The following is a 135,312-nucleotide window of genomic DNA, read 5'->3' as shown; positions in this document are numbered from 1 at the left end:
TGCCACAGGACGAAGGCATCATGGCTGCTGCCAGGATAGTGGGCATTCACTGACATGAAGTACATGCTCGCATACCAATTGTAAAATGATGGAGTGGTCCCTTGGGTTTCTTGTACCTCTCCCTGTTTACATGTGGGGCCTCCAGAGCCATGTGAATATAGTCGATGGCCCCCTGCACCATTAGGATTCCGCTATCCTGACAAAGCAATGTGCCTTTTATCTTAATTCTTTCATGGAATGTGGGTTTTGCTGGCAAGGCCAACACTTGTCACCCATCCCTAATTGCCCTTGACAACTAGGCCATTTCTCAGGGCAGTTAAGAGTTAACCACATGGCTGTGGGTCTTGAGTCACATGTAGGCCAGACCAGATAAGGACAGCAGATTTCCTTTCCTAAAGGACATTGGTAAACCAAATGAGTTTGTACAACGATCGATGATAGTTTCATGGCACCATTACTGAGACTAACTTTCAATTTCAGAGTTTTCACATGATCACAGAATAATACAGTGCAGAAGAGGCCCTTCGGCCCATCGTGTCTGCACCGATGCATTAAAGACACCTGACCTGTCTACCTAATCCCATTTGCCCATAGCCTTGAATGTTATGACGTGCCAAGTGCTCATCCAGGTACTTTTTAAAGGATGTGAGGCAAACCGCCTCTATCACCCTCCCAGGCAGTGCATAATTTTAATTAATTAATTGAATTTAAATTCCACCAGCTGCTGTGGTGGGAGTTGAAGCCCTGTCCCCAGGGCATTAACCTTGGCCTCTGGACTACTAGCTCACTGGCATTACCACTACACCACCATCTCCCCATCCTGCTTCTCACTGGTACGACAGAAGACTATAAAGTCTCCTCTCCTGGCATACAGGGCCTCCGTCACCTCCCTGCTGAGGTGGTGGACAGAGAACTGGGAAATGTTGGCTGTCGCCCAACTCCCACCTGGAAGGATCCGTTTCTGTAGGCAACGGTGACCTTGATGGCCACTGGCAGCGCCATGCTTGCCCTGCTGTGTGGCTTTTAAGTCTTGTTGAAGGAGGTGGCACAATTCAGTGACCACATCCTTGAAGAATCGTAGACACCTGAAGCATTGCTCCTGGCTGGGGTGGAGGTAGGTGAAAATACTTGGCGGATAGGGCATACTGTGGCGAGCCCTCCTCCTTCTCCCTCTGTGCACAGCTTCCCCTCTCTGCAGCCATGTCCCTGTTGTGTTACAGGCCAAGAGGAACTGCAACCATAGCCTCCATAACCATAGCAGGCTTTCAGAACACAGGGCTGAAAACCCCTCCGACATCCCTGTTAGGATGCAGCAACATTCTCTTCAAAATTCAACAAGTCACCAAAACTCCTTTAAGAAAACAGCACAGAACTTCCACAAACTTTGCAAGAGCAAAAGTAAGTGGAAAGCATCTCACCTGCAACTTGGATGTCTGACCCGTGTGGTTGGGGAGGGGTGGGGGGGGGGGGGGGGGTGGGGTGCGGGGGTGAAGGTGGGGTCCCTTGTGTGGCTGAGTGCGTGTCCAAATTGCCAGAATGTGTACCCAATCAGCCGGAGAGACTGTTTGACGTTGCAATCTGCCCACTGTGAACGTTTCCGGCGCATGCACAGCATGCCCTTGCTGGCACCCTGACCAGCACGGTGTACTGTGCAGGCCATGCCAGAAATGGCTGGAAGCGCTGTGCCTGCCATTTCTGGCAACTCTGTTGAGCCAGTGGTATGGAGCTCAATTTTTCAGCCATAAGCTTTTAAAACACAGGCTTTTCAACTCAGCAGCAGGTAGAGTAAGAGCATCAAAAGTTGTTTTCAACAAAGCTATGGCTCACGAAAAACAATGATAGGAAGTAAAGGTGTTGTGTGAAAAGGCATGGGGCCTCTCATTTCTGGTTCAAAGTCACAAAACATTACACAGTGTTCCACTCAGTAGGAGAGGAACCATAAGAGAGTGGTATACAGAGATGCCAAGTTTTTACTTCGAGCATCCCTGTGGCATGAACATGTTTGGAGAAGCCATCTTTACAGGTCTTTATTAATATCCATGCACATGAGATTTGGACACAGCTAATTTGCATTACAATGTATGGTTGGTTAGAGTATTATTATTTCTATTATTTTTGTCAATAATAGGTGAAATGAATGATTATGTAGCTTTCTTAATCTGTTTACTCGATATAGGACTTATATAGCAGTAAGAAATAGATATCAGTAACAAACAACATCACTCATAGCTGGTTCTATTGCCAAAAGGCTCAGTTGAAAATATTTCTCCATTTCTTTTTCTGCTGCATAAATCTGATTATAAATTTGAATCAATTGTTTAAAATAAGTTAGTCCAGTTGATATCAAATATCTACAGTTCAGTAAAATATCATCACATCTATATTCTCAACTCAAAGGAAAATTGTGTTATGTCACGAAAAGCAAATGAAAGACATGCATCACCAATTCATAGCTTATCCAAACACAAAAAAAAAAATCAGAATTATTCAAAGTCACTTGTGAGTGATACAAACAATGCATAAGGTGATGTGGGCAAAGTTGTTTAAGCTTATGGACATCTTTAATGTTTCAATTAACAATCAGAAATCATATTTTTATTGCATATCTATTTTGTATACTATTTGAGTAAGAAGTGGTAAGAATGTGTGTCAACCTTTCATTTATAATCATCTGAGGAAAAACGGGAAATGCAGTTCACTTGGATTTTAAAATGTTTACATTTTTTATAATCCTTTCACTTGGGTGCCATTTCCTTTGTATCTGAATGAAATGGAAATTGACAGGTTGCCCTATACTAAATTGAACTTCTGATAGCTGCAATCCTCTTTTTTAACTTTTTATTTTAATTTTTCAATACCTTACACCCATCAAAATTAGGTAGGATTTGAGTAAATGTGTACTCTACATTTATTTTTAAATCAGTAGAATCATAGAAAGTTAAAGCAAAGAAGGAAACCATTTGATCCATCATGGCTGTGCTGGCTCTTTGAAAGAGCTGTCATGCTTAGTCCCATCCCTCAGCATTTGCCCTTGACCCAGTATATAGTTGATTAAAATATTATTTCTGTTGTAATCCTTTATGGAGCTACTTTTTGACATATACATCTCAGAGCATTACAACCTTTTGACCCTGTCCTTTCTCCCCCTCCAGGAATGAAGAGGAGAACAAACCATCACCTCGGCCTGCTGCAGTGTTCCAGTGAAGCTCAACACAAGCTCGAGGAACATTTTCTGATTAGGCACTTTACAGCCTTCTGCGTTCAACATTGAGTTCAACAATTTCAGACCGTGACCCCCATTTTGATTTTTTTTTAACCATGTTCTAGTCTTAAACTTGTTTTTCATGTTTTTGCTTTCGGACAGAGCAGTTCATCCGACGCAGAATGATGGGCTGAATGGCCTCCTTCTGTGCTGTAACTTTTCTATGGTTCTATTATTCTGTCATTGACACGCTCTCTGGACAAATGCTTTGTCTTTTACTACGACTATTGCCACTCCCTTTGCCTTTTGTTCCATGACATCTTTGTCAATTAATCTCTTCTGCCCTCTACCCTATCACAGATCTTCCCTCTTGTTCTTTCTCCCCTGCCCCCTTTCAATGGCATAAAACCCATCACATTTCACTCTTCGTTCAGTTCTGAAGAAGTCATATCCGACTCGAAATGTCAACTGTTTTTCTCTTTTCCCAGATGCCGCCTGCTCTGAGTATTTCTAGCACTTTTTGTTTTTATTTCAGATTTCCATCATCTACAGTTTTTTTGCTTTTATAATACATCATCATTGCTTCCTCTTTCACAACTAATTCTGATGACAACCTGTTGCCAGTTCATACAAACATACAAAAATGACACACAGGAAAAGGCCAGCTGCTCCATCAGCCCTATCCCATTTAGTTATACTTCAACTAGGCATCATGACCTCAATTCTCCCAACCAATCAGAAGTCCTGTAATCTACTGGAAGGGGCAAAAAAAAAAAGTTTGTTTTTATATAACTCTAGGCCAATGCAGGAAAAAAAATTCAGGGAAATTACTCTCCAACCCCTGAAGGCAATCAAAAATGTGTTCCAGGAGATAACAATCATCACAAAGAGATCATCCAAAACCTTTCCAACACAGCAATATCAGCCTCCTCCAGGATCTTCTCCAGCTTTCTTTTAAACATTTACAACAAATCAGCAGTCACTGCACATGCCAGCAACATATTCCATAGGTCTAAAGCTCCCTACAGAAAGAAAAACCTCCTGAAACCTAACCTAGTTCTATGCCTATGCAACTTACATGTCCCCTCGCTCTCCCTAACTTATCTAATTCAAATAATCTATTCACATGAACATAGTGTAGTCCCTTCCTCATTTTAAATACTTCAACCAAATCACCTTGAAGTCCACATTTTTCCCCACTAAAAAGATCTGTATTTCTTGAGACTACCATAACTAAGGGTTTCTAGCTATGAGTCCAATGAACCTGCTCTGAACCGTTTCCAGGGTTCCTATAACTCCCAATATGTGACAGGACCAGAACCGGTCTGTAGCTGTGCTATAAAACTTCAACTTAATTTTGGCTTAATTTCTTTTTGTGAAAAAAGGAGTTAATTTGTTTGGAAAAGGTTATTTGTTGTTACATCAACACCACCTACTCTGCTCAACCCCCCTCTGTAAAAATGTATTAACTTTTAACACTTCATAAACCCAAATATTAACTTGTACAGACCAGGGGACTGCTGGGTAAGTGAAAACTATATATTTGGGCGGTTTAAAATCAATTTCTTTTAGTTTTGGTTGCAGCAGCTTGGACAGAAGCAGAGGTACGGAGCGAACTTACAGCTGGGAGGTCAATTTCAGTGTAAGTTAAAAGTTAATTCCCTTTTGTTTTCGGAGGACCAGGGGACTGATGGGTAAGTGAAAACTATATATTTGGGTGGTTTAAAATCAATTTCTTTTAGTTTTGGTTGCAGCAGCTTGGACAGAAGCAGAGGTACGGAGCGAACTTACAGCTGGGAGGTCAATTTCAGTGTAAGTTAAAAGTTAATTCCCTTTTGTTTTTGGAGGACCCGGGGACTGCTGGGTAAGTGAAAACTATATATTTGGGCGGTGGCTGTACCCGAGACACTACACGTGTAGTGTCTCCCACCCACCCTCCTCCTCTAAACAAAAAAAAGGACTCTGGTGTGTTGATAAGGTAAGCTTTTTATTTAAAAAGTTCTGTCCGTCGGATTGCTAAGCTAACAAGTTTTGACTTTTTTTGGGGGGGTTTTCAGTAGATTTGTTGGGAATTTAGAACAGTGGGAATGGAGGTTAAGGCAGTTGTATGTTTCTCCTGCAGAATGTGGGAGGCAAGAGTCGCCAAGAGTGTCCCTGCTGACTGCATCTGCGGGAAGTGCACCCAACTCCAGCTCCTCGAGAACCGCGTTAGGGAACTGGAGCTGGAGCTGGATGAACTTCGGATCATTCGGGAGGCGGAGGGGGTTATTGAGAGGAGTTATGGGGAGGTAGTCACACCTCAGGTAAAAGAGGTAGGTAGATGGGTTACCGTCAGGGGAAGGACAGGGAACCAGCAGGCAGTGCAGGGATCCCCTGTGGCCGTTTCCCTCAACAACAGGTATACCGTTTTGGATACTGTTGCGGGGGACGACTTACCAGGGGTAAGCAATGGGGTACAGGTCTCTGGCACAGAGTCTGTCCCTGTTGCTCAGAAGGGAAGGGGGAAGAGGAGCAGAGCATTAGTCATTGGGGACTCCATAGTTAGGGGAACAGATAGGAGGTTCTGTGGGAACGAGAGAGACTCACGGTTGGTGTGTTGCCTCCCAGGTGCCAGGGTTCGTGATGTCTCGGATCGTGTTTTTGGGATCCTTAAGGGGGAGGGGGAGCAGCCCCAAGTCGTGGTCCACATAGGCACCAACGACATAGGTAGAAAGAGAGATGGGGATTTAAGGCAGAAATTCAGGGAGCTAGGGTGGAAGCTTAGAGCGAGAACAAACAGAGTTGTTATCTCTGGGTTGTTGCCCGTGCCAAGTGATAGCGAAGCAAGGAATAGGGAGAGAGAGGAGTTGAACACGTGGCTGCAGGGATGGTGTAGGAGGGAGGGTTTTGGTTTCCTGGATAATTGGGGCTCTTTCTGGGGTCGGTGGGACCTCTACAAACAGGATGGTCTTCACCTGAACCAGAGGGGTACCAATATCCTGGGGGGGAGATTTGCTAGTGCTCTTCGGGGGGGTTTAAACTAATTCAGCAGGGGAATGGGAACCTAAATTGTAGTTCCAGTGTACAGGATGTTGAGAGTAGTGAGGTCAGGGATAAGGTTACAAGGACGCAAGAGGGCACTGGCAAGCAAGAACTTGGTTTAAAGTGTGTCTACTTCAACGCCAGGAGCATCCGGAATAAGGTGGGTGAGCTTGCAGCATGGGTTGGTACCTGGGATCTCGATGTAGTGGCCATTTCGGAGACATGGGTAGAGCAGGAGCAGGAATGGATGTTGCAGGTTCTGGGATTTAGATGTTTCAGTAAGAACAGAGAAGATGGTAAAAGAGGAGGGGGTGTGGCATTGTTAATCAAGGAGAGTGTTACAGCGGCAGAAAGGACGTTTGAGGACTCGTCTACTGAGGTAGTATGGGCCGAGGTTAGAAACAGGAGAGGAGAGGTCACCCTGTTGGGAGTCTTCTATAGACCTCTGAATAGTTCCAGAGATGTAGAGGAAAGGATAGCGAAGATGATTCTCGACAGGGGCGAGAGTAACAGGGTAATTGTTATGGGGGACTTTAACTTTCCAAATATTGACTGGAAATACTATAGTTCGAGTACTTTAGATGGGTCAGTTTTTGTCCAGTGCGTGCAGGAGGGTTTTCTGACACAGTATGTAGACAGGCCAACCAGGGGCGATGCCACATTGGATTTGGTACTGGGTAATGAACCCGGCTAGGTGTTAGATTTAGATGTAGGTGAGCACTTTGGTGATAGTGATCACAATTCGGTTAGGTTTACCTTAGTGATGGGCAGGGACAGGTATATACCGCAGGGCAAGAATTACAGCTGGGGGAAAGGAAATTATGATGCGATTAGGCAAGATTTAGGATGCGTAGGATGGGGAAGGAAACTGCAGGGGATGGGCACAATCGAAATGTGGAGCTTATTCAAGGAGCAGCTACTGCGTGTCCTTGATAAGTATGTACCTGTCAGGCAGGGAGGAAGTTGTCGAGCGAGGGAGCCGTGGTTTACTAAAGAAGTTGAAGCGCTTGTCAAAAGGAAGAAGACGACTTATGTTAGGATGAGACATGAAGGCTCAGTTAGGGCGCTTGAGAGTTACAAGCTAGCCAGGAAGGATCTAAAGGGAGAGCTAAGAAGAGCAAGGAGAGGACACGAGAAGTCATTGGCGGATAGGATCAGGGAAAACCCTAAGGCTTTCTATAGGTATATCAGGAATAAAAGAATGACTAGAGTTAGATTAGGGCCAATCAAGGATAGTAGTGGGAAGTTGTGTGTGGAATCAGAGGAGATAGGGGAAGCATTAAATGAATATTTTCCGTCAGTATTTACAGTAGAGAAAGAAAATGTTGTTGAGGAGAATACTGAGATTCAGACTACTAAGCTAAATGGGATTGAGGTTCACAAGGAGGAGGTGTTAGCAATTTTGGAAAGTGTGAAAATAGATAAGTCCCCTGGGCCAGATGGGATTTATCCTAGGATTCTCTGGGAAGCCAGGGAGGAGATTGCAGAGCCTTTGTCCTTGATCTTTATGTCGTCATTGTCGACAGGAATAGTGCCGGGAGACTGGAGGATAGCAAATGTTGTCCCCTTGTTCAAGAAGGGGAGTAGAGACAGCCCTGGTAATTATAGACCTGTGAGCCTTACTTCGGTTGTGGGTAAAATGTTGGAAAAGGTTATAAGAGACAGGATTTATAATCATCTTGAAAAGAATAAGTTCATTAGCGATAGTCAGCACGGTTTTGTGAAGGGTAGGTCGTGCCTCACAAACCTTAGAGTTTTTCGAGAAGGTGACCAAACAGGTGGATGAGGGTAAAGCAGTGGATGTGGTGTATATGGATTTCAGTAAGGCGTTTGATAAGGTTCCCCACGGTAGGCTATTGCAGAAAATACGGAAGTATGGGGTTGAAGGGGATTTAGAGCTTTGGATCAGAAATTGGCTAGCTGAAAGAAGACAGAGGGTGGTGGTTGATGGCAAATGTTCATCCTGGAGTTTAGTTACTAGTGGTGTACCGCAAGGATCTGTTTTGGGGCCACTGCTGTTTGTCATTTTTATAAATGACCTGGAAGAGGGTGTAGAAGGGTGGGTTAGTAAATTTGCGGATGACACGAAGGTCGGTGGAGTTGTGGATAGTACCGAAGGATGTTGTCGGGTACAGAGGGACATAGATAGGCTGCAGAGCTGGGCTGAGAGATGGCAAATGGAGTTTAATGCAGAAAAGTGCGAGGTGATTCACTTTGGAAGGAGTAACAGGAATGCAGAGTACTGGGCTAATGGGAAGATTCTTGGTAGTGCAGATGAGCAGAGAGATCTTGGTGTCCAGGTACATAAATCCCTGAAAGTTGCTACCCAGGTTAATCGGGCTGTTAAGAAGGCATATGGTGTGTTAGCTTTTATTAGTAGGGGGATCGAGTTTCGGAGCCATGAGGTCATGCTGCAGCTGTACAAAACTCTGGTGAGGCCGCACCTGGAGTATTGCGTGCAGTTCTGGTCACCGCATTATAGGAAGGATGTGGAAGCTTTGGAAAGGGTGCAGAGGAGATTTACTAGGATGTTGCCTGGTATGGAGGGAAGGTCTTATGAGGAAAGGCTGAGGAACTTGAGGTTGTTTTCGTTGGAGAGAAGGAGGAGGAGAGGTGACTTAATAGAGACATATAAGATAATCAGAGGGTTAGATAGGGTGGATAGTGAGAGTCTTTTTCCTCGGATGGTGATGGCAAACACGAGGGGACATAGCTTTAAGTTGAGGGGTGATAGATATAGGACAGATGTTAGAGGTAGTTTCTTTACTCAGAGAGTAGTAGGGGCGTGGAACGCCCTGCCTGCAACAGTAGTAGACTCTCCAACTTTAAGGGCATTTAAGTCGTCATTGGATAGACATATGGATGAAAATGGACTAGTGTAGGTCAGATGGTTTCACAGGTCAGCGCAACATCGAGGGCCGAAGGGCCTGTACTGCGCTGTAATGTTCTAATTCTAACTTAGACAGTCAGGGACAATCAGCCCTGCATCTTATGGAAATATCACTAGACCTCTCCACTTATGGGTTTGTGACATACCCTGACCAGACATTGTTGCAGTGCTCTGTTAGTATGGGACTGAAGAACGCAGATCCATACCTAACATTTCCCACACATACGAACATACGAATTAGGAGCAGGAGTAGGCCACTCGGCCCCTTGAGCCTGCCCCGCCATTCAATAAGTTCATGGCTGAACTGATTCCTCCGCATTCCCACCTACCTCCGATGACCTTCCACCCCCTTGCTTATCAAGAATCTATCTATCTCTGCTTTAAACATATTCAAAGACTCTGCTTCCGCCGCCTTTTGAGGAAGAGAATTCCAAAGACTCACGACCCTCAGAGAAAAAAATTCTTCTCATCTCTGTCTTAAATGGGCGACCCCTTATTTTTAAACAGTGACCCCAGGTCTAGATTCTCCCACAAGGGGAAACATCCTTTCCACATCTACCCTGTCAAGACCTGTCAGGATTTTATATGTTTCAATCAGTCCGCCTCCTACTCTTCTAAATTCCAGTGGATACAAGCCTAGCCTGTCCAATCTTTCCTCATAAGATAGCCCGCCCATTCCAGGTATCAGTGCAGTAAACCTTCTTTGAACTGCTTCCAAAGCATTTACATCCTTCCTTAAATAAGGAGACCAATACTGTACACAGTACTCCAGATGTGATCTCACCAACTTTTTATAGCTGAAGCATAACCTCCCCACTTTTGTATTCAATTCCCCTCATGATAAACAATAATATTCTATTAGCTTTTCTAATTACGTGCTGTACCTGCATACTAACATTTTGTGATTCATGCACTAAGTCACCCAGATCCCTCTGCATCTCAGAGCTCCGCAATCTCGCACCATTTAGATAATATGCTTCTTTGTTATTCTTCCTGCCAAAATGGACAACTTCACATTTTCCCACATTATACTCCATCTGCCAGATTTTTGCTCACTCAATTAACCTATCTATATCCCTTTGTTGCCGCCATATGTCCTCTTCACAACCTACTTTCCTACCTATCTTTGTTTCATCAGCAAATTTAGCAACCATACCTTCCATTCCTTCATCTAAGTCATTTATATAAATTGTAAAAAGTTGAGGCCCCAGCACAGATCCCTGTGGCACACCACTTGTTACATCTTGCCAACCAGAAAATTTCCCATTTATGCCTACTCTCTGTTTCCTGTTAGCTAGCCAATCTTCTATCCGTGCCAATATGTTACCCTGACACGATGAGCTTTTATTTCCTGCAATAACCTTTGATGTGGCATCTTATCAAATGCCTTCTGGAAATCTAAGTATAATACATCCACTGGTTCCCCTTCATCCACCCTCAAAGAACTCCAATAAATTGGTTCAAGATGATTTCCCCTGAACAAAATCATGTTGACTCTGCTTCAATTTTTCTAAATGCCCTGCTCTGTCTTTAATAATAGCTTCTAACATTTTCCCTAAGACAGATGTTAAGCTAACCGGCTTGTAGTTTCCTGCTTTCTGTCCCCCTCCCTTTTTGAATAAAGGAGTTACATTTGCTATTTTCCAGTCTAGCTGAATCTTCCCTGAATCTAGGGAATTTTGGAAAATTAAAACTAACACAGAGAGACACCAATCTCATCCATAGGGTTAGTCAAGCATTAAGTTTCACACAGGGATGGAAAACAATCTAAGAGAAAGTAAATTTGGGTTTCTCACTTACCCAACATAGTCACAATCTTGGGTATGGCATTGGCAGAGAGAGGCCTTGCAGCAGTTTTCCTGCTACCTGTTCAAATGGAGAAGGATGTTTGGGTGGGGAGGATAACTGTGTCAGCTGTGGCTTGGTGGGTAGCATTCTTGCCTCTGTCAGAAGGTTGTGGGTTCAAGTCCCATTACAGAGACTTAACACAAGTTCTAGGCTGATGCTCTGGTGCAGTACTGAGGGAGTGCTGCATTGTTGGAGTTGCCATCTTCAGCTTAATATCAGTGGCAGGAAAAAATAATGGAATTCTCAAAGAAAATAGAAAAACATCTAGAAACCAAAAATATAAAAATGAATTGTCAGCATGAATTTCAAAAGGAAAAGTCATGCTTGAGCAACCTCACTGAATTCTTTGAAAAGTTAACAGAGAGTAAATGAGGGTAATGTAGTAGATGTAATTTATCTAGATTTCCAAAAGGACCTCAATAAGGTGCTACATAATAGACTAATTAATAAGGTAAGAACATGTGGAGTCAGGGAGATGTAGCAGACATTCAACCACATTACCATGACTGAATCCCCTACTATCAACAACCTGGGGGGTTACTGTTGACCAGAAACCAAACTGAAGCAGCCATATAAATATTGTGGCTACAAGAGCAGGTCAGAGGCTGTGAATTTTGCAGTGAGTAACCCACCTCCTGACTCCCCAAAGCCTGTCCACCATCTACAAGACACAAATTAGAAGTGTCATGGAATTCTCTACTTGCCTGGATAAGTGTGGCTCCAACAACACTAAGGAAGCTCAATACCATCCAGGACAAAGCAGCCCACTTGATCGGTACCCCATCCACCAGCTTAAGCATTCACTCCCTCCACCACTGACACACAGTGGCAGCAGTGTGTATCATCTACAAGATGCACTGCAGCAACTCACCACGTCTCCTTCGACAGAACCTTCCAATAGTATATACATAGTAATAGAGGCAAATAGTATATATGCATTTAAAGACTAGATAAGCATATGAGGGAGAAGTGAATAAAGGGTTATGCTGATAGATGAGGAGGATGGGAGCTGTCTTGAGCAGAGCATAAATGCCGGCATGGACCCGTTGGCCCAAATGGCCTAGTTCTATGCTGCATAGAAGAGCAGCAGATGCAAGTTCCTCTCCAAGCCACACACCATCCTGACTTGGAAATATATCGCAGCTGCTTCACTGTCACTGGGTCAAAATGCTGGAACTCCCTTCTTACCAGCACTGTGGATGAACCTACACCACAAGGACTGCAGTGATTTAAGAAGGTGGCTCACCACCACCTTCTCAAGGACAATTAGGGATGGGCAATAAATGCTGGCCTAGCCAGTGGCACCCACATCCCATGAATGAATTTAAAAAATTCTATGTAGAAAGGGGTGAAGTTAATAAATTGAACGTCAATTCTCCTCATAAATGTACAAAATGCAATAGCATTCCATAGTATAGAGAAAAACAATGTCATTTTAAAAATTGAAGTAAATAATTAATTACCAAGAAATACATACATACTCTTATATTTTGAACAATGGATGACTGCAGGATATTGGATACCTTGCCAGCAATGGCATCCAATGTAGTTTTATTTTATACACCTTTCACGGCTGACAGAAAAGGGGATGGGGATGGGTTAAATTACGATTAAAACTCAGAAGGTTTCTTAAGAAAACAACTTTCCAATGACTTGTAGGCTGAATGTTATTTACAGCTGGCTGCACCGGATCCAAACTTCACTTGAGTTCTGCAATAATCTCGCTGGGATACTAAACAGAATGAACTGCAATACTTAGTGTCAAAGAAAATAACAGTCATGGATACTCCTGTGTAGGAAGATTTCTCATCCTCTTAACTGCCGATACATCATGTGTGCGCAGACTGAAGCTGGTTCATTTTTGCGTTCTCTCTCCCCCCCGATGACTGCAAGGGAGGCTCAGCATGGAACAGGATCTTGCATAAGGAAAGTTAGAATAACAGACCTAAAGTACTCTCAAGACCATTCCATGCATCCTTTGTGCCCGAATGTGACCCCGGATGGGTGGGTATGCATTGAAAGCCAATACACTCCAGTACTTTCTGTAATTCAATACAAAATTGCATGGCAGAGTTTAACAGCAATGAAATGTACAGAAACACCATCAAATGTTCCAGAGGTAACTTTAAAAAAAACAATTCAGGGCTGCAATTGTTTCATCAGAACTTCCCAATGTTCTATCCTTTATGCAATGATGATAAGGACGAGATCACAGTCCCCTCCCAGTCTAATTCCATGGGTTTACAATATTCAAATGTTCCTTACTATTAATATAAACAAAACAACAACAAATAAACAGAAACTGAAAATGCTGGAAATACTCAACAGGTCAGGCAGCATCTGCGGGGAGAGAGAGAGACGGAATTAATGTTTTAGTTTGATGACCTTTCATCAGAATTGGGAAGTTAGATATGTTGTAGATTTTAAGCAAGTGAATAGGCTTACCCTATTCCCTCAGACTCCCCCTGTCCTCACTTTCCACCCCACCAGCCTCCATATTCAATGGATCATCCTCTGTCATTTCCACCAACTCCAGCATGATGCCACCATCAAACACAACTTTCCTTGCCATTTCAGTATTCCAAATGGGACTGTTCCCTCCACAACACCTTAGTCCACTCAATCTTTCCCAAAACCCCTTCACTTCCCACGGCCCCGTTCCATGCAAGCACAGGCGATGCAACACCTGCCCATTTACCTTCTCTCGCCTCACCATCCAAAGCCCCAAACTCTCCTTCCGTGTGAAACGGCGATTTACATGTATTTCTTTCAATTTAGTATATTGTATTCACTGCTCACAATGTGGCCTGCTCTACACTGGGGAGACCAAACGCACATTGGTTGACCACTCTGTGGAACATGTCTGTTCAGTCCACAATCTTGACCCCAAGCTTCGCCTGTTATTTTAATTCACCATCTTGCTCTCATGCTGACCTCTCTGTCAACAATCTCCTGCAGTGTTCTAATGAAGCCCAATGCAAGCTTGCAACAGCACCTCATCTTTCAATTAGGCAATTTGCAGCCTTCTGAACACATTTGAGTTCAACGGTTTCAGATCATAACCTCTGCCCCCATTCTGTTTCCCTTTTCTTTGCAGGTTTTGGTTTTACTGTCTTGTTTTTCTCTTTCTTTGCTGTCAGTTGGCAGCTTTTCATCATTCTGCCATTCACAACTCCTTTAGGCACATCCTTTGTTTCTTTACTTGTTCCATTACTGTTCCCTTTGGCCTTGCACCACCAACTCTTGTCATTTAATCTCTCCTGTCTTCTACCCTACCACAGAACTTCCTTATTCTATTTCCAATCGTCCCCCGATACACTCGCTTAAAACCTATTACATTTCTAACTTTTCTGATATAAGGTCATCGACCTAAAATGTTAACTCAGTTTCTCTCTCTACAGATGCTGCCGGACCTGCTGAGTATTTCCAGCACTTTTTATTTCAGATTTCCAGCATCCACAGTATTTTGCTCTTGTACAAAAAAATAAGGAATGCTGGAAATATGAAATAAAACCAAAAAGACAGAACTGCATGTCCTTCAGCATCCAAGAAAGGTGGGAAATTTTATCAGAATCTGGGAAGCATTGGTGATGAAAGGTCCCAGCAGTAACTGCAATCTTATTTGCCAACTCGCTCTGTGTTTTTGTTTTTGATTGCCTATCTTTTGACAGGAAAGGGGTTGCACACTGTACCGTTCTACCAGTAATTCATGTAAAGGTGACTATTGTCTGGTTTGGTGTACTGGAAACTTTTTTTTGCACAAGGTAAATCAACATGTTAAAACAGACCAAGTACCAATGAAACCTTGGTAAGCTGACACCTTTAGGAATTGCTCACTCTGGGATGAATCTTTGACGTCCTGCAGGGGTGGGCTTGAACACGGGATTGGGAGGAAACCAGGTGCATGGAGGTGGAAAGAAGGAAAAATTGAACCCAGTCCACTCTTATCTAAAAATTATGGTTATACTGAGGCCAAACGACTGTCCTTGTGACTAGGGATTAATATTTATGAGGAGAAATTCTCGAAAAACTCAGGCAACGATTTGTACCAATTTTGAAAGTCTGTACATCTTAAGCAACTTTTTCAAAAACAGAGGTATCCAGTAACAGTGTAATGCAGAAGCATCTCAAGTGCAGTTATGAAAATAAAATGTTTTTGGAGCATTGGTAAATAGTCTCTGCTGTTTCCCAAGTTCAATTGGTTGAATGCAAGCTTTGTAAGAACCATTTGTGGGCAGAATCTACAAGCCCAATGCAAGATTTTAATAAATGGATTGTATAGCTGTCTCCTATGTTGCTTGAATTAATATCTGAAAATGTTTGTCTTTTAATAGCACATGTGCTTAAGCATGTTTTGATTTGAGCTGCGTACAATAGATGTACAAAGAATATGAGATCAAACTATGTGGTCAAGATTTCAAGTTTATTACTTGTAACTAAGTTGAGATACTTTATACACATGCAGAGAGTACTGCCTGGAACAAGTTCAAGAAGTCCTGAAGAACCATTACAGTCATTTACAATATCACAAGATTTTGTATTTCATGGAACAGTAATGCAAAAATTGAAGTCATAACTTTCTTCACTAAGAGTACAGAATATTCCATAAACCAGTTACTTTAAAGGCATTCCTGCAACATACAAACATGTCACCTCAATATTATCCTGTTAAGGTTCCCCAGGTTTGGTGACTGAGCCGACTAAAAGGGAAACGTAAGGCCTCAGCTCAGCAATATACACGTGACCAAATCAAGATGGACAAGCCATTAATTTCTTACTGGATACAGGCAAGTTTTGCACAGGATCAGTAAAGACTGATGACAAGAAAATTGGAACTGATCAATTCACTGGACTTAGTGATCTGAACAAAGTCCAGGCCTCCAGCCCAATTGATAAATGCTCATCAAAATAGGGTTGATTTTTGAAGGTGTTCCAGATCACCTCCCATGAGTTGGCGCAGTTAAATGCCCATCATGATTCAGATCACCCTTGTCTTCCTGGCTTGGAAAGAGTGGAGAAAAAGATAAATGTTGCAGGGAAAGGAACTAATAACACAAACATAAACTTGTTTTCCAAATTAACTTCATGTCCCTCACCATTACCATCAAGAAAAGAATGCAACCGTAGCAGCACACATGATCTCAATATGGGAGAGAAAGAGGGATTCTTACTCTATCATTCAGGCTGCCATACCTTTGTATGTCCTACAATGCATGATTTTTTAAAAGAGTACTTCCGATTCTAACAATTTCTAAAATAAAAATGATTCGATTAGCAATCAGTGTACAGCTAGGGATTTCAAGATGCACTTTGAACCCAGTATTACAGTACTAGATTTTATTTGACATATTTCAAAATAATTTTTAACTTAGACAAATACCTTTTCAGGATATCGTGCATTTTTTAAAAAAAAGAAAGGATTTTGAAAGGGTTCACAAGAATTGTTATTTATTTGCACGATTGCAGATTTGAAGGAGTATTTTCAAGGTTTTTATAGGAACGGGCTTCCAGATAGACAATTCTTGCAGCACCACTGCAGGAGATGCTGCATCTGTTGTGCAGCAAACTGCATGTGGAGTCATGTTACTTTTTATAAGGGATAAAAACAATTTTTTTAAAAAATATTGGTAACTAGCAACAATGCTGGCACAACACAGGCCACATTAACTAGGTGTGTCACTCCAGATCGACACAGACGGATGAGAAAATCCACCTCACATACTTGGGTGATAATACTCAAGAATGATGGCTTAATTCACAAAACAATTTTCAGGAGCACTTTTGTCTATTAGTAAATTGGTGTTTGCAGGGTTGGATGAAAAAAAAATCTAATTTGCTATTGCAATTTAAGGTATTTAAACCATGAGAAAAAGAGGATTATAGTTTTAACGAGATAACCTACTCTTAAGCAAGATATTGCTCCTCCTAGCAAGATTTTCATATACTCAAGTGCTGGTTGCTAGCTTGGTCTGTCATGGCTCAACAACATTAAGCTCTCTTTCAGGCAACCTCAAATCTAATTAAAAAAATTTTTGCTGCCCTTTTCTCACCTAGCAGATCAGACCTATCCCTACACCACTAAATCACTAAGGACATTAGATCAATTCCAGTACTTGGAATTGTACTAGTTGATGGGAATTTCTCACTCCAGCAACATACCACATTAATGATATCTCATTTTACATATAATCAACACCAAGGTCTTTTTTGGCAACTCAAAAAGGATTTATAACCCTACAAGCAGGCATAGACGACTCAAACCATTATCTCAGAAGGAAAAGCGAATGGTCAATGTTCCTGTATTTAAACTCAACAAAGGCACCTTCAGCCCACGAAAAAGCAGCAACTCTAAGAGATTGCCCACATCATTAAGAAATGGAATGCACTTGAAATCATTCAAGGATATCTAGCTGGGTAAGGAGGAATTTAATAAAAAAGCACAAAAGTCTTAGTAAATTAATCTTGGATAAATAATTGAGTGGGAGAGGTTTTTTTAAATAATAGTTCTTTACACTTTTGGAAAGTGGGGGGTTACTACAACTAGTGAGGGATTCCCAGTGTTCTCTACAGTCCTCAAGTTATCCAAATAAAATAAAACCAAACTTCAGAAAATTCTCATTGTAAACATTGATTTGAAAAACTTCATTTTAATAAGCCAACATATCCTTTCAAAAAAGATAGATCAAGAGGTCACGGAGCACCTTCCAGGGATTAATCTTTAAGTGCACCATAAGAAAACACCAAGTGTAAATGGTTTGCTGCTCAAGAGAGATCTGGTGCCATAACACAGAGATACAAGTTGTACAGATTATCAAAACACTAGTGCAAATAAATATTAAAGTGAACATAATGGCAGGGGCTTAGATTGGCTACAGCTGATCAGCAAAATGCCTAAATATCCACCAACCAAAAGGTTATAGTCTACATTGATCAATACATATCCATAAAATCTCCCATCCAAAAATTAAAAAGGTTTAAGGATCTTTAGTTTTTAGTTTTGTTTAGTTTAGTTTAGTGATACAGCACTGAAACAGGCCCTTCGGCCCACCGAGTCTGTGCCGACCATCAACCACCCATTTATACTAATCCTACACTACCTCCATATTCCTACCACATCCCCACCTGTCCCTACCACCTACCTATACTAGGGACAATTTATAATGGCCAATTAACCTATCAACCTGCAAGTCTTTGGCATGTGGGAGGAAACCGGAGCACCCGGAGGAAACCCACGCAGACACAGGGAGAACTTGCAAACTCCACACAGGCAGTACCCAGAATTGAACCTGGGTCGCTGGAGCTGTGAGGCTGCGGTGCTAACCACTGCGCCGCCCAAATAATTCTAATTATATGGAGAACACTTTTGTTAGCCATGGCAATTGTTGTCTATGTATAAAATCAACATAATGAAACAGTCCAAATTTGCAATGCATATACTTAAATAGCAGACAAATCCCAATTCTCACCATCTGATCTAAATTATTACACAGATCAGTTTAACCTTTTAAAAAAAAAATTCACCAACCATAATCTTTCTTTTTAAACTGGCCTACTACTTTGCGCCATACAATGTACTGTTTAAGCTTATGGTCAGTCAGGGTGGGTAGGAGCAGAGCGGAAAGATTTTTTTAAAACTAAATGCTTGAACTCTGAAATAAAAACAGAAAATGGCAGAAATGCACAAGTTGGTCAGCAGCTGAAGCGATAAGAGACTGTTAACATTTTAGGTATACTCAGTCAGAATTGAAAGATTTACACTAAAAACATTAACCTGTTTTATTTCTTTACAGGTGCTGCTGCAATTTCTTCAGTTTTTAGTATACAGCAAATGGAAACCTAGTCTGATCTTAAAAGTGACTCCAGAAAAGTAGCAGTAAAGGAAGGAGAGGAGACCTATGTGATGTTTATATGTTAAATGCCACAGATAAGGCAAACACAGAACATTTCTTCAAATTAAGCCAATTAGGTAGAACCAGTGGACATGAATTTAAATTAGTGAAAAGCAAATTTAAAACAATTATTAGGTAGCAATTCTTTATTCAGTGATAAATGTTTGGATAAGTTGCTGGTCCAGATAAGGCAACAAAATGAGGGATTCAAAATGCAGCTGGATGCCATAAGAGGAGAGTTAGGGCACTGGAGGGATGAACTTCAATGGGCCGTGCGGCCTTTTCTCATCCTTCACTTTTCTTATGCTCTTACATGCAAGAGTTCAATGTTGATTCTACAATCAACAGCTTGATTGCTACATTAAGGCGGCCATTTGTCACTTAACTGTTGAATCATCTTCCTCCTATGAAGGATCGTGGCATGAAATTTAAAAAGCTCCCAAGATCTCTAATTCAAGTGATATAACACACAGCTTCCCTCCTCACTTAATCCTCAATGGCAGATTTATTTTTTAAGGCAACTTAAAAAATAAATGTTGCAAAGTTTGAATAGTTAGATTAAAAAACAGAACCCAGAGAAGATCAGTTCCATTTTACAAGAGGAAATTAGATCATCCTAACAGGAATTAAACTACATTTAAAATAAATAGATTATTTTTTTTTTAAAAAGAAAATTACAAAAATATCCAAGTTTCATAAGCAGGTTAAATGTTGTATTAAAAAAATAGAAACAATCTTAAGTCTTTAGAAAATGAGTCTAATTAAATTAGGTCTGCTAACAGCAACATACTATCTTACTATTGTATTTTTACTTATGTTGACAGACATTTTCAAACCAATTCATTCATTGGTTGGACAAGTTGTTAGAATCTAACAGAACTTTACTGAAACCGAGTCATTTACTATTTACCGTTCCATCAGAGCCTGCACTACCATTACAGTTAATCTGGTAAAATCACAGTGGCGGTTACTTTCAGGACTCTTAGGATAACTTGCCTGTGCGGCTTCAATCAGCAGGTTACCACACAAAATAACCAATCAGGTGTTTTTATGCAGATTTAATTTGACTCCTTCCCTCGCTCTCCCATCTATAGGTTAGCTTTACTAGGATTGCAATGTTTGACTGACATACTGTGAAAGAGAGAACACCATAATAAGGCCCACACTTAAAACAATGAAATTAATAAGCCATTGGAAGTAAGTGTGTGTCAGATGCTTGAGGTTAATCAGATAAAACATGGTGAAACATTGCTAAAATTTTAGCAACTCTATTTGAGAACTAGCTCTTTAAAAAAAAAATTCACACATTTCATCAGACCATCTTGAGAAGTAGCCTTAAAGGAAGTTGCAAAATCAAAATTCCTCTGTGTAATCAGGTAACAATAGATTGGAGTATGATAACAATGCTAACATTTTTAAAAAGATTCAAAACTACAATCTTTGAACTGGTTAAAAATGTTACTGCACGCGTTCACTACTACTTCTCCTTTACTCTCATGCTTATTAATATAGGATTTTTAGCCTGGAAATAATAGTCATTCATGATAACATATTTTTAAAGTTCTCCAATGTAGATGCAATGAGGACAAAGGTATTCCAAGAATAAATAGTCCCACCTCAAAGGCTGAATCTGGGCCTGGTTTTCTCACTTCCTTTCACCAATATCTGGATGCTTGTGGGGGGGAGGATATGACTGCTCTGTCCACCTTTCAAAAATAAGTTTCAGAAGAGAAAGAGAGAGTTTTCTAACAAGTAAACACAATCTAAGGTCAAAAAGTGAGAGAGATCATCTAGATGAAAAACAAATTCACAAGTCCATCTTTGGCGTTGTCACAGTTAATATCCGCAAAGTGATCCATACATTTAAAAAAAACAAATGCCGGCTGGGTCAGACAATGCTGTTTGTGCCTCTCAGCCCAACTCCACGTGCAAACTGTTCTAGAAGTCCACCAATGGCTGACGGGCTGGATGATACAGATTTGAGGCCCACAGTTGCACTGTATGCAGCCAAGAATATAGCTCGGACTTCCTCCAGCTTGGCCCTGCGTTCTGGGATGAGCGGATAGCTGCAAGAAGAGAAGCTAGTTAATTCTATTGTAAATTTGAGAATTCATTGAGACAATGATAGTACTCAATCAGATTTTTAAACACCAAATGCTTATTATTCCCTTTCATCTGCATTAAAATTAAGCCTGGGAATATTTTACTCTTTGACTATTTCAAAACAAAAATAGCTCTCTAATGCATGCCAACTGTCATTGTGTTAAGCTGACAGCATGTCCTCACAAGAAAATAAATGAGCATCTTTGCTGAGATTGGAGGCTGTCAGAACCAGAGATGCCTAATGGCAGGTTTGGCAGCTGTTAGAACACATTAGATTGGTTGGAGGGCAAGAATGGAACCCACCAATTAGATGTTACTTTCTCTCACTATCTGTTATGTACAAACTTTAAATGGAAAAAAATTCAAATGAGTTGTTGCTTTTCCCCAAATAAGTTATATATTAAAAGGTGAAAGATAATTTTCCTGAAAGGAAATTTCTGGGGTATGCCAGATGATTGTCTTATCTGAAGGTGTATCTTCTCCAAGACTGGTTGCAACCTATTTTTAATAAAAGATACAAAAAAGGGGTTGGTCTTTGGTGTGACTGCATTAATTGGCTTTATTTGAGTATTCCCATTCCTGCAATTGCAGAATCACTAGAGTTGGAGTGAGGTTAGAGTGATGTGAGTGTTACTTGACTTAAACAAAGATTTCCACTGAATTACCAGAGGCTTCAAAACGCACTAAATCTGGAGGCAATAACATTTTTGGGTGTGGATGCCAAATGGAAAGTAAATCTAATGCCTTCGGCACTCACACCCCCTTTTAATACTCAGATTCCTCTTCAGTAACTTCCAAATTCACCACTGCTGTAAAATCCACTTATTTACTGCAATATGTTCAAAGTTACAAGGAGATATCTACAGCTTACATTATGACAAACATGTCTTTCAGTCAGACTATTTGTCTTCGCATGTCATAATGCCTATATTCAGGGCACCTTTTTGAGCTCTCAGCTTCGTTAATGCTATATCAGCTCTGTCATAGCCTTTACTCAACTTTTCCTAGTCTTCTGGTATGCCATGTATGCTAGTACAACTCAGATCATCAAACAGTACTATGGCCCTCATGCAAGTGCAAATTTAGTACTAATTTCTAGTCTCATGGCTCCCAGAAGTTAGGTGAAAAATGCTGAAAGTAATTTCACACAGGATGCTTATAGCCTGTAAACAGAGTTAACATTCATTCATTCATCAGTCTGGCCTAAATAGAAATTAGGGGCTGGATTTTACTGAGCCCCCATCGGGATTTGTGGTGGCGGGGGAAATGCCTCTGGGAGAGGGCTGCCACGCACCCCAGCACTAGGAGGGCATGGCTCAATATTACCCGCGGTTGCGAGGCCTTGTGGTGGCAACCCCCCCCCCCCACCACTTGGCAACGGGACCCCAATTTGAATATTTAAATAAATTAAAATGATTGAATCAATGAAGCTCACGTCGCAGCCTCATGCCACGCTGTGATCTTCGGCCCGGTGGCTGGCAGTCCCGCGCCTTCGGATACCTGTCCGGGGAAACGAGGCGTAACACTGCTGGTGATGGGGGTGGGGAGGTAAGACTATCGGTGCGGGAGTTGGGGGGGGAACGGGGTCAAATTAGCATCATGGGTGTAGTGGATAGCGGGAAGGGTAGCAGTTGAAAGTTTGCGCAGTTTGCAGGGGAGGGGGGCTCAGATGGTAGAGGTAAGTGTTTTGGGCAGGGCAAGTAATTAATTTGTTATTGGCGGGGTGGGAGAGGGGAAAAAGAGATGTATTTATTTTAATTCAATTTACCTATAAATATTTAAATTAGCTGGTAGCCCTGACAGCCCTTGAAAAATGATGCCAGAGACTGCACACAGGCAGCTAACGCCATTGCAGGGGACGGACAGTCCGCCCCCTCCGCGTGATTGGGGGGTGGGGTGGGGGTGTGGTCCACACTGGCTATTTAAATAAGCTGCCACATTGAGGATTGCAGCAGCTCTGTGATGTGCGCAAATCCATGCCTAAAAGTGTAGCCTATCCTCTGCGCGACCAAACTTTCTGCATTTTGTATTTAAAATGTTGACCCTTTCATTGTTCTCTCCTCTAACCTGTTAAGCCTTCCATCACTTTTCAAATCCCTCATCTCCGCAGGTAGTCTCCATCTCCTGGATGTCCAGTTGACCTCAGAAATGTACCCAATGGGGAAATCGCCATTAGGAACTCTCCTCTTACCAACTGTGGTGCATTGTTGGGGTTCACCAATCCATTGCACCACAGGCTGCCAATCTAGATTTTGAGTTTACATATTTCATCTTTGAACTGGAAATAGTTAAATGTGAATGAATGGTGCAAGATTCAGTTTTACTGGAATTCTGTTCAATGAAATATGGGGCTGGATTTTACCCCCACTGCAGGGATCCCGACACCCAACAGAAAAGCTGAAGGCAATCCCGCCTCAACCATCTTTGGAGGCCCTGATGGAATTCAATGGTAATCAGGTAGTTAACTGCCCACCATCACAGCTTTTGCCCCTTTAAGGGCAGAGGTCCAGCCTCCAAGAGCTGTCGGCCAATCAAAGGGCTGGTGGCTCTTCAGTCCCACCAGCGTTACGAGGAGCAGTGGCCACTACTGAGACTGCAGCAGGCTTAGACCAGCCAGCACTGAATCAAAGTAAGTTTGTGAGGCTCGCCGGGGCCAGTCAGGCAAGCCCAGGAAAGGTGGAGGTGGGGGGGGGAAGTGGGGTGGGCGGGGGTTCAGTCATGAGTGAGGGGAGCGGGGTCTTTCAGTGGGGGTGGGCCCCTTCCCCCCAAATTGCCCGCGGGAGGCCGCCAGCTTTTACTGGGCGGACTTCCCCATGTGGTGGAGGGTCCCCCGTCATTGGTAAAATAACAGCAGCGGTGGGAAGTGCCCCTTAATTGGCCATTTAAGGGCTTCAACTGGTCTCTGGTTGGGAAGGCCATCTTCAACCTTCCCCACCTCTGGTAACATTTCATGGCATTGGGAAGTCAATGGACACTCCACACCCTCCCTTCCCTCGCCATTTTAGACACCAACACTCCACCCACCCACTTGACCTTCCAGCATGACCCTAGAGGGCTGGTAAAATCCAGCTCATAGTCCGTCTTTGGAATTTGTTCCCTGTTGGATTAAATGAATTTAATACTGCATTTTACATATATCCCCTTACAATGCAAATGATTTATAAACACCAAAAATATTTATTCATACTTAATTATTTAATATAACTTTATCTTAGATGTTCAGGTAGCCTGAAGTACACTGAACACAAAGTGAAAATGCCATCCTGTCCAGTCACAAAACTTTTAATTAAAAAGAAAATAAAAGCAAAAAGTTTTCCACATTGCCATCAAAATCATTCATGCCAGTCACATTATTAACCCCATCTCTCTCACACATACTAGGTTCTGTGAAATTGAAAATCTTATTTGGACAGGAGTATTGAGGGAATATTGTGCCGCTGGGTGATCATTTTCCATAAAGGACCCTTTCTTTCATCAACAAGATTCTTAGGGCATTCATTGGCAGTGTCAGCAGTGGTTCACTGTCTGAAAGATGATGGATATAGGAATTATTTCGGTTCTTACTGCAACTCGCCTTTATTTTCTGATTTCAATTCTGACAGCTATTTAAGCCTAACTGATTTCTTTTATTGACTGCAAGAGGTTGCAACCATTTGTTTTCACACCGCAACACGGATCAGCACAAAAATCCTCCTTGCAGCCTGCTCATTTCCACCTTCATACTTTGGCTTTGTTATTGTTCTTTTTTCCTCCTACCACCACAATTGTGCTTATTGCACAAATGAGAGCCTCGTGCATTTGAAATTAGGTATAAACGCCTGAAATGCAAAAGGAGGTTCCACCAAAAAACACGTGTAGACAAACAATTGAACATTCACTTCACTGATATCACATTTGGTCACATCACTTTCAGCTCCCTATAGATTGTAAATTTATTTTCTTCTACTTCTGGAGTCCTTCCCAAAATAACGACTTCTTCCCAGTTCTCAGCAATCTTCTTGCAAACCAGTTTCTTTGAAGAATGCAAGGGATAGGCTAGCTGGGCTAGTTACAAATATTCTTCCTTTTGGAGGAGATCCCTGCTCCCAATGAGCTCCAGCTGGGAATGAAAGCTCATCACATAAAGAATTGCACAGGTAGTGCACAGGGTCAGAGGAAGACAACAGAGATGGACAACAGCTAGATAGACAGAGGAAGACACCTGTAACAGGATTAATTAAGTTTGATGCAAAAGTTGCATAATCTCAGCAACACTCACAGTCTCCCATTGGCTCCATCATCTTGAACATTGAAGGGAAGGGGTGAGTCATTGGTAACTACAGCCTGGTCATGAATACTGCCACAGCCAGACACGATCTGCCAGCTGCCATAATCCGTGGATGAAGAAGAAGAATGGGAATACTCTGTGGAGCTGCACAGGAAGACAGTGAAAGACAAAATAAGCACAACTGGTCTTTTGGACTTAGGTAGTGTTTTAAACAAAAAGCTTTACATGGTTAACCCACATACTCCATAGTTATGAAAAAGCTTCTCAATTCATTTCTTCGGTACTGTGAGGCCAGTATCTTTTCCATGCCAATGGAACATTAGCCATGAAGTACAGCAATACCTGACTGCTTCTATAGGTTAAAGGCTTCTATTAGAAGCAATAATAAAATTATGTTGCAATGAACAGGCATAACATTGAGTATACGCCACGCGCTTTAGGCACAATGAAAATTAACTGTATTTCAGATGTCACTGTACATCCAATTTCAGTAGATGCTAACGTAATTAAAATTTGCAATGTCAAGGCTGTAACTTCTCCTAATGTTGACTGCAATTAGATTCTGCAAGGCCAATATGGAATCAAGATCAATGCTTGTAGAAATCTTGAAATCCTCTTCAAAAGGTCTTAAAAGGGTGGAGACAAGGGCAGACAGTGTTTTGTATTCCATCCTCCTAATTCTATTTTTTTTTCCAAGTCTCTGAACCCAACAGAAGGTATTTAAATTTGTTACAGTTTCCTTAGTTGTGCAAAGACATGCACTTATGCTGGATACCAGATGCCAGTAGATGTTTTCTGCTTCAGCACCTCCAGTCAGCATACAGGGCTAGAAAAAATGCAGATCTACGTTGCTCCTTATGGTGCAGCATGGGCTGGTCCTTTTGAAAGATGGCTCCCCGGTGAGAGTGGAGACCTAAAATTATGGGAAGAGCCAGAGCAGGGACATAAACATTTGGAGGTCACATTATCTCCTTGTTAGGGAGGGGGAATAGAGAAAAGAGTATTTTTATAGAAAGTACGTCCCATTGCACATATAATTATCTCCACATTAACTTAGAATTTGTTTAACTGAAAATTGGAGTAGGGTTAGAGGAAATTGTAAACCTCAAGACAAAATATAGGGTCATATCAATGATGAGTTCAGAAAGGAAGCACAGCAAGTCACTGTAGAATTGAGGAGGCCAAAAGAAACAACATTTACTATGGAAGAAGAAATGTGTTAGCAATACCTCCAAAGTTACTAGGTGGTTTTCCTTTTCAGATTTTCAAAACAGGTCAGTAACCCACCCCTGCTGTAATTCTTCAGCACTGTTACAATATAGACGCCAGGCTGAGGGCTTTACTCATGCAAGCCCTCTGTCCAGAGAAGAAGGAATGTTAACTTTAAGACAATAACCATACAGAATATGCACAATACATTTATTAGCTAAACTGCCAAATAAAGGTTAGCAATCTGAGACAGTATGCTACCACAATCATGCTGGAGCTTCAATGTGCTGGACCACTGGGTGGTGGAACTCAGGAACAGTAATTCAGCTGTCTACATAGTGCCTTTCTAAATTTGCTGACATAACAAAGATTAAACTTCAGAAAATAATCCTTGGTATAAAACTCTTCAGAGCATTATGAGGATACAATAAAGCAAGCCCTTTCTAAATCTGAGACGTCATTGTCTGTAGGCATTGAGGAAAGGCTATATGCTTCCTCATGAGGTTATGGCGATGAAAACAAAATTAACAATGACTGAGACTATGTTACATGTTTGGAACACTAGGAGTGTGGATAAAGAGTGAATAACTTGCATGCTCATTCAAGCCCCAAGTGCATCTTATAACCTCAGTCAATTTACTTGTTAATGCACAGGTTTAAAGTTAACTTTTACATACATTTACTATTCCAATTTAGATGTTCTATCACTGCTGCAATTGTTGGTTATAAGGTTATCTGTGCTGTTCCTCATCAAGCAACAAGGGGAGTCTTTTTTTCCATCAAGATGCTATAATAGTTTGTTAGCTATTGAAAAGCACTAGTATATTTGAACCCAGAACCCAAATTCTGTGGCACGCCTTCAAGTAGATATTACCCTATATATCCTCAGTAGCGGATGGAAGCACACTAACCTTCTTTCAGGAACAGCCAAGGGGCTACTACTCCCTGTTCTCAGAAAGTTATTTTCCGATTGATAGAACGATGGCCTAGCATCAGATATACCAGGTTGCAAGAACCGGTCTTCTGGTTGGTTAGGCAAGTGAGGTTTATTCCACACAATAGTCTGTGGTGATGATGTTCGGCCTCTTCTCCTGGAATTCAATGAAAGCAAATAAAATTGTAGATGAATGGAAATGTTTTTCTTTTTTTTTTACAAATCCAGAAGTCCACATGCTGATGGCATTAGAACGATGGTAAATTGTCTGATGAATGCATTTTTGTGACAATGCTCCAAGCAGTTTGTTTGAGCAGCCTTGGCCTTAAAATGAATAAAGTTCAACTTGGAATAAATATTAAACAAACCCAATTACTTTCACATCTCAGAATTTTCTTAAAGATCCAGAATCGGGTGGAGAAAACGTACCTCCCGGTTATGAAAACGCTACTTGTCAAATGGGAAATATTAATTCTATCAATTGGAACTTTGCCTTAGACTTTTGCTGGAAATTCTTACTAATAACGTCTTGTAAAAAGAGTAACCTGGCAAACAAGATGGCCACAAAAATTCGCATGTGAAACACTGAAGGATTAGACAAGAGACAACCCAGCCAGAATAGTGGGGCGCTCTCTGATTAAATTACCTAAAATGGCTTTGTCAACATGGTCAACAGCCTTCGATGCCCATTGACTTTGAAAGAGCCAACCCCCTCCAAGTGTGACTGAGACAACAGACAGTCTATGAGAAGCCATCAAGGAGGCAGCTCTCACTCTCTCCAATACAGATTCAGAGAAGCAAAAACAAGAAATGCTGGATTCACTCAGCAGGTCTGGCAGCATCTGTGGAAAGAGAAGCAGAGTTAACGTTTCGGGTCAGTGACCCTTCTTCGGAACTGACAAATATTAGAAAAGTCACAGATTATAAACAAGTGAGGTGGGGGTTGGGCAAGAGATAACAAAGGAGAAGGTGCAGATTGGACCAGGCCACATAGCTGACCAAAAGGTCACGGAGCAAAGGCAAACAATATGTTAATGCTGTGTTGAAAGACAAAGCATTAGTACAGATTAGGTGTGAATATACTGAATATTGAACAGCAGCAAGTGCAAACCTGAAGAAAAACAACCTGAAAAAAAGTGGGTAAGCAAACTGAACAAACTAAGATGAAATGAAATAAATGCAAAAAAAGATTGTAAAAAATGTAAAAAGGAATGTAAAAAAAAAGGAAGAAAAAATAACTAAAAATGACAGTAAAGTGGGGGACTGTCATGCTCTGAAATTATTGAACTCAATGTTCAGTCCGGCAGGCTGTAGTGTGCCTAATCGGTAGATGAGATGCTGTTCCTCGAGCTTGCGTTGATGTTCACTGGAACACTGCAGCAATCCCAGGACAGAGATGTGAGCATGAGAGCAGGGGGGAGTGTTGAAATGGCAAGCAACCGGAAGCTCAGGGTCCTGCTTGCGGACTGAGCGGAGATGTTCCGCAAAGCGGTCACCCAGTCTGCGCTTGGTCTCCCCAATGTAGAGGAGACCACACTGTGAGCAGCGAATACAGTATACTACATTGAAAGAAGTACAAGTAAATCGCTGCTTCACCTGAAAGGAGTGTTTGGGGCCTGGGATAGTGAGGAGAGAGGAGGTAAATGGGCAGGTATTACACCTCCTGCGATTGCAAGGGAAGGTGCCCTGGGACGGGGATGAGGTGGTGGGGGTAATGGAGGAGTGGACCAGGGTCCAGGGTCCACTCCTCCATTACCCCCACCACCTCGTCCCCGTCCCAGGGCACCTTCCCTTGCAATCGCAGGAGGTGTAATACCTGCCCATTTACCTCCTCTCTCCTCACTATCCCAGGCCCCAAACACTCCTTTCAGGTGAAGCAGTGATTTACTTGTACTTCTTTCAATGTAGTATACTATATTCGCTGCTCACAGTGTGGTCTCCTCTACATTGGGGAGACCAAGCGCAGACTGGGTGACCGCTTTGCGGAACATCTCCGCTCAGTCCGCAAGCAGGACCCTGAGCTTCCGGTTGCTTGCCATTTCAACACTCCCCCCTGCTCTCATGCTCACATCTCTGTCCTGGGATTGCTGCAGTGTTCCAGTGAACATCAACGCAAGCTCGAGGAACAGCATCTCATCTACCAATTAGGCACACTACAGCCTGCCGGACTGAACATTGAGTTCAATAATTTCAGAGCATGACAGCCCCCCACTTTACTTTCATTTTTAGTCATTTTTAGTTATTTTTTGTTCCTTTTTTTTTGCATTCCTTTTTACATTTTTTACAATCTTTTTTTGCATTTATTTCATTTCATCTTAGTTTGTTCAGTTTGTTTACCCACTGTTTTTTTCAGGTTGTTTTTCTTCAGGTTTGCACTTGCTGCTGTTCAATATTCAGTATATTCACACCTAATCTGTACTAATGCTTTGTCTTTCAACACAGCATTAACATATTGTTTGCCTTTGCTCCGTGACCTTTTGGTCAGCTATGTGGCCTGGTCCAATCTGCACCTTCTCCTTTGTTATCTCTTGCCTAACCCCCACCTCACTTGTTTATAATCTGTGACTTTTCTAATATTTGTCAGTTCCGAAGAAGGGTCACTGACCCGAAACGTTAACTCTGCTTCTCTTTCCACAGATGCTGCCAGACCTGCTGGAGTGAATCCAGCATTTCTTGTTTTTGTTTCAGATTTCCAGCATCCGCAGTATTTTGCTTTCAGATTCAGAGAAGGTCTGGCTGCAACTGCTAAAGCCTCAAACCTACAGACCAGCACAGCCAACAACTCGGGGACAAGGATCAAACCCCCTCTTTTGCCTTCCAAAGCCTGAGAAGCAGATCTACAACTTTGCATGTGGCCTAATGAGGACTTCAGGACGACAATTTCAACTAAGAACTCTGGGACGGCTGAACTGTATTTAAATTCCATTTATTACAGACGCTACTCCAACCACCCAACTCTGTTTATCCCTCTGTAATCTATTTGCGTGTGTGTATGGCTCTTCTGTGAATGTGGGCATGGATGCGTAGCATAGTTTAGTAATTTTAACTGGTTTAATGTGTTAAGGATAATAAACTTAGATCTTTCTTGTTTAAACTCAAGAAAACCTGTCTGATTGGTTCATTTGCAATGATATTAGAGGAACAGGAGCAAGCACTCACTGAGGTGGTAAATTCAATCACTGTTTTTTAAAAAAATGGATAAACCCTGTTGCGGTCAAAGCAGAGAAGGGGTTAAAGGGGAGCCTGAGGCCCCTTCCTCACCTGGTCGTAACAGAAATTTGGGTGCTCTAGTCCGGCATTGTAACCCACAGACAAATGAGAAATTGGAAGTGGGAAGCCAAATTGATTTCTATCAAAAAAAAACTTCAATACAGATTTTCTTGTAGTTTTAGTTGCCAGAATACCAACATGTCCGCATCAGATGCCAATTCCTTCCCAAGCGAGGGTAAAGTAACTTGGGATTAGTTAAAGGCACAATCTATGGAAGAGTTGAGAAATGTAGCTGGGCAGTGTGGGACTACTTTCCATGCAAAAACGAAGAAATCCGAAATCTTGAGGTCAACCATTTTTCACTTGAACCTGAAGACTCAGAGAAAGGGTTGGATTTGGACAGAGACAGGGTAATATTAGCAAAAATACAACTGTAGCAGAAGGAACTTAAATTGGAAGATAGGGAAAGAGAGAGAGAGAGACAGGAGTGAGAAAGAGAGAGAATTTTCCAGAAGGAGGAGGAGGAAAGGGAGTTAAATTGGTTTGAATTAGCTTGGGGGTGATAAGGTAACCCCAGTGAAAGCATGGCCAGTATGAAAGCTACACTTAACTCAGGACCATGTGCTGAGCTCTTAAAGTTCTCCCAATTGATCCCAAAGTTCAATGAGAGGGATGCGGAAGCAACTTGCTAGACAGTTAAAATGGCCGGCCGGGAGCTAGGCACTACTGCTACAAAAGCAAGCTAACAGGAAAAGGATATGAGGTTTATTCACTGTTGCCAGATGAGAGTTCATTAAATTATGAATTGACTAAAAATGCTCGGGGCGTATGAGCTAATACCAGAAGCATACCGCCAGAAATTCCGAATCCTCCGGAAACAGCCTGATCAAACATACCTCAAGTTTGAGAGAAGTAAGCTTTTGACCAAGGGTTAAGGGCCCTTAAAGTACAGCCCACATATGAAAACCTCAGAGAGGTGATTCTCCTTGAGGAATTCAAAAACTCTTTCCCCCTTTCTATAAAAACCCACGGAGGAACAGAAAGTTCAAAGCGCCAGGCAAGCCACAGTTCTGGCCAATGAGTTTGCTCTTACACACAAGTCCGTATCCCAAGGAAGACTCTTCCCTAATCACCCCCACAACCCCGAAAAGGATAAGAGGTGGGAGGCTGATAGGGGCCCAAACAGTCCTGGGAGAGAAGGGAAAGCTGGACACACAGGGGACAGCCAACCCCGAAATGTTGGGAAAATTAGACCCCACACCCTCCTACGTAAATGCGGGCCAAGAAAGCACCTTACCAAGGCTGCTAGCAGCATTTACAGAAACCTGCAAGAACAAAGAAAGCTCCTAAAAAGGCAGAGAAACCGTGAGGGAGACGCCTCACCTAGTCAAAGTGCCTCAGGGGAGTGCAATGGAATCTGGACAGATACCTGTGTGTGGGAATGTCCCAGAGGACATAGGGGAGATTAGCAAAGAGACCCTCCCATTGTAAAGAGAAAAGAGAAACAAAAATGCCCTACAGTGAGCAGCACTTGTACGACTCACCGGAACACTCAAAAGTGAGGTCAGGGTGGATCTATCCACAGCAGAGTCCAATGATCAGGGCTCAAGCTCTAAGCTAATCAAATCCCAAAACTTCACTTCAGACTCTAGCACGAACAAAGGCCCTCAGACACCTCACAAGGGCTTAAAACCAATTCCTTGCCCAATACCACCATAGGGAAAGAAATTATCCAAGTACTGGAACCTGAAGAGTTACAATCGCATGTTGCAGTAAAAGCAGCTGAGGGGTTAAAGCTTGTGCATAAAGGAGAACTTACCCTAGATAATCATGGAAATTTGCAGACGCCAAGTTTCCCCAACAACCACATGTTTATTAAGATGTCCGACCCCAGGTTATTACAAATTGATACGAAAGAAACGTTGAACCCATTGGACAACATGTAACTGTCCCAGACCAACCTCAATGGAAAAGGGCAGTTAAAAATCAGCATGGCTGTTGCAGAGAAAAAAAGACAATCTGCAACAATTTAAATGTGTTTTCCTTTGTTTCTTTGCAACTCCGATAATGAAATGCTCCCATTGTCGCATTTCACCTGCGTGGTACGGTGTTATAACATTGCTTGCCAAATGGGAAATATTAATTCTATCAATTGGAACTTTGCCGTAGACTTTTGCTGGAAATTCTTACTAATAACTTCTTGTAAAAAGAGTAAACTGGCAGCCAAGATGGCCTAAAATTTGCATGTGAAACACTGAAGGATTAGACTGATTCAACCCAGCCAGAACAATGGGGTGCTCTCTGACTATATTACCCAAAATGGCTTTGTCAACACGGTCGTCAAGAGTCTTCGATGCCCATTGACTTTGAAAGAGCCAATCCTCTCCAAGTGTGACTGAGAAAGCAGACAGTAACTGAGAAGCCATCAAGGAGGCAGCTCACTCTCTCTCCAATACAGATCCAGAGAAGGCCTGGCTGTAACTGCTAAAGCCTCAAACCTACAGGCTAGCATAGCCAACAACTCGCGGACAAGGATCAAACCCTCTCTTCTGCTTTCCAAAGCCTAAGAAGCAAACCTACAACCGTGCACGTGGCCTTGCGAGGATTTCAGGACGACAATTTCAACAATGAGCTCTGGGACTGCTGAACAGTATTTAAATTTCATTTATTGCAGACTCTACTCCAACCATCCAACTCTGTTTTTCCCTCTGTAATCTATTTGCATGTGCATGTGGCTCTTATGTGAATGTGGGCATGGATGCACAGCATATTTTAAATTTTAACCGGTTTAGAGTGTTAAGGATAATAAACTTATTTCTCTCTTGTGAACTCAAGTAAACCTGTCTGATTGGTTCATTTGCAATTATATTAGAGGAATAGGAGCCAGCGCTCACTGAGGTGGTAAGTTCAATCACTGTGTTTTTAAAAAAAAGGATAAACCCTGTTGTGGGCAAAGCAGAGAAGGGGCGAAAGGGGAGCCCCAAGGTCCCTTCCTCACCTGGTCGCACAACCCCAACACCACCAGTTACTGTGGGGTCTTATTCTTGAGTTCCTTACAGCATGTTTATACCTAGCAACAATGAGCAGGCTTCAACAGAATTCACTGCACACAAGTACTTTGGGATGTTTGGGCTATGTGATAAGGTGCTATATAAAATCCTTTTCTTTTTCCATAAACAGCTGGCTGCAAACAGATGCAGATGATTTGACCTCATTTGTCACTGTTGAACAAGTTATGGAAGATGAGTATCCAGCACCTCATGAACAGTCTTGCTAATGGCACAACCGCAGTGGATTAAACCATCAACCCAAAACCCTACAGGACCTGCTCCAGTGACACTTCAAGGAGCTAAAAGCTTTTCATTGCGCAGTTTAAAACTTTCCAGTAAGGCTAAATGGGTCAAGACCTTATACAGGTGACACCCATCATGCCTGACTCAACTACTAATGTTGTTTTTTATTTATGGTGTATTCCATACTGTTCCATCCTCTTGGATAAGGGTGACTGCAAAATAATAGGCAGCCCAGAACATCACACGCTCCCCACTGCAGGAAGATACTTGGCAGTAAATGTCCTTACGCAGGAGCTGGTGAAAGTTTTCTGAAAGCCACACTGCAGATGGAGAAACCACTAATTTGTGTCCGCAAGTGGGTGCAAGGTATTAATTTTAATTTACAAAAATACATTTTAATATAGAAAATAAATGATTTTGGAAAGAAGCAAACTTGCTAGCACTGAGGCATCAAAGACTAAATATGAAATAAAAGCAAGAATGTATGACTGGAAAGGTATACTAAAATAATATAATAAAGTGGTGGGGGGGGATGTAAAGGAGCGAGCACGCAAAGAAACATGAGACTTGAGGAAATAGGAAGGAGTAAAATCAGGGTAGCTAAAAGACTAAATTAAAATCGTAATTGATTTATCCACACCAACACTGCTGCTGTCTAAAAGAATGACTTAATGATAGCACACAGCACTGTGACTAAATCTATGTAATTTTAAACAAAAGGAAACAGGGTCAGCATGAAAGCTATTTGTAGCTGCAAGACATACTCCTAGTAGAGGTTACATAACAGATCTGGGACTTGCAGAGTGACATGTCTAGTGGGTAAGTAGATATTATGCTACAGTTAAACAGAGTAGATTTGATATGTGCATTTTTGCTTTTTGTTCTGCTGTGAACTTAAAAGAAATGAACATTAAAAGATAGTCCATCACCAGTCCTTTTTTTCCAAAAAGGTCAATTACAGTAAATGCTTGAAATGACCTTTTGTCATTCACCTGAAAGGTTAACTCTATTCCTGTTTCTACAGATGCTGCCTGACCTGTTGAGTATTTCCAGCATTTTTTGTTTTTATTTCAGATTTCCAGCATCTGCAGTATTTTCCTTTCATATTAGAGGTTTACTACAATGTTTCCTTGCTATTTTGAAATTGTCCTCGTCTACATGGTGAATCCTAATAGTCATAGAGAGATACAGCACTGAAACAGGCCCTTCGGCCCACCGAGTCTGCGCCAACCATCAACCACCCATTTATACTAATCCTACATTAATCCCATATTTCCTACCACATCCCCACCTTCCCTCAATTCTCCTACCACTTACCTACACTAGGGGCAATATACAATGGCCAATTTATATCAACCGGGTTGCTGGAGCTGTGAGGCTGATATAACTGTAGGAAAATGGCAATGTAAGAATAGCGAGCGCAAGAGAATTAAGTCCTTATGAACCATGGTTTAGTCCTCTCATCTATTTTCATGCAATAACAGTACAATTAAAGTTGTTCGAAACTTTGGCCCTCCATTTGCCACAATACCACTCATTTTCTCAAGTCCTTCACCTCAAATTTTAACGCCTGCAACCTGAATAAAACATTTACTATCTCCCATCCCAGTTGTTTCCCAGGGTACAGCCCCCACCCACAGACTGTCAAATTGAGCATATTGGCATACAACTGGTTTAACCATCTATTGCTTTTCACTGCCATATTGTCCACTACTCTAGGATTATTCTTTTTTCCCCACTACCTGTTGCTTCTTTTAAAACCTTTCCTCTCCCCACTCTGCCCTCAATTCTAGTAAGTGTGAGGAGTGCATATATGTCATTGTCACCAAGACTGCTGCCCTTTTCTATGCCTAAGACTACAACTCCAAATTCTCATCTGCTTTTCCCATTTCTACATCACTCTAATTTTTTATTTGTTCTTGGGATGTGGACATCACGGGCAAGGCCAGCATTTATTGCCCATCCCCAACTGCCTTTGAGAAGGTGGTGGTAAGCTGCCTTCCTGAACCGCTGCAGCCCATGTTACCTAGGTACACCCATAGTGTTGTTTGGGACGGAGGTCCTGGATTTTTACCCAGTGAAAGTGAAGGAATAGCGATATATTTCCAAGTCAGGATGGCGTGCGACTTGGAGGGGAATTTGCAGGTGGTGGCTTTCCCATGTGTCTGCTGCCCTGGTCCTTCTAAGAGGCAGAGATTGCGGGTTTAGAAGGTGCTGTCGCAGGAGCCTTGGCCAGTTGCTGCAGTGCATCTGGTAGATGGTACACACTGCTACCAATGTGCGCCAGTGGTGGAGGGAGTGAATGTTTAAGGTGGCGGATGGGGTGATAATCTAGCGAACTGGATGGTTTTGTCCTGGATGGTGTCGAGCTTGAGTGTTGTTAGAGCCGCACTTATCCAGGCAAGTGGAGAATATTCCATCACACTCCTCACTTGTGCTTTGTAGACGGTGGACAGGCTTTGGGGAGTCAGGAGGCAAGTTACTAATCACAGAATTCCCAGCCTCTGACCTGCTCTCGTGGCCACAGTACTTATATGGCTGGTTCAGTTAAGTTTCTTGTCAATGGTAATCCCCCAGCATGTTGATGGTGGGGGAATCAGCGATGGTAATACCACTGAATGTCAAGGGGAGATGGTTAGAAACTCTCTTGTTGGAGATGGTCATTGCCTTGTGTGGCAGGAATGTCACCCATGAGACTTAGCTCTTACTTCCTCAACTTCATTCCTACTAAGCTCCTGATCCCCCAACTTCCATTCCTGGTCCTCATGCTAGCTGACAATGTAAACGGATCCCTCTCCTCAGGCACCTTCCCCTGGCTTTCAATAGTGCCATTATTGATCTCTTCCTGAAAAAGAAACACTCTGTCAATCGGCAACCTTTCTTTCCTCTCCAATATTCTGGATTTACTTTATTCATGCCCTTAACCTTGTGTACATTGCTGTAATATTACCTCTCATATCTCCCTTGTAGCCAGCTCAGACTTCTCCAGTCGTTCCTTAGGACTCAGTCTTCCAACACAAGAGACCAGCCTCATGGTTCTTCTCTGCACTGCCTTCAGAATTTGAATGTTTCCCTTATGTTTTAGTGACCAGAAATTCATGCAGTACTTAAGGTACTGTGCACTTTGTTCACTACTTTGACTTAAATTCAACTAGGTGGTTCAACATTTTATTCTTATGGCTTTGCTGACTGCTGCTTTTTGTTGAATGAACTCATTTGGGAAGATAGGAACAAGAGTAAGCCATTCAGATCCTTGAACCTGTTCCATCATGAAAATCATTGAAGATTTAGGGGTAGTGCCAGAGGACTGCAAATGTTACACCCTGTTCAAAAAACAGGAGAGGGTTAAACTCGCCGACTACTGACTAGTCAGCCGAACGTCAGTGGCAGAGAAAATTTTAGAGCCAATAATCAGGATCAAAATTAATTGGCATTTAGAAAAGTATGGGCGAATAAATGAAAGTCTGCACAGATTTATCAATGGCAAATCGTGTTTGACTAACTTAATGAAGTTCTTTGAAGTAACAGAAAGGGTTGATGAGGATAATGGACTATGAAAAGGCATTCGATAAACTTCATGTAATAGCATTATCATCAAAATTAAAGCCCAAGGGATTAAAAGGGACAGTGGCAGTGTGGATACAAAGTTTACTAAGGGAGAGAAAACAGAGTAGTGGTGAGCGATTGTTTTTAAGATTGGAAGTATACAGTGGTGTTCCCCAGGGGTCTGCAATAGGATCACTGCTCTTTTTGATACAGATTAATAACCTGAACTTCAGTATACAGGGCATTTCTAAGTTTGCTGATTATACAAAACTTGGAAAAGTAGTAAACTCTGAGGAAGATAGTATCACACTTCAGGAGGACGTAGCCAGACTGGTAAAATGGGCAGAGAAGTGGTAGATGAAATTTAATGTAGAGAAGTGTGAAGTTTGGTAGAAAGAATGAGGAAAAGCATTATGAACTAAATGGTACAATTTTAAAATGGGTGGGAGAGGAACAGAAAGATCTGAGGGTTTATCTACGTAAATCTTCAAAGGTGTCCAGACAGATTGAGAAGGCTGTTGAAAAAGCATATGGGATCCTTGGCATATTAACAGAGGAATAGAGTACAAAAGTAAGAAAATTATGTTAAATACTGGTTAGGCCTCAACTATTCAGTTCTGAGCAACACACTTTAGGAAGTGCATCAATTCCTTGAAGAGGGTCCTTGAAGAGACTTATTGGAATGGTAGCAGAAATGAGGGACTTCGGTTATGTGGAGAGACTGGAGAAGCTGCTGCTGTTCTCTACAACAAAGAAGGTGAAGAGGAGATTTGATCTTAGTCTTAGGTGAAAAAGTACTTCCAGATTTCACTATTCAATGGCCTAGTTCTAATTTTAAGATTACACCCCCTTGTTCAGGATTCCCCCAACCAAAGGAAGCAACTTCTCAGTATCTACCTAATCAAATCTCTTTGCCATTTTAACTCCTCAACCTTCTAAACTCAAGGGAATAAAAGTCAAGTTTATGCAACCTAGAATCACAGCGTGGAATGGTTACAGCACAGGAGACCATTCGGTCCACCATGTTCATGCCAGCTGTCTGCAAGAGCAAGTTAGCTAGTCCCACTAGGTGGGTGTAAAATTCCGGCCAGTATCCTTAGTTGGGTATGGCCAAGACTCGGCACAACTTGAGCATGACTTCCTCTCTTGAATTACAACTCCCCTAGAGGTGAAGGCCAACATTTCATTAGCCTTTTTGATTACGTTTTGCACCTATGCATTAACTTTTAGTGATCTGTGTACACCTAATTCTCTTTGCCCCTCCACGTCTCCTAATCTCTTACCTTCAAGAGAATATTCTGATTTGTCAAATTGAATGGCAGAGCAGGGTCAAAGGACTGAATGGCCTATTCCTGTTCCTATGACCTCCTTTCTCACATCTAATATAAAATCCAATCATATTATGATCAGTATTTGCAAGATGCTCGCTTATAGTTAGATTGTAACTAATTCTGTTTCATTACTCATCACATATCCAGTATGGCCTGTTCCCTTGTCAGTTCTAAAACACATTGGGGTTATTTTGGTGAAAGGGTGAAAACAGGTGCTAAGTGAGTGCTGTGATAATAAGGCATGCCTGTTTGAAATTCTGGTTTTAGCCTGTGGTTTGGGAGATAATTGATAATCACTATCATTGTAAACTTGCCTGGAGGCACTAAACAGACAACTGCAGGTTTAGCACTTAAATGCTGATTAGAAGCAATTTTTGTGAAGCAGTATATGTTGCCTCTATGCACCCACTAATACTGACGGTGTGGAGTGCACTGGCTGACACATAACAGAACGTACCAGGATGGCTCAGATAATGAGGGAGGGCTCACATGTTCTTGGATGCGGCACCATAGGTCCTGGTGGAGGAGGTTCAGAGGAAGAATGTTCTGTACCTGCGGGCGGGGTGGGGGGAACGAAGGAGACCACCACGCTTTCCTGTCCCTCTCCCCTGCTATTGTTGATCTGCCTGGCCTCATGTCCTCCTCCCATTCCTTCTGCAGATCAAGGGGAACTCCTAATAAGATACCCACATGACAGGCAATTCCTTTCGCCTGGTGACTACTATAAGGTAGAGTAGCACAACACTCACACTCTTTAGGTGAAGTCCTCAGGAGAATTTCCAGAATAAATGTTGATAAAAGTATTGGTGAAATCTTGACAAAGTGTCCCAGAAAGTCTCCTGATGCATCTCAAACATCCTCTTGAAACCTCCAGCAGCAACCGAACAAAGAAAACTGAGCACAGCTTTAGGTAGCAATCGAAATCTTCTGCAACAACGTGTTTACTCCTGATCAGCTGGTCACTATTATGAAAGGTAGTTAATTGAAGTGCTAGCCACCAAAATGCTGTGCAACCTCTTTAATGACAATAGCAGGCAATTTAATTGCCAACGCCCAACGATCCTCTGGGCAGCTGTCCCTGGCCCACGCTTCAACTTCTTTACCAAGATGGTATCTTGCACTAAAAGCAGGCTAAACTGACATTATAGCTCAAGATCCTATCTTGGCTACCTTGGAGGTTTTTTAGCATCTAAAGCATCCAAAGGCAGGGGTGGGGCGGGGGGGAAGAATCACAGAAAACTGTCTCAAGTACATTCTACAAATTCATTACCTTTACAACTTGAGGTGGTCTGCTATACCCAGTTTACAAGAAAATTAAAATCTCCTAATATAACCAAATTATTTTTGTTACATAAGTCCCTGATCTCTAAATTTATACTTCCCCCACCCCACCCCAACTACATCACTATTAGGAAGTCTATAGACAACTCCTTCCAGAGTCTTGCAACTTTTGCTGTTCCATAATTCTAACTAAAGTGTTTTCATTGCCCGATCACCTTTACTAAAATTAATTGGGCCGGGGGGGATTTCAACCTCCCAAATGGGTGGGTTTAGGTCAGGTGAGATGTGAAAATTAAAAAAATCACAAACCCCAACCGCCAACTTCCAGTTTTAACGGAGGCAGAACAGGCAGGGACAGAATGTGGGTAGCCAGTCTCCTCTCAAGAGGCAAGTTGATCATTTAAATATTAAGAGGCCACATGCCTCAGATTTAACCTCTCTTCCAGGCTTAACCCTAGATGGCTGGGTTTCCCAGGTTCACAGGAAACCCAGCAGCTAAAGGGAGGCGAAGACTGCATCGTGAAAGAGGCAAGAGCCTTTGCAGCATTGTCTGTGGGCCAGGAGGAACAGGAGTGCTTCCTCCCAACTTAACAAACTTACCTACCTACCATCTAACACCCTGAATGATCAGACCCTTCCCCACAATTGTAGAATCCCTTCCCCCCCACTTGCAATCAGACACCTCACTGTGCGCTCGCCAACCTTCCCCCCACCCCTCCCTGTGCGATCAGACCCTCCCCATAGGATGGCCGTTAGCGTACCTCCTCCGCCTGTTCACAAAACCCACACCAGTCAAGCTCAAGGCCATTCTTTCTACTCGAGTAACTGTGTCTTTTATCTATATCGTTATTGTCCTTTCTTTCCAAATTTCCTTGTCCTTTCTAAAGATCCGTAGCTTGGAATACTTAGCTCACAATCACGCTCAAGTTATAGCCAGGCCTCTATAACGGCTGCTACGTCATATCCTTTGAGCTGAATTTGTGCTCATTACTCACTTGTTTTATTTCTTATGCTACCTGCATTTGTGTCTGGAATCTTTATCTGGGTAACTGTTCCAACTCTGCCCATATTTCCTGATTCTTTTTATTTACAGTGTGGATTTTCCCCTTCCATCACCACCTCCCACCCCTGCCATCTAGTTTAAATTTTTCCCCACTGCCCTATTTACTGTTTATGCAAAGATGCAGGTGCCTCTTTAGTTTAGGTGAAGGCCATCCCTTATATACATATAGCCTTTTCTGGGTCCAAAAGTGGTCCCAGTGTCCCAGGAATTTGAAACCCTCCTTTCCACACCAACCTTCCAGCCACGTAGTGACAATCCTAATCTTTCTCTTCCTGCCTTATCGACTGCATGGCACTGGGAATGATTCAGAGATTACTACACTGGAGATTCAGTTTAGTTGTTAAGTCTCCTAGGACCCCCAACTTTCTTTCGGCTTCATCTTTAGGTACTTCAACACCATAAAGGAAGTAAGTGGTGCTCATACATTTGTGAAACACGAAAAAAGCTAAAAGCAGTGATTAAGATAGTGGAAATCCTGCAAATACTCAATTACTAATGGTAATCGAACTGAAACATTAACTTTGTTTTCCTTTTACAGATGTTGCCTGACCTGCTGGGTATTTCCAGCATCTTCTAAATACAGGTTGCTGTTGTTTATTACCCTTTATTAGAACCCAATATTAGAATGCTCCTGGATTGCCAAATGCTATACTTTGATAAAACATTTATAATGATCTTGTTATGAGGATTTCCATTTGTGTGTTAATACCTGGATTCTATATTTTTTAAAACTGAAAAGGATTTCAGTGGACGTTGACACATCTGAAGATAACTGAACTTTATGGATGCTTTTGGAAGGAAGGCAGGATCAATGAGGTTCCTGGTTTTGACCAGTAAACAAATACTGGAACTCAGGTAATTTCAACGAAACCAGTAGGGGGTTTGACCTCAGAGCTACCCTTTTTGGGATGAGAGAATTTATGACTTGGCATGTGACTGGTATCTGGAAGATTTTAGTTTCATTTTTTGAACCGTTTAAAAGCCAGTGTGTTTGGACTAAAACAAGCAATTGGAATTAAAGGCCTGCTACCCGACCCAAACCCGACGACATGTGTCGGGTTCGGGTCGGGTCGCTCTTCCGGGTCCGGCTTTCGTACTCGGGTCGGACACACACAGTAAGTAAGTATTGCATTTTGCTCTGCTGTTAAGTGTCAAATGTTGAAAAACCTACCTGAGCTGGGAGTCCAGGACGTCAAGGAGGGAAACTCTGAATCTGCGCAGTGAGCATCTCTATGACGCCATCATGCTCATGCTGCAGCTTCCTGCAGATTCGGAGTCGCAAGGTAGGTAAAGTGAACATTCTGGTGGTCGGGTCGGGTTGGGCTTGGACTGGGTCTGGCGCGGGAAAAAATGGAGGGACTTGGGCTGGGTCAGGCTCGGGTCCAATGTGGTTCTGTCGGGTTCAGGTCGGGGTTTTTTTCCCTGAGCTGAGCAGGCCTTTAATTGGAATTTGATTTTGACATGCCTGAGATCAGAAGAACCAGAAAAGTATTACCTCTCTGTAAAGAATTCTTGCTCTTGAAAAGCAACAGCTTGTATGAAGTGGTACTGCACTTTCAAAGAAACCCTGAATTTGAAGAAATCTTGCATCTTTAAAAAAGGACTTTTGCATCGAATGAGAGAACTGACACCTGTTGCTACACCTCCAATGGAAGACCTATGTGAACCCTTCTACTGTTGAAGTTCTTTGAACGCCTGCCCATCACAGACTGTTCATCAACCTCACCTGGAAAGACTTCGAGTGGCATCCAATCATTCGACTATGGGACACATTGCTAAACCAAAGAACTTCCTTCTGGAGATCATGGCAGTCGAAGTTTTTATATACCTATGAAACAGCTGGAAACCAAAATTCCTTTTTTTCCCCGGTTAACCGGTTTTTGGATGTATGTATGTGTGCATGAGGGCTAGTGTTGGCCAGGGGCTGTAAGAAATACACAATCAGTTACAAACTGCTGGGATTGTTTGTTGACCTGTAGTAACCTGGAGCTCAGACACTGGCGTGTGCTGGTAAAAACCAGTTTGAACTAATTACTTTATGAGACAAGACAAAGGATCGACCACAGGAAAAGAGCCTTATTTGGACACGGTGTGATACTGGGGTCTTTGGGCCTGGGCCAATTAAGAGAAGATGTGAATGAGGTGAGTAGGCTTAAGCCAACCGGAAAGACACAGCTCAGAATTGGAGATAAGAGAGAGGATAAGAAGAGAGCTTTCTGGGCATAGAGCCAGCGAAGACTCCGGAGATCAACCATCGTGGAAGTGGAAGACCCTGCGTGAGCAACGCGGCGACGACGCAGAAGAGAGAGAGAACGGAACGCCTGGCCAGCGTTAACTCTCCCTTTCTCGGGTATTATCCTTAAGTTTTCTGTGACTCGGTCAGGGAAAGGTCAGAGGAACCTAGTGGATGTGCTGATGAATTCTAGCTAGTTTTGTTATTAACTGTATAACTCAGTTGGAGTTGCATGCTTTTGTCTAACTAAGTGTATTATCCTTATTCTTACATTGTACAACAACGTGAATAAAGTAAATTGATAGTTAAAGAAAGGACTGAGTTTCTTCCTCTTTGTACTAAGCCATTAACTGCAGCTGTGGATTAAGCTGGAGGGTGGCTCTCTTGTAATCCGATATCCCAAACACCCAGCCTGAGCCTGAATTAACAGGACTTCAGTCCCACGTGACGGCCAGTATCAAGCGGGTATAGGGAATAAAGGGGACAAGGGGGAGTTGACTCCGCGCCACGGTTTACACTAGAAAAAAATAAGGAGCTTTAATATCTGAATTCGTGTGTATATATATCTATTTACTTCATTATTGGTTAAGACTTGGTTTTATAACAAAGGGTTAATTTTGTTGTTTATTAAAGAAACCTGGTTGGTGTGCTTTATTCTGGGGACAAATAGAGTATCTAATTGACTGTTTCGGTAAGTGGGAAAATTTATTGATATGCTGTGACCTGTGGAGAAGTGGGACTGAATTAACAGTGCACTCCTCCCACCTTGATCGTAACAATCTTTAAACCTTGCAATATTAAACAGAACATAACCCAAAAAACAGCAATGCTATTTCCATTGTAACACAATGATATTTTGAGTAGTTCATTCATCCATCCTGCCTGCCTGCCCATCTAATTTCACTGCCGAGATATCTTGTATGTATCCCTTATAAAATCCCTTCTGATGCCAGGAACTGATCTACCTCTCCTTCCTCATTGTTATCAGAAGCAATATTGCTCGCTTTCATATCTAGCTTTTAATACAGGAGAAACTGGGCTTTCTAAATTGCAGGGATGTGAGGATGTTAATTCACTGAATCAAACAACCCATAGCATGACCCTTATTCAGTATTTAAATGGACATTGAATCTAACAAAGTTTGCACAGAATTCAAAGTCTGTGTTACTACATCCTTTAATAACTATACAGTTTACACTAGAGGTATGTTTGCTCTCACAAGAGGCCAGCAATAGCTCCCGAGTAATCCTTACCTTGGTTACAAGTTGAAGAAGAAATGTGGCTTCAAAAATACTGCCCATGTGAAAATACAATTTGTGTTTCAAGATAGGTAGGAAGAAAATGTAAATGGTAGCATTGGAAGACAAGCTGCCTATAAAAGGGTAGGAGTTGTCAGCAAAAAAAAAGAGAAAGGAAGAATGTTTTCCTTGACTGAAAAATTCATGAGTTTTTGAGTTGAGGCTGCATGCAATTTATTGATCAGAGCTCCAAGTTTCAAACCAGGATCCAAGGTGGATTTAGGGATAGTCCTGAACATTTGGTACAGCTCGAGTTGGTTAATCTGTATAATTATCAAAGTTTTGCAGAACAAAATCAACAGGCTAATGAGAAGTTTATTCAGTGTAACAATATCGCATGAAACAACTAATCAATTGATAATTTGTTCTTAATGTGCATTGCCTTTCTCACTGACAAGACAACTTCTTTGATCTAATGTATCACAAATAAATGCTGTTTGCACTTAAATTATCGAATTTAGAACTTCTGTAAGTATTTAATTTGAAAAAAGTCACAATTGATATAAAAATATCAGGGTTAATTTCCCCTGAAAATAAATGTGGAAACAATCAAAAGGCTTTAATTTGATCATAAAAGTGATTGTGTGTACCTGGCTCAGGTCCAACCTGAGTTGTAACCATGCACCAGTATTCATTAGAGTGACTGTGTATAGGCAAATCAACTTGACAGGTGAATGGTATTAACTGACTTCATATCAAAGAGGCAAAAGCATTAAAACATGATGTATCGTGTTTATTTCTATCAATTCTTCATCACAAGCAAAAATGGATACAGTTGCTGACATTAAATTACATCTGCCACTTTTCTACCCATTCCCAGCATCTTATCAATTCCCCCACTCAGCTTCTTTTCATCCTTATAATTATTTACTTTAACCCCTATTTTAATATTTTCTGCAAATTTGGGCACCACTCCTCTAGCACAACATCTTGGTCACAGCACAATTAATTTTTGTGTCAAAGTTGTCTGGATGTGTCCACTTTCTCCAGCCCTATATCCAAATTATTGACGCGCACAGTGAACATTGTGTGGTACTGCGCTATGTAGATGAGGATAGTTTCAGATTCAGATCATGTTCTCTGTTGAATTAGAAGACATCAACTAGGGATGGTGGTGAGGGGAGAGCTGCTACAGCTGGGCTTTGGAGGGATATTAGCTAATCTCTTCACTCTTAATCCCCCCCCCCCCCCCATAACTGAATATTCTGCCAATACTGTCTGCTCTCTAATTCAGATAGGTTAAATTTCCTATTGAGTGAAGTACTGCCAACTTTTTATGCCCATTGAACTAATATTAAATCACCTCTTCAGGAGGGCAGGATTAAGATAAGAAATTTGAAGAGAAGGAAAAAAAAAAATCAATAAAAGAGTCATTCATAAGAGCAGCATGGTAATCTGCATTTCCAACGTGCTGCATGGCGTGTGTTTATCCTCATGACTTCTGGCAGAGTGAGTCATAAAATCCAAGCTAGAGACCTGCATCCTTAAGGCAAAACATCAACACCAGATGCTTCTTACCAGAGAGGGAAGGAAAACTTCATACCTCTACTTGAAATAATCCTACTCTCACATATCTCTAACTGCTTCCAGGAAGAACATGTGCTTAGAGAGACCAAAAAGAGGACGGGAAGGAAGAAAAAATGCAAAGAATATGTATTAAAAAAGCATTACTTACCAGGCCACCTGTGTTGCTGGGCCTGCTGTCATTTCCAATGCCTCATAGTTGAATGTCCCTGTAGTAGTGGGAGACTCTTCCATGATGACAGAGAAATCGCTGCTCAGACTGGTGGTACTTCCTCGGTCTGTATGTGCTAACACAAATACATGTTAAGTATCAGGTTTTTTGTCATGTATGCATTATGCTGCAGGAGCTTCACCCCACAGTATGCATCATATTTGTGTGAGACCAACCTCTGATTAAGCTCACAAGAAAGTTGTGTTACAACCAGGTGAGAAAGAGGTCTAGGGTTCCCTTTCAGCCTTCACCTGGTCTTAATGTAACAGGGTTTCATTTTAAACACACTGTTTTTAGCTCCCCCTTGGTGAATCCTTGTTCACTGCTTTCCAATTAAAAGGCAAAGAAACCAGCACAAACAGGCTTTCTTAGGATTAAAGAAGAAAAGTTTAAATTTATTAAACTTAAACTCTAATTTGGTTAACGCCTACGGATATACGACGCACCCATGCCAGCATGCATACGCGATACACACATGCAAATAGAGACAGAAAAGAGAAGAAAAAATAAAGTGGAAAAGTTTGAGGCAATATCTGAAGAGTTTTTGTTATGGTTCTTCGAGTGCACTGTAGAGTCCTTGATTGTAGGTAGATCTTGCTTTTCGTTGGGACCCAGTATTCTTCTTAAACCTTGTTCGCTGTAGGAGATTTTTCTCTCTTGGGGTTCATGTGTCTTCAGTGGATTCAGAGGCTTGTGAGAAAGAGATAGGAGCAGACAGGAGAGATCTTCTCAGTCCAGGAGCAAACAGACACTCTCTCTGTGGCCAGTTCAAAAGAAAACCGTGGAACAGCCAGGTAGTCATGTGACTAGTTGGTCTAACCAGTCCTGGCCCTTGTGGATTGTATCCTCCTTCACAAGCCCTGGAATGTGCTTCCTCATCTTCGATGTCTATTAGTATGTAAATGTTTTTTTCCCAGCCGCGGCTGATATGTTTAACAAGTCATTTCCTCGCTCCAACAACAGTTAAAAATCAATGTTCATGACAAAATTGATGCGCCTCATTCTTGGCAAGTGGGGGCCTAGCATGACAGTTGCCTCAAACCTATACTCTGAAACCTGTTTCAGAGACAGTCCTCAGCCATATATGCTATCCATTCAAAAGAATTTTTAAGTGTGAATGAGGGAAACAAAGCTTTGAAGCCTGTAACCTAAATGTTTTTTTTTTTGGATTACTCTTCAGGCATACGAAGCTCTGAATAAAGATCTCGCCAGGTTCATTTCAGGGTTATCTATTAGTGGAAATCATTAGCCAGTTTCCTCATTCTCTACAGCTGAAGCCTCAGGTCCAGCCAGGTGTCTCAGACTAAAAATAAACATGGTGTTCACCTGCCAGGGTTGTTCTGTATTTTGTAGTGACCATATTTGAATATTCTAACATAGAATGGAAATCTAGTTGACTTGATCTCGATACAATCTCGAGGACTTGAGTACCTCCCTGTGTTTTAAGGCCATCTTTTCAACAGAGCTGTACATTAAAAGGAAGTATTTCTACTTTGCACTAGAGTTACATGAGCCATAGTGGGAACATCGAAAACGCAATATATAATATATATATATGTATAAACAATGCCTCTATTTACATAGCACCTCTAACGGTGGATATACTGCACTTCTGTTACCATTATATTAGCAACATAAATACTAATAGAACACATCCAATCCCCAATAGTAAGAGAAAAGATGTTTAACATCTTTTAAGTGGCACTTAAAGCCAAGCTCTTGGTGTAAAGGAAAACATTCTAACACATTGAAGCTCCCAATAAAGACAGGAGACTATCCTATTTTTCCGAATCATATTTAAACTTTGGTTCCAAAGGTGAAGAAAATTAGCAAGGCCATAATCCCTGCTGGTATTGGGTTCTCTTAGAGAAAAGATTTGCAGGGCTATGGGGAAAAGGCAGGGGAGTGGGACTAGCTGAATTGCTCTGGTAGAGAGCCAGCCTGGACACGATGGGCCAAACGGCCTCCTTCTGTGCTGTAACCATTCTATCATTACTTTTCAAGTAAACTGGAGAGAATTCCTGAAAGGAGTTCCCAAAATACTGGTTAAAAAGAACCCTGAATTCCATTTAATAAAAAAAACAGAAGTTGCCTTGCTCAGTCATTGTCACAAGTAGCCCTCAAAATCAGTGTTCTAAACACAAACTGCTCATTCACACTTTTCTATGAAACAATGGATCATTTTATACACGATTGGAGACAACATAGGTGGACAAAGGGCTTTATTATCTAATGGATCACAAGTACACATGAAACAGATGGATCTCCAATATGGATTCTTGCAGTTACTTCCTGGACTGTGTTTCTACTATTTGAGTTTTATTTCAACAAGTACATGCGTAAAATGGCCCGTTAAGAAAATGTGATTGGGGATCACAAAGCCCAGTCCCTAACTGAATATGTTTCCCTCCCATCCACAAAATTGATTTCAAGCTTTAATCACTCCATTTAGTGGTGGTGATGGTGGGGGAACACGTAGTTTCTTAACTGTTAGTATTTTACATTGGTAGATGTGGGGGTGGATTAAAGACTCAACTTTTTTTTTACATTCACTTTCTTCAATAAAAGCTTGCAGTGCCAATGTTTATCTTTTCAGACCCTATTCATATCAGGAGCGTATCACAAAGTCCTTTCATGGCAGCGAATGGATTCTGAGAGTAGAAAATGAGTTATGGATGACTCACTACAGGAGAAGTTATTGAATAATTGAACCTTCAACATATGCAGTATGAAAACCAATATATTTGTTAATAGCTATACTAGATACAGATTTTTTTATTTTTTTTTCAACAGTATATATAAGCCATGTGAGGCTGGGTTATATAATGCATCACAGGTAGGCAGATCATTACCATTTTCAAAAAGTCTGATTGCTGCAGTGATTGAAGAGAACAGCAATTCTGAGTCAGTTCTATAGATGGTAAGTACTTGTCCTTAAAACTGATCTAGCTTTTTTCACATTACTGCATGAATTTTTTTTAATAAGGTTCCTCTGTAGAATTCTAGAAACCCACTATTCAGAAATCAATGAAGTGGACTCACTGGTTGATGTAAATATTGAAATCCCCTTGCAGCAATCCATGCATGTCATCAGTGACTCTGTGATGATTCCTTTTACAAAAGGATTGCGAATTAACTCTTCCTTTTCCGGCTCTGGTCCCATTAGTCATATCACAGCAAATCCAGCAGTAAAAAACTTAAGGGTCAATTCTTTTTTCAGGATCAAGAAATTTTCAGGATCAAGAATATACCAAATATTCTAGATAATAGTCAGTCAGTACTTTGCTACTGTAATACTATTCTGCCACTAGATCCTGCCAATGCGCTACACAAATACTTGGGGAGTCTCTAGTAATACAAATTGGGCACTGCAACACTGTAATGCAACACACAGGACAGATTAAGAATACTTCAGATGTTCTGAATTAAGTCTATTCAGCATTTTGATGTTGTAACACTCCATTTCTGCCACTAGATTCCATTAGCGAACTAAGCAAATGCTTTGTAAATGTAGAAACTGGGAACTACGATACTGCATTGCAATACGCATAGGGCTCTGGCCTTGTATTTTCTTTTGACCTTATAGAAGTCCACTATGACTTGCAACATAAAGCAAAGTCCTCTATCACATTTACTACTATATCACAGCTGTAACCTGCAAGTCTATACAAGTCAAAACTTTATTTGTAACTGTACAGTTATCAAATCATTTCCGGCAGTGCACGGTGCCAAGATTGCATTACAATTAGACTCATGCACAGTACTACTGTCGGCTGTAGTAAGCTATTTCTCCTTGGGAGTTAAGAGGATATGGGGAGTAATTGTGCTCACCTAGTAGACAGAGATCTTCCATAGGAAACTCATTTTCTTTATAATGCGAGGTCTTCCTTCTGCAAGGGAAAAGTAATAAAATTACACACAGCAAGGAGGACTGGAGGTTTTATTTCTTTGCAAACGTGGCCTACAAGAATATGTTTTCATGCATCTGTTCAAAATTTATTTAATAAAGTACCACACAAAGATACCAGCAACTGGAATTAAGGGATATGTGAAAAGTTGAAAGGGATATGTTGGAAGGCAGCAAACAAAGGATAATACTAAGTCCCTTCTTTGTGGTATATTTTAATGACTTGGGCTTGAATGTAGGGATATGATCAAGAAGTTTGCAGACGATTCAAAAACTGACCAGTGGTTGATAATAAAGAAAAAAGCTGTAGTCTGCAGGAAGATGCCAATGGACCAGTCAGGTGGACGAAACAGTGGCAAATGGGGTGCGAGATAATGCATTTTGGGAAGGCTAACAAGGCTTGGGAATACACAATAAATGGCAGGATACTGAGAAATGTAGAGGAACAGAGGGACCTTGAAGTGCATGTCCACAGATCCCCAAAGATGGCAGGACAGGTAGATAAGGTGGTCAAGAAGGCATATGGGATACTTGCCTTTTTTGCCAAGACATAGAATACAAGAGCTGGGAAGTTATGGTAGAATTGTATAAAACTCTAGTTACACCACAGCTGGAGTGCAGTTGTGCAGTTCTGCGTGCAGTTCTAGTCACCGCAATATAGGAAAGATGTGATTGTACTACAGAGGGTACAGAGGAGATTTACGAGGATGCTGCCTGGATTGGAGAATGTTAGTCACGAGGAAAGATTGGATAGGTTAGAGTTGATTTCTTTGGAACAGAGAAGGCTGACGGAATGCCTAATTGAAGTATAAAATTATGAGGGGCCTAGGCAGCGTAGATAGGAAGGCCCTATTCCCCTTGATTGAGGGGTCCATTACCAGGGGGCATAGATTGAGGGTAAGAGATAAGAGGTTTAGAGGGGATTTGAGGGTAAATGTTTTCACCCAGAGGGTGGTGGGGATCTGGAACTCTCTGCCTGAAAGGGTGGTAGAGGCAGACACCTTCATAACATTTAAAAAGTACTTGGATATGCACTTGAAGAGCTGTAACCAACATGGCTACAGACCAAGAGCTGGAAAGTGGGATTAGGTTGGCTGGCTCCTTGTCAGCTGTCATGGACGTAATGGGCTGAAAGGCCTACTTCTGTGCTGTAGCTTTCTATGATATATTGTAAATGTAAGGAGGTAATGTTGAATATACAAGATGTTAGTTGGGCTCCAATTGGAGCATTGTGCACAGTTTTGGTCAGCCTAAAAGCAACAGATAAGGTGTAATGCAGGTTTACTACGATATTATTAGGGATGTGGGGTTATAGTTATGAAGGCAAACTTGAGACATGAACATTTTTCTTCATTAGAATGAAATGGTTAAAGGGTGAGATCAAGATTAAGGGCGGTTGTGATGAGGTAAATAATGAGTTTCCACTGATCGGGTAGACATTAACAAGTGGGCACAAGTTGATCAGAAAAATAATTAAAGGGAAGGTGAGAAAATAATTCTTCATTCAGGAGGGTGGTTGAATGTGAAATATGGGATTCTCTGTCACAGATCATTGTTAAAGCACATACCGCAAGTTCTTTTAAAAGGGCCAAGAAGGATACTTGAAAAAGAGGCAAAATGAAGGGTTATGGGGAATGAGCTGAATTAGATTGAATGGCTTATGTGGAGAAAAACATGACACCAGCTTATTGTGCATTAAGATTCTAGGACTCTGTGAGCAGGACTACTGTAAGTGCTCGAATTCTGGAACAGTGCATTTCTACCAGAGGACCATTCATATTTAGAAATGGCAGGTTTTCATAAAAAAAGGAATCCAAAAGTACTCCAGTTATATGGGTACATTAATAAAAACAGGATTACCACTGATCCTCCTGCCCTCTTTCTCTCTCCATCCCTGCCGGCCTGCCCCCAACCCCCCAACTCAATGAGTTTCTGGTCTCAGATAAGCTTTCCGAAAAGGCAAAAAGTGATGCAAGGAAACTGGCAAGGGAGGGAAGGAAGGTGGCTCCTTCTTTGGCACTGCTTCCCAACAATGAGCACAAGGCAATATTTAGCAGAAAATTGAGAAACCTGAAGAATTGAAAGGCTGTAAACTAAATGAGGAGCTGAAACAAATTGCCAAATTGTTAAGATTTTTTTTAAATTGTGAAAGTCAACTTCAGGTGCTGTATGACAGCTACCTGAATCCTGGGTATAACCTACAAAACAGTAGAAATTAAGAGAAGGGGTGAGGAGATCAGAGAGAAAGAATAAAGGCAGCAAAACAAAAGTGTGCAAGATGCAATAGTATTAAAAAAATCATCTGGAGACAACATTTTTTCTATTTATGTTATGGAAATATTTAAAAAGACCAGCTTCAGTAAAGTTAGAAGATAGCTCCCTACTTTAGGCTATTTTATTTCTATGAAACCCATGGTTTAAGAGTATCACAAAGAATTTTGGGGACTAGAGGCTCAAGATTTACCATCTGAGACACTAGCAGAAAGCACTCCTCTGTTGGATGGGTCAATAGAAGAAATAAATTACTAGCTAAGTTGTACAGCAGATGTTGTATTATTAAATATTTATCTCTTGTTGCCATTGCATTACAACCACTGAGTGGCGATATATCCAGACTCTCTCCCCTCCCGACCTGCTTTATTCTGGTCTAATTTGTGCATAAATTTCTACTGAGATCTCTTCTCTGTAAATTTAATGTATGATAGCAGCAACTGGAAGCTAAAACCCCGCACCTCTCTCCCAAATTTTTTCCAAGTCTTCTACCTTCTGTTCAACCTCTTCCGAGATTGCATATAGTTGCTCCTAATATTGCTATACATTTGGCTGTCTGATGATGCATTTTTTCGGTGAGGCAAGATGGTTTTCAGGCTTTCCTTTCCGTCCCCGAGGTGGAATGTTCTGTTCACACAAGGTAAGCAACAGTCTTGCTGAGAATCAACAATTTACACCTTTTAACATAACAAGCATCCCAAGGCACTTTGGCCAGCAAGAAAACAGATGCCAGGTAGTAATAAAAGAGCTGGAAGAGAAAACTAAAGATACAACCAAAGGTTATGCAACAACTTTTAAAGGCAGGAAGGGAAGTAGCAAGGCAAAGCGATTTAGGGAAAGAGTTCCAGAGAATAGGGCAAAGGAGGAATGGTGGAGGGCAGCACAGTACCACAGGCTGGAGTTGGAGACAAAGGATTGGAGGAGATTAGAGTTAGGTGAGGTCAAGACCATAAAGGAATTTGTGAACAAAGATTTTGAACTCAGTATTTTGGGGCTGCAGGTTAGGCAACCAACAGAGGTTGACAAGAATGGGGTGAAGGGTGATTAGGCCTGACTACAGGAGGCAGAGATTTGGATTAATTGGAAGTTCAGGAGTCCGGCGAGGAGGGGTTTGAGAAGTAGAGCATTGAGGTAATGAAAACATAGAAAAGGATTTCAGCAGAAGGAGGGTGCTGTAAGTACAGAAACGGGCAATGTTACAAAGGTGGAAGGTGAGTGCTCTTGCAGATGGATAGAACAAAGGATCTGAATTTAAGCTCTGGGTCAAACACTAAAGTTGTGCAACATCTGGTATAGTCTAAGGCAAAGGGTAGAACAAGGATAGAAATTTTGCAGGAACCAAATCAGATGTATTTGGTTCTCCCAATATTGAATGAATTAGCTATGGAAACAAATTAACTTGGAGGATATTAGGGACCATTTGAGATCACCTCTTGGTCCCATGGTTAAAAAAAATATATATTAATTCTTGTATCTGTCAATCACACTTTTGCCAAAACACTATCCAGCTACTACCAACATGTGCCTTTCAGTTTTCCTCGTCTGTTGCATAGCTTCACCGCTGTGCGTGAAATAGTTAGATCTAAACTGTTCTTATTACAAAGAGGTATAAATAGATTAAGTGAATGGGCAAAACTGTGACAAATGAATTTCAATGTAGGCAAAAGTGAGGTCACCACTTTGGGCCTAAAAAGTATAGAACAGGGTACTTTTTAATGGTGAAAAGCTAGAAACAGTGGAGGTCCAAACAGACTTGGGGGTCCAGGTACATAGATCATTAAAATGTCATAAACAGGAATAGAGAATAATCGAAAAAGCTAACAGAATGCTGACCTTTATATCTATGGGATTAGAACACAAGTGGGTAGAAGTCATACTTCAGCTATACAAGGCCCTTGTTAGACCACACCTGGAACACTATGAACAGTTCTGGGCACCACACCTTAGGAAGGATATATTGGCTTTGGAGGGAATGTAACATAGGTTTACCAAGAATTATATATCCAGATTCCAAAAGGTTAAATTACAAAGGAGAGATTACACAAACTAGGGTTGCATTTCCTGGAATTTAGAAGGTAAAGGGGTGATTTGATCAAAGTTTTTAAGATATTACTTGGGAACAGACAGGGTAGAAAGAAACGATTTCTGCTGGTTGGGGAGTCGAGGGCTAGGGGGCATAGTTTAAAAATTAGAGCCAGGCCTTTCAGGGGTGAAATTAGGAAAATGTCTATACACAAAGGGTGGTAGATGTTTGGAACTCTCTGCTGTAAATGACAATTGTTGCTGTGTAAATTGTTAACTTTAAGTCTGAAAATGATAGATTTTTCTTAACCTCAGATATTAAGAGATATGGGTCAAAGACAAGTATATGGAGTTAGGCTGCAGATCAGCAATGATTTCATCAAATGGTGGAACAGGCTTGAGGGGCTGAATGGCCTACTCCTGTTCCTATGTTCCTTGGATCAATGCAGTTTGTGTTCATTGGTCCCTCTCTAGACCACTCCTACCAAAAAGACCCAATAAGATGAGATCCTTACCTGGGCTTCTTTGCTGCAGAGAACTCTTCGGAGGTGATGTGCTTCAAAAAATTGAAGCAGAAGAAGAAAATCTGAAAAAAAAAAGAAAGTTTGTTTTCAGATTTCAGGTTCCCTCGTGTGATCTTCCACAATTGTTCAACAACACAATCCCAGCTTTGAGAATGCAAAGCTATACACACTGATATATTCAGAAATAAGTCAATATATAAACAAAAAAGGCTTTAAACCAAGAATAGTCTTAAAAACTGGCCTCTTTCACCATCACAAAGCCCCAAACTTTTTAACTGAACATATAACAAGGTTAAAAACAGAAAATGCTGGAAACACACAGCAGGACTGGCAGCACCTGAAAAGAGTTCAATTTAATATTTGGAGACCAATAATCCTGCTCTGTACTTCCAGCATTTTCTGTTTTTTATTTCAGATTTCCAACTGTTTCTCGATTGAACAAGGTTGGTTTACTGCAGTAACATTTTCCATCAGCAGGTAGTAAGTAGTATTGCAGTTTGTAAACTGCTCATGGAACTACTTCAGACAGTGCAAAAGCACCATCTCCTGGTAGTTCTACAGGAACAAAATTCCACTATTCGGCAAAATAAATCCCAACAATGAGTTACTATTCTTATGTCCTTAAAAAAGGCAAAGTTCTGATCTTTTCCCTACACTCTCACTCTGCCAAAGAGATCAAAAATCCAAATTAGGTGAGCTGAATGCTTTGCTTATAGGGGATTCTTTACACCACAATGGCAGTTTTGCAAACTACAGTGATTTTCAAAACACAAAGCACTGTTGGCTTTCTAATTAACTGAAATTTCTGTGTAGTCGGTCTATTACAAATCTTTAATTGTCAGCTTTTTTGTAGTTAGAATGATGCATACAATACAGAAGCACGTTATCAAACTAACCCAATTGAAACAATAAAATTTGTAATCCAAAAGCAGTCACAGAAGTGTCAACTATAATCAGCATAAGACATATCTCCAGGTTTTGACTCACCTCCTCCCCTTTGCTGAGCCTATCGGATAACATGTGCCTGCAAATACATATACAAACAGAGCAGTGAACCTATGTAATGAGTTGAAGTTATTTATCGGTAATGATGACACAAATGAATTACTAGCTACTTAATAACAGAACTGTCAACCTCTCCTCCTTTAGATTATTACATTTCAAATATTCAGTTGGAGTGAATATTCAAATTCTGTTGGCTATGGATTAAAATTTTTTTTCATAAACCAGAACTCTACCACTCAGAGGTTTTTAGCCAATTTTCTTACAATTCTGCATGGCATATTCAAACTACTTAGCTATATATTGTGGGAGACGGTGGCATAGTTGCAATGTCACTGGACCAGGAATGCCCTGGGGACACGGGTTCAAATCCCACCACGGCAGTTGGTGAAATTTAAATTCCAATTAATTAATGAAAATCTGGAATTAAAAGCAGTAATGGTGCCATGAAACTATCAATTGTCATAAAAACCCATCTGGTTCATTTATGTTCTCTAGGGAAGGAAATCTGCCATCCTTACCTGGTCGAGCCAACATGTGACTCCAGACCCACAGCAATGTAGTTGATTCTTAACTGCCCACTGAAATAGCCTAGCAAGCCATTCAGTGCAAGGGCAATTAGGGATGGGCAACAAAATGCTGGCCTACCAGCGACGCCCATACCCCAAGAAAGAATTTTTTTAAAAACTGGTTGACAATTAAAATACTGCTGTCTAGGGTCCTCAATGCAAAAAAAACTCCTTGACTGGAATTCGGGCCAATGTGTTTTAAAAAATTTTTTTGTAAAAATTGAAGATATGCTTTCCTGGTTATAAGGTATTTAGGAAAGATGGGGAAAGAAAAAAAGCAGTGACAGTACTGATCCAAAAAACTCATAGCACTGGAGAAGAATGATGTAGTAGAGGATTCAAAGACGCTATCTATTTGGTTAGAATAAAGGAACAATAGAGGTACTATTATACTAGTGTGTATACTATAGGCCACCAAATAGTAGGAAGGAGATAGAGGAGCAAATTTGCAGGTTAATTGCACAAAGATGCAAGAACTGCACAGAATAGTGATAATGAGGGTCATCAATTATCCTAATATAGACTGGAATAGCAACAGCGTAAAGGGAAAATAGTTGATGGAATTTTTTGAAATGCGTACAAGAGAACTTTCTTGATCAGTGTGTTTTCAGCCCAACTAGAAAGGAGGCAGTGCTGGATCAAGTTCTGGGGAATGAAGTGGGGCACATGGAGCATGTTTCAGTGGGAGAGCATTTTGGGAACACTGAATATATCAGGTTTAGAATAGTTATGGAAAAGGATATGGAACAAATCAAGTGTAAAAATATTTAACAGAGGAGAACAAACTTCAGCGATTTGAAATGGGATCCTATCCAGGTGGATCGGAATTAAAAACTGGGAGGTAAAACAGTAACTGAAAAATGGGAAGCCTTCAAAGAGGAAATGACTCGGATACAGAGTAGGCACATCCCATGATGGGGAAAGGAAGGGAATTCAAAGCTGGAGCTCCTTGGGTGGCTAAAGAGATAGGAGGTTAACATGAGGCAGAAAAAGGAGGCTTATGACAAATGTAAACTTCATATTACAGTAGAAAAACAAGCTGAAAATAGAAAGTGCAGAGATCTACAGAAAGGAATAAGAGGGGCAAAGAGAGACAGTATGAGAATAGATTAGCTAACATAAAAGGGAACTCAGAAGTCTTTTATAAACACGTAAACAATAAAAAGGAAGGGTGGGGACGAGTAGAGACCAAAAAGGTGATATTCTTTTGGAGGCAGAGAATATGGCTGAGGTACTGGGCTGGAATTTACAGCCCCGCCCCGCCATCAGGGGTTGTGGCGGGGGTGGCGGCTGGAAAATGTCTTCGGGAGAGGCCCGCCATGGGCCGCGATGCCAGAAGGCCCAGCCCAATATTGCCAGCGGTGGCGAGGGCTTGTGGCTGCCCCACTGCCGCTCGGCGATGGGAACCAAATCTAAATATGTTAATTTACTAAAGAAAATTAATTAAGTAGTTACCCGCTCCCACCGTTCATTCTGCAGTGAAACTGCTGCCGGTGGCCGGCACTCACATGCCTTCAAATACCCGTTCAGAGATCCGATGTAGGACACTGGTGGGGAGGAAGCAGGTAAGTATTGCAGTATGGGGGGGCAGCAAGGTCAAACTAATCTGATTGGTGTACAGGATGGTGGGAAGGGGTGAAGTTAAAAGTTTATGAACTTTGAGGAGGTGGAGGGAAGGTCAGGTACACAAGGTATGTATTTTGGGGGTGGGGGGGTGTGTGGGGAAGAGGGCAAGAAATGAATTGTATGGTTATTGGGGGGGGGGGGTGTGGTGAGAGACGGGCTAGAAACATTTATTTTAATTGTTTAAATGAATTTTAACACAATGTCCCATTAACAATTTTAAATGTAATGTAGGACTCAAAGCCCTTTAAAAATGGCATTGGCGCCTGCACAGTGGTCCCAGCCATTTAAATGAGCCGCCGGGTTTAATATCGTGGCAGCTCCGCAATGTGAGGTCTGTCCGGGTGGACTGCCATTTTTGAAGCCCGCCGCTTTATAAAATCCAGCCCACTAAATGAGTATTTTGCATCAGTCTTCAGTAGAGAAGATGCTGCCAATGAAACAATAAAGACGAAGCAGTAGCAATACTGAAGGGGTCAGAAATAAAGAGGACGTACTAAAAGGTTGGCAGTCCTGAAAGGAAGCAAGTCACTCGGTCTGGATGGGATACATCTACCAATTCTCCTTGGATATGAGGTTGGTGTCAGAGGACTAAAAACATGAAGAGGGATAAACCTGGCACCTACAGGCCAGTCAGCCTAAAATTCGTGAAGTCAATAACTAGGAGAAAAATTAATTGGCCTTTAGAAAAGCATGGGCTAAAAAATGAAAGTCAGCACAGATTTTTTTTTTTAGAATTAGAACATTACAGCGCAGTACAGGCCCTTCGGCCCTCGATGTTGCGCCGACCTGTGAAACCATCTGACCTACACTATTCCATTTTCATCCATATGTCTATCCAATGACCACTTAAATGCCCTTAAAGTTGGCGAATCTACTACTGCTGCAGGCAGGGCGTTCCACGCCCCTACTACTCTCTGAGTAAAGAAACTACCTCTCACATCTGTCCTATATCTATCACCCCTCAACTTGAAGCTATGTCCCCTCGTGTTTGCCATCACCATCCGAGGAAAAAGACGCTCACTATCCACCCTATCTAACCCTCTGATTATCTTGTATGTCTCTATTAAGTCACCTCTCCTCCTCCTTCTCTCCAACTAAAACAACCTCAAGTCCCTCAGCCTTTCCTCGTAAGACCTTCCCTCCATACCAGGCAACATCCTAGTAAATCGCCTCTGCATCCTTTCCATAGCTTCCACATCCTTCCTATAATGCGGTGACCAGAACTGCACGCAATACTCCAGGTGCGGTCTCACCAGAGTTTTGTACAGCTGCAGCATGACCTCGTGGCTCCGAAACTCGATCCCCCTACTAATAAAAGCTAACACACCATATGCCTTCTTAACAGCCCTATTAACCTGGATAGTAACCTTCAGGGATTTATGCACCTGGACACCAAGATCTCTCTGTTCATCTACACTACCAAGAATCTTCCCATTAGCCCAGTACTCTGCATTCCTGTTACTCCTTCCAAAGTGAATCACCTCACACTTTTCCGCATTAAACTCCATTTGCCATCTCTCAGCCCAGCTCTGCAGCCTATCTATGTCCCTCTGTACCCGACAACATCCTTCGGCACTATCCACAACTCCACCGACCTTAGTGTCATCTGCAAATTTACTAACCCACCCTTCTGCACCCTCTTCCAGGTCATTTATAAAAATGACAAACAGCAGTGGCCCCAAAACAGATCCTTGCGGTACACCACTAGTAACTAAACTCCAGGATGAACATTTGCCATCAACCACCACCCTCTGTCTTCTTTCAGCTAGCCAATTTCTGATCCAAAGCTCTAAATCACCTTCAACCCCATACTTGTGTATTTTCTGCAATAGCCTACCGTGGGGAACCTTATCAAACGCCTTACTGAAATCCATATACACCACATCCACTGCTTTACCCTCATCCACCTGTTTGGTCACCTTCTCGAAAAACTCAATAAGGTTTGTGAGGCACGACCTACCCGTCACAAAACCGTGCTGACTATCTCTAATGAACTTATTCTTTTCAAGATGATTATAAACCCTGTCTCTTATAACCTTTTCCAACATTTTACCCACAACCGAAGTAAGGCTCACAGGTCTATAATTACCAGGGCTGTCTCTACTCCCCTTCTTGAACAAGGGGACAACATTTGCTATCCTCCAGTCTTCCGGCACTATTCCTGTCGACAATGACGACATAAAGATCAAGGACAAAGGCTCTGCAATCTCCTCCCTGGCTTCCCAGAGAATCCTAGGATAAATCCCATCTGGCCCAGGGGACTTATCTATTTTCACACTTTCCAAAATTGATAACACCTCCTCCTTGTGAACCTCAATCCCATCTCGCCTAGTAGCCTGAATCTCAGTATTCTCAACAACATTTTCTTTCTCTACTGTAAATACTGACGCAAAATATTCATTTAACACTTCCCCTATCTCCTCTGATTCCACACACAACTTCCCACTACTATCCTTGATTGGCCCTAATCTAACTCTAGTCATTCTTTTATTCCTGATATACCTATAGAAAGCCTTAGGGTTTTCCCTGATCCTATCCACCAATGACTTCTCGTGTCCTCTCCTTGCTCTTCTTAGCTCTCCCTTTAGATCCTTCCTGGCTAGCTTGTAACTCTCAAGCGCCCTAACTGAGCCTTCACGTCTCATCCTAACATAAGCCTTCTTCTTCCTCTTGACAAGTGCTTCAACTTCTTTAGTAAACCACGGCTCCCTCGCTCGACAACTTCCTCCCTGCCTGACAGGTACATACTTATCAAGGACACAGTAGCTGCTCCTTGAATAAGCTCCACATTTCGATTGTTCCCATCCCCTGCAGTTTCCTTCCCCATCCTACGCATCCTAAATCTTGCCTAATCGCATCATAATTTCCTTTCCCCCAGCTATAATTCTTGCCCTGCGGTATATACCTGTCCCTGCCCATCGCTAAGGTAAACCTAACCGAATTGTGATCACTATCACCAAAGTGCTCACCTACATCTAAATCTAACACCTGGCCGGGTTCATTTCCCAGTACCAAATCCAATGTGGCATCGCCCCTGGTTGGCCTGTCTACATACTGTGTCAGAAAACCCTCCTGCACACATTGGACAAAAACTGACCCATCTAAAGTACTCGAACTATAGTATTTCCAGTCGATATTTGGAAAGTTAAAGTCCCCCATAACAACTACCCTGTTACTCTCGCCCCTGTCGAGAATCATCTTCGCTATCCTTTCCTCTACATCTCTGGAACTATTCAGAGGTCTATAAAAGACTCCCAACAGGGTAACCTCACCTCTCCTGTTTCTAACCTCGGCCCATATTACCTCAGTAGACGAGTCCTCAAACGTCCTTTCTGTCGCTGTAATACTCTCCATGATCAACAACGCCACACCCCCCCTCTTTTACCATCTTCTCTGTTCTTACTGAAACATCTAAATCCCGGAATCTGCAACATCCATTCCTGCCCCTGCTCTACCCATGTCTCCGAAATGGCCACTACATCGAGATCCCAGGTACCAACCCATGCTGCAAGCTCACCCACCTTATTCCGGATGCTCCTGGCAAATAAAGGCAAATAAATCATGTTTCATTCATGTTCTTTAATGAATTAACAGAGAGGTTTAATGAGGACAGTGAGATTGATGTGTATAAGGACTATCAAAAGATGTTTAACAAAGTATCGCAAAATGGACTTGTTAACAAAGTTAAAGCCCTTGGGATTAAAGTGACAGTGTAGATACAAACTTGGCTAAGGGACAGAAAGCAGAGTGTAGTGTTGTTTTTCAGACTGGAGGGAAGTGTGCAGAGATGCCTCCCAGGCTATTAGGATCACTGCTGTTTTTGATACAATATTCATGACTTGGATATAAAGGGCATAATTTCAAAGTTTGCAGATGATACAAAACTTGGAAATGTAAAAGTGAGAAGGATAGTAACAGACTGCAGGAGGACACAGATAGACTGGTAAAACGAACAGACACGTTGCAGATGTAATTTAATGCAGAGACATGTGAAGTTGTACATTTTGATAGAAAGATAACTGGTAATGTAAACTAAATGGCACAATTTTAAAAGGGGTGCAGGAACAGAGTGACCTGGGGGCGGTGGCGTATCTTTGAAGATGGCAGGTCAAATTGAGAAGGCTCTTTAAAATGACGTGCGAGATCCTTGGCTTTATTAACAGAGGAATAGATAAAAAGTAAGGAAGTTATGCTAAACGTTTATAAAGAAACTGGTTAGGCCTCAGCTTGAGTATTGTGCTCCATTCTGAACATACACTTTAAGAAGGATGTCAAGGCCTTATAGAGGATGCCGAAGCAATTTACTAAAATGGTACCAGGGATGAGGGCCTTCAGTTATGTGGAGAGACCGAAGAAGTTGGGGTTGTTCTCCTTAGAGCAGAGAAGGTTAAGAGAAGATTTGACAGAGGTATTCCAAATCATGAAAGTTTCTCCTTACTTACTCAAATAAATAACAGTTTCCATTGGCGGAAGGGTTGGTAACCAGAGAACGCAGATTTAAGGTGATTGGTAAAAGAACCAGCGGTGACATGAGGAAACTTTATTTTTTACAAACACGGCGTGCCATGGTGATTTGGAGTGCACTGCCCAAAAAGGTGGTGGAAGCAGATTGAACAGTAACATTCAAAAGAGTATTGGATATAAAATTGAAGGGAAAATTATAGGGCTAATAGGAAAAAGGAGAATGGGACTAACTGGATAGCTCCACCAAAGAGTCTGCACAGGCATGATGGGCCGAATGGCCTTCCTTCTGTGCTATATTATTCTATGCATGAAGTTTGACGGCTGCAAAACACATTCAGAATATCACAGAATTTCACAAAAGGCTGCTTGACTGTGTCAGATGTTAGCTTTTCAAAAAAAAAACATCAGTAACATTGTCACCTAATTACAGTGCTAACCCTGCTGTTATGAAATACAAAACTCACCCAAAAAGGAACCAATCATAAGCGATGGTTAGATAAAGGATTTCCACAGGCTCCAGACAAGTATGAACAAGTCCATCCTGTAAAGCAAGTTGTGGCAAATTCTTTAATCTAAAGAGGTGGCTCCAACAACTCTTCAACTGAAACTTTTAAATCATCTAATGAGCAACGTTAAGTGCAAGCTGTGCATGGATTTATACAGAGGAATCTCCAGGTGCCACATGCCAGCTGTATGCCCAGTCTATATCATGTCATTTAATGTGGGCAATATTACACACGTTCAGTATTTTGCTGCTGTTTAAACCAAAAGATAGATATATAGTTATGAATGGCCTTTCATCCCATCTTAGCTCCCCTATAGTAATCCTCATTCCCTTGATCATAGTATCCAGTTGTTCCTTAAATAATTGCAGTTTTGGCCTTTCTTCCCCTACCTGGAAATCCAATCCATGTGTTGGTCACTGTGTGCAAAGAAAAACCTGCTGACATCAGACATAAGTTTGCCTCTCAGTAATTTGAACCTATCCTTCAGTCACTATTCGTTATTTTACATACATCTCTGACGCTTCCTGGTTATCATCTTCGAAGGCTTTCCCTATAACTTGGTCCTGACACTAGGGATATGACTTAATAGATTTTAGTTATCACGGCTCATTGCCGAGTGACTTGGCAAAAATTCCCAATGTACTTTTATTACTGCCTCTAAACTAGAGCCCTTTGTAAATGTTCTTACAAAGTACTTACAAAACATTCAAGTGACAGTATCATAAGATCATAAGAACTAGGAGCAGGAGTTGGCCGTCTGGCCCCTCGAGCCTGCTCCTAGTTCTTATGATATTCATGGCTGATCTTTTCGTGGACTCAGATCCACTTACCCGCGCTCCCACCGTCTCCCTTAATTCCTTTATTGCTCAAAAAGATATCTACCTTAGCTTTAAAGACGTTTACTGAAGAAAAGTATGGATAAACACAGACATAAAATCTTTCCTAAGGGAGCTTTTATACATAGAGTCATCACAATTCCAGAGATCTTCCCATTTAGTATTATTAAAGCTCAATTTCTTCCGAGCTTTTCAACCTAGTCTTGGGTCATCAGCAGTATGGCAGATTCAGAATGCCAGGTTAAGGAAGACATTCTGCACTTTTTCCTGCTGTGCGGCTGCATTTTTGCGGCCCAGTGCCCGATGATCCTCAGCTGCAGTTTTCAATCAGCGGTTTATGGATTACTTTAGAAGCTGGATTCAAAATGGTACCAGTGAAGATCTGGTAAGTGGTCATTCCCTCGTATGCAGGAAGAGCATGAGGCAGGAAGAATAATGGGGGAAAAAATAGGTGGGGACAACACCTTTAAAAATTTGTGTTGAATTTTACAAAGTCAAAAGTAGCTTGTGATTTCTACACTTCCCTTCCCCCATTAAGATTTCTGCTATAAGATCCATAATTTAATTTTATTCTGTGCTATACAGCACATGCCTCATTATAATAGGAAATGGAAGACGCTCCACTCCCAACGGCTGTGTTATAATTGAGGATAGATGTTGGCGGATTATTCATTGCCCCTGGGAATGAACAGGCAAGCAATTGAAGATGATTCCAGATGGCAAGAATTTAAGTACGGAGAAAACGTTATGGAATTTCACTTACTTCCTTTGGGAAAGAGACCTTGAGATAACCCGATTTTGCAAGTTTTGAAGATTACAAAATCGGAATTGACAAAGATGATCCAGGTAAAACCATAATGGTGAAGGGTTCAAATATCATGAACAAAAGTTGAAAACTAGAAAATTACAGGCCCAGAAGGGAAGTTCAGCATGAATTTTCCACTCAAAAGAGCAAAAGATTTATGAAATAAGTTATCAGGCAAGCAGCTGAAGTAGGCAGTATAATTGGGTTGACATAATTAGGTGCAATTCCAGAGAAGAAAACAGATGATTGGTATTATGAAACAGTGGATAAACTCGGGCTGATTAAAGAGGAACTGTTTCATTGAGCCAAACGGCACCTGCCTATTTGTAAGAATTCTTATGTCCAAAAAGACAAGAATGAGAAATTTCAAGAGAAAAACAAAATAAAAGATGAAACAATGTGATCCGATGAACAAATAATCTCAGTAAGCATAGTTAGAGAATGTGAGTGCCTTTTGCAGCCAAACCCAAATAACCTGGATAACTTCTGGATCCTATTGCAATACAGAAACACAGCTGACTGCAGACACACATTTCTCCCACCATGGGTCTATGAATCTGGTATTGAGTGTAGGCTGTTACAGCAGAGCCCCACATTTGCACTTTGAATGACTGTACTGTAATGCTAATCATGGCAGTATTTGACAGCAGATTCTATGATTATTTTACCCTCTTTTTTTGGGGGGGGGGGGGGTGGGGGAGGGAAGAATTTCCATGATTTGAAAAACAATGTTTCTCTGTGTCCTCCCCCAGTGTGGACCCTCATAACTGAAAGTTCACAGAACAAACACCTGGAGAAGGACAAACAGGCTGGATGTAAAACAGAGACCAGCACCCGCCACCAAATGCAGAGCAGTCACTCACCACACCAGCAACACACCAAAAAAACCTCAATAATGCAAAAGAAGCTACTGAAACTTTAGCACAGCTGATTAACTGCCAGTTCAGTATCAATTAAAAAAAAGTTCTGCTAGAACTTGGATAAAAAGCTGATAACCCAACAACTGACAGAACCTACTTATCATTAGGATACTGTTTAGTAGAAACTGAGCATTAGAGTTTTAAAGAATAGTTAAATGATATGCAAAGCATTAATGTAAACATACAGGTAATTAAAATACTGATTAGAAGTATCCTGATAAATGTGAGTTTGACATTTTCTGATGTTGAAATAACATTTGCTGCTGAAAAAAGCTAAAAGAGGAAGTATACTTACAGCCCACAATGACAGACGAAGGAGAGAGATAAAGAGTGGAGTTCGATCCCAGCCAGAAATACAGTGCACTAACAAACCACTGTCTTCTGTCAGAAGAAAGTAACAAAGATTAGAACAGGGCATCGACATCCAGGATAAAATTTAGATCAGAAATTATCAAATTTAAAGAGCCACCCTTTGTACAAGAGTTTAAAGACAATGCTGTAGCACACTGCCCCATTCCATCAGAAGACAGCAGGCTTCCATCCTGGATTATTGCATCACTTGCAAACAAACTGTCAGAACTGCTAATCAAAACTCTGACTTACCATCTCGATTTATTGTATGAATAAGCAGCTTCAGGTAATTCTGTGTCTGATGAACAAGGTCCCAGGACTATATAATAGAGAGGTAACAAGAAATAACATTATCCAGACATGACCAGAAGAACAGATGCACATGTTTTGGACGTTCATTTGGGGTAGGCTTAGGAAAGATGATTACAGTCTGATAATGCAGTGGTTAAAAGGCTATCTTCATTACTGACATTTCATAAATGCAAGTTGCAAGAATGTACTTTTTAAGAACAGCAAACTGAAAAACAAAAATATTTGTTGCCCCACAAGTAACAAAAATGCTGCAGTGCCTGTTTTTTGCCACGAGAGGAAGCTTCAACCCAGCTGATGCCCTCCAATAGGAATCTGGTATTATAGCATTAAAAACTTTAGTAAACATTTTAAACAGTAAAACACCCAAGGAGTATTTATTTTTATGGACCCACACACCAAACTTTCCTGCCCTGGCATGCTGGTGATCAGGAATTAAATTCTGGACTGTCCCAACACTTGACATGCGAATGGCTATTATCTATACTACTTATGCACCGGAACAGTTTCATATGGCAATAGTTATGTGTAAAACTCTGGTCCTTATTGATAGATAAATCAGGCAGTATTAATTATCCATTTAGTGCCCGTTAAAGATGACATTATATTAAAGTAACACATCTGAGGGGAGACTCGCTGGGCTACTGCACTGTACAGTATTAATATCCCCACACTCTTGGGAATTGATTGGATTACAGACCCTTGATAATGTGTGCCTACGAATACGTGATCTTAGCAAGTGAGCCAGATTCAGGAGAGTAAACACATGCAGCCAGTCCTCTTGTTTCCAAAGAGCAACTGGGTCTCCACATACCACAGTAGAGCCCAGTTTCACTGGCACTATACTTAAAATCATAAAGGGAGAGTAATGCACAGAGGTCACTTTACCGTGACAGAAGGGTAATAACTGGCAATATGAAAGAGCCATTACGTCAAAAACACATCTCCATTTGTGAGAAGTACCTCCATATGCTCCTCTCCCCTTTTTTAGCTTTTCTGTGAGGTGCCCTTCGCTGCACGCTCACTAGGTTCAAAACTGATGCATAGAGTCCAGATAGCTAAGGATGGTGCAAATACATCAGACCTGAATTAAGTTTACTGGATTTACTGGCTTTAATTTTTAAAAATTCATTCTTAGGATGTTGCCATCCCTAATTACCCTTGGGAAGTTGGTGGTGCGCCACCTTCTTGAAGCGCCGCAGTCCATGTAGTGAAGGTATACCCACAGTGCTGTTAGGGCGGGAGTTCCAGGATTTTAACCCAGTGATACTGAAGGAACACTGATATAATCCAAGTCTGGATGGTGAGCGACTTGGAGGGGAACTTGCAGGTGGTGGTGTTCCCATGCGTCTGCTACCCTTGTCCTTCCAGGTGGTAGAGGTCACGGGTTTGGAAGATGCTATCAAAGGAGCCTTGGCAAATTGCTGCAGTGCATCTTGTAGATGGCATATGCTGCTGCCACTGTGCGCCAGCGGTGGAGGAAGAGAATGTTTAAAGTGGTGGATGGGGTGCCGATCAAGTGGGCTGCTTTGTCCTGGATGATGTCAAGCTTCTTGAGTGTTGTTGGAGCTGCAGTCATCCAGGCTAATGGAGAGTGTTCCATCACACTCCTCGGGCTGGATTTTAAGGAGCCCTCGACACCGGGATCCGTGGCGGGGGGGCCTGAAGATGGCCTCGAATGAGACCTGCCATGGACCTCGATGCCGGCAGGGCGTAGCCCGATCCTTCCGGCGGCGGGGCACTGTGGGGGACCCCCTCGCCACTCGGCGATGGGAGCAATCACCATACGCAAATAAAATAAAATAGATTTGCATGTACTTGCCATTAATCTCCCGCGCCTTCGGATCCCCGTCCGGGGAAACGAGGCGCAACACAGGTGGGGAGGGGAAAGGTGGTAAGTTTATCAGTGCAGGGGATGGGGGGGGGGGGGCACACAGGGAGAATGGGGTCAAATTAACATCATGTGTGTAGGGGATGGTGGGAAGGGTTGTAGTTTAAAGTTTGTGTAGGTTGGTGGGGGGGGTGGGGGGGGTGAGAGGTGGTCAGATGGTAAAGTGTTTTGGGGTGGAGGTGAGGCAAATAATTAATTAAATTAATTGTTATTGGGGAGTTGAGAGAGGGGCAAAAGAGATGTATTTTTTAATTTCATTATATCTTTCTTTAAATATTTAAATATGCCAGTAGGGCTAACAGCCCTTTAAAACTGGCATCAGCGCCTTCGCACAGGCAGCTGATACCATTGCTGGGGACGGACAGCCCGCCCCCTCCACGTGAATCGGGGGGGGGGGGGGGGGGGTGGTGGCGGGGTGGCGCTGCCCCAGCTATTTAAATGAGCTGCCACAGCTCTTTGGCAGGTGGCCCACCCAATTTTTATCCCTCGCCACCAAAATCGGAGGCGGATTTATAAAATTTAGCCCCTCATGTGTGCCTTATAAATGGTGCACAGGCTTTGGGAAGCCATGAGGTGAGTTACTCACTGCTGAATTCCCAGCATCTGACCTGCCCTTGTAGCCACAGTATTTATACAGCTGGTCCAGTTCAGTTTCTGGTCAATGGTAACCCCCCCAACCAGATGTTGAGGGTGGGGGAGGGGAGGTTCATGATGGTAATGCTGTTGAATGTCAAGGGGAGATGATTAGATTCTCTCGTTGGAGATCCTCATTGCTTGGCACTTGTGTAGCGTGAACGTCATTTGCCACTTATCAGCCGAAGCCTGAATTGTTGTCTAGGTCTTGCTGCATGCGGGATGCTGCATCTGAGGTGTGCGAATGGTACAGAACACAGTACAACCATGAGAACATCCCCACTTCTGATGTTATGTTGGAGGGAAGGCTATTGATAAAGCAGCTGAAGATGGTTGGGCCTAGGACACTACCCTTTGGAACTCCTGCAGCAATGTCCTGGGGATGAGATAATCTGCCTCCAACAATCACAACCATCTTCCTTAATGCTAGGTATGACTCCCAACTGGTGGAAAGTTTTCCCCGATTCACACTTGACTTCAATTTTGCTAGGACTCTTTGATGCCACACTCAGTCAAATGCTGCCTTGATGTCAAGGGCATTCACTCTCACCTTACCTCTCTTCAGAGAAGAGATTTGTAGCCCCACATTTTTTAAATGCACGTTTATACTATGGAGTGTAGCAAACAACAAGAGAATTGTACCTCTGAAGTTGGCGGCAGTATTGTAATCTAAAACCACTCTAAACTGCCAAGGTAATTTTAATGGACGGTATAAAGTTTCTGTTAACAAATATGCCGTGGGGTGGCATGGAAGTGAGATAAGTTAGGTTGCAGTACTGTGTACAGTCTGAACAGCGTATTATAAGAAGGAATTGAAAGCAATGAATGTGTAGGTTCACTAGGATATTGCCAAGGATGAGTGGTTGCATTTATGAAAAGACTTGAGAAGTCAAAGCTTGTTTAACTAGAGTTGAGTGTCTAAGTAACCATAATTGGATCCCATACTCAAACACAGGTCCAGCACAAAGGTATTCCCCTGACCCTCAATGCATTTTCTTGCATCTGTGTTACCAATATCAACCAGTGAAAAGGAGGGAGAAATTTGGATAAAATCAAAGTTTGTTCTGAATACAGAATCCAGTATTACAGGAATACAGTCTCACCTGATAATCCCTCCAGTCAATGTTCAGATTCTCAGTCAGAGAAGGGGGGATATTCAATGGCGCATCAACAAAATCCTACAAGTAGATACATGGTCAACAATCAAGTGCACAAATACTAATTTTATACAATCCACGGATTACAGCTGAAATGGATAATAGCGAAGAACAGCTACAGAAGTTACTATGATGGTCCTGCAAGGCACCATCTGACACCTAGTACTGATTTTTTTTCATGAAAGTTCTTTCATTCAATTCACAAGCTGCAGTCAATAACTATACAAACTTCTTTCCTCTTGTGTACCCTTAGACTGGTAAGGATTACAATTAGTCCAACATGCATGAAAGAGAAGGATATCAGAAAGGAGCTGAATCCTGAAGGCGTTGAGTAACACGATCGATATAATGAATAAAAGGAAAATTTTAGTTAAGTTAGTCAGGCTAAGGAAAGACAAAGCGCCAGGGTCCAACAGGATGCATCCTAGGGAGGAAATTGTAGAGGTCCTAGAAATAACATTTCAGGACCCCGCTGAGCATGAATATGTGCTTGAGGTCTGGAGAGTGGCCAATGGAGTACCCATGTTAAAAAACTGAGGCACAGATAATCAAGGTCATTATAGGCCAGTTATCTTACCATCTGTGGCAGAGAAAATTTTAGTTTTTAAGTTAAGGATGACATTATTACATGCCAGATTTAAGAGAAAAAGGTTAGAATAGCCAGCATCAATTGAAAAGGGTCAATCATGCATGACAAACCTTATAAAATTCTTTGAGGAGGTAACAGAGATTGCAGTAGATGTGGTGTTTGGAAAGTCTTTGATAAAATACCACATGGATGATTACTAGATAAAGTTAAGAGGTATGGAATTAGGAAGAGGGTAACAAGTTGGATTAAAAGTTGGTTAGAAAGAAAAAACAGAGGAGTTAAGTGCAGTTTTTCCAGAGTAGGCAGAAGTGGCCCACAGGTTTCACTTCTGTTCACTGTGTACATCAATAATTTGTATATAGACCTGAAAGGAATGGTGTCAGAATTGTCAGATGATACCAAAATGCAAAGTGTGGTTAATTCGTTAGAAGATTAAAGGAAGTTGCAAAGTGGCAGATGGAATTCAATGTCAAGAAGTGTGAAATGATGCACTTTGGTTAAAAAAGAAACAGGAGTGACTATATTCAAAATAATAGTTGACTCAGTGCTGTGCAAGACCAGAGGGATTTGGGGGTACAGATTCACAGAACATTAAAGGCCTCAGTTTCATCCCCTTAAACTTCAATGAATTTCAGGCTCAGCATGATGCTGAACTCTCCCGTCCCCTTCACGCCTCCTTCTTTGGGCAAATGTCTTCCCCCGCACAGCAGACCTTTTCTCCTATCTTCAGAATTCTTATTCCCCCTGGATCACTCCCTCTGGCCTCTTACCCTCACTAGATATTTTCACTGGGAACTGCCAGTGAGATACCATTTTTGTCTCAATTTCACGACTCTGCTCACTCACTCTAACCGGTCTCCCTCTGAACTTGCAGCACTCCATTCTCTCAGGTCTAACCCTAAATTCCTATTAAACCTGCTGGCAAGGGTGGCGCTGTTGTTGTTTAACACAGAGGCAGGTCGTCAATTCAAATGATTACGGATCCAATTAAGTCCGATTTTGCTACCAGCAGAGCGGCCACCCCCACCCCGCAAGCGGAGGCTGCCAGCTCAATGGAGACAGCCACCCCGCGAAAGGCCAAGGGGGCCACCAGAGGTGTAGGATCCATGACCCAAACAGGGGGCTGCTGGCAGGAAAGGCTGCACCTGCTGCCCAAATGATGCATCTGAAGGGGTTTCCCCTCTGCTTCGAGGTGCCTATTGGCTTCAGCCCTAATAATTTTAACTTTCAACACACCTCCCCAAGGACGCCCTCACAGTCACCGCCCTGCCTCAGCAACACCCACCTTTCGTGGTGAGGCTGCCGAGGCTACAGAGCTGCCGGCCCTCTGATTGGGTTTTCCCCACATCAGAAGCCCACCCACCATCCTGAATAGAACTGCGAGCGCAGAGGCAGCCAAGTAGCAGGCCGCCTCCAGCAAGATTGCTCTGTCGGGTGCGCTGCTGGTAAGTTTGGGCTCAGGACCCCCATTTGCTCCTGACGTCAGAATCCTGAAGGCAGTGAGAAAATTCAGCCCAATATCTTTATTTTCATACACGGTATTTACTTTACACAAGTCTTAGAGTGAATCACAAGTGGTTCCTATAAATGTGTTTCCATCATTGGACGGAACACTTGAATTTGAGGAACTTAAAGTAGGTTTTTGCCCAATTACATCTCTTAAGCACCTTGGATTTTTTTTTTGCCAGTAAGGTTGATAAATAAATGCAAGTTATTGTTCAACTATGTTATGGATTTCTCTCTTTAGCTGGTGGGAACTATTAAAATGCATTTGTCCACCATTGGTCCTGATGTCAACTAGTAGGCAGTGATATGACTCTAGTTCACTGCAGGAAAATTCCAATCACCACTAATGTCTGCTCCTGGGTCTGGCACCATACCACCGGTCAAGCCCAATATGTGACCAGGTTGTATGCAGTTTTAGCAATTGTACCAACACATGTTCCCATTGCACAAGGTTCAGATGGCAAAAAAATTATCTGCAGTATCTATAATCTGTCTGCCACGTGAAACTTTTTTCCTCAATCAGTAATCTATTATGATTCCATATTTGTGTCTCACAATTGTGAATGATAGGGAAAAAGAGCATTCGCGGGGAGCAAGAAACAATGTGAACACGCTGTGAGCAAAGTCTGTTTCTACTCGCATGCCTCCTATCAGTTGTAAACTCACTTGGTTCCAGTTGAACACCAGCCCTTCAGCTGTGTAATCACGATCCTTGTAGTCCTTAAAAAATTCACAACCTAAAGACAAGGTAGAAGAAAACTGTGATTATTATTACAACAATGCCTTCACTGTCCAATGCTTGGACAATATTTATCCCTCAACCAACAATAAAAACAGATTATTTGGTCACGATCATATTGCTGTTTGTGGGACTTCGCTGTTTGTAAACTGACTGCTGTGTTTCCTACAACAATGACTACACTTCAAAATTACTTCATTGACTATAAAGTACTTCGGGATGTCCCGAGATCATGCAAGACACTAGATAAATGCAACTCTTTTTTCCTTCATAGCCACTCCGAGGTATAAATGTTGTAACAATTAAACAAAAGATAAATTGAAGAATTCATGGGTGAAATCTGATTATTTTGTAAACAATTGAAATATTAATTTTAAATGAAAATTTGAGGTTCGTCCTACATCACTCAGCATAAATGGAATTTTTGTTTTACACCTGAACACTGGCTGCAGGCAATCGTTTCTTTATCCAATACTTACCACTTACCTAGCAGTATTCACAAACAGCCAATTTTCCATACATTTTGGTAATATTTTATAAATTCAAATTCAAACTAGTCTTAAAAATTAAAATTTTGTTTCTTTTTACCCAAACTTATTAAGAATAATATAACTGAGATGCCATGTGTAGTCTTGGTAATCACTTTGTTTTCAATTAGATTCCTCAAAATGAGCACTGATTCTCTAGTTTTAAACTAGTCGAGCAACAGAACAGCAAAAACAACTAGTTCTTTGGGCCAGTGAAGGCATTAAACATCAATGTATGCTCACTGGGCTCCCACAAACATGCAGCTTCCTGTGCCAGTTTTCCCAATACGTAGATAAAGATGAAGCAAATACATTGGGCTGAATTTTAATTGCTCGCGTTCAATGACGTGGGGGGGCAGGCGCTCCGTCCTCGGCAATGGCGTCTGGCGCCACCGCGCAGGTGCGGCGCCATTTTTAAAGGGCTTCAAGCTCTTCAGTTACATTTTTTTAAAGGTCCTGCTGAAATAAAAATGGAAATAAAATTTTAATTTAACTTTGAATCCGCTCCCCCATTCAGTACTCAAATAAAGTGACCTATCCCCTAAAGAAACACCTTTTGCTATGCCGAACTTCCAACACCCCCATCTTCAGCACCTTTGACCCTCAACTCCTTCCCACCATCCCCACAACCAATCGGAATGGTTTTCCCCACTCCTCCCACCTCCCTCCCCCCCACCCCGCTCAACCCTAAAAATTTAACTCCTCCCCCTTCCCCATCAGTGCCACGCCTTGGGGCAGGAGTTCCGGCCACCGGCTGGAATATCGGTGTGGGACGGCCGTTGGGTCAAGGTGAGTTATTTTGCATTTATTTAAGTTAATTTTAATGTTTAAATGAAGGCCCCTCCACTGAGCGGCGGGGGGGGCGGGGTGGGCTGCACTGAGGCCTTGCGACTGCCGACAAAATGCGGCGGGGCCTTCCCCGTGCCAGGGCCCGTGGCGGGTCCCTCCAGATGCATTTTCAGCCCCCCAGCGTCCTCCAGCCATGACCCCTGATGTCGGAGGGCTCGTAAAATTCAGCCCATTGGGCTTGATTTTACCTTAGCCAGACGGGAATTCGAACCGACTTCCGCTTAGCCAGGGGATCCGTCCCACATTTTACGGGTCCCCAGGCTTTAATTGTCCTGAGACGGGACTTCCACCCACTTGAAGGAGGAAGTCACGCCTCATTGAGCTGCTGGCCAATCAGCGGGCCGGCAGCTCTTAGTCCCAGCAGCACCACCGGGAGCGGTGGCCACTGCTTGGACTGCAGCCCAGCCGAAGCCATGGAGCCAGGAGTGAAGGTAAGTTGGGCATGCCTCACCAGTGACATTGGTCGTTCCCTGGTGAGGCTACAGTGGTCGTTTGAGGGCACTCTGTGCCCAACTGCCATGGCCACTTAAGGGCCTTGATTGGCTTCTGGCGGGCGGGCCGTTTCCCCCCAACCGCCGTAAAGTTGACCAGAGGCAGGAGTGGGGTGGGTTGGCCTCCAGCTCAATTTTATGCAGCCCCCATCCTCCCCCACGCCACCATCCAACCCGCTGGAGCAGCGTACAATTCAGCCCATTGTCTCTGCAAACGTGTTCAGCTGTTAATGTGGAGCAGTTACCTGGGTACGGTATAGACAACAAGGTGAAATCTGCATATCGCTGGGCTTTGTCCACCTTCTCGGATGAAGTCACACTGAACAAGGAGGAGAAAGAAAAAGGATTATTATTTGATACTTTACCACCTCCTACGCTCCCCCCACCCCCACCCAACAAATTTTGTATTTTGGTGCATTTATACACACAAGAAATTCTATAAATGAGGAATGAAAATTTGCTGCTCTATCAATGAGTATCCTTGTCAAGCACTTCCAAGTAAAGGAAGCTGGGTGCAGGGTCCCACTGGGCACTGACTGAGTGCACTGAAGTCAGTCTGAAAATGCAGCCCACAAAGTCTAACATTTCTGTTTTACACACCTTGGGCTAGATTTTACCGGCCCTTTAACTCCACGTATTGCGGCACGGGGGCTGGTAAAATTCTGCGGGGAGAGGCCCGCCTCAACCCCCGACGTCGAGAAGGGCCCGCCGCATATTACTGGCAGCGGAAGGACCTCGGTGTGGGCCCCCCCCCCCCCCGTGCTCAGTGGCAGCACCCCAATTAACATATTCAAAACGGTACTTACCTCTACAGATAATGCAGCCCGCCGCCTCTCGATGCATACTTCCAGATTTTACGTTAAATGGGTGGCCGTCATGTGCCAGCCCGTTCCCAAACAGAAAAGCCGGTGGGTCACCAGAAGCAAAAGTTTTCGCTACGGAATGTAAATTCTGATATTCAGGGGTCTCCCTCTGCATACTGGAAGGGAGGAGGGAGGGGGGAATTACAGGGGTCTCCCTCTGCATACTGGAAGGGAGGAGGGAGGGGGGAATTACAGAGGTCTCACTCTGCATACTGGAAGGGAGGAGGGAGAGGTGGGGTTCACAGGAGTCTCAGCTCTGCATTCTTAAATGGAGGAGGGAGCAGTCTGGTATTTCTCGAGGCAAAGGTCTGCAGGCACGTAGGGAGGTACTGTGTACCCTCCCTCTGTAAACAGTGTACACTCCGTGTTTGTTTGTGTTTGTGAAGGAGCAATGGCACTCTAGTCACCCTGTGTTGGGAGGGTGTCAGAAAGGGTAGGAGTTCACGCTATATGGATGGTGGGGGCAATCTATGCAGCTGGTAGGATCTTGATGTGGTCACGCTGTGCCACTCACTGTTGGCCAAGATGCCACATAGTTGATCCATGAAAGCACCTGATGTACTTGTCAACACCAATCCCTGCCTCGTTAGGAACCTTTGAATAAATGAAGGGTTTAACTTTATTTATCACATGGAAATGGGTATGGCTTATCCTACATTTTGTGATCCTCTGCTCCTGAGGATCCATATGCGCCGGAGGCAAAATCAACAGGCAGGTGCGGTCCACACAGAGGCCCCCGGTCGTGAGCAGCACCCACCAAGGGCAGCACGCCATTACGGCTGCCGTGCATCTACAGTCCCCACATGATATGCCATCGGATATCAGAGCACCAGTGTCAGAGGTGATTGCACATGTACAGAGGGTGGTGACACGTCGCTATGCCCTGCTCAAAGATGACCTGCAGCCCATGGGCTTTGGTGACATCCGATGTCTTTGGTCCTCATGGTGGCAGCAGTTCTCAAGTGTGACACCTATGCAGCTTTTCAGGAGATCTTTGTGGGGTCACACAGTCAGCAGTGCACCGCTGCATCAGGGAGGTCACTGATGCCCTGCACCGGAGGGCCAGTGAATATGTCTGCTCCAGGACGAACTCTCACAAGCCAGGCCCAGAGGGCCATTGGGTTCGGCACCATTGCTGGAGAACCATAGGTTTTAATATTCATAGACTGCACCCATGTGGCCATCAGGCCTCCCGCCAGGCAACCACCTGCAGACGTCACCATTAAAGGAATCCTCTCAATCTAGGTGAAGCTGGTATGTGACCGCAGATGCTTTATGCAAATCTGTGTCTGCTTCTCAGGCAGCTGCCATGACACCTGGGTTTTGCACCAGTCCCAGCCTCCACCGCTGTTCACTGAACTGGCTCAGATGGAGGGGTGGCCTCTTGGAGACAAGGGCTTTCCTTTACAGTCATGGCTCCCGACACCAGTGAGTGACCCCACCACTGCTGCAGAGGAGAGATACAATGCCAGCTACTGATCTACAACTGCCACCTTTGAGTGGGCGACTGGCATGCTGAAAGAGCACTTCCAATGCCTGGATGGATAGGATGATGCCCTGTACCACGGGCCGAAAAGGTCAGCTCCTTTCTTTACTGCTCACTGTACTCTGTACAACTACGCACCCAACAGGGGCCAGGCCTGGCATGATGAGGAGAGATGTCAACAGGATTCCTCCTCGGACTATGAGGACGCTGAGGACCTACAACAGGAAAGGCGCATGGAAGGGCAGATGGCACCCAAGCTCCGCATGAAGGGCTAGCAGTGAGCTAGGGATGTATGGCAGTGGCTTATCAGACAAAGGCTGTCTGCTCCATAGGAGCAGACATGAGCACTGCAAGCCACACATCACCCTCACTCACCTGCTGTGCACCAGTCCACATCTGCAGCATACTGTCCCAACTACAGGCAAATATGGTTCCAATGTTCACAGAGGGTACATTCAAAGCAATAATGCACGGAAGGTACTTATGGTTATTGGAAGGTCCTCCACATACAGATAAATGGGTTTAGTATTCCATAAAAGTGCACAGTCTGAATTTTTTTTAAAAGAAGTTTCTGAGCAATTCTTGTAAGCCTGATTCCACAATGACTGCCAATTCTTCCTACCAAAGCCACATAGAATGACCACTGTCAATTCACTGTTAGATGTGTAACCTTCCTTTAGATAACAAGAATTATTGTGGTAAATAATTTCCCATTAACTTTCATATTGGGCCCCTCTATATACATCAACATTGAAAAGCAGTACTTACTCCAAAGGAGGCTGACAGGATTACTTAGGGAAACAAGGACGAGGCACAGTGAAAGCTTATATCAGGAAAGAAAAATCAAAAGGAATAACAGAAATTGAATCACCACTACCCACAGTTGTTTTAATCTACTAGATCCAGGACATGTAGTCTGACAAACTGAATTGGTGATCATGTCAACTGACCAAATTTCCTCAAGTTGAAATATATAAACAGCTGAGAGAGGTCAACATCTACCACAGTGACCTCTGCTTTAGATGGGGTAACGGCAGTTTGCCAAAGACTGACATATGGTAATGCATTCTGCTGTTCAACTTGCAAGTCTTTGCAGTGAAATAGGATAGCCCAAATATCTGTGAAAAAGTGAGGACTGGACCAATTGATTTAGAATGTCACATTCACTTACAATGAGAACAAACATCTGTGGCTGTTCAACGGTAAGCACTTTTGCAGAGATATGTGTACAGTTCACATTGTAGCTCCAAAGTGGGGCATTGGCTACTTTCAAATTGTCAGTGCTTGGATTCAAAAGTTGCACATCTGCCACAAAACCACGAGCATGTCCAGATAAAGTATCAAATTCTAACTGCATTAGGAGCCCCACATTAAAGGCCTGCAACCCGACCTGAATTCAACGGGACCAGACGACATGTGTCGGGTTCAGGTCGGGTCAGGCCGGACACACATGGAAAGTGCTCTGCTGGTAAGTATTAAACATTAAAAAAAACTTACCTGAGCTGGGAGTCCGGGGCGAAACTGAGTCTGCGCAGTGAGCGAGTGACATCACTATGATGTCATCACACTTGTGCTGCAGCTTCGTGGAGCTTCCCAGTCGGAAGGCAAGTAAAGGGATGGTCGGGTCGGGCTCGGGTCAGGTTGAGCGGGGTCAGGCCCGCTGTGGATTGGTCGGGTTCTTTTTCCCGACCTGAGCAGGCTTTTACCCCACATACTGAAATGCTGGTTGGACTTTTAATCTGACATATGGTGATGATTAAGTAACTCATTTGTGACCGTCACTTACATTAAAAAAAAAACATGAATTGCACTTCAGCATGTGGGATTCTCTGTCATGCATACACACATTTGGGATAAGCATATAAGGGAGAAGGGAACAGACAGTTATGCTGATAAGAGTTAAATATGGGAGGATTGGAGGAACATAAATGTCAGCAGGTTGGGCTGAATGGCCCGTTTCTGTACTGTATATCTATGTAACTCTAGGTAATTGTAACTGACTAACAGTGGTATGTGCTCTAAGATTTCATGTTATCCATCTGAAAATGAAGTACCTCCAGAATACAACACCTAATGGGATTCATAATGCTCACGCGATCTCTTCGTGCTCTGGTCAGGCAGTCAGACAAGAGTTAGAATACTCAATAGACTGAGTCATTCCACAGTGTACAGTTGTGAAAATAATATTAATCCTCGAGATTTAAGAGGCAGATTGCATTGCTTTATGTTAAAAGATGAGGATACACAACAGCGAGATTATATTATGAATGGCTAAAGCTGGCAGTCAAGATGATTGATGGCAAAAGCCATGACTAGAAATATTAGTTACAGAACTATAGCAAGCATAATAGATGTCTGAAAATACATTAGATTCAACTTTTCACATGACAACAAAGCAGAAATGATTTATCCACATGACCAAACCCCAAGAACCCATTTCAGCCTCAAAAATGTGTAGAAATTTCAAGAAAGATTTCAGAAATTAATAAAAAGCTGGTGTCAGAAATGTAAAGAGAATAAATAGGGTAATGTTTCAGGTGTAGACCCTTTAGATTTCCAACATTTACATTTTTTTTCTTTATTTCTATTATTTACACTATTTCTTGTTGGAGTTGGCATCTTTCATTACAACTGAGATTGTTGCTCCTGATGGTAATCACCTTCATTACCTCAGCTGATTTATGCTGTGCAGTTCTCCTTCACATGATAAGTGGGGGCTTGTTTTATAAGATAATTAAAATAGGGTTATAAAAATTAGCTTAAACTTTTTTCCCCCTAAGATGTGAGCAATGCTGGCTAGGCAGTATTTATTGCCAATCCTTATTTATCCTGCGAGTATTAACAGTCAATCACAAAGCATTGTTACGACCAGGTGAGAAAAAGGTCTAGAGTTCCCTTTCAGCCTTCACCTTGTCGTACTGTAACAGGGTTTAACTTTAAACACATCATGTTTTTAGCTTCCCCTTGGTGAATCCTTGTTCACTTCTTTCCAATTATAAGGCAAAGAAACCAGCACAAACAGGCTTTCTTAGGTTTAAAGATGACAAGTTGAAATTTATTAAACTTAAACTCTAATTTGGTTAACGCCTACGGATACATGACGCGCCCACGCTAGCATGCATATGTGATACACACATGCAAATAGAGACAGAAAAGGGCAGAAGAAAAATAAAGTGGAAAAGTTTGAGGCAATATCTGAAGAGTTTGTGTTACGGTTCTTCAAGCTCACTGCAGAGTCCTTGAATTGTAGGTAATTCTTGCTTTTTGTTGGAGCCCAGTATTCTTCTTAAACCTTGTTTGCTGTAGGAGACTTTTCTCTCTTGAGGCTCATGTGTCTTCTATAGATTCAGAGGCTTGTAAGAAAGAGATGGGAGCAGACTGGAAAGATCTTCTCAGTCCAGGAGCAAGCAGACTTTGAGTTCAAACACTCTGGCCAGTTCAAAAGACCCTGGAGCAGCCAGTGAGCCATGTGACCAGCTGGTCTAACCAGTCCTTGATTGTATCACTTTAGCAGTCTCTGGAATGCTCCTCTTACACATAATACCTGGTGATCAAGGTCCATTGTGGGTTGAATGTGCCAGGGAAGGGTCCTTTGTCCTTCCAATTACTGTCTGTTAATATGCAAGTGTCTTTTCCAGCCACAGCTGATCTGTTTAACAAGTCATTTTCTCGCTCCAGCAAGTTTAAAATTAACGTTCATGATAAAATTAATGTGCCTCATTCTTGGCACGTGGGGGCCTAGCATGACAGCTTGGAATTGGAGTCACATATAGGCTCGACAGGGTAATGGTGGCATGTTCCTTCGCTGAAGGACAATAATGAACCATTTGCGATTTTATGACAATCCTGCAGCTTTCATGGTCATAGAATCATAGAAAGTTTACAGCACAGAAAGAGGCTACTTGGCCCATCGTGTCATGTTTTCTGCTGCCAGCATGACATTACCAGGTTTATTTAATTCATTTTCACAAGCTGACCTGATGGGATTTGAATTCACGACTGCTGGGTTGCTAGTTGACTACCATAATGATTAAGTTTTAGTAAGAATATTTTACCTGGAGGTGAATAAACGAGAGAGGGTGAAAATGGCTGAAATTGCTGCAAAGCATCATGCACACATGAGAACTTCGTAAATGTTGGGACAAACTAGGCACTCTTTTTTTTAATTCTTTCATGGGACTTGAGCGTTGCTAGCAAGGCTAGCAGTTGTTGCCCATCCCTAGTTGCACTTGAGAAGGTGGTGGAAAGCCACCTTCTTGAACCGCTGCAGTCCATCTGGTGTAGGTATACCCACAGTGCTGTGAGGGAGGGATTTCCAGGTTTTTCATCCAGGGGCAGAGAAAGAACAGCGATATAGTTCCAACTCAGGATAGTCTGTGGCTTGGAGGGGAACTTGCAGGTGGTGGCGTTCCCATGCATCTGCTGCCCTTGTCTTTCTAAATGATAGAGGTCACGGTTTTGGAATATGCTTTTGAAGGAGGCTTGGCAGGTTGCTGCAGGGCATCTTGGCATACACTGCTGCCACTGTGCGCCGCTGGTGGAAGGAATGTTGAAGGTGGCGGAAGGGGTACCAATCAAGTGGGCTGCTTTGTCCTGGATGGTGTCGACCTTCTTGAGTTTTTTTGGAACTGCATTCTTCCAGGCAAGTAGAATGTACTTCATCACACTCCTGACTTGTGCCTTGTAGATGGTGGACAGACTTTGGGGAGTCAGGAGGTGGGTTACTTGCCACAGAATTCCCAACCTCTGACTTGCTCTTATAGCCACAGTATTTATATGGCTGGCCCAGTTAAGTTTCTGGTCAATGTTAACCCCCATTCAGAACATAAAAGCAAGTTATAACCTTGAACATACACATTAGTCTAACTTTTACTCATGTTTATTAATTCTCCTTCCCCCCCCCCCACCGCATTAATACCGCTTCCTCACTTAGACCTGTGTCACATCAAGACATTGAACTAAGAAATACAGCAATCACTTACTTCAAACCAAACTTCACTTTCTTCTTCTCCACCATCAGATCACAGATGTAACGTACAGAAAGATAGCGCAGCAACTTTATGTCATGACCTCGGACCTTATCAAATAGCTGGGAATCACCATTCCTGGAATAATCAAGTAAAGGAAAATGAAGCAAGGTCAAAAGAAAACCAAAACCTAGTAGCTTCGTCAGTGAAAGCTCTCTAGTGATAAATAGTTATTACTGAGAAAGTCAGCCGATATACCTCTGAGAAGACAATTTATGATAGAGTTGCATTATTTGAGATTCTACTAATTCTTCTTAGTGTATCATTCCTTCAAACTATGAGTCACAGCTTAATGGCAAGACATATTGTACAGCCACAGAACATATGCAGTCCTGGTGTTTAGGATATACTTAAGGCAGTACAAGCTACATTTCTTCATAACGACAAGTTTTAGTTAAGCTGGGTGAAGAACTGTGTAGGGCAGTGAAGGGCAAAACTATGGCAGCTGGAGTTTATTTGAGCAAGTGTGTGCTCATCCACTTTAGAGCCAAGAGAGATAAATCAAAGTACATTCTCAGTATGAATAAGGTGAACCATTGATGAGAATGCATTGTTGATTCCCATAAGTTTGAGAGAAAAAAAGGCTTATTTAAAGAACCATAATTCCATCCTTCATAGACAAACTTATTTGCTTTCAGGCCTGCATTACCTTTCTACACTACTACCCTAGGTCACCATACACCAAAAGCTACAAGGCCTGTTTCAAAACAACTTGATCAATTAATCAGAAAAATCATTGAAATCTTTTGAAGAAGAAAAGGAAAACAAGAAATATAAAGTCATTCTCTCACGTAGAACTAGTTCAAGGGGCTAAGGCTATATTCTAGGTTTGTGTGCTTAAGACAAACATTTCTATCACTATCTGTTCCTAAACCTAATACTGGAAGTATTTCACTTACCGCACTGCATAATCATCAGGCACTTCATCAGACTCAGCTCCTGCATCATCAGATCCTCCTAAGGAAAGACAGAAAATCAAAAGGTGTGCAAAACAAATGTATATGTATCCAAAAGCAAAGTACTGCAGATGCTGGAAATCAAACTAAAACAAGAGCAGAAAATGCTGGAAATACTCAGCAGAGTCATTTACAACACAGAAGGAAGCCATTCAACACATCAAGTCCATGCCTGCTCTCCACGGAGCAATCCAGTCAATCTCACTCCCCCGCTCGATCCTCGTAAACCTAAGTGCAGAGTTAGTGTTTCAGGTCTGTGACCTTTCATCAGAAGTTAACTCTGTTTTTCTCTCCACAGGTGCTGCCTGAAATTATATGTATTTTGGACGCATGATTAAAGTAAGCAGTAATAGTGTCAGGAGATTAACACAAGCTCTCCTTTCCTCCAAACCAAGAGACTGCATTGCGTTTTAACAGATCAAAGCAGCTAAGTGCTTCAAATGCCCAATTTCAGAAAACAATGCCTATAGTTCAGTGCAACAGTTCCATTTCTGGCACATTTGAACTTTGAAAGCCTGTTTGTTGCCTGTTATTGGTTAGTTTAAGAGCTCTGCCGCATGAGGAGCATAAATACATGGCATGAACCTGTTAAGCCAAATCGTCCATTTTCATACTATGTCAGACTATGTTCTTGCCAGAAAGGAAGGAGAACCTGGGTCTTATAGTGGCCCTGCCCAAATGTCCTTCAATCAGAGGGAAGAGCATAACCTAGTGTATTGGCTTCAGCACAAATACATTCAATACAATGCCAAATCAGCCCAATTCCAGACAAGGCAGAAGAGCGAAGTTACAGTCAGGTCTCTTTTCTTCCCTCAACACCAACCTCTTGCTTTGGAGAAAAAAAGACGACATTCTATACCAGTCAAAACAGTTATACTCCTATAACTAGTTTTATAAGTTCAGGGCATACATGTATATTTAATTAATTAAACCACTATTCACCTGAAAATAAGTAGTTGTACCCACTGCGTCCATACAGCTCCCCCCATCCAGCCAAAGTTGCTGACCGACAAATGTGCTGCAATAGGACAGAGAAAGAAACCAAAGAAATTAAACCTCGGAAATTGAAAACAGATACAGCTTAAATAAATAACTGCAGTGTGACCACTAAATGAATTCATAAAGTGCACCCTAGAGAAGATGGCATTTAACTTGTTTACTGTCCTATAATTATCGAGGCAATGAAAGAAAATGTAGCAAAAATCAAGGTTTACACATATTCTCACCTGTCAATTTCTGTTGTCAGGCAAACCCCCACCTGCCAAGACTGAGGCACACATTATTTCACCACATGAACATTAAACTTAAAATTTCAAGCCCCTGACTGGAAAGACATTTGCATGGTAACAGTGTTGGAACAATGGACAAAGGACCATGCCCTGACCCATTCAACCAACAATGGACTTTTGATTACCAGACGTTGAAGGTGGGGGGGAAACTAGCATTCCAAGTTGACTGCTAAGATAGCAGAATCCACAAACACAGAAGTGGTCAGACCAGTTTTAGGCACATGACTAGCTGGTGTTGGAATTTGAACTTCCAACAGAGTGTTTGAAATGAGAAAGCTCCTGGCTCCTGGTTTGAGAACATCTCTCTCCTGTCTGCTCTCATCTCGCTCACGCCAGCATCGGAAATCTTGTGAAAACACGTGAACCTCAAAGACAGAAAAGTCTCCTACGTGAACAAGGGTTAAGAAGAAGAACACTAGGCCACAATGAACAGCAAGACTACCTACAATCAAGTGAGCTCGAAGCACAGTAAACAAGAAACTCTTCTGATATTGCCTCAAACCCCTCTACCATATTTTCCTTTCCTCTTTTCTGTCTCTATTTGCATGTGTGTATTGCGTGTGCATGCTAGCGTAGGCGCGTCATATATCCGTAGATGTTAACCATATTAGAGTTAAATTTTAAGGATTAATAAATTTCATTTTTCTTCTTTAAACCTGAGAAAACCTGGCGTTTTGGTTTATTTGCCTTATAATTGGAAAGCTGTGAACAAGGATTCACAAAGGGGGAGCTCAAAACACAGTGTGTTTAAAAATAAAACCCTGTTACAATAAGACCAGGTGAAGACAGCAACAGACCCCTAGACACCTTTCTCACCTGGTCGTAACACTGTTCAATTACTCAGTCACTTTGGCCATGAATTCACCGTCAGTGGTGAAATGACGATGCTTGTCAGAGAAATCAAAGAAAGGTGCCCACAAAAATCTAGCTATCTCTGTGGCTAAATTCTCCTTTTCCCTTTCTTGCTGTTAGCTTAAATTTGGTGTCAAGTCAAGGGGATCTCCAGGAATCCAGCAACAGTGATGTCATCAAGCAGGGTAAGCAGCCATTCACACTGAAGTATTCTCACAGACGTCAAACCAGGAAGTAAAATGTACTGATTATCTTTCATTTTAATTAAATTTTACCGAGAGAGAAATAAATGTTTGGAACATACACATGGGATTGAGGTAGAAGCTGCCGCCGCCGTAATCAGTATATACAAAATTTTGAAAATAATTTTTTTATAAATGTGCTGTTCAGGGTCAATGAGGTTTTGCAACATGGTACACCACTATAAACCCAGTTACATCTCATTCAACAAGGTGTAACTTTTTCAAGTGTTTTTACAGTGAGATTAATACCACAAAAGGGAAAATTCTTGTTAATTCAGTGATTTCTAGTTGATCGCAATCTGGGATCTCTTCAATAGCGCACCCTATGGAGAAGTGTACAATCCCTGACAGCAATTTCTGGATTTCCGCATTTAACTGCATTTAATGTGCGGACTTCAGAAGTTTCAGGAGAGAATGAACAGAACACCGACAGTTTTGTGATCATTATTACTGCAAAATTTTAGCCTGTTTTTGAGGCTGTAGAGCTACAGCATTTAGCAGAGAAACTGACTGGTAAGCAAATTCTAACAGGAGGCACCAAGGGTTGAGAACGTATGAATTTTTATGAAAATTTATTTAAGTGCAACAATTACATCTTTTTGATTAAGCCCAACCTTTCTGATCATATCCCTCAATTCCTTCTCTCTCAACAAACGTGTCTCGTCCCTCAAACCCATATTTGTTGTCATTTCAATGGTGTTCCCAGTCAACTTATTTCATGATTCTATTATCCTTTATGTTATTTCCCTCCTTACTCCTAACTTTCTAATTTTTAAACACATCACCAAGTATTTGAAACCTTCATTGCAACAAACAACTTTGCCAATCCCCTTCACAATCTTGAAAACTTCAATTAAGGCACAGTAAATCTCTTTTCCAAAGTGGACAGGTCTAATTTAATTTCTCATCCCGCTTAAGATTCCCGATACCCAGAATCTCAAGGGCAATTAGGGATGGGCAATAAATGCTGGCCTTACCAGTGATTCTCTCATTCCATGAAGGACTAAAAAAAAATCATCTTGATTGCTTACCTTGTTTCCTGTCAAAGGCCATAATATCCTTCCTATGATCAAAACTTCACAAAACATCCAGATTGAATTTAACACATCCCATTAACATATTCTAAGATTATTAAACTTTTTTTTTATTCCTTTGGGGGGATGTGGGCATCGCTGGCCAGGCCAGCATTTATTGCCCATTTCTAATTGCCCTCAAGAAAGTGGTGGTGGGCTGCCTGCTTGAACCGCTGAAGTCCTTGGGGTCTAGGTACACCAACAGTGTTGTTAGGAAGGGAGTTCCAGGATTTTGACCCAGTGACACTGAAGAAATGGCGATATAGTTCCATGTCAGAATGGTGCGTGGCTTGGAGGGGAAGTTGCAAGTGGTGGTGTTCCCATGCATCTGCTGCCCTTGTCCTTCTAGGTGGTAGAGATTACGGGTTTGAAAGGTGCTATCGAAGAAGTCTTGGTGAGTTGCTGCAGTGCATCTTGTAGATGGTACACACTGCTGCCACTGTGCATTGCTGGTGGAGGGAGTGAATGTTGAAAGTGGTGGATGGGGTGCCAATCAAGTGAGCTGCTTTGTCCTGGATGGTATCGAGCTTCTAGAGTGTTGTTAGAGCTGCACCCATCCAGGCAGGCGGAGACTATTGCATCAAACTCCTCGGGCTGAATTTTATGTTGCCGCCGCCGTAATCGGCAGCGGCCGTAAAAAATGGCGGCTTTACTCCACGGAGACATCGTGATATTAAGCGCAGTAGCTCTTTACATGGCCGGGGCAGATAGCACTCCCACATCCCCCAACCCACCCCCCCCCCCCCCTCCACCCCCGATGGCGTAGAGGGGAAAGTGGTCCGTCCCCAGCAACAGCGTCAGGCACCACTGCGCAGCCGCCAACGCCATTTTTAAAGGGTTTCAAGCCTTTCCATTGTGTTTACATATTTAAAGATAAAGGCATTGCAAATTAAATTTAAAACATTAAATAAACATTTGTAGCCCCTCTTCCCCCCCCCCCACCAATAACCATACACTTTATTCCGTGCCTTCTCCCCCCACAAAATACTTACCTTGTGAACCTGACATTCCCCGCAACCCCCCCAAAAACAAAGTTCACAAACTTTGAACTTTAATCCTTCCCACCAATCATATTGGTTTGACCCCACTCCCCTCCTCCTGCACTGAAACACTTACCTGCTCCCCCGCCCCAGTGTCCTGCATCGGATTTCTGAATGGAGATCCAAAGATGCAAGAGTGCCGGCCACTGGCTACAATATCAGAGCGGGACGGACGGCGGGAGCGGGTAAGTATTTAATTCATTTATTTTAATAAATTTACATATTTAGATTAGCCATCACTGAGGAGGCCGCCACCGGGCCTCGACACTGGGAAGCCTGGCCCGCCACCGCCACGACCCCCAACGTCGGAGGGCCAGTAAAATTCAGCCCCTCATGCATGGCTTGTAAATGGTGGACAGGCATTGGGGATGATCGTCAGGAGGTGAGTTACTTGCCGCAGAATTCCTAGCCTCTGACCTGCTCTTGTATCCGCAGCATGTGTGTGGCTGGTCCAGTTCAGTTTCTGGTCAATGGTGACGACCAAGATGTTGATAGTGGGGGATTCAGCAATAATAATGCCATTGAACATGAAGGGAAGATGCTCAGATTCTCTCGTTTGAGATGGTCATCACCTGGCATGTGTGGCACAAATGTAACTTGCCACTTATCAGCCCAAGCCTGGATGATGTCCAGGTCTTGCTACATATGGACATGGGCTGCTTCATTATCTGAGGAGTCGTGAATGGTGTTGAACACTGTGCAGTCATCAGCGAACATTCCCCACTTCTGACCTTATGATGGAGGGAAGGTCATTGATGAAGCAGCTGAAGATGGCTGGGTCCAGGACACTACCCTGAGGAACTCCTGCAGTGATGTCCTGGGACTGAGATGATTCACCTCCAACAACCACAACCATCTTCCTTTGTGATCGGTATGACTCCAACTAGCGGAGAGTTTTGCCACTGATTCCCATCGACTCCAGTTTTGCTAGGGTTCCTTGATGCTATACTTGGTCAAATGCTGTCTTGAAGTAAAGGGCAGTCACTCTCACCTCCCCTCTGGAGTTCAGCTCTTTTGTCCATGTTTGAACCTAGGTTGTAATGAGGTCAGGAGCTGAGTGGCCCTGCCGGAACCCAAACTGAGCGTCAGCGAGCAGGTTATTGCTGAGCAAGTGCCGCTTGATAGCACCGTTGACGACCCCTACCATCGCTTTGCTGATGATCGGGAGTAGACTGATAGGGTGGTAATTGGCCGGTTTGGATTTGTCCTGCTTTTTGTGCACAGGACATACCTGAGCAATTTTCCATATTGCCAGGTAGATGCCAGTGTTGTAGCTGTATGGAACAGCTTGGCTCGGGGTGCGGCTGGCTCTGGCGCACAAGTATTCAGTACTACTGCCGGAATGTTGCCAGGGCCTTTGCAGTATCCAGTGCCTTCAGCCGTTCCTTGATATCACGTGGAGTGAATCGGATCGGCTGACGACTGGCACCTGTGATGCTGGGGACCTCAGGAGGAGGCAGAGACTGATCATCCATTCGGCACTGCTGGCTGAAGGTGTATGCAAATGCTTCAGCCTTGTCTTTAGCGCTAATGTACTGTGGTCCCCCATCATTGAGGACGGGGATGTTTCTGGAGCCTCCTCCTACTCCTGTCAGTTGTTTAATTGTCCATCACCACTCATGACTGGATGTAGCAGGACTGCAGAGCTCAGATCTAATCCATTGGTTGTGGGAACGCTTAGCCCTTAGCATGCTGCTTCCGCTGTTTGGCATGCAAGTAGTCCTATCTTGTAATTTCACCAGACTGACACCTCATTTTTAGGTATGCCTGGTGCTGCTCCTGGCATGCCCTCATTCACTCTTCATTGAACCAGGGTTGGTCCCCTGGCTTGATGGTAATGGTACAGTGGGGGATATGCCAGGCCATGAGATTACAGATTGCAGTTGAATACAATTCTGTGGCTGCTGATGGCCCACAGTGCCTCACAGATGCCAGTTTTGAGTTGCTAGATCTGTCAAAATCTATCCCATTTAGCACAATGGTAGTAGTGCCACACAACACGGTGGTGGGTATCCTCAATGTGAAGCCGGGACTTTGTCTCCACAAGGACCGTGCGGTGGCCACTCCGACCAATACTGTCATGGACAGGTGCATCTGCGACAGATTGGTGAGGACGAGGTCAAATCGGTTTTTCCCTCTTGTTGGTTCCCTCACCACCTGCCGCAGACCCAGTCTAGCAGCTATGTCCTTTAGGACTCGGCCAACTGGGTCAGTTGTAATGCTACCGAGCCACTCTTGGTGATGGACATTGAAGTCCCCCAGCCAGAGTACACCACTGTGCCCTACTAAAGAACTCTTGTAGTATAATATAGCAGAAAAATGAAGCAGAATACAAAAGATGCCAGGTAGAGGGTTGTTGGAGCTAAAGGTGCTTGAACAGCTGATTGAGAACTGTCTTGCAGGTCTCTCTCAAGCTGATAAGACACAGGATGTAAAGACTTTGAGATAAGAAGAGAAAAGACAGTGTTATAATGAAAGGCATTAAGTAATAATGTAAGGTTGGTGACAGCCACAAGAACAAATTCCTGATTGGTCAAGAAAGGCACGCGCAGGACATGATAGTCATGGAGATGAACATGATTGGGCACTGGGCGGGGTTAATTGGGTAAGAGCCAGGATTAAAAAGACTCTACCGGTCAGGTCTGCACAGTGGAGAGAACCAGAAACAAGATAACAGAGAAAAGATGAGAGCGAGAAAGAGGGAGAGAGAAAAACAGAGAGAAGTTTTAAGACCAAAAGCTGCGAGAAGATGTGCGTTCCCCATCCAGGACTAATACAGGAAGTATATAGCCCATGTTAGACTGTAAATTGCTACCTGAGTTTGTCATGGTTTGCCTGAAACTTAATCAACTTGTTCTGATCTTGTCTCAATAAGCAGCTTCACAACTGACTTTTGTCACATTCGGTCCCGTTGTAAGAGGTTAAATCCTCACTCCTTTCTTTTCAACTGTTGATGGAATGGTTGTGCATTTCCAGAATTTTCTGTTTTTATTTCATATAACTGCTTTGATTTGTGCTCTTTCCTTTTGAAAATATAACCCAATACTTATTTACCTTTATACTACAGCTAAGCACTGTTTATAAATCTACAATACGGAGCACTAAAAGTTAGCAACAGATTGTTATGGCAACTTGGTGAGATTTGGGTTCAACTCCCACCTGACCACAGCAAGTGTGTTTTGTTATTAGGGTTTATTTGTCAGATAAACAGGCAGTGACAGGTTTTCCTAAGGTTTAAAACAGAAAATCAATTGTTTATCGATCAATGTGCCTTATCCAGAAATTGTCGCAACTGCATCCACTCACACACACATACATGCATGCGCAGGAAACGACTGAGGAAAGAAGAGGTAAGTTTCGTGGGAGGTCACGGTAAACCTGTTGAATTCTCTTGAAATATCAAGATCTTGTTGGTTGCAGGCTTGAAGTGATTGTAGATTTCTCTTAGTTAAAAGTCCAGTCGAAGTCAGTGGATCACTTCAAAGTCACTGCTGCTGAGTGCCAATGCAGAATTGTTTTTTTTTTATTTCCAAAATATACTTTATTCATAAAAATCTGTAAAAATTACATTGCCAAACAGTTTCCAAACAGCACCAAAAAATACAAACATTGCAAGGGAGATCAGTTTCCTTCAATACTGTCATGAGTTTCTTCCCAACCCTTCCGTTTCACAATTGTCATGTCAATTACAGTTTTACATTTACAGCAATTGAGAATATTAACGATACAGTTCGAGGGGTTTCCCATGGATCCAGCCCCTCATTCCAGCTTGGTGAGGGAACCTTACACTGTGGTCTTTCCCCATTGAGCCTTTGCTGCGGCTGCCCCAAGCTTTAGTGCGTCCCTCAGCACGTAGTCCTGGACCTTGGAATGTGCCAGTCTGCAACATTCGGTGGTGGACAACTCTTTGCGCTGGAAGACCAGCAAGTTTCGGGCAGACCAAAGGGCGTCTTTCACCGAATTGATAGTCCTCCAGCAGCAGTTGATGTTTGTCTCGGTGTGCGTCCCTGGGAACAGCCCGTAGAGCACAGACTCCTGTGTTACAGAGCTGCTTGGGATGAACCTTGACAAAAACCACTGCATCTCTTTCCACACCTGCTTTGCAAAGGCACATTCCAGGAGGAGGTGGGCGACCGTCTCTTCCCCACCACAGCCAACGCGGGGGCACTGTGCGGAGGGGGCGAGACTTCGGGTGTGCATGAAGGATCTGACGGGGAGGGCCCTTCTCACCACCAGCCAAGCTACGTCTTGGTGCAGAATTGTACAGCACAGCACATGCCTTCTGTTTTGCTGTAAACAAGCTTCTGGATGCTGCCTTCTGGGTGTCCCTTTCTAGGCTGCTTTTTAAGGTAAAGCCGAGTTACTTCTCCCCTCCGGGTAGGAGACGCTTTGGTGTCTCCCCCATGGCGATTACACAATGACCCAGGCTGTGGCTACTTCACACCTTATCAGAAGATGACATTCAATTCTGGAATGTTTTAGGATGGGTGCAATCGATATCTCTTAGCTTTGATGATCGCCCTTTATCCCCATCAGACTGTTTGAATATACAAATGGCCAAGCCCTTTTTCCCGGCAGCCATTTTAGAGCATTGTTCACTTTTTAAAAGATAAAATCAGTTTTTTATAACTTCAGATTTTGTCCATGATTTGTATCATCGCACTTCTTGTGTGCGTGACAAGATCCTAAGCATTATATGGTGGGAGCAGAGTAGCGATCGCTATATTGTAATACCAAAACTGATCATATCAAAAGTAGGCAACCAACAATGACGGGGTATATCCAAGGATGTTATGGGAAGCAAGGGATGAAATTGCAGAGCCGCTGGCAATGATCTTTTCATCTTCTCTGTTGACGGGGGTGGTACCAGGTGATTGGAGGGTGGCAAATGTTGTGCCCCTGTTCAAGAAAGGGAATAGGAACAACCCTGGGAATTACAGGCCAGTTAGTCTTACTTCGGTGGTAGGCAAGTTGATGGAAAAGGTGCTGAGGGATAGGATTTCTGAGCATCTGGAAAGACACTGCTTGATTCGGGACAGTCAGCACGGTTTTGTGAGGGGTAGGTCTTGCCTCACAAGCCTGATTGAATTCTTTGAGCAGGTGACCAAGCAAGTGGATGAGGGTAAACCAGTGGATGTGGTGTACATGGATTTTAGTAAGGCATTTGATAAGGTCCCCCATGGTAGACTTATGGAGAAAGTCAGGAGGCATGGGATAGTGGGGAATGTGGCCAGTTGGATTAAGAATTGGCTAACTGATAGAAGGCAGAGAGTGGTCTTAGATGGTAAATACTCAGCCTGGAGCCCAGTTACCAGTGGCGTGCCACAGGGATCAGTTCTGGGTCCTCTCCTGTTTGTGATTTTTATTAACGACTTGGATGAGGAAGTCGAAGGGTGGGTCAGTAAATTTGCAGATGATACAAAGGTTGGTGGAGTTGTGGATACCGAGGAGGGCTATTGTCGTCTGCAAAGGGACTTGGATAGGTTGCAGTGCTGGGCTGAAAAGTGGCAGATGGAGTTTAACCCTGAAAAGTGTGAGGTCGTCCATTTTGGAAGGACAAACACGAATGCAAAATACTGGGTTAACGGTAGGGTTCTTGGGCATGTGGAGGAGCAGAGAGACCTTGGGGTCTATGTGCATAGATCGTTGAAAGTTGCAACTCAAGTGGATAGGGCTGTGAAGAAGGCATATGGGGTGTTAGCGTTCATTAGCAGAGGGATTGAATTTAAGAGCCGTGAGGTGATGATGCAGCTGTACAGGACCTTGGTAAGGCCTCATTTGGAGTACTGTGTGCAGTTCTGGTCGCCTCATTTTAGGAAGGATGTGGAAGCCTTGGAGAGGGTGCAGAGGAGATTTACCAGGATGTTGCCTGGAATGGAGAATAAGTCTTACGAGGAAAGGCTGAACATTCTAGGCCTCTTCTCATTAGAACGGAGAAGGATGAGGGGTGACATGATAGAGGTTTATAAGATGATCAGGGGAATAGATAGGGTAGACAGTCAGAAACTTTTTCCCCGGGTGGAGCAAAGCGTTACAAGGGGTCATAAATTTAAGGTGAAGGGTGGGAGATATAAGGGGGATGTCAGGGGAAGGTTCTTTACCCAGAGAGTGGTCGGGGCATGGAATGCCTTGCCTGGGGAAGTTGTTGAGTCAGAAACTTTAGGGACTTTCAAACGGCTTTTAGATAGGTATATGGATAAAGGAGAATGATGGGGTATAGATTAAATTGTCCTTGACAGAGGACAAAGGATCGGCACAACATCGTGGGCCGAAGGGCCTGTTCTGTGCTGTATTTTCTATGTTCTAATGAGCAAATATCTCATTTTTTAATTTAGAACATTTATGGATTTCCCTGGAATTCTGACAATTGTTTTTTTTTTTAAACTATCCAATTATTCACTTCAGATTTCAAAACAATTACATTCCTTTCTACAAGGCATCAACAATTATTGCCATTCTCCAACTCTGCAGTCTTTTTCAGTTTACCTATCCACTTTTCCACTTACCCAATTTCCTTCCTAAATTATATCTTTTAAGTCAAGCTTGTTAAGCTTGAGATGCTAAAGTAATCCACCTCTTTCTTTATTCCACCCATTTTAAATTATCAACTGGAAACTCAACTAAAGAGAATGACCATACCTTTCCTTGGTACAAAATGACTGGGCAGACAAAGCGACTACGACATCGTGCCATCTTACTACGGCTCACAAAGTCCTGCAGTTTGCTCGTCTGAACTGTGCTCTCAAACCTGTAAAATAAAAGGAAAATATTAAAACTAAAATGAACCGTGAAACTACAATACATTGGTATTTCATCTGGTCAAAATGCTGTCTTTCTTTTTGTCTCCAGAAAATATGTAGTGTGTCTTTAAGACAGCAAAGGATCAGTACTGCTTTAAGAACAAGCAGGCTTCAGGAGTTACCGAGAAGGTGCATTTTGCTTGCTGTTGGACACAACCATACAGAGGGGGAACAACCAGCTTCAAAGGGTGCACCTGGTTGCCTTGGATACAACCATTCAGACTGAGCATCGAGAGATACATTTGTTACAATTTAATTTTGAACTGGCTTACAGTGGAAAAACAGCATGTTCTAACAGAGCAAAACAGACAGACAGCTGTGTGTTAGCACCTGAAAGGAGAGCTCTCAGAACATTTAGACTGAAGCAAGAGGATTTAGTCTGTTTATTTATTATTCTCTCTCAAAATTCTAAAAAGTTAAGCCAAAACAGAGATCTCAGATAATTTAAATTGAAGGAAGGGAAGTTAAACTGTGGCAATCTTTTATCCCTCAAAAATTCTAAAGCCAAATTGATTTATTAAAAAGTGTTTGCAAGTTGTTACTTGTTGAAATTCATCACTGGAAAAGGGGAAACTATTTCGACTTCTGAATTAGACTACGGATTGCTCGACTATTGAAGAACCTTTCTTGTTCCCCTAAACGGCTGTGAGGACTTCAAGCAATCTTAGACTTCTCCACATCCAGCAGGAGTGTAAATCTGTAAGGACACTAATTTTTTCTATTTTAAATGTTGTTTATATCTTAGCAGTGTTTAAGAATTGTTTTTCTAATTAAACAGTCAATTTGTTGATTTAAATACACCTGGTTTGGTTAGCCTCATTCAGGGGTTAATAGTTTGTACAATTTGGCTGGGTCTTTCTTTAATTTGGAAAGTGTAAAATTATATGTTAGATGATCTGTGGAGGGATGGGATTGAATTAACAGTGCGTTTCTCCCACCACAATCAGAATTGTACATTTGATTGGGGACTTTGACTTGAGCAATCTGTGTAAAACATACCACAGGGAGAACAGTTTTGCAAGCACATGGTGACGTTATTTCTACCACAACAGCAGCACAGTTTGAGAAGTACTACATAAGGTCAGGTAAAATGGTGACACTAACAATATTTAAAAGGTGAAGCAAGATTAAGGTTGGGGCCCAAGAGAAGTAGAGGTTGTTGGTCAGCATTTCAAGAAAAATGAAGAATTGAGAGAAACATGATTTTTCATTGCCCTATTAGAGGTATGGAGATTAAGAAGAAATTATTCAGACACTGTACTGGAGGAAGAATGGGGCTTTGAGCAATGAGGCCCGAGTACAGAGCATCAGCAACCTTTCACATAGTCGCAATGTTTCCACTAGATGAAATATAGAATATAAACAGGATTACCTCCTAATGACTAAATAAAAGGAAGCATGTTGTAGAAATGTTCAACAATGTGCATCTTACTTCTCCAGTGGCATATGGTGCTGTCGAATGACGACACCCTACTTACCCTAGTAGGAACAAAATGGATCAATGGGGCAAGCATTACTGGGAATTTGGCCACGTGACCATCCAACTGAAAAATGAACATTGTGATCCCAATCTTTGAGCAGTCTAATATAAACTAGTAACAAATGTATTAAAAAATGAAAATGAACAGTGATCTTTCAAGCTGTAGAACTGCTAGCATAAACCAGCTAGACAAGAATGGCCCATATTTTGCAGTCAGCAGTGAAGAAACTGCACTTGCCATTCACTACGCAGACAGTTGCCCAGAGTTTTCACAGGCGTTTGAGAGGAAATTTGTTGTCATCAGCTGTCTGATCCAGTGCAGCACCTTCTCCAAGGGATGTGACATGTGAGAGCAAGGCAAGCAACAGCTCTTCAACCAATCAGATTGAAGAATCCACACAGTATCTAAGCCAGGCAGTATAAAGCAGGAGATATAAAGTAGGTTCAAATCATGTACAGAAAGCGAAAGAAAGATGGGATTGCGAGACAGTGAGGCAGAGACAAAAAAGTTTTTCAAATGTATTTTTTTTATTTAGAGATACAGCACTGAAACAGGCCCTTCGGCCCACCGAGTCTGTGCCGACCATCAACCACCCATTTTATACTAATCCTACACTAATTCCATATTCCTACCACATCCCCACCTGTCCCTATATTTCCCTACCACCTACCTATACTAGGGGCAATTTATAAAGGCCAATTTACCTATCAACCTGCAAGTCTTTGGCATGTGGGAGGAAACCGGAGCACCCGGAGGAAACCCACGCAGACACAGGGAGAACTTGCAAACTCCACACAGGCAGGACCCAGAATTGAACCCGGGTCGCTGGAGCTGTGAGGCTGTGGTGCTAACCACTGCGCCACCGTGCCGCATTTTTAAAAAAAAAATTTTAAATCGCCAACATTATTTAAATCCTGAAAGATTCCATATCTGTAAAATTAAATTGTCATAGCCTGAAAGGTTGCTTTACAATAACTATAACCGATCACGCCATTACAAATACACTTTCAACTAAAAGCACCAACCCTAACCTTTTTTTGCCATCGTTAGTGGATAACTCGTAAGTTAGTACCACAACATCCTGACCTCACAGTGATTTCCATTCTAAATGTATACGTGAGATAGTTATTAGTGCAGCCTGTAAAGGAGCAAGATAACTCAGACCAGAACTTCCAGATTTCCATGTTTCACTGCACATGTGTTTACTCCAGATATTGCTGCCCAATTTACTACATAATGGTGAGGGCTGTTAGCCTCAACACAAAATTGGGGCCAATATCTCAAAGACTAAATCACATGGTTGCAAACAATTTTTTTTTTACATAAAGGGTGCAGATGCCAACCATGAATCTTTAATAAAAACAAAAATATAAAATTACCCAATACAAGAAATCCCTCAGGAGCCTGACATCTCAGGTTGGGTAAAGGTTCTAATTTGCCATTATCAGCTAATATCAACCAGAGGCTAAGTGTGAGCCTGCACACGCACAACATGGCTCGGCACTCTACATTCCTGAAGTCAAATATTAACCAGCATTAATTTCCTTCTCAAGACTCCACTTGTCTTGAAAGTTCAAGTCTCCTCAGGGTTCGCTGCAAATATACACATTATATTCTCTCTAATAGCTAGACTTATTAAATTAAACTTTAAGTAGGAAACATCAAATGGGAAAGTGTTCTGCATTGAAGTTATTTCCTCTGCAGTTATTATTCTTCCATAAGCTACCCAGCATACTTAAGTTGAATAGTACCTCTTAGAATTAAATGTGTTCTACAACGTGTACATTACACCAAATGGTGTAATTTAAAATATGCCTAGTTGCCTGATAAAATTAATTAGTCAACTGGAGATATCTAGCTGGCCCTGACAGCCACAAAGAAGATTAATGAACCAACTCACTACTGCACCAACATGATGCAAAACCCAATTCTGTTTAAACAAAAAAACGAACGCACTTTCCATGATTAAGTACAATTGCTTCCTTCCCTTTTTCACTGCTAATAACGTATTGCTATAAAAAGAAACTCATTGTGCCCAACATCAGTTTCTGCCATTAGGACGGTTTCACTTCTGTTACTTCTCTTAAAACATCCGCCAATCACCCCCCACAGGGTTTAATCAACATCTGCAACCCCTTCTACACCTTTTAGAAATGACTGTATAGACCTAGCATTTGGTCACATTAATTGAGATAACTCCAGCAAAGTGTCGATGAAGTTTGTTTGTATGTAATGGCGATTTCCTCAGCAGGTATTATCAGTGTATGAAAAATACTTTGGTGGGGTGGGGGGGGGAGGGGTGTTGGGAAAATTTGAAGACAGAGGAAATACTGTTAAATTACTTTTCAAGCAGGCCTGGAATATTCCTTTAACTGTCATTAAAGGAGTTTCACTAGTTTGCAATTCAAATTATAGCTACTTCTGAAAAGTAATGGTAATGAAGCAGATCAGAAACAGCAGCCTCCCTTGGTACTCAATGTATAACAAAACAAACATGTGGATTACTGGAGACCACTTCTCATTATTTGGGCCACTTCCATTCTCTAATCAAGGTAGGGGGTAAAAACAATTTAAAAATACACAACAATTTTTGCCAGAAATATTACTCTTAGATCAGGAGTTCAATAAATTTCTAAATATGAATATCTTAGTGCAGCCCAAACGAAACTATTCATTCAGCAAATCGACCTACATTAAAAGAGAATACAAAGAAAGAGATTGATATGCTAAATGTGTTGCTGTGTCTAGCTGAGATTTGACCACATTATTGGTGGTTATTGATAAAACATGTAACTAGGGTACATTTTATGAGCTGATTGGAAACTCAATAAAATAAGAGTGAATTGAGAAATGACCTATAAGGATGTTAAAACGTTAATCACATGTGGAGTTTCCTGGAATAGAATGGTTAGTTTGGAGAAGCAGAATTCCAATTAAGCTACAAATAAAACTCTATACATTATTTTCCTTTCTTAAACTTGTCATTCTCCTTCCTCATCATCAACTCAACATGTTTATAACAATTCTGCTCTGTAACCAGTCAATAGGTGATATGTACAAATAATCCAGCTGACTCTCTGCCCCTTTCCCCGAGTATGGATTAAATGCCTGTCCCTTGGAAGACTGGAAAAGAGCATATAACTAAAATTTTAAAAATGAAATGTATGGCATTTAAAGGAAACATTTTGAAACAATGGAGAATAAAGTTTCATAAATAAATTATAAAGTTAAAAGCTGCTGCTGTTTGTGCATTGTGTTATTGCTATCTTTAAATAAATTACAAGAATTCCAATTTATATGGGATGACCTTTTAGCTTGTAAAACCAGAAGACCCCATGACAAGCATGGAGTATTGACAAAAATCTATATTTGATGAAATATTTGAAACACAGGAAGTAATTGTCTGGGCAGTATTCTGTCAGAGGAGAATGTTCATCCATTGTCGAACCTATCTGATTTTCATGCCCTGTACCCTATAACAGCTTACCTAACTGCTAGTACTTGGCAGTGAGCCTCAAGAGCAAGTACCAGTGAGGTATTTGAGCTTGATTTAACGGACATCATAGCTGAGCTCAATTCCGTTCTCAACTGACACCCGCACACTTCCAGTCAGGGTCACTGAGCCTGTGGCCCAGATGAGTTAAAGCAAAAGACTGAAAACACATTAAGCAGATTATTTTCCCTTAGTTTGAATCTCACTCAATCGCATCACTAAAATAAAAGAACTCAAACACTGAAAATGTTGGCCTCTGAAATCTTTGTTAAAACTTTTCCTGTAAATCGTTAAAACTAAAAACTACTCAAACAGGTTTATTTTCCCATTTTGGCACAGGCAAAATGGTTTCAAAATGGTCAATAGCATCTTAGGGACACATTTGTGGTAATCGGCACATACCAATGACCAGATATATTGCAAAAAAGCAGAACTTGACACCAATATTTTCACCCAAATAAGTAAAATGGAGTGTTACAGATTGGGACACTTTCCAACTTTATTACCAGATGCTGGCCTTAAGCAACCATGGAGCACGTAGAGCAAGGGCAAATACAGCATAATGCTTCCTGTCCTAATCATGCACCTTTAAAGTCCCTAAAAACCTCAAAAGATCATCCCCTATTCAAAGTCTGGATTTTCTATACAGCATCAATAATGATATCAGGATAGGTGACAAAAAGATTAGGCAAGCCCCCACAAGGATGGAAGAATAATGAATCATTCTTCCTCCACAAATGGCACAACCCTTTAGCGTGAGAAAACACTTCAAAACACAGTTCCTCCTTTACCAATTATTTCTCAAGATTCTGGTGAGCAAATTCACCTTAAAAACTGACTGCCTAGTATGTGCATAGGACTAGTGCAATCAAAGTAGCACCAACCGCAATAAAAGCTCATAACACTAATCAATCACATCTGCCCTTTCTCTCCGGTTCAACAGTCAGCAGAGGAGGAAGCAAAACCAGGTACAAAAATAATTTACAGCTTTTGAAATTCAACCTATTGCATCAGTTAATCTTTCCTCTCCCTCTTTCTCAGGTTTAGATGAATATTAAATAGCCCTCATCAGCTACACTATTCTTCGTATAACCAGAACCAACTATTCTTATTCCAATTTATTCTTGTTTCTTGGGCCAAAATAGCTTCTTCTACTATCTTTGATATCCAGTCCAAATTTGATTGACAAAATGGCAAAATCTCCATTGATGGCTCATTGAGGTTATGTAGGGTGTAACTGGTCTCACAGTCCAGAGGGTCTCAGCCTCACTCCCCCATCTAAGCTGAGTTAGTTGATAGTCAAGACAACTGCGTTGGTATCCAACTGGTTCCAATGGTGCAGACCAAAAATGGAAGTCTATGCGTGAATTTCCAATGAGGATAGAATCGGCCTTGACTGTGATGAATCCAACAGTCAAATAGGTTATCAACATTCTGCTAAGTCTCACATGTGAACCATGCACCTTACCAAGGTACCATAGACGCTATGCAGAAGGAACCATATTCCTGATATCAATATACACATAAAATACTGCAAAAAAAACAAAATTCATATGGTGTGGGATACCATTACAACTGATTGGGAGGATGAAACAGAAATGTTGATACAAGCACACAGCACAAGTGTGCATGATTGAAGCTTACGCAACTATAAGTTATTCAGATCATACACTTAACTCCTAAGAGCTCAATCAATGCTGACATAATAAATAATGACAAAGGTTTGAGATGTTGAAATTGTGGAAGAACAGGAAAAGATCAGGGTGTGTGTTCCAGGTAGTACTTCATTGGCTGTAAAGCATTTTGGGACATCCTGAAGTCATGAAAGGAACTGGATAAATGCAAGTCTTGCTTTTCAGAAGCACTCAACAGCCTCACAATTCAAGAAAGGCAAGATAACAATGATATTTGAAGTTGTGGATTGTACCATAAAACAGCCAGGCACATGTCTATCAAAAACAAAGTTTTGCATTGTTAATTTAGAAAAATGGTTTTACAAGCAGCAAAGACTGCTTTTATATTGCTGCCCAGGTCTTAGGAGAGTGAACTGACTGCACCACTTTCCTGTGTTTAGTATTTAATCATTAAGCCATTTTCCCCAGCTACATTGTGGGCCTTGATATTCCATCCAAGTGTAAAGGATCACCACAGAGAGAATAGTTGTGAAGGCACACGGTGATTTCATTCTTGCTGCCGGAGCAGTACAGTTATTGTCCCCAGGAAAGCCAGCACCAGTTAGGAATACCTGGTTTTAAAAAAGCCAACAGCTGAAGTCATACATAAAAGCAGCTAAAGAATCCCTCTTACGTTCTAGTACTGAAAAACACCTAGTCAAAACAACTGTTTGGCTTTCAAAAATGAATGTTACCTTTAGGACCATCTTTTAAATAATTTGCTTAGCCATTTGTTTTTCTTGTCTGTTTACTTTTGAGACTTTTGTTTGAACACAGAGGGGTAATGACATGATGTAAACTGATCTGAGGAGTTAAGAGTCCAAGAGTGCAGCAGAAGCAGTTGAAATGTTGTACTGTTTACCATAACCTGCATCATTACTGATCTCAATTCACAAATCAGGCTCAGCAGCTACTCCCAGCAAGATTCCCCTGATGTTATCAGCACTGTTGGAAAAAAAAAATTCCCCTCCTCACAAGAGAAATCTAACAGAAAAAAGGAAAACCAAATTTAAGTTTCTTAAAGTTAATTAATTCTACACGCAGCCATATACGCTCTTCTCCAGCTGAAGCCAAAGGCAAAACCAAAATTATCAACATGCTTTCATTTTACAGGGGAATAAATATGTTGTCTTGAACAGTTTTAAAAACTGGTCTTGGTAAGGGGCAATCCATTATTGTTGCAACGCAACTTGTCACAGGTGATTCCGCAATGGGTTTCCAACCTCAGCCATTTCATTTTGGAGATAGAGCAGATAGAAGCTATTTTCCCACAGAAATATTGTGAAAAGTGTTTTTTTTTAAATAGCAGGTTAAATTCCCCACCACTTTTACCTCACTCTGTTCCTTTATACAAGCTGTTCATCTACAATAACTTCTGGTTCTGATGAAGGGTTATGCCTGAACTATTAACTTGTCACTTTTCTCCACAGATGCCACGCCTGACTTTTATTTAGAGATTTCTTTTGGGCCTCCTTATCTCGAGAGACAATGGATACGCGCCTGGAGGTGGTCAGTGGTTTGTGAAGCAGCGCCTGGAGTGGCTATAAAGGCCAATTCTGGAGTGACAGGCTCTTCCACAGGTGCTGCAGAGAAATTTGTTTGTTGGGGCTGTTGCACAGTTGGCTCTCCCCTTTCGCCTCTGTCTTTTTTCCTGCCAACTACTAAGTCTCTTCGACTCGCCACAATTTAGCCCTGTCTTTATGGCTGCCCGCCAGCTCTGGCGAATGCTGGCAACTGACTCCCACGACTTGTGATCAATGTCACACGATTTCATGTCGCGCTTGCAGACGTCTTTATAACGGAGACATGGACGGCCGGTGGGTCTGATACCAGTGGCGAGCTCGCTGTACAATGTGTCTTTGGGGATCCTGCCATCTTCCATGCGGCTCACATGGCCAAGCCATCTCAAGCGCCGCTGACTCAGTAGTGTGTATAAGCTGGGGATGTTGGCCGCTTCAAGGACTTCTATGTTGGAGATATAGTCCTGCCACCTGATGCCAAGTATTCTCCGAAGGCAGCGAAGATGGAATGAATTGAGACGTCGCTCTTGGCTGGCATACGTTGTCCAGGCCTCGCTGCCGTAGAGCAAGGTACTGAGGACACAGGCCTGATACACTCGGACTTTTGTGTTCCGTGTCAGTGCGCCATTTTCCCACACTCTCTTGGCCAGTCTGGACATAGCAGTGGAAGCCTTACCCATGCGCTTGTTGATTTCTGCATCTAGAGACAGGTTACTGGTGATAGTTGAGCCTAGGTAGGTGAACTCTTGAACCACTTCCAGAGCGTGGTCGCCAATATTGATGGATGGAGCATTTCTGACATCCTGCCCCATGATGTTCGTTTTCTTGAGGCTGATGGTTAGGCCAAATTCATTGCAGGCAGACGCAAACCTGTCGATGAGACTCTGCAGGCATTCTTCAGTGTGAGATGTTAAAGCAGCATCGTCAGCAAAGAGGAGTTCTCTGATGAGGACTTTCCGTACTTTGGACTTCGCTCTTAGACGGGCAAGGTTGAACAACCTGCCCCCTGATCTTGTGTGGAGGAAAATTCCTTCTTCAGAGGATTTGAACGCATGTGAAAGCAGCAGGGAGAAGAAAATCCCAAAAAGCGTGGGTGCGAGAACACAGCCCTGTTTCACACCACTCAGGATAGGAAAGGGCTCTGATGAGGAGCCACCATGTTGAATTGTGCCTTTCATATTGTCATGGAATGAGGTGATGATACTTAGTAGCTTTGGTGGACATCCGATCTTTTCTAGTAGTCTGAAGAGACCACGTCTGCTGACGAGGTCAAAGGCTTTGGTGAGATCAATGAAAGCAATGTAGAGGGGCATCTGTTGTTCACGGCATTTCTCCTGTATCTGACGAAGGGAGAACAGCATGTCAATAGTCGATCTCTCTGCACGAAAGCCACACTGTGCCTCAGGGTAGACGCGCTCGGCCAGCTTCTGGAGCCTGTTCAGAGCGACTCGAGCAAAGACTTTCCCCACTATGCTGAGCAGGGAGATTCCACGGTAGTTGTTGCAGTCACCGCGGTCACCTTTGTTTTTATAGAGGGTGATGATGTTGGCATCGCGCATGTCCTGGGGTACTGCTCCCTCGTCCCAGCACAGGCATAGCAGTTCATGTAGTGCTGAGAGTATAGCAGGCTTGGCACTCTTGATTATTTCAGGGGTAATGCTGTCCTTCCCAGGGGCTTTTCCGCTGGCTAGGGAATCAATGGCATCACTGAGTTCCGATTTGATTGGCTGTATGTCCAGCTCATCCATGACTGGTAGAGGCTGGGCTGCATTGAGGGCAGTCTCAGTGACAGCATTCTCCCTGGAGTACAGTTCTAGGTAGTGCTCAACCCAGCGGTCCATCTGTTTGCGTTGGTCAGTGATTATGTCCCCCGATTTAGATTTGAGGGGGGTGATCTTCTTGATGGTTGGCCCAAGAGCTCTCTTCATGCCATCATACATTCCTCTGATGTTTCCGGTGTGAGGCCAGCTGAATATGACTGCATAGGTGTTGCCAGTAGTCGTTTGCGCAACGCCTAGCTGTTCTTTGTGCAGTACTTCTGGCTGCTTTAAGTGCTGCGGATGTTAAATCGCTGGGGGCTTTCTTGTAGTTCAAAAGTGCAATGCGCTTAGCGGCTATGACAGGTTCCAGCTCTTCATTATGAGATTGAAACCAGTCTGCATTTCTCTTCGCACTTTTGCCGTAGGTGGTCAAAGCTGACTCATAGATGGCGTCTCTGATGTGGGCCCACTTGGTCTCAGCATCCCCTGTGGGAGTGTTTTGAAGGGCTGTTACAAGTGAATTTAGAAATTTTTGTAACAGCTGTGGGTGAGAAATTCTGCTCGTGTTGATGCGCGGGTGGCCCTTCTGCTTGGAATGATGCAACTTCTTTGGTCTGAGTCTAACCTTGCTGCACACCAGGGAGTGGTCGGTGTCGCAGTCCGCACTGTGGAAGCTGCGTGTGATTTGAACACTGTTTAAGGCGGCTCGCCTTGTGACAATGAGGTCTAGCTGGTGCCAACGACGTGATCTTGGGTGCCTCCATGAAACCTGGTGACAGGGTTTAGTGTGAAAGAACGAGTTGGTGATGCAGAGGTTATGATAGGTACACAACTCAAGCAGTCTCTGCCCGTTCTCATTCATCCTTCCAACGCCATAGCGCCCAAGGCAGGAGGGCCATGAGTCATGGTCGGCCCCAACCCTGGCATTAAAGTCCCCCAGCAGGAATAGGTGTTCGGTGTTGGGGATGCTGCTAATGATGTTATGGAGTTGTTCATAGAACTGGTCTTTAGCTTCAGGTGCGGAACAGAGTGTTGGAGCATAGATGCTGAGTAGGTGTACTGGACCAGAGGTGGTGAGCAGTCGGATGGACAGTATGCGTTCCGAGCCATTTGAGGGAGGCTCTATCATGCTGAGCAAGGAGTTTCTGATGGCGAAGCCCACTCCATGCTGTCTTGGTTCTTCAGGATCCCTGCCCTGCCAGAAGAAGGTGTAGTCTTGCTCTGCTAGAGAGCCACTCGCGGGGAGGCGAGTCTCCTGAAGTGCTGCAATGTCCACATTGAGTCTACTGAGCTCGTTGTTAATGATGGCGGTCTTCCGAGAATCGTTGATTTGTGTAAGGTCTTCCGACAGGCCAGGACACATAGTTCTGACGTTCCAGCTTGCAAAGCGAAGGGCTGATACAGCACTGAAACAGGCCCTTCGGCCCAACAAGTCCGTGCCGACCAACATATACTAACCCTACAGTAATCCCATATTCCCTATCACCTCCCTACACTAGGGGCAATTTACAACAGCCAATTTACCTATCACCTGCAAGTCTTTGGATGTGGGAGGAAACCGGAGCACCCGGCAAAAACCCACGCAGACACAGGGAGAACTTGCAAACTCCGCACAGGCTGAATGCTTCCAGCATTTTCTGCTTTTGACACCACATAATCATCAGTTACAGAGCGGCACTGACTGAGGCTTAGGACAAGACTGTCTGCCGATCCATTCAGCTAGGGAAAGAGAGGTTATAACATAAGAAACCTAAAGATACGAAAAGGAGAAAAAATACCTGTATATTCAATAAGCCATCTTCATGTTACATCATTGTAAGGAGCCTCAATGACAAAACCTATGCAAACTTACAGCATGTCATCAGCAACTAAGGCTTCATAGGCTGCTGTGAATGAATGAAATTCCTTCTCTCCTCCAGCCCCCAAAACAACTTAGCTTGCAAACTCTCTGGGAAAACATGATAGAGACATGAATAATCACACTAAATTCACGGGGTGTTGGACATGTTGCCTACTTTGATTAAATCCCATTACCTGTCCTTGTCACCCTCTGTGCTTGCATACTCCATAAAGATGATCTGGCGGGGGTAATGTCCACAAAGCTCTCCATTCGGGTTCTGAATCACACTGAACACATAATCTCTCCTGAACAATTCCAGGCAGCGATTCTCAATCTTCTCCACCTGCAACCAGAGACAATTCAAATTACCACAGTGGAGAGATGTGGTCAACCAGCAGATAAATCCACTGTCTTGAACATAACATCTAAAGGACATCATTGAGAGAGGACCCGACAGTCACTTTTCAGATTCATCGAACTGGCCATGTGATCTTTCATACAATTATAAAGGTTTCCCTCATTTTTAGCAAAGCAACTGCAGTTTTTTTTAAAGTTGTCTATCTTCCCGTATTCCTTCCAATCAACTCTAGTGTTCAGTTGCTACCTCGTGCACATTTTAGCCAAAGTATAGGATTTTCAATTGAAGTCTATTGTTATGACTCTGTAGGTTTTTTTTCGGGAAGAATGCAGTGTGCCTTTAAGGCTGGAAAGGGAGCCGTTCTGCTTTAAGGCAGCAAGCTCAAAAGACTGAGTCAAAGAATGCATTCTCATTGCCCGGGATACAGCCATTCAGGACCAGAGATAGAGAGATACGTTTGTTACAATTTAATTTTGAACTGGCTTATAGTGGAAACAGACTGTTCTAACTCAGGAAACAGACAGACAGTTGTGTGTTAGCACCTGAAAGGAGAGCTCTCAGAACATTTAAACTAAAGAAAGAGAATTTAGTTTATTTATTATCCTCTCTCAGAATTCTAAAAAGTCAAGCCAAAACAAAGATCTCTGATAATTTAAACTGAAGGAAGGGAAATTAAACTGTGACAATCTTTTATCCCTCAAAAATTCAAATGCCAGTTTGATTCATTAAAAAGTGTTTGCAAGTTGTTAATTGTTGAAATTCATCGCTGGAGAAGGAAAGCGTCAATTTCAACTTCTGAACTAGACTACGGCCTGTTCTACTGTTGAAGAACCTTGCCCCACCCCATCAGACAGTTGAGGACTTCAAGCAATCTTGGGCTGTTCCACATCTGGCAGGAGCGTAAATCTGCAACGACTCTAATTTTTCTATTTTAAATGTTGTTTGTATCTTAGTAGTGCTTAAGAATTTACTTTTTCTAATTAAACAGTTAATTTGTTGATTTAAAGACACCTGGTTTGGTTAGCCTTACTCGGGGGGTTAATAGAGGGTTCAATTTGGCTGGGTCTTTCTTTAATTTGGAAAGTTTAAAATTTATGTTAGGCGATCTGTGGAAGTACGGGATTGAATTAACAGTGCGTTTCTCCCACCATAATCAGAATCGTATATTTTGATTGGGGGCTTTGACTGGAGCGGTCGGTCGTAACAGTGTCAAAAGAGAGTGGGCACACAGTGATTTATTGAAGTTCATATGTATTGCTCACAAGAGAGAGACAGACACTGAGTTTTAAAGATTGAAATAAAGGACAGAAATGAAACTTGCATTTGTATAACATCTTTCACGGCCTCAGGATGCCTCAAAGGGCTTCACAGCTAATTAGGTACTTTTCAACAGATGGAAACATAGCAACTAATTGATGCACAGCAAGGTCCCACAAACATCAATGAGATAAATGACCATATAAACTCTTTTAATAGTCGAGATATAAATGTTGATAGAACAACTGAATTCCCTCACTTTTCAAATAATGGCATGGCATCTTTTACACCCACTGGATAGGGGAACTGGGGCCTCATTTCATTCAAAGGACAGCACCTCCAACAGTCCAGCACTCCCTCAGTACATTAGCCTAGATTATGTTCTCCAGTCTCTAAGCGTGTGTTGAACTATCTTGACTCAGAAGTGAGAGTACTATCAATGATCCATCCAAGCCTAACGTTAATGTACAAAACGCTTTCATACTACACATAGATGAGGATGATCTAATGATGTGCAACTGACTCGTGCAGTTCATCTTCAGCACTGAAAAAGTTAAGTATGCTCCTCAGTTGCTAAGGTGGTGAGTAACTGAGCTATACAGCTCAGTAGATCCCTGGACACAAGTAAAACTGGGCTCAGCAATCTTGGGCTAGGGAGAGGAAAATTAGCCAGGTCCCTACTCCTGATTGTTATTCCTGCTGTAAAATGAGTGCATGTGGATGTTGTCGAGGACAGGACTGCGACCACATGATGCCTCCAACCACTGACACTTTAATCACATTGTTCAGGGTCAAACATGACGAACGGTTGTTGGGAGGAGAAGCTAGACTGTCCAGCACCTGTAGAAAGCTCAGCAGCTGGGGCAGATAGATGTCAAGTAAAATCTAACACAGAGAAATGAGGTGATGAACTTTGGGAGCAAGAATAAGGAGAGGAAATACATGCTAAATGGTACACAATAATGGTGATGGCAATATTGGTGCAATATTGTTTGTAAACTACCACAAACTTATAATACAAGTCAGTTTCTCAACTATGTACCACATAAGAAGATACACTTTATCAACTCGCCAAGTTCTTCAACAGCACCTTCCAAACCTGTAACTCTACCACCTAAAAGGACAAGGGCAACACCAGCTGCAAGTTCCCCTCCAAGTCAGACACCATCCTAACTTGGAAATATATTGCCATTCCTTCATTGTTACTGGCTCAAAATCCTGGAACTCCCTATCTAACTGCACCGTGGGTGTACCTACACCACATGGCAAACAGCAGTTCAAGAAGGTGGCTCACCACCACCATCTCCATCTCAAGGGCAATTAGGGATGGGCAATAAATGTTTGCCTTTCTAGCGACACCAACATCCCAAGAACAAATAAAAAAAGCTGGCATTGGGCTCAGTGATATCATTCATTATGCATTTCTTAATGGGTGAAGCAGAATTATGCATCAAAACATACTGCTGTAAATAGGTCAACATGTTTTGATCGGAACCGAACAAAGTGTGCATTCACGAATGGAAACTAAAATGCAGGGAAATGGGGGTAGTTCCTGCTATCAAATCCCAGTGAAAACATGGCAGAGGCAGATGAAAGAAAAGAATTCAAAATATATTGTACAATACAATCTCAGCTTGGTTGAAATTGCAAACTTCCTATCCACAAAAGAGTGACCACAGATGGCAAAATCCAGTGGAGGTAAAAATATAAAACAAACTGATCAAAAAATAAATAAAATCATTTTTAAAAATTCCCAAAAAATGAACAAATGGCAGTTGATTGCTTTCTTTCCTGAAGCAAAATTCTTTGCATTACACTTAGATTTTATTCAAGGTTTCCTGCCACTGGGCAAATTTGAAGTTAGCTGGTAAATTATGGAAAAGCAGGAAAGAAAAGCACAAAGAATCTGGTGCTCCATATTGTAGGTGGAAGTTAGTGCTTAGTACTGACAATTCACATCACAAGGAAATAGACAAAATTCTGAATACAATTAAACATGGGAGTCAGTGACTCGGTGCCACAGTACAATCAGCACTCTCAATGCATGGGATTAAAGGGAAAAATGACAAAGCAAGAACAATTTGTATAGAAGTTATATAGTTAAGAGGAACATTAATATCAGGGAAAGGAGAAACACATTTAGTGCAAAGTATGCTTTCAAAAATATTGTGGAAATGAAAGTCCCTTGGAGGAATTGTTCTATATGCACTTAGTGCTAAAGAACTAAATCACAAGTACCTAATTTTTCAGAGATGTGTTTTAATGTGCAAGTTTTGTCACTGCCTAAAACCATGTTACTGTAGAGCCAACAAACTGTTAATCTAGAGCTTCAAATGGCTTAAAATCTGTTTAACATATGTATGTAAGAGATACTTCCAAACTTTTCACTAATATTTCACATAATTACTTTTTCCACTGTTGTGTAATGCACGCCTCAGAGCACAGGGTATCACTTTATCTGGTAACATCACCTGGAGGAAAGAATACACCACCAACAGAAGACCAAACATAATATGTTATTAAGTAACAATTTGGGTTTATATAGGACCTTTCAGGACTTGGGATGTTCCAAAGCCAATTAGGTACTTTTGAAGTGTAGTCACTGTTGTAATGTAGTAAAATGCAACAGCCAATTGGCACTCAGCAAGATACTATAAACAGCAATAAATGACCAGATAATCTGCTTTTAGTGATATTGATTATGGGATAACCATTGGCCAGGACACAGCAAGAAGACCCCTACTCTACCTTGAATAGTGCCATGGAATGTTCTACATCCACTCAAGGTGTCAATCAGGACCTCCACTTAATATCTCATGCAGAAAATAGCATCCCTGCCAGTGCAGCACACCCTCAGTACGACACTGAAGTATCAGCCAAGATATGTGCTCAGGTCTCTGGAATGGGACTTGACCTCACAGCCTGTGACTCAGAGGCAAGAGCACTGCCACTGACCTAAGGCTGACAGTATTACTGTAGGAAACTACCAAGGTCTTTTTCCAAAACTATACAATAACATTTTTTTTTAATTCCACGGGCTCAAATAAATGAAGGACATTTCCCTTTCTTTCTCTCTTAATCCAGTATCTCTCTACCCACTATTTATTAGAGTTATTTGAGGATATAACAAGCAGGGTGGATAAAGGGGAGCCAGTAGATGTATTTCGATTTCCAAAAGGCATTTGATAAGGTGTACAAAAAAGATTTCTACACAAGAGCTCATGGTGTCGGGGGCAATATATTAGCATAGATAGAGGATTATCAGGAAAGAGAGAGTCGGGACATATGGGGGTACTGGAGTGCCACAGGGATCAGAGCTGGGGCCTCAACTATTTACGATCTACATTAATGACCTGGATGGAGGGAACAGAGTATATTGTAGCCAAATTTGCGGATGAAACAAAGATAGATAGGAAAGCAAGTTATGAGGAGGACACAAAGTGTCTGCAAAGACATATAGATATGTTAAATGAGTGGGCAAAAATATGCAGATGGAGTGTAATGTAGGAAAATGTGAGGTTGCCCACTTTGCCAGGAAGAATAGGAAACAGAATATTACTTACAAGGAGAGAGACTGCAGAATGCTGTGGTACAGAAGAATCTGGGTGTCCTTGTACATGAACTAGGTACAGCAGGTAATTAGGAAGGCAAATGGAATGTTGGCATTTATTGCAAGGGAGATGGAGTATAAAAGTAGGGAAGCCTTGTTACAACTGTACAGGGCACTGGTGAGACCATACCAAGAGTATTGCATACAGTTTTTGTCTCCTTATGTAAGGAGGGATATACTTGCATTGGAAGCAGTTCAGAGATTGTTCACTGATCTGATACCTGGGTGAAGGGGTTGTCTTATGAGGAAACACTGAGCAGGTTGGGCTTATACTCATTGGAGTGCAGAAGAGTGAGAGGTAATCTTATTGAAATATACAAGATCCTGAGTGGGTTTGACAGGGTAGATGCTAAAAGGATGTTTCCCCTCGTGGGGTTATCTAGAACTAGGGAGCACAGTTTCAAAATAAGGGGTCTCCCTTTTAAGACAGAGATGTGGTGGAATTTCTTCTCTTGAGGGTCATCAGACTGTGGAATTCTCTTCCCCAGACAGCAGTGGAGGCAGAGTCATTGAATATATTCAAGACTGAGTTTGATAAGAGTTTTGATCTACAATGGAGTTATGGGTTATGAGGGGCAGCCAGGAAAGTGGAGTTAAGACCACAATCAGATCAGCCAGTATCTTATTGAATGTCAGAGCAGGCTGGAGGTGCCGTTTCCTGTTCCCATTTCTTATCTTTCTTTCCATCTCTATCTTTAATTTGACTCAAATTCTCACATTTCCTTCTCCACTGTTTGCTGTTTCCTTCCCTGTCCTTAACGTTTATTGGTTGAGACAGATCACTAGGACAATGTTCATGAGGTTCCAGGTGCGACATTGATGGCACAGCAATGCCAACTAGCATTTCCGGCAAATTTTTGGCGCAAACGTAGTGTAAGCTGAAGGATGAGGCAATAAATCCAGTTCATGCCACTCATTGCAAGAAGCACCCTTCCAGCAACTTCTGGGCCATTATTTGATGCATGTTTCCCTGGTTTGGGTTATAATTTAATGATGTTACTCCGGATTTGGATTATTTGACCGTGTTACTCCAGATTGTCACTGCCGCTCCGGGTTTGGGTTATCATTTGACACTTTGCTCCAGGTTTAGCAGTGCTGTTACCTTGGGGTTCGCCTCCTTGGCCCGATACTGGTGTTTGGAGAAATGCTCGATCAGCTCTCCGATCTCCTCGCTCCGACTGCCCAGCCCAGACCCAGCCAGGTTCGCCTCCCACATCTCGCAGCCCTCACTCCACTCCCCGATCCGCACAGCCTCCACCGGCCTCTCCCTGTAATGTACCGCCGGGGCTGCAGCCCATGGCCCAGCCGCTCCCGCCGAACCGGCCCCGACCTTTCCTGCGGCTCTCACCGCCCAGCAAACCAGCCGCTTCTCGGGGACCACGGGCCCAGCGCCCGGCCTCCGAGCGCACTTCCCGCGACGTATCCTGGCAAGAAAGTGCGTGGCTCGCGATCTCCGAAAGCCCTTTCTTTATGTTCCCAGGCCCCCGGGACTCAGAGCGTTTACACCCGGCAGCAACTCAGTGACAGCCCGGCTACAAACTAAGGAACCACCACCTGACAGCCATCGTCATGGGATACCGGCCTAACCTCTCACCCCGCCGACGTCATGGCCACCCACCTGACCTCTCACCCCATTGCGTCATGGATTACGACGCTCCAGGACTGTCCGGGAGTTAAAGATCCATCTGTAGGGACATTGCTGCAAGTAACCGTGGAGAAAAGTCATAGAGTGGTCACAGCACAGAAGGAGGCAATTTAGAGAAAAAGATTTATGAGAATGGTTCCAGGGATCAGGGACTTCAGTTACTTTAATAGATTGGAGAAGCTGAGGTTGACCTCCTTGGAGAAAAGGTTAAGTGAGGAGATTTGAGAGAGGTGTTCAAACTCATGAGGGGTGGAGATAGGGAGAAACTGTTCCCATTGGCAGACGGGAGGACACCAATTTAAGGAGATTGGCAAAAGAAACAATGGCGACACGGGGAAAACCTTTTTTTACGCAGTGAGTGGTTAGAAGAATCTAGAAAGCACTGCCTGAGAGTGTGGTGGAGGCAGAGTCAATCATGGCTTTCAAAAGGGAATTGGATAAGCACCTGAAGGGGAAAAATTGCAGGACTGTGGGGAAAGACTGGGGGAATGGGACTAGCTGAGTTGGTCTTGAAAAGAATCTGCAAGAACAAGACAGGCCAAATGGCCTCCTGTGCTGTAGCTATTCCGCCCGTCGTGTCCATGCTGGCTCTCAGGAAGAGGAACTCACTTAGTCCCACTCCCCTGCCTTTTCCTGTAGCCCTGCAATTTTTTTTGACTTCAGATAATTATCCAATGCTCTTTTGAATGCCATGGTTGAATGCTTCCATCACACTCTCAGGCAGTGCAATCCTGATCCTAACCACTTGCTGCGTAAAGAAGGTTTTCCTCATGTCACCATTGCTGCTTTTGCCAATGTTCCCTGGTTCTCAACCCTTCCGCCAATGGGGACACTTTCTCCCCGAGCTACTCTGTCCAGACCCCTCATGACTTATAACAGTTCTATCAAATCTCCTCTTAATCTTCTCTAAGGTGAACAGCACCAGCAACTCCAATCTATCCATGTAACTGAAGTTCCTCATCCCTGAAAATAGGGCCATTAAAAATTTGTTTATTCATTTTCTTTGAACACTTCCCTTTAATAATTCTAAACATATCTGCAATACAGTGTAGAATCTCAAAATTTGCTGATGACACCAAACTTGGAGGTGTGGCAAACAGTGAGATGATATGAACTGCCTGCAACAGGACATAGATAGGCTAGCAGCATAGGCAGAGAGGTGGCAGATGGAATTTAATAATGATAAATGTGAGGTGATGCATTTTGGCAGAAGGAATGGGGAGAGGCAATATATACTTAATGGCACAGTTCTAAAGAGTGTGCAGGAACAGAGGGACCTGGGGATGCATGTGCAATGATCTTTGAAGGTGGCAGGACATATTGAGAGAGTGGTTGATAAAGCATATGGAATCCTGGGATTCATAAATAGAGGCATTGAGTACAAAAGCAGGGAAGTTATACTGAACCTTTATAAAGTTCTGGTTAGGCCCAAACTGGAGTATTGCATCCAGTTGTGGTCACCACACTTCAGGCAGGATGTGAGGGTCCTTGAGAGGGTGCAGAGGAGGTTTCCCAGAATGGTTCCAGGGATGGAGGATTGCAAAGTTACAAAGTTAGATTAGAAAAGCTGAGTTTTTTCTCCTTAGAACAAAGGAGATTGAGGGGAGATTTAGTAGAAGTGTACAAAATTATGACAGCCTTAGATAAGTTAAAGGCTGCGTTTGCTGACAACGCAACCACTAGGTGGTGCTGCAGTGGCACATGCACAAATACAGCCTGTGCCACTAAAACGTCACAATCTGCGACGTCAGGCAGCTGCCACAACTAAAGATGGCGCTGCTCAAATAATCACACGAAAGCAACCTAAACACATGACAGCACACAATAGCCGGAGGGAGAGAGCGAGCAGGCCGGGGAGGGGGTTAGCGAGTGGTGGTGGGGGGGGGGTGGAGGAGGAGAGCGCACCCGCCGCCACCAAGGTCTTCGGCCGCGCTTTCCCTGCTCCCCCCACCCCCACTTTCTCCACCTCACTCTCTGCCCACATTATACGATGACATCATCTGCGCATGTGCCAACCAGCCCTGGCACTGCAGAACGTAGCGCATACGCAGAGAGTAGGAGCCAATCTGTGCATGTGTGCAGATTGGCGCAGGCTGATGATGTCAGCTGCCGGCTGCGTTGTCAATAATCACTTTGGAAGTTAAACAAGGGAAAGCTATTCCCATAAACTAATGGTACAAGGACTCGGGGACACAGATTGAAGATTTTGGGCAAAAGATGCAGGGGAAATATGAGGAAGAACTTTTTTACGCAGCGTGTGGTAATGACCTGGAACTCCCTGCCCACAAGGATGGTGGAAGCGGAGACAATCACTGATTTCAAGAGGAAGTTGGATGGCCACTTGAGAGAAATAGACTTTCAGGGCAACGGGGGTCAGGCCAGGGAGTGGGACTGACAGAGTAGCTCTGTGGAGAGCCAGCACTGACTCTGGGCCTTATGGCCTCCTTCTTTGCCGTAAATGATTATGACTCTATGACTTTATTAGATAGGGAATGAAATGTTGTTTGACTAACAGTCCAGAATCATCCAGTCACTAACCAGAGACCTTGTAAGAAAGAAAGGCCTGCATGTATATTGTGTCTTTCATGACCACTGTGCTTTACAGCCAATGAAATATTTTTTCAAGTGTAGTCACTGTTGTAAGAAAAGTACTTTTTCAGGTTTTCGTTTTAGAATAAAGCTTTCTATGTAACATTGTAGCATTAGCAATTCCTCAGCTAAAATATTGAAACCTTGTCTCGTTACTTTGTCCTTGAAACATTCCATATAATGAATGAGGCACCCGTTTTCTCTTCGTGTCCTATAGGATGAGTTTAAGGGAGGTTTGGTGGGTTTGGTACTGTGTGTTATCTAGGATTTAGCTGTTAGTTTAAGTAGGACTTAAAGCAGAGATTTTTAGAATGTTTCTCAGAGCAGAACTGGCATGGCACCTTGAGTCTGATCACCTGAGCACCTGGTGGTTTTAGTCAGTTTGTATCTTAGTGTCTTGTTTCCTGAGTTAACCTTTGTATTTTAAGTTTATTTCTTGTATTGTAGCTCCTTTTGTAACTGCAATAAGGCTTCCTCTAGACTTTGAATATCAAAAGACGGAATTTAATATCAATTGCTCACAGCTTTCTATTTGCTGTTTATCCCTGAATGTAACACCTCAGAATCCACAGTTATCAAATGGTTATTCTAAGGTACAAGGACTTCCATGGTTCTGCCCAGGAAATTATCCCTCTCAGACCTTGACAGGTTGCAACTTGTTGAGTGCTGCAACAAACAGCTAGATTTCACACATGGCCTAATACGGACATATCAACTCATGGATTATTCTTGACTCTGACAGATTTGATGTCCAGCTCATGGTCTCACTCCAAATTCATGGGTAAGGAACTAATTTGAATTGTCTTAGGAAAAAATACTTGCTGTTTGGGATATCTGCAACACTGTGTTGCGAGTATCCTTGTAACGTAACAGCAGGAACTGCTTAAAAATTGAAAAGTCCGTACATAAATTGTCACAAACAACATTTAACCGTTGTGTACAGGTGAATGCGACAGAACAGGTTGTTCAATTAGAGTCAGGAGCAAATTTGTATTGACCTCACGGTAAAAAGTGAATTGCGCACCAGTCGATCCATTGCTGGTGTAAAACGAATGTATTCAGTGTAAAAGGATTTCACCTTTGCTAAATATTATTGTATTATACAACAGCAAATTGTTTTAATTTTGCTGCATTTGGAGCTGACGCTCTTTGAATGTTAATGGCAGAGGAAGGTTAATAATAAATAAAAACAGAAAGTGCTGGATATACACGGCAGGTCTGGCAACATCTGTGGAGAGAGAAACAGAGTTAATAGCTGTAATTTTACGCCACTCCAATGAGCGGGATGGTGGTGGGGGGTGGAGTAAAATGGAGCGGGAGGCTCTGGGAGGCTTTCCCGACCCATTCCGGCCGCCCTTTACGTCGGGCAGGGTGGGGGGAGGGGTGGGGCGAGAAAAGGCCCGCCTGCCTCAGGCCAATCAAGGCCCTTAAGTGGCCACTTAATGGCCACTTAAGGGCCTTCGCCGGTCTCCATGCGAATTTTACGCTTGGCCATCAGGAAAAGCTGCCTGGGAACACTAGGCGGCTGCCGATCGTCCCGGGCGGGGGGGCCCTGCTCATTGGGCACAGGGTGCCGGATGGACAGTCGCCCTGCTACCTCAACCACCCCCAGCACCCAACACGCCCCCTTCCCCCCAACCGACTCTTGCCTCGCCGGGGCCCGACCGATTACCCCCAGCGAGGCAACCAAAACTTACCTTTTCTCCCGGCTCCACATTTTCTTGTATCTTTGGCTGGGCTGCAGTCCCAGCAGTGGCCACTGCTCCTGGTGGCGCTGCTGGGACTAAGAGCTTTCGGCCTGCTGATTGGCCAGCAGCTCAATGAGGCGCGACTTCCTACCTCAAACTGCTGGAAGTCCCGTCTCGGATCAATTCAAGCCTGGGGACCCGTAAAATACGGAACAGATCCCCAGGCGAGGTGGAAGTGGGTTCGCCACCGACTTTTACATCAGAGGCCAGCCCCCAGCCGCCCCTTGTAAAATTCCAACCCATGTTTCAGTTCTGTGACCTTTCATCAGAACAGGTTAATAATATTTGTGTTTCGATATCTTTCAGGGTTGATGCTGGCATTAGAGTTGTGAGCAAAGCGACGGTGATAGTTGAAAACTTTGACTTCCATTCTTGCAAGGAAGTCCATTATTTTGCCTCCAAAAACTCTTAAACTCTCAGAGCTTCTCCCCCTAAACCCCAAACACAGATTTGCTCCTGGACACCATTGGGACCCTTGGACCCCGACCCATGGCACACTTCAGAGAGGCTGTCTAACTGATTTCAACACTTAATGGTTCACATCCCTGCAGATGCAGTTTGAAAATAGGAATCTTTGACAACCTCGGGTGTGCCCCAGCAACGATCAGTTATCGTCAAAGTGGACCTGCAGAAATCTCAAGGAGAATTACATGTGGCATATGGAGAAACAATGTGGTTGACTCTCACATGCCCTCTGAAATGGCCTAGCAAACCATTCAGTTGTATCAAACCGCTACGAAGTCAATAAAAAGAATGAAACCGGACGGACCACGCAGCATAGACCTAAGCAGCGGAAATGACAACGGCAAACCCAGCCCCGTCGACCCTGCAAAGTCCTCCTTACTAACATCTAGGGGCTTGTGCCAGAGTTGGGAGAGCTGTCCCACAGACTAGTCAAGCAACAGCCTGACATAGTCATATTCACGGAATCATACCTTACAGACAATGTCCCAGACACTGCCATCACCATCCCCAGGTATGTCCTGTCCCACCGGCAGGACAGACGCACCAGAGGTGGCGGCACAGTGGTATACATTCGGGAGGGAGGTGCCCTGGGAGTCCTCAACATCGACTTCAAACCCCATGAAGTCACATGGCATCAGGTCAAACATGGGCAAGGAAACCTCCTGTTGATTATCACCTACGGCCTCCCTCAGCTGATGAGTCAGTACTCCTCCATGTTGAACACCACTTGGAAGCAGCACAGAGGGTGGTAAGGGCGCACAATATACTCTGGGTGGGGGACATCAATGTCCAACACCAAGAGTGCCAGGCTGGGTATGCAGCAGCTGGTGAGGGAACCAACAAGAGGGAAAAACTTGACCACGTCCTCACCAGTCTGCCTGCCGCAGATGCATTTGTCCATGACAGTATTGGTAGGAGTGACCACCCCACAGTCTTTGTGGAGACGAAGTCCCGCCCTCACATTGAGGATACCCCCCATTGTGTCGTGTGACACTACCACCATGCTAAATGGGATAGATTTTGAACAGATCTAGCAATGTAAAACTGGGCATCAATGAGGCTCTGTCAGCTATCAGCAGCAGCAGAATTGTACTCAACCACAATCTGTAACCTCATGGCCAACTCTACCATTACCATCAAGCCAGGAGACCAACCCTGGTTCAATGAAGAGTGCAGTAGGACATGCCAGGAGCAGCACCAGGCATACCTCAAAATGAGGTGTCAACCAGGTGAAGCTACAACCCAGGACTACTTGCATGCCAAACTGCGTAAGCAGCATGCGATAGACAGAGCTAAGCAATCCCATAACCAACAGATCAGATCTAAGCTCTGCAGTCCTACCACATGGTGGTGGACAATTAAATAACTAACTGGAGGAGGTGGCTCCACAAATATGCCCATCCTCAATGATGGGGGAGCCCAGCACATCAGTGCGAAAGATAAGGCTGAAGCATTTGCAACAAACTTTCGCCAGAAATGCCGAGTTGATGATCCATCTCGGCCTCCTCCTGAAGCCCCCACATCACAGATGCCAGACTTCAGCCAATTCAATTCACTCTGCATGATATCAAGAAACTACTGAAGGCACTGGATACTGCAAAGGCTTTGGGCCCTGTCAATATTCCAGCAATAGTACTGAAGACATGTGCTCCAGAACTTGCCGCGTCCCTAGCCAAGCTGTTCCAGTACAGCTACAACACTGGCATCTACCCTGCAATGTGGAAAATTGCCCAGGTATGTCCTGTCCACACAAAGCAGGACAAGTACAACCCGGCCATTTACTGCCCCATCAGTCTACTCTCAATCATCAGTAAAGTGATGGGAGATGTCATCAACAGTGCCATCAAGCGGCACGTGCATAGCAATAACCTGCTCAGTGACGCTCAGTTTGGGTTCTGCCAGGGCCACTCAGCTCCTGACCGCATTACAGCCTTGGTTCAAATATGGACAAAAGAGCTGAACTCAAGAGTTGAGGTGAGAGTGACTGTCCTTGACATCAAGGCAGCATTTGACCGAGAATGGCATCAAGAAGCCCTCGCAAAACTGAAGTCAATGGGAATCAGGAGGAAAACTCTCCGCTGGTTGGAGTCATGCCTAGCGCAAAGGAAGATGGTTGTGGTTGTTGGAGGTCAATCATCTCAGCTCCAGGATATCACTGCAGGAGTTCCTCAGGGTAGTGTCCTAGACCCAACAATCTTCAGCTGCTTCATCAATGATCTTCCTTCAATCATAAGATCAGAAGTGGGGATGTTTGCTGATGATTGCACAATGTTTAGCACCATTCGCGACTCCTCAGATACTGAAGCAGTCTGTGTAGAAATGCAGCAAGACATGGACAATATCCAGGCTTGGGCTGATAAGTGGCAAGTAACATTCGCACCACACAAATGCCAGGCAATGACCATCTCCAACAAGAGAGAATCTAACCATCTCCCCTTGACAGTCAATGGCATTACCATCACTAAAACCCCTGCTATCAACATCCTAGTGGCTATCATTGACCAGAAACTGAACTGAAGTAGCCATATAAATACCATAGCTACAAGAACAGGTCAGAGGCTAGGAATCCTGCGGCGAGTAACTCACCTCCTGACTCCCCAAAGCCTGTCCACCATCTACAAGACACAAGTCAGGAGTGTGATGGAATACTGTCCATTTGGCTGGATGGGTGTAGCTCCAACAATGTTCAAGAAGCTTGATGCCATCCAGGACAAAGCAGCCTGCTTGATTGGCACCCCATCCACAAACATTCACTCCCTCCACCTCCGATGCACAGTGGCAGCAGTGTGTGCCATCTACAAGATGCACTGCAGCAACGCACCAAGGATCCTTAGACAGCACCTTCCAAAACCGTGACCTCTACCAACTAGAAGGACAAGGGCAGCAAATGCATGGGAACATCATCACCTGCAAGTTCCCCTCAAGTCACACACCATCCTGACTTGGAATTATATCGCCGTTCCTTCACTGTCACTGGGTCAAAATCCTGGCACTCCCTTCCTAACAGCACTGTGGGTGTACCTACCTCACAGGAACTGCAGCGGTTCAAGAAGGCAGCTCAGTACCACCTTCTCAAGGGCAATTAGGGATGGGCAATAAATGCCGGCCTAGCCAGTGATGCCCACATCCCGTGAATTAATAAAAATAAAATGTAAATGCTGCAATGCCAGCTTTCTGTCTTTGGAGGGTATTCTACAATCCATCCATCTTATCAAGTCCTCTCCTAGTAAAAGCACAGTATTGAAAAATCTCACATACAAACAGGGAACATTCAGCAGGTTAGGCAGCATCCGTGGAGAGAGAGACAATTAACATTTCAGATCGATGACCTTTCGTCAGAACTGGAAGATGTTGGAGGTGAACATCATTTAAGCAAGTACAAAGCAAGTACAGGGAAAGGGGCAGGAAAAGAAGAAAAAGGAGTGGCCAAAGAATTTTGCTTTTGTTTCACTGAAATATTTCAGTTTGCTGGAGATGGACTCTACCTGTTCATTTTTAAAACATTGTCTCACACACAGTCAGTCATATCTTCATGCCTCTTCCCTCTCCTCACTGGGGTAGCAGCAACAATCAACAAAAGGTAATCTTTATGAAACTTTGCTTCCTCCTCCCCCTTCAGCCTCTTGTAGTCCAGAGCAAAAAAGAAAAGTCCAACTGGACAGACAGTCCTCAAAAGTCCAGAAAAAAAGTAGTGCAGTGTACCCACCTTCCAAGAACAACTTCTCCTTTATCCCTTTGTTCCTTCTCTTCCCAAACTCCTATTTTAGGACTTTGTTTTTTTGACGCAGATCTCAACAACAACTTCTCTGTCTCTTAGTGGCATCTGACTACTTTGGGCAGCTCATTACACCAGCTGAAATGTGCAGCAGTTGGATTTATGTAAAATTCCTGAGAGCCTGAATGTTTAACTCTGTCAGTTCATAAGCTGGTGCAGCTATAGCATTTTTCATATCCTGCCCTTATTTGCAAAGATTTGATATGTTGAGAGCTCGGAAAAAGCTTTACTTACTTGACAGTACAAGCGTGCTGCTGGGTGCCAAATGCCATTAGCAGGCTGCAAGTCATGAACATTAAAGCACCAGCTTGTCATCCTGTCGGACGTGCTGTGATGGCTCTACATATTGCTGTGAAAATGAAATTTTGCACAAAATTGCTGACAGTCTCAAAAGCTGTTCAAAGAGGCTCTTCACTTTTCCTTGAGCAGGTGCCTGTGTGAGAGGGAAGAGATTAAAGCCTGATGAAAAGTACCTCTCGAGGCTGAAGAACACAGGAGAGAAAAAAAAATCTTCAGAGGCGATCGAGGACTTTGTGAAAAATCCCATCATTTGCAGGATCTGTTCTTTTGTAAAATTTGTGATAGTTGCTTTGCTGCAAGTTGCTCTAGTTTTCTTTGTAAAAGTACTTTCCCTTTGGCTTTTCCTGTTTTGTTTATTTTAGTTTCTGTAGATTGCATTGCATAGAAAAATACAGAAATCAGATGACAGACAGAAATGTGAACTCCTTACGAATCCTCTCATATCCAGGGACTCTTGTTAGAAAATCTACGCATTATATGGCAAAACTGTAGGGACCCTCTATGTTGTGATAATATTGTGTTAGTTGCGTGCAAGAATGTAGTGGTTACATGACTGGACTCATAATCTAGAGGCCTGGAGGAATAATCCAGAGAATGTGAGTTCAAATCCCATCGTGGCAATTTGAGAATTTGAATTCTGTTTATAAAATTTGGAAATATAAAGTTGGTATCAATAAAAGTGATGCAAAACTATTGGACTATTATAAAAACCCAAATGGTTCACTGAAGAGAAGGGAACCTACTGTCATTACTCAGTTTGGCCTATGTGTGACTCCAGTCCCTTACCAATGTGGTTGACTCTAAAATGCCCGAGCAAGCCATTCAGTTATATCAAAAGCACTACCAGTAGTTCAAATAGAAGGCCCACCACCACCTTCTCAAAACAACTAGGGAGGCCGGCCTTGCCAGTGACACCCACATCCAGAGATTCAATTTTTTAAAAGTTGCGGTTGACTAAATTCCTGAAGTTGATGGTGACCATGTTGGCCACTGTTAACTAACTTATTTGACACTAGGGAGGATGAACACCTTTCAGTAGGTGCCATTTGTTGAATGATGTGTGCAAATTTTTTCTATCTTTTACATGTAACCTTTCACCTATTCCAATAATTGTGGCCTTACCAATTTTAGAAAAAGTTGGATTAATAGTTAGCTCATGAATATTTTCTGTAATTCACTGTTAACATTTTCAATATGACTGGTTTTCTCAAGATTTTAGCTTTTTGAAGTACCAACTCAATTAAAATGTTGGCCGAGTAGACTTTTCCTCACAGAGTTTTGATCTTTTGCCATCATCTGTTAGCATTTCTGCAATATGCTTTTGATGGAACATCAGCAACTCTATCTATTTATGGCAGCATATGCATCATTTATCTCAATTAGCATTAGATATACATAATGCCTACGATCCATTGGGATTGCGCTGCATCAATGCTACGTGCTCCATAGTAAAATAGAACGTAACTTTGGTCCTGCAAAGCAAGGCAACATAAATTGTTAGCACATAAAATGCATCAAAATGCAAATTGTAACTAGAAATAGGTTACATCTTATTATGCTGTAGTACTCAATGCTGGCCAACAGATGGAGAAATGATGCAATGTAAACACATGAGGACTCCTTGTGCAGGAATTCGAGTGCTGCAGCAAGGGGGTGGAAGGTTATCGGAGGTAGGTGGAAATGTGGAGTAATCAGTTCAGCCACGAACTTATTAAATGGTGAAGCAGACTCGAAGGGCCGAGTGGCCTACTCCTGCTCCAAATTCATATGTTCGTATGTTTATTTTGTAGATGAAGGACTTGCATTTATGGAGCACCTTATTACATCTCATAAATGTCTCAAGGTCTTTTGCGTACAATGAATAACTTTTAAGTGCAATGATATTGTTTCAAACAGGATTAAGATACACGACGAGTAATCTGTTTTAGGTGGTATTGATTGAGCGAGGACTGTTGACCACGATAATGGGACAATTTCTTGTTTCTTTTTGAATTGTGCCTTAAGATCTTTGGAACCCATTGGAACAAACAGATGGGACATTTACAGGTAACAGCTTGTCAGTTTTGGCCCAATTGATAGTATTTCATACCTCTAAGTCATAAGGTTGTAGGTTCACGTGTCATTCCAAGACTTGAACATGCAATCGAAGCTAATATATTAGTGCACTACTAAAGGAGTCCTGTATTTGCAGAGGTGATTAAATAGAGGCTCTCACTGTGTATACAGGTGGATGTAAAAGGTGGTATGGCATGATACACAGAAGAGGAGGAAATTCACCTGGTGTTCTGACCAACATTCTTACCTCAACCAACATCATCCATATATAATTAAAGTGATACAGTGCCTGTGAAGCACTTTTGGATGTCCCGAGGATGTTTAAGGTGCTATTTAAAAGCATATTCTTTCTTCAATGTGTTATCTGAAGGACAGGACCTTTTATAATGCAGCATTGTGCCAGCACTACAGTGCAGTGTCAGCTGAGGTTGTGTGGTCAATTCCAGGAGTAGATTTAAAGTGAGCAGGCTTCCAATGATCTCCACAATTCCAGACCTCCGCCCAAGGTAACCAAATCATACTGTGAAACCTTATTCTCTGCAGTGTTTCTGTACAAAGTTTTTAATTGTTCCCATGATGTAGTTAAAGTGTTGAGTAAAGTCACAATTGTTTTCTGACATCTCACATATCTAATATAATTTATATTTTCACTGGTGTAAGTCTTCATTACAAGTGTCACTTTACTGCCTTTGTTTGAAAGAATGTCATATTTATGTTTTTCTGCCTAAACCTGTCTTAAGCTGCAGTTGCCTTGTGACTGAGCTATTGGGTATTATAGAGTAGGTCTCACCATGCCCAGAGTCTGGGTGGTACTGTGGGTTCGTTTGCACACTACTTTCATCTTTGCATTTGAATCCAGTATAGGATGAACAAATCAAAGTATCTCTTTCAACTGGTTGTTATAATTCTGTAATAAATTAGTATGGGCAGCCTGAACTCATTTCCTATTGAGTGTGAGCACCCAAAGCACAGAAATGTCCCTAATTTGGCAGTTTGACTCCATTGGCAAACTCACTGACAGAGGCTCAAAGTAAGCTAATATGCTGTACTGACAGAAGGTCATCGACCTGAAACATTAACTGTGTTTCTCTCTCCACACATGCTGCCCTATCTGCTGAGTATTTCCAGCATTTTATGTTTTTATTTAAGCTAATATGGAAATGGAAAACAAAAATTGGTACAGTAGGGAGTGCTCTCCTAAACTTGGCTCTAAGGAATATTGTTGAAATATAACCCCACTATTTAAGAAAGGAGGGAGAGAGAAAATGCGGAACTACAGACATGTTAGCCTGACATCAGTAGTAAGGAAAATCTATTATAATGGATGTGAAAACTTGACACTTAGAAAATAATAGTAGGATAGGGCAGAGACCACATGGATTTATGAAAGGGAAATCATGTTTGACAAACCTGTTGGATTTTTTTGAGGGTATAACTAGCATAATAGATAAGGGGGAATCAGTTGATGTGGTGTATTTGAATTTTCAAAAGGCTTCCGATAAGATCCCACAGAGGAGGTTAGTAAGCAAAATTAGAGTACATTGTATTGGGGGTAATATACTGGCATGAATTGAGAATTGGTTAACGGACAGAAAACAGTGAGTAGGAATAAACGGGTCATTCTCAGGTTGGCAAGCTGTGACGAGTGGGGTACCGCAAGGATCAGTGCTTGGACCTCAGCTATTCACAATCTGTATCAATGATTTGGATGTGGGGACCAAATGTAATATTTCCATGTTTGCTGATGACACAAAACTAGCTGGGAATGTGAATTGTGAGAAGGACGCAAAGAGGCCTCAAGGGGATCTAGACAGGCTAAGTGAATTGGCAAGAACATGGCAGATGGAATATAATGTGGAAAAATGTGAAGTGATCCGCTGTGGTAGGAAATACAGAAATGCAGAGTATTTCTTAAATGGTGAGAGATTGGGAAGTGTTGATGTACAAAGAGACCTGGGTGCCCTTGTTCATAAGTCACTGAAAGCTAACATGCAGGTGCAGCAAGCAATTAGGAAGGCTAATGGTGTGTTGGCCTTTATTGCAAGAGGATTTGAATACAGGAGTAAAGATGTCTTGCTGTAATTGTATAGAGCCTCGGTGAGACCGCACCTGGAGTATTGTGTACAGTTTTGGTCCCCTTACTTAAGGAAGGATATACTTGCCACAGAGGAAGTGCAACAAAGGTTCACCAGACTGATCCCTGGAATGGCAGGATTGTCCTATGAGGAGAGATTGAGGAGACTGGGCCAAAATTCTCTAGTGTTTAGAAGAATGAGAGGTGATCTCATTAAGGCATATAAAATTCTTACAGGGCTTGACAGGGTAGATGCAGAAAGGATGTTTCCCCTGGCTGGCGGGGTCTAGAACCAGGGACACAGTCTCAGGATAAGAGGTAGGCCACTTAGAACTGAGATGAGGAGGAATTTCTTCACTCAGAGGGTGGTGAATCTTTGGAATTCTTTACCCCAGAGTGCTGTGGTGGCTCAGTCACTGAGTATATTCAAGACAGAGATCAATAGATTTCTAGATATTGAAGACATCAAGGGTTATGGGGACAGTGCGCAAAAATGGCTTTGAGGTAGAAGATCAACCATGATCTAGTTAAATGGCAGAGCAGGCTCGAGGGACCGAATGACCTACTCCTGCTCCTATTTCCTATGTTCCTATGAAGCAGAGTCAAGGGAGGTTTACTCTGCAATTAGCTCTGCCTGACTCTGACTCTCCATGTACCTGTAAAGTGAAAGTATTTTATTCTCCAGTACAAATATCATTCACTTTAAAGAACACAAAGAAATTATCTTGATTGAGATATAATGTTAAGGAACAGACACTGCCATGCTTGACAAATTTGCTGTTATGGGGAGATATCACTCTGATTGACAGTGTGGATGTGCTGGAGCAGGAATCACCATTTTTGACAACAGAGGCAAGACAGCATCATGATTGACAGATAGATGTGAATGTGTGAGAGGGGCAGGTGAGACAGCACCATGATTGACAGAATGAACACAATGAGGAAGATAGTACCATGATTGACAAAGTGGGTATGATGGGCTGCCATCACCATGATTAATACAGTGGGCATAATGAGATAAACATCACTGTGATTGACATAGTTGAAGGGTTATGGTGCATTATCCATTACCTCAGCTCAACATCTCCTAATGTGCCTACCCCTTCCATCCCCATATAACATCTAAAACTTACCATGTAAGGAGTTACAGGGAGAATCCATACCCTATTAGTCAATGGCAGAAGCCCCTCAGGGTGCTAATGTGCTGTGTTGCTTGTTTAGTGTCTTCTTCATATCACATGCCTGCACAGCTGTGAGATTGTGCTGACAGCACAGCAAAGGACAATTGCATTTCTAAATGAAATAAGTTAATTCTCTGAGGACTGAATATCCCTGTTGACTTTCAGACTTTGCATGCGGCTTTTACCTTATAACCTCTACACTCGTTGCTGTGAATGCTGAGAACTGTAAACTGGTTTGGTAGAAGCACATGGAATGAATAAACAGTTCTGGATTCAGAATAAGGACATTGGGGTCGAATTTTAACCCTGAGCTGATTTTAGACAGGCAGGGGTAGAGCAGGTGCAAAACACTCTCGCTGGTCCCGGCCCAAGAGCCCTGGGGTATTTTAGGTTTGGGGACTCATTTAAGTGCTACAGGTCCATTTCACAGTCATTCCAAGAGAGAAGAGGGTGCAGAGGGGCTGCTGCAGAAGGATCAGGTGACCCTTGGTCACCTATAGTCTTGGAGAAAGTTTTGAGATGGTGTCATATGACAGAAGGGGGAGGATGTCTGGGGCAGCAGAGGAGGCCACAACTTTCCTTGTGGGACTATAAGGACCATACTGGGTCCTCCTAGCCTCACAAGTTAAAATTACACTTGGAGGGCCTCTTCTCTCTGCAGACCAGGTATACAGACCTGCTTCTGCCTGATGGAGAAGCTGTAGTGGCATCCCTGCTCAGGCCCCTGTTACAATGCAGTTGGGGTCCTACTGATATAATAGGACCTGAGATGTATAAATTCATGACACTGCCCACCCCCACCACCTGTTCAGGCAGATGCCTCATTCACCCAGAACTCTGCAGCTTAACATTGGAAATGGAATCCTGTGGCTGAATTTTGTCAGCATCGAGGAAGTCCCGCCGCCGGGATGAAAGCGAGGGCCTGCCCTGCGCCAGTGGGCACCGGGACCCTGGGGTGGCATTTTACCGGCAGCAGCCAATTATCAGGCTGCCTCCAGGACTACTGTCCAATTGAGGAGAGCAGCCTGCCTCCCAGAACTGCTGGCCCAATCAGAGGCCACTGCTGAGGCAGCAGCTTGAAGGAGAGATGCCGAGGTACTATCAAAGACTAGTTAAGTCCTGTTGAGCAAGCCAGGGACTTGCAGACAGACCCTGGTGATCGGGGAATGGTGAGGGCATATTCCAGTGGCAGCGCTTTAGTCGGGGTGGGAGGTGGTGCCCTCTGTGGGCCATGGAGCGAAGAAAAAGGAGGCCCCCACCATCCCCCCAGGAACCTGCTTGGAGGCCACAGTCTCCCCACGCCGTAGCAGGCCCTCACGACATGGGACAAATGCTGGTGGGGGCAGGAAGTGGCCCTTAATTGGGCACTTAAGTGGCTCAAATGGCCGCCCAGTGAACGGCATGTCACTGAGGTTCCTGCCGCTGGTAATATGTCATGGTGGCGGGTAGACATCAGGCTCCCTTCCAGATGCCTTCCCCTACCATATTACCAGCCCTGCTGTCTTCCAGCCCATCGCCAAAGGATGAATAAGGTTAAAATTGACCCCATATGTTGCAATATTTGGTTTTGTACTGTGAGTAAACTATTTGCCATTCATATGAGGAAGGTTCATTTATGAGGGTTGTTACGACTGGGTGAGGAAGGGGTCTCAGGCTCCTCTCTTGCCCCTCTCCTGGTTTGGCCGTAACAGGGTTTAGCTTTTAAAACACAGTGATTTTAGCTTATCCCCTCAGTGAGCCCTTGCTCACTGCACTCTAATTGTAATTGCAAATGAACCAATCAGACAGGTTTTCTTGAGTTTAAACAAGGAAGATGTAAGTTTATTAGCCTTATCACTCTAACCCGGTTAAAATTATTAAAATACATGATGCAACCACTCTCGCATGCATACGAGAGGCACACTCACAAATAGATACAGAGGGGGAGAAAGAATTGGGGGGGGTGCTGTTGAAGTAGAGTTCGCAATAAATGGAATACAGATACAGTTATTAGCGTCCTTGCAGTAGTGTCCTTGATTGAAGTGAAGGTCTTGGAGTTCTCGCCGGGGCCTGATGCACAATTTCAGACTTGCTTCTCTGGTACCAGAAGGCCAAAGAGGGACTTTGACTGTTTATGCTGCCACCGTGGGTTCCCTAGGACTTTGCTGGAGAGAGAGAGACAGAGAGAGAAGTCTTCTCCTTGGTGTTCAAATTGCAGTCTGTTTCCTTTCTGTGAGGCACAATTCAAAAAGCCCCAGTGTTACCAGCAGGTAGGTCATGTAACCATCTCTTTTTGAACCAGCAACTTCTTGGAGGGTTGCTGGATTTCAGAGCCACCCAGACATACTCGGTGGGGGGAGGAGTTTTGTCTCTTACAAAGTCAAAAGCTGTCAGTGTCTTTTGATCATCACTATTGACAAAACCCATCTCACTAATTGAATTAAGTGAGCACTTTCATTGTTTCTCTATTCAGCTGTCTCTCGGCTAGTCCTGGTCTTTTCAGAATGCAAATGTGCAACCGTGGTTTCAGCTGCTCAGTTCTGTTTTTTAAACAGGTTCTGTGCAATGTCCAGTAAAAAAGTTTCAAGTAGTGTCCCATATGGCAAAATTAATATGTTTCTATTTGGCAGGTGTGATTTCCATCACAGGGTCAATTTTATGAAGTTGGGTTTTTGGTTGTGAGGCTCGACACCACCCCCCCCACCCACCCCCCGCCCCCACAACCCACCACTTCCCCTCCCCCACCCACCCACAGGCACCTGTATCAGTAATTTGGGCACATGCATCCTATAATTTTCTAACTGTTAAAATTATTGGATGGGAAATCATGGGAGCATGATTCCGGCTTCCAGTGGATGAGATTCCCTATTCTAAACACAATTTGGTAATACTGACCCTATCAAGAAACCAGAGAAAATTGTCATTAAAACTTGGTTAATTAAACAGTTTCTTACAAATTTAGAGCTTATAGTTTAGAATTTACAGTGTGTAAAAAGAGCATATAAATTTGTAATAAAAACAAGAAATGTTGGAAATACTCAGCAGGTCTGGCAGCATCTGTGGAGAGATGCTTTGTTTCTCTCTCCACAGATGCTGCCAGACCTTCTGGGTATTTCCAGCATTTCTAATTTTTATTTCAGATTTCCAGCATCTGCAGTATTTTGCTTTTATATAAATTTGTAATGTGCTTATATGACATTCCATTATCTGCCATTTTCTTGTAGATGGTATCGATGTTAACTAGTATCTAACTTAGGGGCTTTGCAGCCAAACATAGCACCCCTACCACTGCTTTGGGTGGGATTAGCTAGCTCAATACAAACTGCAAATCAAACTTAAGACTTTACGGGTCTGTCTAACTCTGAAACAGTGACTTTACCTCTGAATCATTAGGGAAGTCTCACTCTTAACCTCTTAAGAGGTGTTAGAGAAAGATGGTGGTCAGAATTAATGAAAGTGAAATAATTGCTCACTAATAACATCTTAAATTCACAATGTAAACCATGTCAGATTCTGAGGTAAGGGTTTTATAACCAAATTATTAACCACAATTTTTAGTCTGTAATCTTATACAGGACTTTTGGCATTTTAGAGAGGGTACTCACTTGTGTTTGGTGAAAAGTCCAAAAAGACTTATACGGTCATCATTTTACAATCATGCAACACGTGCCCCGATACCTTTTTTTATGGTACTTCTCTTGTTTGATACTGCCTTAATTTTGGTAACTGACAGAGGCCTTTACATTGTTCCCTGCAACCATTACATTTACATACTTAGCATTCGCACATGCCAACCTTCAGACTCCATAGAATTTTTTTTTCAGAATGACAGGCAGGAAAAGACCAGCTGGTCCATCAAGTGTGCCCCATTTTCATGGATTGGAGCAACATGATTGGACACTTTCTACACTCCTTCCCCCATATCTTAATGAGGCTGTGTGCCGAAGATTTTATCTGTGTTTTAGGCTTAATGCTAGCCAGTTGGGTTTCCTGGGCCTTGTTGTGCATAAATGATGCTTAGATGGACTTAAATTTTAATTTTCATGCATAAAAAGGATCTCAAGGAAGGAATATAGCATAGGTTTAACCCTTTCCTGAGGCCCTGATTTCTTAAGCTGATTTCCACTTATCTTACAAACAAACAAACAAAGAACAAAGAACAGTACAGCACAGGAACAGGCCATTCGGCCCTCCAAGCCTGCGCTGATCTTGATGCCTGCCTAAACTAAAACCTTCTGCACTTCCGGGGTCCGTATCCCTCTATTCCCATCCTATTCATGCATTTGTCAAGATGCCTCTTAAACATCTCTATGGTACCTGCTTCCACCACCTCCCCCGGCAACAAGTTCCATGCACTCACCACCCTCTGTGTAAAGAACTTGCCTCGCACATCCCCTCTAAACTTTGCCCCTCCCACCATAAACCTATGTCCCCTAGTAACTGACTCTTCCACCCTGGGAAAAAGCTTCTGACTATCCACTCTGTCCATGCCGCTCATAACTTTGTAAACCTCTATGATGTCGTCCCTCCACCTCCGTCGTTCCAGTGAAAACAATCCGAGTTTATCCACCCTCTCCTCATAGCTAATGCCATCCAGACCAGACAACATCCTGGTAAACGTCTTCTGTACCCTCTCCAAAGCCTCCACGTCCTTCTGGTAGTGTGGCGACCAGAATTGCACGCAATATTCTAAGTGTGGCCTAACTAAGGTTCTGTACAGCTGCAGCATGACTTGCCTATTTTTATACTCCATGCCCCGACCGATGAAGGCAAGCATGCCGTATGCCTTCTTGACTACCTTATCCACCTGCATTGCCACTTTCAGTGACCTGTGGACCTGTACGCCCAGATCTCTCTGCCTGTCAATACTCCTAAGGGTTCTGCCATTTACTGTATACTTCCCACCTGCATTAGACCTTCCAAAATGCATTACCTCACATTTGTCCGAATTAAACTCCATCTGCCATTTCTCCGCCCAAGTCTCCAACCGATCAATATCCTGCTGTATCCTCTGACAATCCTCATCACTGTCCACAACTCCACCAACCTTTGTGTCGTCCGCAAACTTACTAATCAGACCAGCTACATTTTCCTCCAAATCATTTATATATACGACAAACAGCAAAGGTCCCAGCACTGATCCCTGCGGAACACCACTAGTCACAGCCCTCCATTCAGAAAAGCACCCTTCCACTGCTACCCTCTGTCTTCTATGACCGAGCCAGTTCTGTATCCATCTTGCCAGCTCCCCTCTGATCCCATGTGACTTCACCTTTTGTATCAGTTTGCCATGAGGAACCTTGTCAAAGGCTTTACTGAAGTCCATATAGATGACATCCACTGCCCTTCCTTCATCAATCATCTTTGTCACTTCCTCAAAAAACTCAATCAAATTAGTGAGGCATGACCTCCCCTTCACAAAACCATGCTGCCTCTCGCTAATAAGGCCATTTGTTTCCAAATGGGAGTAAATCCTGTCCCGAAGAATCCTCTCTTAATAATTTTCCTACCACTGATGTAAGGCTCACCGGCCTATAATTTCCTGGATTATCCTTGCTACCCTTCTTAAATAAAGGAACAACATTGGCTATTCTCCGGTCCTCTGGGACCTCACCTGTAGCCAATGATGATGCAAAGATTTCTGTCAAGGCCCCAGCAATTTCTTCCCTTGTCTCCCTCAGTATTCTGGGGTAGATCCCATCAGGCCCTGGGGACTTATCTAACTTAATGCTTTGCAAGACACCCAACACCTCCTCCTTTTTGATAATGAGATGACTGAGACTATCTACACTCCCTTCCCTAGGCTCATCATCCACCAAGTCCTTCTCCTTGGTGAATACTGATGCAAAGTACTCATTAATACCTCGCCCATTTCCTCTGGCTCCACACATAGATTCCCTTCTCTGTCCTTGAGTGGGCCAACCCTTTCCCTGGTTACCCTCTTGCTCTTTATATACGTATAAAAAGCCTTGGGATTTTCCTTAATCCTGTTTGCCAATGACTTTTCATAACCCCTTTTAGCTCTCCTGACTCCTTGCTTAAGTTCCTTCCTACTGTCTTTATATTCCTCAAGGGATTCGTCTGTTCCTAGCCTTCCAGCCCTTACGAATGCTTCCTTTTTCTTTTTGACGAGGCTCACAATATCCCGCGGGATCCAAGGTTCCCGAAATTTGCCAAACTTATCCTTCTTCCTCACAGGAACATGCTGATCCAGGATGCTAATCAACTGACATTTGAAAGACTGCCACATGTCAGATGTTGATTTACCCTCAAACATCCGCCCCCAATCTAAATTCTTCAGTTCCTGCCTAATATTGTTATAATTAGCCTTCCCCCAATTTAGCACCTTCACCCGAGGACTACTCTTATCCTTATCCACAAGTACCTTAAAACTTATGGAATTATGGTCACTGTTCCCGAAATGCACCCCTACTGAAACTTCGACCACCTGGCCGGGCTCATTCCCAAATACCAGGTCCAGTACGGCCCCATCCCTAGTTGGACTATCTACGTATTGTTTTAAGAGGCCCTCCTGGATGCTCCTTACAAATTCTGCCCCATCCAAGTCTCTAGCACTAAGTGAGTCCCAGTCAATATAGGGGAAGTTAAAATCACTCACCACTACAACCCTGTTACCTTTACATCTTTCCAAAATCTGTCTACATATCTGCTCCTCTACCTCCCGCTGGCTGTTGGGAGGCCTGTAGTAAACCCCCAACATCGTGATTGCACCCTTCCTATTCCTGGGCTCCACCCATATTGCCTCGCTGCATGATCCCTCCGAGGTGTCCTCCCGCAGTACAGCTGTGATATTCTCCTTAACCAGTAATGCAACTCCCCCACCCCTTTTACATCACCATCTATCCCGCCTGAAGCTTCTAAATCCTGGAACATTTAGCTGCCAATCCTGTCCTTCCCTCAACCAAGTCTCTGTAATAGCAACAACATCATAGTTCCAAGTACTAATCCAAGCTCTAAGTTCATCTGCCTTACCTGTTATGCTTCTTGCATTGAAACAAATGCACTTCAGACCACCAGTCCCACTGTTCTCCGCAACATCTCCCTGCCTGCTCTTCCTCTTAGTCTTACTGGCCTTATTTACTAGTTCCCCTTCATTTATTTCACTTGCTGTCCTACTGCTCTGGTTCCCACCCCCTGCCACACTAGTTTAAACCCTCCCGAGTGTCGCTAGCAAACCTCGCAGCCAGGATATTTGTGCCCCTCCAGTTTAGATGCAACCCGTCCTTCTTGTACAGGTCCCATCTGTCCCTGAAGAGATCCCAATGATCCAGATATCTGAAACCCTCCCTTCTACACCAGCTGTTCAGCCACGTGTTTAGCTGCACTATCTTCCTATTTCTAGCCTCACTGGCACGTGGCACAGGGAGTAATCCCGAGATTACAACCCAGAGGTCCTGTTTTTTAACTTTTTGCCTAACTCCCTAAACTCCCCCTGCAGGACCTCATCACTCTTCCTGCCTATGTCGTTGGTACCGATGTGTACCACAACCTCTGGCTGTTCATCCTCCCCCTTCAGAATGCCCCTTGTCCATTCAGAGACATCCTTGACCCTGGCACCAGGGAGGCAACATACCATCCTGGAGTCTCTTTCACGTCCACAGAAGCGCCTATCTGTGCCCCTGACTATTGAGTCCCCTATAACTATTGCTCTTCTGCGCTTTGTCCCTCCCTGCTGAACAACAGTGCCAGCCGTGGTGCCACTGCTCTGACTGCTGCTGTTTTCCCCTGATAGGCCATCCCGCCCAACAGTATCCAAAACGGTATACTTGTTAGAGAGGGGGATAGCCACAGGGGATTCCTGCACTGACTGCCTGCCCCTTCTAGCGGTCACCCATCTATCTGCCACTGTTTTAGGCAAAATATACATTGTTCCACTGAAGTAGCAGGCAGATGATCAACATCTGTTTCTCCCCCTGGAGAAATGACATTTCAACATATGTTAATGACATTCTCAGGAAATTTTGGTGTAACTTGCCTTCAGGAAGATGACTGTAAATTTTGGTGTACCTTGCA

The 135,312-nt window shown here is 42.9% G+C and overlaps 1 protein-coding gene across 4 annotated transcripts; it reads right to left on the bottom strand.

Annotated features, from left to right (window-relative positions):
• Positions 1-15,365: 15,365 nt before the first annotated feature.
• On the bottom strand, positions 15,366-113,071 carry mtmr14 (myotubularin related protein 14). Of its 4 annotated transcripts, none has more exons than XM_068052000.1 (20): positions 112,570-113,071; positions 106,437-106,585; positions 94,315-94,423; positions 84,122-84,197; positions 83,123-83,180; positions 82,179-82,301; positions 75,093-75,166; positions 72,908-72,978; positions 70,093-70,167; positions 66,409-66,475; positions 66,101-66,186; positions 63,203-63,279; positions 56,065-56,101; positions 55,069-55,139; positions 53,024-53,158; positions 50,185-50,243; positions 46,294-46,429; positions 27,341-27,520; positions 25,212-25,364; positions 15,366-20,916 (listed from the first exon to the last, which is right to left on the bottom strand). In XM_068052000.1, the coding sequence occupies exons 1-20, from the start codon at positions 112,681-112,683 to the stop codon at positions 20,739-20,741; spliced, it is 2,028 nt and encodes a 675-aa protein (XP_067908101.1). In that variant the 5' UTR covers positions 112,684-113,071; the 3' UTR covers positions 15,366-20,738. The 4 variants fall into 4 exon arrangements, with proteins under 4 accessions (XP_067908101.1, XP_067908102.1, XP_067908103.1 ...); XM_068052001.1 differs by having other exon boundaries at positions 46,294-46,420; XM_068052002.1 differs by lacking the exon at positions 53,024-53,158.
• Between the last annotated feature and the right edge of the window lie 22,241 nt (positions 113,072-135,312).

Source organism: Heterodontus francisci, chromosome 19 (assembly GCF_036365525.1).
Source record: "Heterodontus francisci isolate sHetFra1 chromosome 19, sHetFra1.hap1, whole genome shotgun sequence".
In the NCBI taxonomy this organism is placed as follows: domain Eukaryota; kingdom Metazoa; phylum Chordata; class Chondrichthyes; order Heterodontiformes; family Heterodontidae; genus Heterodontus; species Heterodontus francisci.
The sequence above is the reverse complement of the archived record's forward strand: the minus strand, read 5'-3'. Positions and strand labels throughout refer to the sequence as shown.

Coding starts and splice junctions, on each gene's coding strand:
- mtmr14 (XM_068052000.1), bottom strand. CDS start 112,683: ATGTGGGAGGCGAACCTGGCTGGGTCTGGGCTGGGCAGTCGGAGCGAG. Junction 84,198..94,314: donor TCATTTTGTACCAAGGAAAG/GTATGGTCATTC, acceptor GTCCTATTGCAG/CACATTTGTCGGTCAGCAAC. Junction 25,365..27,340: donor TTGGCTGTTCCTGAAAGAAG/GTTAGTGTGCTT, acceptor CTTCCTGTGCAG/CTCCACAGAGTATTCCCATT.